This window comes from Mustelus asterias, chromosome 9, assembly GCF_964213995.1.
Source record: "Mustelus asterias chromosome 9, sMusAst1.hap1.1, whole genome shotgun sequence".
Taxonomy (NCBI): Eukaryota; Metazoa; Chordata; class Chondrichthyes; order Carcharhiniformes; family Triakidae; genus Mustelus; species Mustelus asterias.
The window spans coordinates 78,996,940-79,120,798 of record NC_135809.1 but is presented as its reverse complement, the minus strand read 5'-3'; the positions used below and the strand labels follow the sequence as shown (position 1 = coordinate 79,120,798).

Below are 123,859 nucleotides of genomic sequence, written 5' to 3'. Positions count from 1 at the left end.
AAATAAACTTGTTGGACTTTAACCTGTTGTGACATGTCTTACTGTGCCCACCCCAGTCCAACGCTGGCATCTCCACATCATGGTTTTGTATTATAAATTTGAACTTGCAAAAGGTGTAGTTGAGGTAAATAGCCATGGGTTCAGTTAAGGGGAACAGTTGAGGGAGTAAAAAAGGTACCCGATAGGATGAGAGAGTGGGAGAAGTGCAGCACAGTAGTCAGGAGTGAATGGCCTGTGCTGCAGAGTAAGAAGTCTCGCAACACCAGGTTAAAGTCCAACAGGTTTATTTGGCAGCACTAGCTTTCAGAGCCTCAAGCTCCTTCATCAGGTGAGTGAGGACTTGTGTTCAATGTTCCAACTATTATCTTGTAAATTGAGTTTGTGTCTTTATATGCCCTGTTTGTGAACACAAGTCCTCACTCACCCGATGAAGGAGCTTGAGGCTCCGAAAGCTAGTGCTGCCAAATAAACCTGTTGGATTTTAACCTGGTGTTGTGAGACTTCTTACTCTGTTTACCCCAGTCCAACACCACATCTGTGTTGCAGACTCAGGGCCTGTTGGATTTTAAGCTGGGGGAGGTGTCAATCAGCCGTGACGTCAGGGATGGGGCGGGGTTAATCTTGAATGACGTCGTTGTGATCCAATAAGGGGGCGAGTGTGAGTGTGGGCGGGGTTGAAGTGGAGAGTCGTTGGGGGGAGACGACACAGAGAGAGAGTGGAGGCGGTGGGAGTGGGCGCAGTGTGTGATTGAGACCCAGCGAGAAGATGGCGGAGTCCAGGGATCCAGCCAGTGACCAGCTGAAGCACTGGCAGTGCTCAAAGGCCGACAAGGTAAGGGGCTGACAGAGGTAAGGGGCGGCCGGGGTTGACAGGGGTAAGGGGCGGCCGGGGCTAATGGTGACAGGCGGTGGCCTGCTGCCAGAGTCGGGGGGCCTGCAGTCTGTTACCCTGCAGGTTTGCAGCTTGTAGATAGTCAAACCCCTCCTGAGGAACCTCACTGTGTGATTTGTTTTTCAATAATAATACTCGGTATTGTCGGTAACGCAGCAGAGGGCAATGCACTTGGACTTGTGACTGGGGGGGTTGAAAGATCAATCCGTCCCCTGTGCATTTACTGCAATTTGAGCACAAAGATTTCTTTCAGCTGAAACTGAATTGACTTAAATTATGATTCCAGGCACAATTTGTTGGCTATTATAATCAGAGCAGATTATTCACACCATCCGTTTTCCCGTGTTTACAACCTTGCAGTAGGTCCTAGTCTAAAATGTGCCTGTATTATGAATACAGAACGATTTTCATTCCTTGTTCAGGCCCTATAGATGAGATTGTCTCAGTTTTGATCTATTTTGAGTGGCCGTTTTGAGTTTCTGGCTATGTGTATGCAAAGGTGTGCAGGTTAGGTGGATTGGCCATGCTAAGTTGCCCCTTAGTATCCCAAGATGTGTAGGTTAGGTGGATTAGCCATGGTAAACGTGTGTGGGTTATGGGGCTAGAGTGGTGGGGTGGGCCTGGGCCAGATGCTCTGTTGGAGAGTTGGTGCAGACTTGATGGGCCAAATGGTGGCCTCCTGCACTGTAAAGATTTGATGGTTCCGTGGTGTGTGTGTATGTCCGGCTGTCCAATTCAGCAGTCCAACTTAAATTTCAGTCCACAGAGGGTAAAAGCTGAACAAACTTCAGTATGAATCAATACAAAAAATGTTGCAAAAACTCAGCAGGTCTGGCAGCATCTGTGGACATGATGTGGAGATGCCGGTGTTGGACTGGGGTAAACACAGTAAGAAGTCTAACAACACCAGGTTAAAGTCCAACCAAATAAACCTGTTGGACTTTAACCTGGTGTTGTTAGACTTCTTACAGCATCTGTGGAGACAGTTAATATTTTGAATCTGTATGATTCTTCATAGTTGGAGAGGTAGAAATTCGGAGAAACATACATAGAAAATAGAAGTAGAAGTATGCCATTCAGCCCTTTGAGTCTGTTCTGCCATTCTGACCATGGATGATATTCAATAACCTGATCTTATCGCCCCCGCCCCCACACATACACATCCCTTGATCCCTTTAGTCAAGAGCTATATCTAATTACTACTTAAAATCTCACAATGTTTTGGCCTCAATTACTTTATGTGGTAGTGAATTAGATTCACGACTCTGGGTGAAGAAATTTCTCCTTACCTCAGTCTTAAAAGATTTACCCCTTATCCTCAAATTATGACTCCTAGTTCTGGACTCCTCAATATTGGGAGCATTCTTTCTCAATATACCTTGTCTAATCCTGATAGAATGTTATAAATTTCTATGCGAACCCCCTTCACTCTTCTAAACTCCAATGAATATAATCCTAACCAATTTAGTCCCTCCTCATATGACAGTCCTGCCATCCCAAGAATCAACCTGATAAACCTTTGCTGCAGTCCCTCTAAAGCAAGAACATCCTTCCTCAGATAAGGACACCAAAGCTGTGCACAAAACTCCAGGTGTGGCCTCACCAACGCCCTATACAATTGTAGTAAAGCATCCCTATTCCTATACTCAAATCCTCTTGTTATGGAGGCCAATATAACATCTGCCTTCTTTACTACCTGCTGTACATGCGTGCTTTGAGTGTCTGGTGCACAAGAACACAAGGTCTCACTGAGTATCCACCTCTCTCAATTTACACCCATTCAAACAATAATCTGCCTTCCCATTTCTGCTACTGAAGTGGATAACCTCACATTTGTCCACATCGGGCATATCATGGCGGATGCCATACAATCAGTCAGCCTGGCCAAATCACGCAGAAGAATCTCTGCATCCTCCTCACAGCTCACCCTCCCACCCAACTTTGTATCATCTGCAAATTTGGAGATAGAACAGTTGGGGTTCTAGCACACCTGCTGTACTCCTCTAGTCACTGCCTGCCAATGAGAAAAAGACTAATTTATTCAAACTGTTTGCTTCCTGGCTGCTACCCAACTTTCTATCCTTAAGAAGTTACGCACAATCCCATGCACCTTAACTTTACATAGTAACCTGCTATGTGAGATCTTGTCGAAAGTCTTCTGAAATGTGATAAGTTTTATATCATTAAAGAGCGAGGATGGAGCAGTTGGATCAAGTTGGAGGATAGAGTTCATAGTCTGAAGTTGTTGAACTCAAACATTGGCACACTCATTCTTACATAACTGTCCTTGGCCTTATGCAATGTTCCAGTGAAGCCCAATGTAAACTGAAAGAACTGCACTTCACCTTCCAGTTAGGCACTTTACAGCCTTCTGGACTTGAGCTTAAGTTCAACAACTTCATACCATGAACTCTGTCTTCTATTTTGATTCAAATGCTCCATCCCACTCTTCAACAATATAAAACCCATTACCTTTCTATGTTCTGAAGAAAATTTACACAGACTCAAAATGTTAACTCTTTTTCTCTCCATACATGTTGCCAGAACTGCTGATTTCTTTTCCCCCCCAGCATCTGCGGTATATTTTGCTTTTGTCCAGTATAAATATGGTGTGTTACTTCGGAGGCATCCCTAGAGGATTTACCCTTTTTCCCATGTCTGCTTTGTTGCCTAAGTGCTACAGTTAACCATTTTACCTTGGAGCCTAAAATTACAGCTGATCACCTGCCTCCACTATCCCCATAATCAGTCATTCTCTTAGTACTCGAAAATCTGTCGACTTTTCTTGAATGTGCACAATGATTGAGCATCCACAATTCTCTCGAATTCCAAAGAATCACAATCCTTTTGGGAAATTTCTCCTGATTTCCTCATAAATTGCTGACCCCTTATTCTGAGATTCTGACCCTATGGTCTAGATTCCCAAGCCAGGAAGTAGTTTCTCAGTGTCTATCCAGCCAAGTTCCTTAAGAATTTTATGTTTCAATCGTATCACCCCCTCACTTGTTCTCCTTGGGGCAAAGCCCTCACTCCCTTGAGGGGTTTGCCCCAAAAAGTAGATAAACTATCAGTACTGAGCCAAAACAGAAAATTCTGGAAAATCTCGGCAGGTCTGACAGCATGTGTGGGGCCAATGTTTCGAGCCTAGATGACCCTTCGTCAGAGCTCTGATGAAGGGGCATCTACACTCAAAACATTGGCTGTATTCTCTCCCCACAGATGCTTTCAGACCTGCTGAGATTTTCCAGCATTTTCTGTTTTTAGATTCCAGCATTCGCAGCATTTTGCTTTTATATTAGTCCTAAGCATTGTCCACTAAACACCTGTTCGATAAAATTGTGCAATCTGATCTGCAGTTTGATTATTTTGCATCTGTTCTTTACAGAGATTACATGCCATACCATTTGTTCAGTGAAGTGACCCAGAGTGCAGTGACTTCTCTTCAGCTCCTCTGTCGCAGTACATTTCCCTAGATAGTGGGCAGGCCAAAGAATGTTCTGGATTATGGACTACACTAAGTTAAACATCAGAGAAAAGTATCAAGGATAAAAAAAAAATCAGAAATGTAAAACCTCCCTAAAATTCTGTTAGTTGGACAACAAAGCCTAAGCTATTCAAGGTTAAAGTGTTATTAGAATTGCGAGAAGATATGTTCCCAGTAATCTTGATGAATTTAAATAGAAAACAAATAGCAGAAAGTTTTTAACAAACTTGTAAATATAGAACCCCAAATGGAGGCCATTTGGCCTATCGAGCCTGCACCGACAACAATCCCACCCAGCCCTATCCCCGCAACTCCACGTATTTACCATGCTAATCCCCCTGACACTAAGGGGCAATTGAGCATGGCCAATCAACCCAACCTGCACATCTTTGGACATCTTTTAACAGTTTGGTTAAAATCAAGGAAAAAGAGTTTTGAGTTGAGGAAAGTTCTTGCACCCAAAATAATGATGACCTCTCATTTCTTTGTAGATTCTAAAAAAACCTGTATTTTTTCCACCATTTTCTGGTCTTGCCAAGTTGTAGTTGGAGGCAGCAATACGTGCCTTGGAAAATATGAGCCTTAATGTTATAGAGTAGGTTTGATTCACTGTAGGATGGTAGCTGGATTGTACTGGTGTTGGTGACTATGATTTGTGTCAGATTGAAGAAAAGCTCATCCACATGTGAAAACTGATAATGTGTTTTTCAGTGATGTTGCTGAGCAGCAGCAACAATTTGTAAATGATGAGGGAGTGAAAACATCGCCTTGGAATGCGCATAACTTACACAGAAGTATGGGAAGAGAAATTGACATAAAGGTGTTGTCTTTGTTGTGGCTGGCCAGAATCATAGGAAAGCATGAGCACAGAGGTACTATGTACGGATGAAGTTTCAGAGGTGATGGACAGTGGAAGTGCTGGCAATGTTGAATAGGATAAGTTATATGCTTACATGTGCTGCACTTCAATTTGTCAGTAATAGACATGCAGTCAGATAGGAGAGACTGAAATAGAATGTTACAGGAGGTCAAATATGTTCTGGGATTTAGACCAGAAGGATTGGAGATAAATGGTCAAGGAAACAAATGCTAGAACGGTACAAACACAACTTGTGACCAAAATATTTCTCAGCCCATGTTTATGTTTGGTAACTGGAGATTTGAGGCATTTTGTTTTCAACCAAGCAATTGAGAAACTGAAAGGGGAGTAGCCTCCTGGACAGCAAAGTGAGCAGCTCAAGCTATAGGTATCTGGAGTTGGAAGTTAAACAGTGAATTTTATTTTCAGGAGATATTGACTGGCCAGAAAAAAGAAATTGCATGACTTACGAGTTGCTGTACTTTTCACTGTACCTTCACTGGCTGAAGGGCTTATCAATATGGCTTTTGTCCCTTTTATGAATTTTCTAATTTTCAAGTTATTTCTTCAGAATGTAGATACCCTGACCACCGGATCAGGCCAACCTGTTGGTGACAAGCTAAATGTCATTACGGCAGGGCCTCGTGGGCCACTACTTATGCAGGATACCATGTTTATTGATGAATTGGCACACTTCAATCGGGAAAGGATCCCTGAGCGTGTTGTACATGCGAAGGGGGCAGGTGAGTTTAAACTTCGGCAAATGAGATACCATAGTCACTTGTTAAATGAAAATTAGAACTTTCTCTTGGTCCCGGTATCCCACCCACAGTTGAAAGTCAATCTACCATCATTCATATATATTGTCCCGAGGACATTTTGCAATAGGAATTTATACATTAACTCCCATTTGGGAATGTTCAAGGTTAGCCTCTTAAAAATTTAAGTTGTCATTGACTCCATCACCCTTATGGAGTCACACCTACAATGTTTTAGTGATGAGTTTGCATCAGTCACTGATAGTTGGGCCCAGTCATTATGGGTCTCAGGCCATTGACCAAGAGTTCAGCTTTCGCCATAGAAACTTGTGAAATTGAATTTGGTAATTAGGCTAATTTATAGACTGGCAACAGAATAGAGTGAATTCTGTTAAGCCTGGTTTTTAAAAAGGTGTTCATTAATGTCTTCAAGAAAGGAGTTCTAACTTCATATGTCACAGTGGCACTGCTGCATCACAACTTCAGAGACCCAGGTTTGATTCTGGCCTTGGTGACTGTCTCCGTGGAGTTTGCACATCCCCATGTCTGTGTGGGTTCCCTCCGGGTGCTCCAGTTTCCTTCCGCAGTCCAAAGATGTGCAGGTTAGGTGGATTGGCCATGCTAAATTGGTCATTCTCTCTTGTAACTCCATCTTCCCAACCTAACCTCCTCAACCAACTCTTTATATATTTCTCACTTTCAGGTACAGCCAACTCTCTTTGAAATGCAGCTTTAGTTTGACTTCAGACATTATATCTGGTGAAGTATCCCATTAACTAAGCCCTCAATTCAAGAGCCTTCTTCCTAGATTCCCTTTGTTTCTTCCATTGCAATTCCTTGGTTTCAATTTCCTAGTTTCCCACTGGTTTGCCCGTGAATGTGTTTCCCAAGATTCTAGATTCCTAAGTCTGCAGCCTTCTGACTATTCTCCATACTGTTGTAACTCTCTGTGGTGGTGGTTGGGTAACATCACAGAGCCTGAGGCTTTAACAGCAGCTGGTGGTGTTAGTGTGGGAGGGATGGAACAGTGCGCACAGCAGGAAATATAAATAGCTGATGATCTGGGATTCTGGAAGCAGAACTTGCAAGAAGTACCCTTGATTCCAGGAACCTCCTGGTTACTCCAGGGGAGTCGGTAACTCAAATTTTAAGCAATGTCAACCTCCAGATAAGTTAAACAGATCTCAGCAGTTCAATTGGACCTGTAGGACAGATGATAAAATTGGTAACCTAGCAGGATAGTATTTGTTGGGTCCCCCCCCACAAACTGTTCACTCAATACCAATCAAAAATCTGTCTAAGTCCCCGATCTGATTTGCCCAATGCATATGAAGATTAAAATCACCCATGGATTTTGCAGCACTTTTTTTTTAAACAAGAGTCAAAGGTACAGATAATTTAGAGCTTTATAAGATCTTATAATCTTTTAAACTGTTAGGTTTTGTGCTGCAATACATTGAACCTTGAACACTGTCGCACATGTTATGCTTCTTAAGAGTAATCACACAAGAAAAGGAAGTAATCTTCTAGTGCTTTTGTACAAGCTGACTGTAAATTATGGTGACTAAAGTGAAAATGGAATCTGAAGATTATTGAACTTTACAAATGCCTTTTTAAATTTCTTTCAGGTGCCTTTGGCTTCTTTGAGGTGACCCATGATATCTCGAGGTACTGCAAGGCCAAATTATTTCATCCAGTTGGAAAGAGAACATCTATATCTGTTCGCTTCTCGACAGTTGGTAAGGGTTCCTCTTCCTCTTTTTGGTGTCAGTTTTGTCTGACCTTTTTGTCGAGTGCATAAGGATCATCTTCCATGTTAAAGATGCAATATCTGTTCAAATTCCTTCTTGAATTAAAATCAAGTATGGTGATTCTGTTACTCAAATAGTAATCCAGAAGATAGTTAGCTTAAATCCCACCATGGCAGTTTGCAAATTTCAATTCTGTTTGGGGATTTAAAAAAAACTGCAATCAGCAAGTGAAGATGAACCTGTTGGATTCTCATTAAAACTCTGCCTGTGCAATAATGTTCTTTTGAGGGAAAGAAAACTGCCATCCATTATTTGGCCTGTGTGAATGCCATACCAATGTGGCTGATTCTTAATAGGCTTTTGAAGGAAAATGTACTTGTAAGCAGTTAACGAACCTGCAAGTTTCAAAAGACATTTGGAACTCGAGGTTAATCTGCTCTCTTTTTCATTTTGATGATAGGTGCCAGTGGCCAAAGCACATGCTAAATTGTAAATTACAGTTTGCTGCTGTTGAGTAGTTTACTTTGAACGCTCTCCACTCAAGCAACTCAGTTGTGCCAGAGCTGATGCATAGAATTGTCACCACTTTCTTAGGGCAGAGAGGGGTCTGCTCTGGCCAGCGATACACTCACCCCCAAAATTTGTTGATGACACCACCATAGTGGGTCGGATCTCAAACTATAATGAGACAGAGTACAGGAATGAGATAGAGAATCTGGTGAACTGGTGAGGCAACAATAATCTCTCCCTCAATGTCAACAGAATGAAGGAGATGGTCATTGACTTCAGGAAGTGTGGAGAACATGCCTCTGTCTATATCACGAAGTAGAAATGGTCAAGAGCTTCAAGTTTTTAGGTGCCCCCCCCAAGATACAAAAGTCTGTGGTCATAGAACCATAGAACATTACAGCTCATGTACCAACCCGACTCAAGGACAGCTTCTTCCCTGCTGCTGTCAGACTTTTGAATGGACCTATCTCGCATTAAGTTGATTTTCTCTACACTCTAGCTATAACTAACACTACATTCTACACTCTCTCGTTTCCTTCTCTATGAATGATGTGCTTTGTCTGTATAGCGCGCAAGAAACAATACTTTTCACTGTATATCAATACACGTGACAATAGATCAAATCAAAATGGATAAACTATCTATATACTATACTTTCTAAGTCCAATCCTTTGTTGCTTCTTAGCGTGGCAAATGTTGGGAGCTGTTACTTGGGAAATTGCATAGTTCCATTACTTAACTCAACATGCATTTTTTTTTAAGAAAGTGAAGTATTTTAGACAAGATGGCACTCAGTTGAGATCTCGTTAGTTGTTGACCTATATACTTCGGTGGACTAATAGACTCCTGTTTTTTTGACAGGTCAAAATGGATTTTGAAGCTGATTTTTGTTTGTTTGTGGGAAGATTGAGTCAGTGCTTGAAAATGGGGAATGTAATTCAGACAAATTAAGTCAAGCAGCAGTATTGCAAATTATTTCATACGCTGCAATGTGCACTCCCTATAACCAGATCAGTAAGTTCTGGTGTTGCCAAGTATGAAATAAGAAGGAAGAATGGGAAAAGGTTTGGGGGAGACGGGGTCAGTTGTCAAACTTTTAAAAGTGCGGGTTCATTTGGTATTCTGCGAATTTTATATATAGAGATTTAAAATGTGTTTCTATGCACACCTGGCATCCTGATCTGAGGCATCAGTTCATAGAAACCCTACAGTGCAGAAGGAGGCCATTCAGCCCATCGAGTCTTCACCGACCGCAATCCCACCCAGGCCCTACCCCCACATATTTACCCGCTAATCCCTCTAACCTACGCATCCCAGGACTCTAAGGGGCAATTTTTAACCTGGCCAATCAACCTAACCCGCACATCTTTGGACTGTGGGAGGAAACCGGAGCACCCGGAGTAAACCCACGCAGACACGAGGAGAATGTGCAAACTCCACACAGACAGTGACCCGAGCCGGGAATCGAACCCAGGACCCTGGAGCTGTGAAGCAGCAGTGCTAACCACTGTGCTACCGTGCCGCCTTGCTACCGTGCCGCCCATGTTGCCCATGTATGGCTCCAAGGCCTGCCAGTTCCCTGGACTCCTGATACTCCACAGCAGGCCGTCTAGCACCTTGTCACATCACACTGCACAGTCTCAATTAAAAAGTAACAACAGCTCTAAATGGAAGAGCGACAACTTCATTAATTTCTAAATGTTTGCTATAATTCTTTGAACATATACAGGAGCAGGGATGTCTTGCTTCATTTATACAGAGCCTTGGTGAGGCCACACCTGTAATATTATGTGCAATTTTGATCTCCTTATCTGAGGAAGGATGTTCTTGCAGCGAGTCCAGTGAAGATTTACCAGAATGGCACCTGGGATAGCGGGACAGATGAAGGAGGAGTGATTAGGATTATATTCGCTGGAATATAAAATTCTAACAGGACTCAACAGGGTAGATGTTCCCAATGGTAGTGGAGTCCAGAACCAGGGGTCATAGTCTAAGGATACAGGGTAAATGTTTTTAGGACTGAGATGAGGAGAAATTTCTTCACCGAGTGGTGGGCCTGTGGAATTCATGAGGCCAAAACATTGTACGTTTTCAAGAAGGAGTTTGATTTGGCTCTTGGGGTGAAAAGGATCAAAGGATATGGGGGAAGGTGGGATAAGGTTATTGAGTTGGATCATAATGAATGGTAGAAGGTGCAGGCTCGAAGGGCCAAGTGGCCTACTGCTCTTATTTTCTATGTGAGCCACAAGAATCTATATGCTACACTTCAGAAATTTGCATCTTTAAGCATGGTTAACTAAAATCAAAATGCCTTCAGCTTTGGCTGGTTCCTGCAGACGCTCAAAGCTGCAAAATAGAGATGATGTTTTTGTCAAAAGATAACACTACTCAATAAGCGCACGCAAACCAATCCCTAAAAATTGACAATTTTGACCCCCGACCCACACACACACACACTGCTCAACAGGCTGGGAGAATTGCCAAATTTTCATCATAGAAACGCTACAGAAACGGTGCAGAAAGAGGCCATCTGGCCCATCGAGTCTGCACCGACCACAATCCCACGCAGACCCTACTCCCATATCCCTACACATTTACCCACTAATCCCTCTAACCTACGCATCTCAGGACACTAAGGGGCAATTTTAGCATGGCCGATCAACCTAACCCGCACATCTTTGGACTGTGGGAGGAAACCGGAGCACCCGGAGGAAACCCACGCAGACATGGGGAGAATGTGCAAACTCCACACAGACAGTGACCCAAGCCGGGAATCGAACCCAGGTCCCTGGAGCTGTGAAGCAGCAATGCTAACCACTGTGTTACCGTGCTTGATAAAAGGAATTATATATATCAAAGTTGTCTTCAAAATGTGCTGTATTTACCATAAAGGTTGCCGTTCAGTTATGCTTGGGCCACAGTGATTTCAATACAGTTTACTTGGGATTTAGGTGATGGTTGATTATGTTGGCGCACCAGAGTATAATACAGAAGCCAGTGCTTTAAGTGTGTGCCCCCCCCCCCAAAAGGTGCTCTTAAATCTGGCTCTCTATAGAAATAGAAAATTAATGATGTTTGATTCATGCTCCATGTAGAATTCCAGCAAACATCGGCCATTGTGATTATAGTTGTGTTAGAGTTCTGGACTTGAAGCCCAAGTTACATTAGGATGCAAGACTAGACCCCAACAATTTTCCTATTTTGACATAAATGTGAAGACAGGATGCTTCACCCCAGGAGTAATTCCACTGACAAATTAGGGATCTAAATCAAACTTTATTTAATAACAGTTTAAATATAACTAACAAATGAAGCAGCTTAACAATTAACAGTTGAACAATATTTAGAAATTAAAAGTTGTTTCATTTCATTTTTAACATACACGTTTCACTTCCAAATAAGCAACATTCCTCTTACAGACTTAAAAGCCACTTCAAATACAGTTAGTAATCATAAACATAATTGCTATGATAACTGTAGACAACCTTGAAGATTTCTGAGAAGAGTTTCAAAGCAGCTTGTAGAACTCTGTCTTCAAGACATTTCCAGCCAGAACTGAAAAACTGTTTCTCTGCTACAGACCTAGCTCCTCCCATTAACCACATCACATGGCTTTGCCTACCTAAACCCACATTCCATTCCTTTAATCAAAAACCCAAAGTACCTTTTGTAAACAAAAGTTCATTAACTCTATCTTAGTAAACACTACATGGCTAAAATTAGTAATTATCCTGCTCTCCTAGCATCTGAGCTAATTTTTTTCCAGACACACTGACTGCTTGCAGAATAGAGCTGAATCTGTAAACATTCCCCTTAAATATATTTTAAAATGTATATCGATAACACATTATTATCACCGTTGGCAATGTCTTGTCAGCCCAGGATACCTTGCCAATGCTCTTGCCACTCCTATTCACCATCCAATAGGGAATGCCCACAAATGTGGAAGCTACAAGTCTTATCTCCCAGAAGTAAAAGCAGTTTTCCATTGCAAGTGTGAAGACACTTGGCCCAGTGACCTGACTTTGGGTAGTGATATTGATCCAGCAGAGCAATGGGAACAGTTGAAATCTGTCTTCGAACAAAAAAGCAATTGCAGAAGTAGTTCACTTCTCAACCACAAAGAACCAAGCTTGATTTGATGAAAATGAAATTAAAACCCAAAAGTTTTTTCAAAAGAAACATTCTATCCTAATAGAGTATTTACATGACCGGACTACAAAAGCTGCATGTAGGGTATCCTGCAGCACCCTGCAAAGCAGCCTTCATCATTTAGTGATTAACGAGCTGTACAGGAGTACTGGAATTTTACCACCATGCCGCCTTGGAATCGGGGCGGGCAAAGCCCGCAGAACGGAATTCTCCATTGGCCTCGAGCAGGTTTTTACAAGCCTCGCCCAAGCGAGGTCGTAATATAGCGGCCGAGAGGTCCATCGCAAAGGTCTCCCGGGGAGAAGTGAGCTGGATGAACCACTAACCCGTGAAGAGATCAAGACCACTGCACCATTTAAATCACGCAAAGCCCCTGGAACAGATATAATTTCAATTGAGACCTATAAGCAAGGAGGAGATGTGATCCTTAATAGGCTTGCATGTATTTTCAGCATACTGAGAGAAGAGACAGTGCCTCAAAAACCTTTGAGATTGGGTGATTGTCATCTTCTACATGAGAGAAAAGTCTTGACTGTTCAAACTATGGAAATGTCATCTTGCTCCTAATTGCAGACGAAATCTTGGCCAAAGTGCTTCTAAATGCACTTGCTCTGACGATAGCTGAACACCTTCCTGTAGGTTTATGCAGATTTGGACTCAATAGGGCAACTACGTATATGGGCCGAAATTTTACTGCCACATCCGCCCCAGAATTGGGGTGGGCACATCTTGCAGAACGGAATTCGACATTGGCCTCGGGTGGGATTTTACAAGCCTCGCCCAAGCAAGGTCCTAAAATACTGGCCATGGTTTCTGGGCTGAGACAGATGCAGGAGAATTGTAGACGACAAAACATGAGCCTTTCCACTGCTTTTGTAGTTCTCACCAGGATGTTTGTTCCAAAATGAATTTTGGAAGATACTATCTAGATTGGAGTACTCTCCAAATTTCCTCACTGTTCGCTGTCTACTCCATGCAGAGTAGGTCAGATCAAGCAGAGTGTAGACCACTGAGACAACTATCTCCAATGTATATTCTGGCATCAAATTTTTCTCTTATTTTCCTCAATATCATGCTTCAGTTACCAAATGCAGGCATGATGGAGGGAATACCCATCCACTTCTGGACACGTGACAATTTCTGCAACATGCAGTGGCTGCAGGGATGTACCAAAACTACAGTCAAGCTTATTATGGAGCTTCTGTTTGTTGATTTGGCTCTTCTGGTGCACACAGAAGTAATGTAGCTCGCTTTAAACTGTTTCTCTGAGGCAGCAAATGCCTTTGGTCTAATGTCTAGCCTAAAGAAAATAGAAGTGCTGTACCAACTACGCCCACAAGGAAATTACAATTTACCACAGGTCAGCATTGAGAGCAGTAAACTTAATGCAGGTAGAACAGTTTACCTATCTAGGTGGCATTATCTCAAATGATGCCACTGTCAGCAAGGATGTAGACCATCCATGCCCAAGGCCAATATCTCCTCTGGAAGTATGCATGATAAAACATTTCATTCTGTGTCTCCCAGCAAGTATACAGAATAGTTGTCATCAGCATCTTGTATGGGTCAGAATTGTGAGTTCTGTACACAAACCACATATGACTGCTGGAGCAATTCCATCAATGTTGTCTTCAATCTATCATAAGCATCAAGTGGCAGGGCTACATCACTAACAATGAAGTCCCTCACTGAACCAATTTGCCCAAATTAAATACATTGTCCTACAAGGGTTACCGCATTAAGCCAAACACGGAGGATTTTGAAATGCCCAAAGCAATGCAATGCTCTGGTAATTGCACCTTGGAAACAGTTAAGACTGGTTGAAAAGGCAGCTCTCTCTGGCTAACGTTAACCAACAGCTTTGTGAGCAGAAGGCGACTGACAGTAACTGACGCATAATCAGGAAAGCAGCTTCCAAGATTGAAACATGTAGGAGACTGGTGAAGAAAGATGCAGATAATGGAAGGAGTCTGTTTATACTGGAACCTTTCCAAATCAAATCCAAAATCCCAACTACTCGAGGCTGTAGACCAAGAATCATCCACTTAAGGCAACAATGATCATCTAACCATCACAGGAATGGGCATTCCCATAATCTTCACCTGCGAAGAATAAAGAATCTGCTGCCATCATCATCGCTTGGGATGAAATTGAACCTAACCACTGTTGGTACCCAGATGTACCAGATTCTATTTAAATTGTTGTGCTGTTGCATTTGTCTTGTCCCTGGTATTTTTCTTGCTGACTGATGTGATCTATTTCTAGGGGGCGAAGCAGGTTCCGCAGACACCGTCCGTGACCCTCGAGGATTTGCTTGTAAGTTTTACACGGAGGAAGGAAATTGGGATCTAACCGGTAACAACACCCCCATCTTCTTCATCCGGGACCCTTTCTTGGTTAGTAACAGCTGGAGGTGGATATTAGAGAAAAAAACTTTTTAGTCTCTTGTTTCTGCATGCATTTCTGTAGCTTTTCAAATGCTGCTTTTTTTTTCACTTTTTGGGATGTGAGTGTCGCTAGCTGGGCCAGCATTTATAGCTCGTCCCTAACTGCTCTCCATTTCAGAAAGCTTTAAGAATCAACCACATTGCTGTGGATCTGGAGTCACATGTAGACTAGACCAGACCAGGTAAGAACAGCAGATTTCCTTCCTTAAAGGACATTAGTGAACCGGATGTGTTTTTTTACAACAATCAACAATTGTTTCGTGGTCTTCATTAGACTTTTAATTCCAGATTTTTATTGAATTCAAATTTCACCATCTGCCATGTTGGGATTTGAACCTGCGTCCCCAGATCTTGTTCTGGTTCTCTGGAGTGCTAGTCCAGTGTCAATGCCACTGCCTCCTTAACTAATCATTTATGGAATATTTCCAGAGCTTCATAGGCATGTACGACTTTCTTTTAATCTAAGAGTTTATATTTACTTTTTACTAAAATCTTTTAGATGGATCTGTGTTAGCTAAAATGTGTGTGGTTAAAATGTTTGAATGGGTGCCTTATATGCCATAAACAATTTATATTGCTAATCTTGTAATTATTGCGATTACCTCAAAGTAACAGCTATCTCAAATGACCTTTTTGAATGTCAGTGCATTTTACCTATCATATAATACAAATTATTGTATTAATCTCATGACTAAATTGCATTAGCATAATGTTGGCAATATTTATTGGCACAGAAATCATACACTATATTCCATTTCCCATTGGGGGAAATGACTAGATTCACACAAGAAACAGCTATTATTTACAAAGTATAAACAAGTACAACCACTAGTTTATTGCAGGATTCTACAAATAAAACTAGTATAGTTTGTTGGGAAAATAATGGTAAGTTTATCACACATGCTGTAAATCATCCAGCAATTTGTGAAGAAGTTAATTGCAAATTGCCACAAATTTCCTTGCAAAAACAGTAGCTCCTCATCAACGCAACCTTGAATTTCAAGGATTTATTGCATTTGCGTACTAAATACTGCTGGTATCTAACTGCGTAAGGGGTCTGTCAATGAGATTTTGTTTATGCAATGCCACTCAACTTCCTGGCCTGGAAAGGAGTAATTGAAACTGGAGTCTCATTCCTCCAGCCAGTAAATTATTTTTGGATTTTAAAAAATTTTTCCTCCAAGCATTTTTTCCCCCCTCTATTTCTCTCTTTGGAATCAAAAGCACGGGCAGAGTTTCAAGATAAGAGGGCAATCATTTAGGACTGACTTGAGAAGAAATTTCAGAGATAGGTCAAAGGGTTGTGAATCTGTGGACTTCTCTACCCCAGAAAGTTGTGGATGCTCTACCATTGAGTGTATTCAGGGCTGAAAAGAAAACAATAGGAAAAGAGGAACTAAAGATATTGCTGATCCTCTAGAAAACAAGACTGGGAAATTGATAATAGAAAATAAGGAAATGGCAGATGTGTTGAATTTTGTCCTCGCTGTAGAAGACTTATAAAACTTCCCAGAGAGAGGAAAATCCAACAGCCCCACAAATTCTGGGCCATGAAGTCAACAATCTCTATCCATTGTTAGAGTTATAACATCACATTTACATTCAAATTAATTTTGAATTCAAATGCAACATTTAATTTTGATTCGTAGGGAGTGTTTGATTAGTCAATTTAGTACTGGGAGCAGGACAGTACAGAAACAACATTTCACTTTATTGCAAGCTTACTAATTCTTGATCATAAATATCTGGCACTTCACTTTTACATGAAAGCGTTAGAAGAAGCCTTTGAGGTGAATGCAGCCCGTTAACATCCCTACTCAAGTTTCACACTACATTTAGCATACTAATAATTTATTACCTTAAGCCTCATTCCTTCTGATTATTGGATGTTAAAAATATTTTAAAATTTTTTCCTTTGTCTCTCATCTCTTTCTCTATCTCGTCTTTCGTTTTCTCTCTTATTTTGCTTTCTGTACATCATTTGACATGAATTAACTGTTCCACCATCTTCAGCCAAAAAGTGTCTCAGTAAGAATTCTGATTATGTATGTGTAACTACATTGCTTGCCTTGTTCATACAGCTCCCATAGCCACTGTAGAGGGTGCCACGTTGTTTTGATTCTAGTTCTGGTGCAAAAGCACGCAAGACCTTGTTAATGTAATGACTGGCTGTCGCCATTCTTTCTCTGCTAACAGCAATATCTGAGCTGTACAGCATACTCCAAGACTCAACCTTGAAACTCTCCTTTTTGTCAAAATGGACATGAAGTCAGTAATGCCATAATGGCACCTGCTGAAAACCACAGTGTGGTCACGTGAGCCATTTTCAGATTTGATCCTGGTTTCCATTTTACCAGAGAACTGGAGGTGCTAAATGGGGCCTGCTCTTCAGTATTAAATTATCTGGCAAAGGGTCAGCTGGTGGGTGGCAGGGGAGTATATACTCGGAAGCTGTGGTCTGGAGATGAAAAGGACTGGCAGTGGACCGGAGGCTTTTTGTACTCTTCCTCGTGACTAATTTCGATTGACATATTCCATTATAAATATGAGCAAAGGAACTTGTGTTTGGAAAAGAATGACAGAAATGAGAACTAAAATTTATGATGAATTATGATGTTTAGTTTTATTTTTAATACAGATGCGTTTTCAGAGTGATGTATGCTCATAGTTCTCTCTTTACAGTTTCCGTCATTTATTCACACCCAGAAGAGGAACCCGCAGACCCACCTCAAGGATGCAGATATGACCTGGGACTTTTTCTCTCTTCGCCCAGAGACACTTCACCAGGTGAGTGAAAAGTTCCCATTGTTGTACCTGTTAATTCTCAGATACTTTCGACCAGTTTGCTTACTACAAGGTTTTACCCCGGTGCCCTTATTTGCAAGGTGGACAAAGGACAAACACAAGTAAAAGGTTCAGCAAGTTTATTAATAACAACACTATTAACCTTTAAATTACCCACATAAAACAAGAGGATACCCCAGATTCAAGTATACTACCCGCAAAGATGGTTTGGTTAAACTTCAGGCCTGATTCTCTGAGTCCCTCTGGTCCGTTGTCACGAAGGTGAGTCTCGATGGCAGCTTCTTCCTTCCTTGTCTGGTCAGTCTTCCGATTGTGATTGGTGCAGACTCGATGGGCCAAATTGGGGGTGGGGGAGTGGGCAGGCAATCTCTGAAGCATGACCAGCTTCAGCTGCTTCCTCCCTCTATCATAAGGTCAGATGTTCGCTGATGTTCAGCACCATTCACAACTCCTCTGATACTGAAGCAGTTTATGTCCAAAAGCAGCAAGTACTGAACAACAGGCTGAAGCACAAAGTGGAAAGTAGCAATCACACCACAAAGTGCGGGACAATGACCATCTCCATCAAGAGAGAATCTAACCACCGCTGAATCTCCCACTATCAATATCCTTAGGGTTACCATTGACCAGAAACTGAACTGCACAAGCCACATAACTACTGTGGCTACAAGAGCAGGTCAGAGACTAGAAATTCCGCAGTGAGTAACTCACCCCCTGACACCCCAAAGCCTGTCCTGGAGCAAGTCATGAGTGTCATGGAATACTTTCCTCTTGCTTGGATGGGTGCAGCTCCAACAACATTCAAGAAGCTTGACACCATTCAGGACAATGCAGCCTGCTTGATTTGGCACCCCATCCACATACATTCGCTCCCTCCACCACTGTTGCACAGTGATAACATTTGATCCAATGACGAGATGCATTGCAGGAATTCACCAAGGCCCCTCAGACAGCACCTTCCAAACCCACAACCTCTACCATCTAGAAGGACAAGGACAGAAGATGCAAAGGAAACACCACATCCTGGAAGTTCTCCTCCAAATCACTCACTATCCTCATTTGGAAATATATTGCCGTTCTTTCACCAAGTCGAAGTATTGGAACTCCCTCCCTAACAGGTGTATCTATACCGCTTGGACTGCAGTGATTCAAGAAAGCAGCTCATCGCCCTCTCTGGGGCAATTAGGGATGGGCAATAAATGTTGGCCTAGCCGGTGATGTCCACGTCCCATGAATGAATACAAAAGTCACCGCACTTGATTTTCTCTGTTCAGAACTGGCATCTTGACTTAGTTCAGATTTGTTAATTCTTCGCAATGTCAGCAGGATTATGAGCAGTCCATTTTAGTTGTATTCGACTGGTAAATATTTCCCTTGTGACACTGCTCAATGTTTTGATTTAATCTCTCTGCATCTTGCCAGTCATGAGGGTGGGTGTGAGACCTGCTGTTGAGTCTCTGCTTGATCTGCTATTGCATGCGTTGGATATGTTTTTAGACATTGTATTTCTTTATCCTAGCTCAGCTTCCTGTATAGTGACCGTGGAATTCCTGACGGATACAGTCATATGAATGGATATGGATCTCACACCTTCAAGCTGGTAAATGACAGACAAGAGGCCGTGTATTGCAAGTTCCATTTAAAGGTACAGTAAAACTTGCAGTTTTAACTTTGGGTGAGAAAGGTCAGAATTCAGGCTGTCAATGCTAATTTTTTAGGCGTTGATTTTATGCTCACCTTTGTGATTGAAGACTACATGAACTGCAGATCTGCCACTAACCTTCACAACCGATACCACACAAATAAGTTGAGGTTGGGGGAGGTGAAAGGGGAATAAGTTGTATTTATCTCCTGAGCCATGGATAAAAATTACTCTTTGCAATGATGTAATTCCACTTCCAACCTGTTTAAGAAGTGGGGAGAGGTTGGCCTCAAACTACATAATGGATGGGATTTTACAACCTCGTTTGTCCCGAAACTGTAAAATCCCGCCCGAGGTCAATGGAACTTTCTATTGTCCTCCCCTTGCCTGCTCGGATTCCTGTGGTGGGCAGGCCAGTAAAATTCCAGCCAAAGTCTCCCTTTGCAAACAAATAGATATCATAGTGACTGCAGTTAAGAGGAAATGAAAGATGCACAAAATGATTTCAGTTCTGAAGCTGATGCGCGCACATTTATTTGAATTGATAATATTTTAATTTTTTTTCAGACAAATCAAGGCATCAAAAATCTTACTGTGGAAGCAGCTCGTACCCTGGCTTCTAATGACCCTGACTATTCCCTTCGTAATCTCTATAATGCCATTGCAACTGGAAATTTCCCATCCTGGAGTTTCTATATTCAAGTCATGAGTTTTCAGGAAGCACAAGTGCATCGGTGGAACCCCTTTGATGTGACTAAGGTGAGTTTTGCAGGTTAGAAAGAGCATGTCTAAAAGAGATAATGGCATACTTGGTACAGTCAGTATTAACTAAATCTAAGTTGTTGCATTCAGCTGCCGGGCACATTTGGAACTATTGACCATCCCTTCAGGATGAAACTATTGTGAGGCAAATTTAGACTGTTGAAGTTGCAACACCACCTGGAACACTTGAAAATCAATAGAAACTATTCTGGAGTGTTAGTACAAAGTTGTAGCAAATTCCTTAATGATGCAAAGACTTTGGAGCAATTCTGCTTGCTGATTTTGAAATTCCTTTTTAGTTTTGAAACAAGTATAAATGGTTCCTTCCACTACTCAACCAGGAGTTGGGACTGATATGACTATGGTTGGTATTGCTATCTTGTTCCCCAGAAATTGAGATCTCTAAGTGGTACACATTCTACCAGCACAGTTGTTCTTTCAGCATGACGCTTTTTAAAAGATCTTACCATGACCTTTTACATGTGAAGTCCTAATGACAGACCATAATGGTTCATGATAGTTCAAAGGAATTGGAATAAATTCTTTTGAACTCATCTAATTTGATTGAGCAACAGTGAGTGGTGAGTTGTTTTCAGTTTTCTGTCCCGCAATATTGGTGTGCTTTCCTCATTTCTCATAACAGAAATTTATTCTCCCAATTCTCAGTTTGTAATAGTTTCAGTGGGCAGAGAACTGGAGCTGTGGTTCAACACTTTCTTGTATGACTTCATGAAGTCGGGTAGAAGAAGCGAGAATGTGACCGGCATGTTAATTGACGATATGTTTCATGGCAGTGAGGGAACAATCTGGGGTGTCGCTGGATGGACCAATAAACTTTTGGTTCATTGAAGCAGTGGAGAAATGCAATGTACAGTTAAGTGTGACAGCGACAACTTGTCTATGACCTTGTTACATCTGATGTGCTATGCTCAGTTTTGCACTCCAGGAGCAGAATCTTCTCTTGCTGGTAGTGAGCTTTGAGGTGGGAAGGGCATGTAATTAGGTGGGATAGTGGCATACCAGAACTCCACCGCTTTCCCGCCTCTGCCAGAATAAAGTTCCAGGCAGGAAAGCCCGTGGTCGATTTATCCGGCTGCCACCTGAGGCCTAAAATTGGCCACTTGACGACCTCCAGGGCCTCATCCCATTGCTATTGGTATTAATGCATTTGCAAGCGGGCCTTTCACCTTGTGGTGTGCACCTCAACAAAAACTGTGCAGCTAGCTCATTGTTTCCTAGAGTGGGGTTTGTTTTCTATGCCTGATAGATCCTCACGAAACCATTCCCCACCTGACATTGCTTGGGTTGCTCAGTGATCCTGGGATTCTTTTACTGCAGCAGTCAGCACTTCCCCTATGGCTGTGCTGAGAACAAGAGCTGCTGGCCTCTGCTTAGCTGCAGCTCTCGGCAAGTGAGATCCCGCCCTCCCAGTCTTGATTGCAGGGGAAGGCCTGCCGTTGGCACCCCCACAGCTTGATTGGCTTGTAGCTTGGCAGGCTTTCCCAAAAAGAGGGGGCATAGACGTCTTATCAGCTCTCCAGCTGGCGAGGCCTCTGACTCCCTCAACCAGATTCTGCCTGAGAGATCTTCAGAGTCCAGCTGTGAGGCTGATTTCTAAACTTGCAATGACTATATTACGGTCAAAGATTTGCCTAACTTGAGAGTAAGGGAGTATAGTAGAGGTCATTAAGGAGAATTTGGATTTAGGTTATTTCTATAAGTGCAGGACGTCTGTTAAGAATGTCAGGAAATTTGGTCAACTTCGTTTGTAGAAAAAAGGATAATGGAGTTTTGGAACCAATAACTGGGAAAAGTAATCAGTCAGGAGAGGTAATCATTCAGGAAAGACTTGGGTTTTAAAAATGGAACTGGATGAATTTGTATTTGGAAAAGGGATATAGTACTTTTGGCTCCTTGAGCATAAAGAGAATCTGATGGGAGGTTTAAGAGTTGGGAAGATGGAAAACCGCCTTCTATTTAAAAAAAACTTTTAATTAAAAGCAGCTTTCTGTTCCATCCCAGGTTTGGCCTCACAAAGAATTCCCACTCATCCCTGTGGGGCAGATGGTCCTCAACAAGAACCCAATCAATTACTTTACAGATGTGGAACAGATGGCTTTTGATCCCAGCAACATGGTACCAGGCATTGAACCTAGTCCTGACAAGATGTTACAGGTATGGTTGAAGATATTGGCTCCTTTAAGATTTATTAAAAAGGGAGTGAAATGTCCAATTTAATGAATAAGATCTGCGCCGTCCCTTTTCAGGAGGAAACCTATTTCAGGCGCTTGTACTCTGAAACTGACTATTCAGAAGGAAGTGAGAATATCCTAGTTTGGGTTGTTCCGTCAGCTTTTCTTTGTCTTTATTTGTGGATACAACCAAGGCTTGTTAGTGCATTCTGGTGAAATTACTGGTGTTTAACCCATTGACTTATCTATCACATCGGGGCTGTTACATTCCTGGGCGAGCAACCCAGAGCGCAGATCACACGTGGCAAATGGTGAAATTCTGGCCATTCGTGACTAGAAAAAAAGGACCATTTAAAAAAAAAACACTATTGCTGGGTTTCTTTAAAAACCTAGTCCACAAATGTCCTTTAATGGATCATTTTTATTCTGGCCTACATATGTCTCCAGTCCAGTTATGTGGTTGACTTCTAACGGCCTTGGGGAAACTAGTGATGGGTAGTAAATGCTGTCTTGCAAATGTTACCAATTTGCAGGAATTTGTTTGAATTAATGTAACATGGTACTGATGGTATAACATCTGTAGCACTGTTCTGTGTGATATATTGTAGAAATGTGGACTTCTGAATTGTGTTTGAATTGGGTTGAATGTACATTCTGGTACATGTTTGTGCATCTCTTAGAACCCCTGTCCCCTTCTCACTGTCATGTCATTTCCTATAATGGATAGGATCAGAAGTTTAAAAAAGTTTAACTATTAAGCAGGCTGCTTTCCTGGTGGCTTAACAGATAAATGTATCACTTGGTGTAGTGCTTGGCTGGGCTGCACAGACCCCAAGATAGACATATTTGAGCGAGGCCATTCAATGATGCAAAATAAAACTAACTTGCATTTCTCCTTGTATTGTCTAACCGTATTGAACAAATAAGTGCTTTCCTTTGTCTACCCAATTGAGAAAACCATTGCAACTGATGGTCACTTTAAATGTTTAAACTTTACTTTCACAGGCTTTAACTATGCATTGAAGTAGTGCTGGACCTTATTTTCCTCTCTTGCCTATTTTCTCTGTGTAAGGTCTCAGCTATGTTTTTCTTTCTTTTAAAAACCTGTCGGTAGATCTTTTTGCCATCCATGCTTCGGACAGTTTTTTTTTTAGATGAGCCTTGGCTGCTTATACTTGGGGAAATATCCAAAGTGTTCCTGGAACCGTGCTCCAGTTCATGTCAGTTATTGACTGTTGTATAATCCTCCCTCTCTTTGCAAGGCAGCTGAAAAGCCCTGCAATAGACTTTGATTTAGACAGTTTAATGGGAATCAGGTATTTTTAAACTAGTTCAGAGCAGCAATAATCTAACATTTTTATGAATTAAGTTTACTCAGTTAATTACAAGTAATCGGTTAACACACACTTGCAAATTATAATACAGATAACATTCTTACACGGACTCCACAGACAATGAAAAGTATTGTTACCATCAAAGGTGATAACAAAAATCTTGCCTAATTTGAAAAAAAACTGCTTAAAATACCTTCAGTATCTGGGAAGCTGTGGATTAAATGTTTGAAATTTTAAAAAGTACTGCTAATGGAAAGAGTTTTAATAATCTCCGTTTATTTAAATTGATTTGCTTGCTTGGTTCTTCCCTGACACCGGACACTGATTTATCAACAGTTGTGTTAAAATGAGTTGGAACATTTCTCTGTGAAGAAAGGCTTTTACTCCTTGTGTACAATTCTCCAGTCACTCCCTTTTAGAGCCCAGGAGCTGTAGTTCATTAATCTTTCCCTTGTAACTACCCTTCAGCTTTGTATGTCTTTGGTACACCACCGCCGTCATTTGAATGCCTTGGTGACTAAAATAAAACTTCTTGTGAGATCAGGTTAGGACACTTTTTTTCTTTTAATTATACTGTGCTCAACTGATAACCAGGGTAAGCATTTCAACTTTCCTCTCGTAAGGATCAGCTTTTGTGCTACTTGGTTTGTTCATTTTTTTAACCTCTGGACACATTAAATTGTCTGCTAGCTTTGTTTATTGATGGCTGCACTGATTTGATAAATATTGGATTTGCTATTGTACCTCTATAACTTTGCTGCTTCACCTCTATCTATTTGAGCCAGGTTGCTTGCTATTGGCTGTAACTATACTCAGTTTTAAATAGTTACTGAAAATGTGCATTTTGTGCCACATCTGTAAATACTTTCAGGATTAATGTTGGTGCAGTTATCCATGTTGCCTTTATTGGAGTTTGTTCTTGACATTGTCCCACCTAATGTCCAGAAAATGTTCTCTTCTCCTCTTCCCACCATGTGTGATGAGAGATCAACAGATATTGCATGTTTTCCCCCCGGTGTCATTGAGATCAGGAATGTGACTGGTTTGGAAGATTGATATGAGAGAGTGTGGGATGAGTCTGCTTTCTGTGATTCTGTTTGCTGAGAGGACAAAATCTTTTATACACTTGGATTAAATTAATTGCATTCATATACCAGCTCTTTCAGTTGTCAGTTTCCTTTGAAGGTCTGGGTTTTCTTGACCAAATTTAGCTGTCTGTTGCCCCAGTACTCCACTTAAAATATTCAGTCATAGAGTTTTACAGGACAGAAAGTGACCCTTCAGCCCATTGTGTCTGTGCCGACCATCAAGCACCCATCTATTCTAATCCCATTTTCCAGCACTTGGTCCACAGCCTCATATGCTATGGAGTTTCAAGTACTCATTAAATGTTTTGTGGTGTAAGAGATAAAACTGACTTAATTGCTGTTGATTCTTCAAATTGATTAATCTATTTAAGGTGGACAAGGTTAGGTGTGTCCCGGGAAGCAGTGTGATTTTCCGAATTATGTTGTCCAAAGGGAATGAGATGAATTGGGATCAGAAAGAAATGGTCGAGGATCATACTGTTAAATCTTGCTCTAATTGGAAGATGTGATCTCCAAACTTTGTACTTTGTGGGAATGGGGGTGAAGGAAAAAAAAGGGGGACTGAGAACAAAATAGGAATGAAAAAATTAATAGTGCTCACTAACCCCCTCCTTTCATATTGTGTCTCGTGGTGCTGACTGTGCTAATTGAAAATAAGTATAAATTGTGGACATTGTTCCAGAAAGCAGGCATCAAGAATTCCAGATTTTAAACTTTTGGAAAAGAGTTCTCAACATAAAGTAGATATAAATTCATTGATTAGTGCTGTGGGATCTGTGTGTTACTCATTTTTTCCCAATTCTTTTATAGGGTCGCTTGTTTGCATATACGGACACTCACCGACACCGCCTGGGAGCTAACTACCTTCAGCTTCCTGTGAACTGCCCATTTAAGTGTCGTGTAGCAAACTACCAGAGAGATGGACCCATGTGCTCAACTGATAACCAGGGCAAGCATTTCAGCTTTCCTCTACTAGGATCAGCTTTTGTGCCACTTGGTTTGATTGTTTTTTTAATATAGACCCAGCAGTTTTCACTGATTCTATAACGTGCTCCTGAGCATGTCTCCCAAGCAGCTGGCTATATTGCAGATTGTGGCTGTGATGTCGTAGGCTCTTTGCAGATCTGTTCCAATTGAGAAGGTAAAATCTGCTGGGATTGCCTGGTTTTGCTATCCAATTGGTGGCCTGGGAGTAGATATTCTCTAGGTTATGAATGGTGATTTCTTTTTTCCCCAAGAGGCTTGGTATTTCAACAAATTATCAGGTGTGTTGTGTATTCCAAGCTTTAAAAATTGACCGGATTGAGTTTTCCAAACTTCACTAGTTAATAAGGTGCCAGTGAGTGTGGCTGTGTTTCTTTCAAAAAAGCAAGAACTTATCACACCGTTTCCATAGCAATTGCCTTTTGATCCCTTATTGATTAGAATAGTGTAATCCCGCTTAGCTTCAGATTTGAACGTTAGACAATGATAAAAGTTTTCAAACACTTTTCCTTTTTAAGAAAAGGCAGTGAAAGGTCGCTAATGCCCTTGAGGTTTCGGCATCATAGCAGGTGGTGGAGCAAGGTGGATGGGGAAAGCTGGTTAAGGAACAGCTTTTAACAACTTGCAACTAAACTGCATTCTTGCATACAGGTTTTAGCTGTTTATTTTTCGATCCCATTATCTCTAGAGAGGGAGAGACAGGAGTCCAAAGAGCAAGGTCTAATTATATGGATAGAACTATTTTATGATAAGGGTTGTATAAACATCACTTGAGTTGCAAAACAATTACCGTTTTCAGGGCATGGTTTTCATCATACTAAATTTTTAAAAATACTCTGTGCAACTCCTATTAAATTGTACAACCCATTTCTTAGCAGAACAGCTGAGTTGCTGTTTGTTTTTTGTCTATGAGTTTGGACTATTTGCTTCAGGTATATGAAATTGAATTTCAGAAAAATTCCCAGGACAGTGTTATGCTTCAGAGACTGCCATCCTGACCTGAGGCACGAGCTACTCTTGGAGCCTTGCCTTTTGGCTAAGATCAAGTGTGGTCTGCAGATGCTGCACTTGGTAGTGGTCATTGGGTCACATTATAAGCTTCATATGAAACAATTTTTAAAAGTGGTATCTTGGCTTTTGGCTGGGATGCAAATGAGATCAGGCCTGGAGGGGTGGAGACGTCTGCCTACTCCAATCAGCTTGGCTCATGTAGATCAGGCCCAAGACAGGGTAGAGGATTGCATGCCCTGTCTTGTCAGCCTGGATCGGAAATATCTCAACTTGTTGAGACTCTGAATTGGACTTGATTTGATTGAATTGGAAAAGTATTTAAAAAATCTGGAGCCCTGTAGGCAGATCCAGGTACTGTCACACTATTTGAGATCAATAACTTGACTGGCCCAACAGTGTCAGTGTAAACATCTGTCTGCTAAATGGAGAAGTTAATGACCTTTGATAACCAGGAACATTTCTCGTGAAGCTAACTATTAACTCCTGCTGGGACACCATTTTATCGGTATTGGCAGGGGTTTCATCTGAGGATTTGGATTGTGATTTACAGTGGGTTATCTGAAAATGTGGGGCATCACGGCTGTCTCGCTGTCCTCTCCTGAAGAAAATTAGTGTAATTGTAAAGTAAAACCCTAATTGTTTGTTCTCTGGTGTAGGTGGAGCACCAAACTATTATCCAAATAGTTTTAGTGGCCCTGAAACTCAGCCTCTGGCCTTGGAGCATTGCTTGACTCTAACAAACGATGTTGCTCGGTACAACAGTGCCAACGATGATGATTACTCCCAGGTAAGTAGAATAGAGCATGTGCTACTGACTGCTTGAAAATTCTGCCTTTCTTTCCTCTTGCTGTCATCACCCCCTGCACACACCAAGCATGTAGCTCATGTTCAGTAGACCCGATATTACATAGTACATGTTGATCTTTTCCTGTTGTACTGAAGCTTTTGAATGTGCATGAGGCTAGGAGTGTTTCTTTGAGACTGGGTCATGCGCAATTGCTTCGTGCTACTTTTGCACATTACAAAGCAATGACCCATAACCTCACAATGGGAAAGGAGCCTATGCAGTTTTTTTTTGTTCATTTTAATGACTTGCAATATTTAAATAAGGTTCATTTTGGTCCCATTTCACCCAGTGAACCTGGCACATAGCCTCCACAGGAGCGAGGGACTGTCTGTATCTAATTAACCTGAAGTACTGAATAAGTTCAATTAGTGTCTCAAACAGTGGCAGATGCATTTTGCGGGGCTCTGTGTGCACCTTCATTTCTGCCCACCCTGCCTCACCTCTCTCATAATGTCATGCACCCCCCCCCCCCAGGCTTATAACTGAGTAAACCAAACATGTTCTTGTTTCTTTTCATAAGTAGGTTTCTGCATGAGCTTTATTTCATGGGAAATGAACATTTTGTGAGCCAGTAGAATTCACAACTCGCAATAACATAGGCTTTCAGCTTAAATTTATACAGTGATGTTGTCTAGGATGTAAATGTTGACCAGGAGTTCAGAGAGAGGGGAATATTACTGTAGTGTTGAACTCTACAAAGCTGATACCACTCACCGGCCCTCACTGACAGGAAAAGGCCCCAGTCACACAGGCCAGACCTCACCACAGCTCATATCAAAGCTCACAAGCAGAGCTGCAAGGATCCAGATGGAAATTGGCTTCACTCTTTACCTAATTTTCCCCTTTTAAATTAATATATCTGATTTTATTTTTGAAATTTAAATATTCATTGAAAAAGATGAGCAGAAAAGAGAGAGGTATGGGGGTAGTCTGAATTGAATAGATCCCCTGACCCCTCAGACCCCACACACACCCAAAATTCACACTGCCCCCACCACACACCTCACTAAATTCTCTGTTATTATGTCGCAATCTAAGCAGGAAAATGCACATATGTCCCTGCAAGCAGCCACAAGAGAATATTCTGGTAAAACCTTTTCAATTACTTAACTGAGGGGTATTCATTGATCAGAATATCAGAGAGATGAGCATTACTACAGCATTAACATCTCAAGCTGTCGACACTCAGACTGCACACAGGTACCTGCTGACAAGAGCAGGTCCCAGTCAAGAACTTTCCTCTACAGATCACAACGTATGTGGGCACACACAGTTGGAAATGGCAAAAGGAAAATGGGATCTAATTCTTCACCCACCCTCCATCACTTAAAATAACGCATTCATGTGTGTCGCAGTTCTGAATTAAACATTTAAATATTTTTTTTAAGTAATCTGCAAGGCAGAGAGTAGGAATGAGAGAGAGAAAGATGGATGGAACAGATGGTTTGAATGGATCCAACTGGAACACTGACCAAATGAAAAGCTGGAATAGTGGCTGGTTTTGTGCTAACTTGTTGCAGGTAGTAACTGGAATTTAAGACCTTTTCATGCCTTGTCCACCAAGTCACCAGAGAAATGTGTAAAAAATATATTGCTGTAACTAAACAATTTAGGTTGAACAGCCAAAAATCATTTTTCCAATATGATTTTTCAAAACGTGAACAATAGTATAAATTACTTTGAGCTAATGCTGCAGTCTCTCGGATATTTTCTGGAGTTTGCTATGAAATTAAATAAAATCTTCCGCTTTAACCATGAATGAATTTTTTTGGTGCTGAGTTTGTAACATTTGAACAGCTGGTGACAGTTGGAATATAACAAAACGACTGCACACCACCACAACCCCCTCCCCCAATCATACCCCCAGGGACCACATAATACTGAAGCAAAGTTGAAATTGTGTGACTGCTTTCACCCACAGATTTATACCACTGTTCAGCTGTAACTTAACTACTTAAAACATTATAGTCCTTGTTGTGTAGTGCATTTTGCAGGCAAATTGCATGCAGCAAGCTTCTATGGATAACCATGATTGTGTTTTCAGGTCAAACTGTTTCAGTAATATTATCTGTGGGGTATTCATTGAGCAGAATACCAGAGAGATGAGCATCACTGTAGGATTAATATCTCAAAGCAGAGAATACTGACAGGCTCTACACATGTTCGCTGACAACAGACAACTCCTTCCACTGCTCACAGTAACGTGGACACACACAACTGGAAGTATCAAGAGGCAGATGGGGTCCAATCCTTCACCCATCTTCCGCCACTTAAACTAACAGCCTATTTCATTACAGTTTGTCACCTTATTTTAAATTAAATCTTTAAATGCAGAAGCAAGTAGGGAATCTGGAATATAAAGGGGGACAGAATGGTGGCGAGAGATAATGGAAGACCGAAACAAGAGAGAAAGAACTAAAGTGAGAGAGACAGATGCTTCTTTGTTTGATCAACATCAGCTCACAAAAATATAGTAGGAAACATCTTGCAGGTTTATGGGGAAATTGCAGAGAGTGGAACTAATTGTGAAAATACTGTCCACTAGCCCATTAGACCTTTGCAAAATTGGAAGTCCTGATTATTTTGCATCTCCTTCTTGGTATTTGAGTGATTTTCTTCCCCTTTTTCCCCCCCTCCCAGAAAGGTGTTCCTACAAACAGCGTTTGCAATGATTTTAAATACTCATGATTTTTTTTGTCCATACTAGGTAACTTCATTTTATCTGCAAGTACTGAATGCAGACGAGCGTCGAAGACTCTGTGAGAATGTAGCAGCTCATCTCAAGGATGCTCAACTTTTCATTCAGAACAGAATGGTGAGTTGAACACTGGCAACGATACATAGTTCTTATTAGTTATTAGAAAATTAATCAAATTTCTTAATGTTGCAGAACTCTATTTAGGTAGCCATTGTACTTGATGGCTTTCCAGCTGCGTCCATATTTAAACTGGATCAAAATCTTGCACTTTTTAGAGGAATGTTTCAACCAGGCAAAAATGTCTGAAAGATTCAGTGCAAAATTTTCCAATATTGCAATATACACATGTGGAAGCACTTATACACCCACCATGTTATCACCACCTTTACCTTAACGCTTCCTCAACTTCTCATTCAAGGAAGAAGAATTTTCCACTTTTCTCAGCATCTAGATACTCTCTCAAAAATGTAGACTTTCTCCTTCAGTCTGTCTGGGACAAGGGACTAGGCTGCTGATTCTCTGGTGTATTATCAGTGAACATTGGGGCAATATGTTCATACTAAAAATCTCACCATCCCATTGAGAAAAGTGGCACAAGGGCAGTTACAAGCTGTATATCACCATGTGCTGGTGCTTACACTGCATCAGCAGTATTGAGAGCAATGGGCGTTGGGATGGTGTGCTGACACTAATACTATGGCAGAAGTAGTGCTGACATTGTAGCAGTACTGAGCAACAGATATTTGGATGCTATGCTAATACCACCACTAGCATCAGAGTGGGCACAGTTAATGTTTAATATAGTACATTTCTAGCACTTGGAGACAAGATCTGATCTGAACACCTATTAAAAACTTGCTTCCCTTTTAAATAAATTACGTTGGCTGAACTGGGGATTATTGCAGGGTGTGGGGGGAGAATCTGCTGCTTCACAGTAATCATTATATAAGTAATTTCTCAAGTTTATGTTTTTAAAATTGGCAGTCTCTTGTTGTATGCTGAGGAAAGATTCTGAGAATGAATCTTAAACAATTTCAAGAACTCTGTTAAAACAATGGGGATGTTATCTCCAGAAGTTTTTCGAGCTTTATCCTCTGACCAACAAACTACATGTTTTTAAAAATGTTATTAAACCTGCATGTTTCTATTTTAACAGATGGGCATGACTACAATGTACAAATGTTTCTTCAGCCCTAACCCCTAGAACGAGGAATGAGTATTGGAGTTAAAATGTGTTACCGGCAAAATACTGGACACCACCTTGCCCCTTTTTAATTCTGCTGCTCAGTGACTTCCTGGTCTCAGTATTTCACTGTGGGGAGGAATCTGGTGAAACCAGTTTCTTTTTCAAGTTTTGTAGAAAGAATCACCAAAGGCATGGGTCGTCTGATTGAAAGAAAACCTTGTTTTGTACCTTGTGTTGGCAGAAGCCTCAGAGCTAGAATGTGGTCTGACCTTGATGGGAAAGATCTTTACTGTGGAGAGCTTCAAAGCGCAGTCCAGACATGGAGGGCTGATGTACTGTGGAATGCTAAAGCTCGGGTATAAGTGTGTATTCCTGACTATAATTATTGCTTTTCCAGGTGGGTCTGTTAAACAAAGTTCATCCTGACTATGCTGCTCAGGTCCGCACACTGCTGGAGCAGTACAATTCTAAATGTCCTCAGAAGGTACTCGATTCACTTTCATCTTTTTACTCTGCTTTGAATTCAGTTGTGCTTGTGTATCACTTGCACTTTAATGATCTATTTACTAAACTATCCTGGGTCTTGTCATGAAGTAAGTGACAAGACCCAGGGATTAGAGCATAATTCAAGTTGACCGGGAAAGGATTTTTAAAAAATATGTTGTGGGCTGTATCAGCAATATTTGTATTGATTCCATTTTCAATATTCTAACATTGATTTTCTTTGTGTGGAATATCCAACTCCTCGTACCGACTTGAATAACTTAAAGGCAACTTTGTCCCTTTCCTTCCCAACAATTTACCTCTTTTTTTCTCTCTACCCTTTTCTCAGTGATTTAGACTTGCCAGGACAGTGTTTAGTGTTGCTGGTGTGTAGCTCCACATACACAAGCAGCTGTGTGGTACTGATGCCAACTTAATTTTCATTTTATTGTTGAGATATGAGCAACACTTACAAGGCAGTGTTTATTGCCCATGCTTATTTGAAGGAATCATGTGTTAACCACAGATTATGGAACTGAAGTCAGATGTAGGCTTGATTGGTTGGCATGGAAGAAAAATCAGGTGTGTTGATATATTTGGCAGCATTTGCAGTTATTATACCCAGTTTCTGGGTTAATGGATTTATTAATTTCAGTTTAACAACAATTATAAACCAGTAGACTACCATTGTATGCATGACATGAGTGGGTGAGGCGGGGGGCAGCAGCTGAATGGGTGAGGCAGAGATGCAGCAGGTGAGCAGAACATGATGTATGATGTGATATTTGTGGCAAACCTTTGTTCAGATTAATTTTGAGGAAGGCAGCACAACAAGGAGATTATCATAATGGTCAAATCTGGAGATGAGAAAAGAAAGTAAATGTAATTCAATATTGAATATAAGCTAAGTGACACTAGTGAACCTTAAATGGCCTTTGATGTAAAGAGAATTTGGCATTGAATACTAGCCTCAGGTTAAACAGGATTCCAAGGTTGCTGTCAGATCTGCCATGGATACCAGTAACTCTTTTAATTGTTCTAGTTGCTTCGTGCTTTTTTGGCATAAACTCCTATTGTCCTACATCCGCTAGAAAGCAAATGGGACCTGGGAAAATAGCAATAAAACTCCCCTGTGAGCCATAATGCATTTTGATCACCTGTGCTCTATTAAACATTCAGAAAACAGATCGAGTTAACACTAGGCGAGGTGCTATTTTTGTTCATTTCATAACCTGCATTATTCCACAGTAAGAGAAATAGACAGAGCACTGAATGTAATGAACGTCACTTGATATAATTAGTTCCGCTTCCATTCACATGTTCCATATTGTCACCCACTTGAAAGTGGTGAGGGGGAGAAGAATCTCTTGCTCAACACGAATGCATGATCTTGTTCTTAATTCAGCTGTTTCTGCTGTCGTTCTTGATGATGCATATGTTATTTCTTCCTTGCAGTCCTTCTGTGGTTTTTCCTAACCAACTTTTTGATTTCCACGTTGATTTTTAAAAAGCCCAGACTGACCCATAAACCAAGAAACACCAAGGTCCTCGTTGTCTCTTGAATGGCCAGACGTTATCAGGCAAGCTTCAGCCTTGAGCATATTGATATCACCTGCACTCAAGTTGCCATCTGGAAGGATGATCAAAGAATTTTGAACATGATAGTTACTTGAAAGGAAATGTAATTGATGTCAGGAGTAAGGAGATTGTGATGGGGGAATACAGGGAATGGTTTTGGTTTTCTCTGCGTTGACCTAGAGAAAGTTGAAACTCAACCAAAATTGAATGTTGGGCAACACAGAGACAGAGAAAGATTAATAAAAGTACAGGTACTTGAGATGCATAGCTCCAGCATGCATCACAGGCGATTCATTGCTACAATCCCAGGTCCTGTTATTTTTCTGATTCACCAATAGTCAGAGATAATGGAATGAAGCTTTGAAAGTAAATTTAGTATGAAATTAGTATCTTTACTAAATCATTTATGCTTTGCAAACTATGGTAAGTATTTCAATTCTTAACCTCAAAGTTCAGAGATTTATGATATTTTGCGTCCTGCACGCAACAATCGCTGTATGCTATGTGGTTCATTTGAGTCAGGTCTTTCCATGCAGTTTGTAAGAAAGCCTTGGTAATGGATGCTAATATTTGGTGTTTTGCTTTTACAGGCAGTGACCAGAACCTACGGTCAACATTCTCCCTCTGAGAGGTCAAACCTGTGACAGGTTAAGTCTGAAGTGGAAGTGCCACTACTGCAACAAGTTTCTTTGCTAACTGTCCAGATCCAAATAGGCTTCAGCTGTTAACTATGATTGTGTAACTGATTGCTAACCTTCAAATCTTGTAACTCAAGAATTTTCTTCTTGCATATTTTGTTCAAAGACTTAAAAAAAAATTCTTGTCTGATTAATACTTGCATTTATAATCAGTCGCATTGAGTTTCTATTCCCTTTCCTCTTGCTATTCTTCCCAATCTGCATTTGCGAATTCCGTCCATTACTTGTTCCCAGATTTAAACTACATGATCCTGGTTATGAGCCTTCTCTTTACACTGTACATTAAACTGTGCTCCTGGTCTCTCTCTGCCTGGTTGATCTGGGGCACGTGTTTGTTTGGCGAATAATTCACATCGGGTGAACTTTTCTACCTCCCCCTGCTTGCTTTTAGCAGCACTTCTGAAGATTGTTCTCAACTAAATGCCTTTTAAACCATTGCCTTGTTACATCACTCAAAGCTTCTGCTAAACATGGCTTTGAATATCTAATGCACTAGCTTCTGTGGTTTTGTTCTTGCAATGAAGTTCAGGCTAATAACTTGGCTGTCAATGACTGCTGTATTAAACAATACTGATTTTAAAAAATTTTAATCTGGGAAGTGGGTTACTAAATAAAAGATGAAACTCAAATTAATCTATTAATGCAACTTGCATATACTATTGCAATGCAAACTGACTTGTACAAATATTAGTTGTGGCTCAGTTAATAGCACTTTCACCTCCTGAATCTGAAGATGGTTGGTTTAAGTCCCGATGTAGAGACTTGAGCACCAAAGTGCTTGATTGAGTTCAGTACTGAAGGAGCACTAGTGTTGGGAAGTGCCATCTTTTGGATGAGATGTTAAATTAAAGACCCATTTGCCTGCATGGAACCCTTAGCACTAAATATTTTTTTTAAATGGTGTCCTTCCTTCAACCAACACACTAAAACTGACTGTCTTAGTCACTGACCATCATAATCATTATCACATTGCTGTTAGTGAGAACATGCTATTGCTAATTGGCTGCTACATTGCCGAGCAATGTTTCGGGCTGTATGTTGTGTTGAATTGTATTCCTTCTCGCATGTTTGAGTTGAATTGTAAAATATTAGCCAGGATACTAGCTCCCTGCTCTTCAGACTTGCCAGAATCTTTTGCGACCACCAGAAAGGGAAGCCAGCATCTCATCCAAAAGATCTTGGACGTTGAATATATTGCTCCAGAGCCTAATCAGTTGCAAATTGACATCTGAGATTCTAAACAGGGTGAAATGCTGCACTAAGTTCAATTCCTAGAATCAGGAACACTCACCCAGACATCTTTATGTTGGAGGAATTTTGGTACAGCATATGTATTTGGGCTTCCTCACAAGGCTTCATTCATTTTCTATAGGCAAGCAGTTTCCATTCCTAAAACTTCTCTTAACTTGGTATTTATGGATTGCACACACAAGTTTTAATACCTAACCCCAAATTGCAGCAGATTGTTTCTTGAAGAATCCAGTGAATCCATCATATGTTGGTTCAGGAGGTGAGTTAATGTTTAAACTTTTGTCAAATTAGCCAAGGCTAAAAGTCATCAAGAACAAACCCAGTATAAGCTAGTTTGTATTTGAAAACAGAGTGGTGGGGGGGAGGTGGGAGAAAATAGCATCTCTCAGCAAGCATAGTTCCTACATGATGGTATACAGTTTCTATTCCACACTTACATTTAGTTTAACAAACTATTATGAAGTGTTTGTGGATTTATGAGGTGCCTTCGCCATTGATAAATTGTGCATGAATTAAAAATAATTATTTGATTTGTGTTAAGGTGTTTGATGCTATTAATTGAAAAATGCAGTTTAGAGGAAATTGAGTTGTAAGTTGTTTTAAATTTGGGATCAAAAGGTTATTGGGGCTCAAAATTAGGCAATGGTTTTCTGATATTTTAAGCGGAGTTAAAATTCAATTCCTTTTCTGGCATGTATTTTTACATTGCGTACTCTTTCTGAAATGATACAAGTATTTGCATATTTTATGCACATTTCTCTTAGCTAATTTGCTTATTTGTTAATGACATTTAACCAAATTTCAACTGAAATAAACAAATACAATGTGAAAAGTGGTAATAAGAATCAGGGCCTTGTGACAATCAATCAAGCCTGAAATGTCAGCAAAATCTCCAACTATGAGTCGAGAAGGAAGTCGATTAAATTCCTTAAATATATAATTCAAATATCTTTTCAAAGCAAAAGTGATATGAGAAAACTCTGTCACGTAGCGAGTGGTTACGATCAGTACTCCACTGCCTGAGAATGTGATGGAGGCAGGTGCAATCAAAGCATTCAAAAGGGAATTAGACTGTTATATAAAAAGGAAGAATGTGCAGGATTCCAAGGAGAAGGGAGGAAAGTGAATTGCTCATTCAGAGAGCTGGTATAGACATGATGGGCTGAATGACCTGCACTGTAACAATTCTGTGAAATACGTCTCTACCAAAGCTGAGAATTTACCACTGGAAGTTAAATTTGTATTTTGCTAGAGATTATTTTTCAAGCCTAATAAAATGACAAGAATGTGATTAAATCCATCTAGACACTGCATTTTGTTTAAATTATTTCTAAATATTTTTCATTGAAGCCAATGCTGCAAAGTCCTCCAGCTTAAGTTCCAGAGCTTCCAAGAGACATCTGTCAGATGAAGAGATTTAACAAGTAGTAGGCTACATATGCCAGCACATGATGCCCAACAGCTAGAATTATTTTGATTGACAACCAAAAATAGTGTTAATTACACCACCGATGTTACCTGAGAGTGTCTCAAAAGCCTGAAGGATAACTTGAAACACTGGTTCTAAGTGGTTTATATTTATTTAGAATAATGAGAGGAACCAGGTCAGTCATATAAAGACATGACCAGAATGGCTAATATACACTATGACACCATGTTTTATCAGAAATTATCTCTTGTTCCAAAAATATACCCATGTTTCATGAACTTGATGAAATGCCTCTTTTCCCCAACAGCATTCTATTTAGTAACTATAAGTCAAATCCAGCTAATAGTTAGTATGCAATAGAGGTATACAAAATTATGAGAGACATAGAGATGGGTAGATTGTAAGAATCTTTTCCACATGACAGCGGTGTCTAAGACCAGAGGGCATAGGTTTAGAAGGGATCTGAGGAAAATCTTTTTCGCCCATAGAGTGGTGGAAATTGAGGGTGGAGGAGGTAGGTACTCTTGCAACATTTAATAAACATCTGGACAAGCACTCAAATTGTCAAGGCATAGTAGGCTATGGACCCCTTTCTGTGCTGAATGACTCTATGACAATACAGCTTAGATGACCAAGTCTGGGAAAACAACTTTTCCTGGTTCAGCGAAGGCACAAAACTGTATTTTAGAGGATAATATCTGCATTGTGCCATGGTTCTAAATGTTACAGAAAACAGGCCTCTGGATATTGGATGGAAAACATTTTGCAAAAATATACTTTATTCATATAAAATCTGAACAATAATTAGAAAGCATTTCAAATTGTTATAACAGTAACGTGCAATAACATTTGCATTTTCTCCAGGGATCAAGATGCACTCGGAGGTGCTTCAGCTCAGTAATGAGAACATTACAAACATTTCAATTTTTTCATTTCAGGAGTACAATTCTTTTCAAACTATATGCATTAGTCATGCTGAACTCCAGGGCCCTTTGGATGGGAAACTGGCTTGCCTTCCCCAATGAGGAGTGCTCGCAGTTACATTGTTCCGTTCCTTTTTTATTCCACCCTGCGGATTTGGCTGTCTATCTCCCTCATATTCCTTGCCTTATACAGTTCTCATTTGTATAGGTCCACTGATCTCTGGTTAAAATTGATGTAACTATTACTAGAGAGGGGATGGTGAATGTTATGCATGTGACAAATTAAACACTACACTTTAATATTTGACATGGGTCACAAAATCAATCTAAATGATTTATAGCAGCTTTAGTTGAAATTCTGGATGAACTGCAACATGAATAGCATTTGGCAGCATCTTCTGAAGTAAAAAATGATTTTTTTAGCAATGTTAAGAGTTATAAATACTTGGTAATAAAATTCTGTGCTGATTCATGTCTATAGTAGATGCTATTTGAACAGATGAACATTATAGATCAACTATTGCCCATATAACATGCAGCAATTTATTTATGTAGCTACTGTGTGAAAGGAAAGTCTATATAGTGGATAAGGGAAAAAGGATTATTTTTCAGTTTATTTATTAGTGTCACAAGTAGGCTTACATTAACAGTGCAATGAAGTTACTGTGAAAATCTAGTCACCACATTCCGGCACTGAGGGAGAATTTAGCATAGCCAATGCATCTAACCAGCACGTCTTTCGGACTGTGGGAGGAAACCGGAGGAAACCCACGCAGACAAGGGGAGAACGTGCAGACTCCGCACAGACAGTGACCCAAACTGGGAATCGAGCCCAGGTCCCTGGCGCTGTGAGGCAGCAGTGCTAGCCACCGTGCCATCCCAGAGCACTTTGTATCCAGTGCATTACTTTTTCAGTGATCACATAGGCAAAGCCAACAGCCCAATTATGCAGCAAGATGCCACAAACATCAAGTGAAATTCATGCCATAGTGGAGTTAATCATTTCCAAATTAGTGCGATGAAGGTGTGAATTCTTCCTCCACTCACCACGGCAACACACCTTGCAAAGGTGGAACCTGTGAACTATGCCAAAGGAGCTCTGATGATATCTATCAATATGTTAAGTACATTCTGTTGGTGCACATTGTGTTACAAATGCAGAACAGCTTTAAATTGTTGAGTGCTTCTGATGTAATTTCTAGCTTCAAACAGATAAGTGCAGTATAATCTGTCGAGGTCTGTGACTACCAATTAATTAGTGTTTGACCTGAACTTCAGTTTAGTTAAAATTCCCAGCCTTACACGGGCACAGAGTAATTCATAGAATAACATATCAGTGATGAGACTTAACAAGCTAAAACTTGAGGAAAGTTTTCTTGGCTTTGCCACCTGTACCGATTTGCCCATTGTCACAAATCTCTAATCCTGAGTCTCTGCCCCTTATACAAGGTACCAATTTCAGGCTGGGTGAAGGAAGCTACTGTGGGAACTGCATCAAAATATGCTGACAACGTGGGAACACTGTTATGCACACACTGTTAGGGCGCCAAAAAAAGCATGATCCCAAACTACCAGGTACTGAGGAGTGAAAGACCAAAAAAAAAGCTTGATGGAGCGACTGAGATTTCTGGTCATTTATTTTCACCTCACACTTAGTTGTAACAAGCCTTTGTGACAATAGTTTTTACTTATTTACCAACGTCACCCCCAGCCCACCATCTGTCCGTTCTGTGGTATTGATGAATTTCCCAATGGGAAATACTCTATGTTTGGATGAAATCATAGAAACCCTACAGTGCAGAAGGAGGCCATTCGGCCCATCGAGTCTGCACCGACCACAATCCCACCCAGGCCCTACCCGCACATATTTACCCGCTAATCCCTCTAACCTACGCATCCCAGGACTCTTAAGGGGCAATTTTTAACCTGGCCAATCAACCTAACCCGCACATCTTTGGACTGTGGGAGGAAACCGGAGCACCCGGAGGAAACCCACGCAGACACGAGGAGAATGTGCAAGAATGAAGGGGTGATGCTCAACAGGGCAGTCAAGCTACATAAGTAATTCTCCTTTTTGTAACCTGCTGTAAAAGAGGTGGCCAGAGTATGGTTAGTGCATGGGATGGATCTGATTTTGCACATATATGGGTCAGCGGGCTTATGGCACAGATACTTGTGACAGCATTGCTAGCTGTTATAGTGGGGTGGGGGTAATTCTGGATATTGCTGTACTTTAAGTGGTCCTGCACCAAAGATGTCAGTTGATTGTGAGGACCTGCCTCCATGAGTTCAGCTTGAAGCCAGAACCCATGCAGTCCGCTTGCTATGGGACACCTATCGGTAATATGCAGCTGAGAATATCCACAGCCAATGATTATACTGGTTCCCTGTGCCCTCAAGTCTACACTGATCTCTTTCCTACAGGATGGTACCATGGAGTGGCACAGAAAGTAACCCTCCTTGCAATCATCTGATGTAGCAGTCACCCTCCTTCGGAAGGAGTTGTGTGGTTTCTATGGACTTGCATCATTGTGTTTATTTTTCATTTTGTTGATTCTTGTTTCTCAATCCCTTACAAAAATCACTAAAATGATCTGTGATGGGTTGAGATATGCTTTGAACTTTTCCACTGGCTTTTGGAGTTTTGTTTTCATACTGTGGCATTCTCTTTAATTGTCCGTGATGTCTTTAAAATTCCCTGACATGCAATTTTCAACTCCTACCACTAGTGTTCTCCTGAGTACACCTGCTCAAATTTGCATTTGTATGGGGTTATGATTTGGTGCTTGATTTTTACATATACTGACTTCCACCATGATGCGCATCAATTGGACACGAGGCTCGAAGCTTCAGTAAAAGAAGGCTTTTATTAACTAACAATGGAGCTATCAGAACTTTAACACACTATCCCAGACTGAAGGGGTCCCGTCCGAGCAGGGAGTCTTATACCTCTCCCAGGAGGCGGAGCCCGACTGGGATGTGCCACAACAGTAACAAACACAGGTGTAACAACCCCACCCTAACCCAACAGCAACAGTAGTACAATCCCACAGTAACCTATATACATTCCTGTAGTACTGGCCAGCCCTGGCTCAGTACTATCCAGTGGGAACCAACGATGGTTCACCACACACCAGTAGATGACAATTGAGCCATTTAACTATTTTTTATTTCATAGAATCCCTACATAGAATCCCATTCAGCCCATTGGGTCTGCACCAACCACAATCTCACCCAGGTCCTACTCCCACAACCCTACATATTTATCTTGCTAATCCCCCCCCCGACACTAGGGTCAATTTAGCATAGCCAATCAACCCAACAAGCACATCTCTGGAATGTGGGAAGAAACTGGAGCATCTGGAGGAAACCCACGCAGACACAAGGAGAATGTGCAAACTCCACACAGACAGTCACCCAAAGCCGGAATTGAACCCAGGTCCCTGCTGCTGTGAGGCAGCAGTGCTAACCACTGTGCCACCGTGCCATGCTGGGAGGGGAGTCAGATGATTGGGGGGGGGATGGGGGAGATAGCCATGGGAGGGGGGGTCACAGGATATGAGCATCTTGTCCATCATTTATTGCTCATCCCTAATTGTCCCTGAGAAGGTGGTGGTGAATTACCTTCTTGAAATGCTGTAGTCCCTGAGGTGTAGGTACGCCACAGTGCTGTTAGGAAAGAAAAGCCTACAATGGTTATTTTCTTTTAATTGCCAGTAACATCAGCCATTCATAAACTGAGCCAGGACTTACTCTCTCCCTCCTCTCTGACCCCCAATGAAAAAGCAGTGAGATGAATGCAATATAAGAGCAGTGAAACGATAATTGGGAGTTGAGGGGGTGCATTCAAATACCAAAGCTATTAAAAATTAAGAAAACAGCACACTGCTGGAAACAGTGTTAATAGAGTGGCAATCATCACTGACTAGTTGAGAGAGGCAGTGTTTGGCGGGAGGAGGCAGATGATCGGGGGGTGGGGGATGTAGGTGGGGTGATGGTAGGTGTCCGCTGAGGGGATGCCGGTCCAGTGGGAGGTTGGTGGGAGGTTGCAGTCGGTGGGATGTACTATAGTTACCCGTGAGTCAGAAGTGGTTTTAACTTTCTAACTTTCCTGGGTAATTATTCCTGTAAAAACCAAATTCTATGGTTTAAGTCATATAATGGAGGGTTTCAAGAATAGGGTAATAGCACATTGGAAGTTTAAACTTTCCCAACAATACCTGTGCAGTCTTTGCATGGAGACTTCTGGGGATCCCCCAACCCCCCACCCCGACCCCTGCATCCTCTGAGGTACCCCTCCCAACCTTGGGAACGGAGATTCCAGGCCCATGTTTCAGCTTAGGACCTTTCATGGGAACTAGGGAAAAGGTGTAATATGTTTATGTGAAGGGGCAGAGTGGGGAAAAGGAATAAAAGGGAAGGTCTGTAAGAGGGAGGAAGGCTGGAGAGATTAAATAACATCAGAGTTGGTGGCGCACAAGGTAATGGGATAGGTAAAGAGACAAAAGGTTGTTTTCTGAGGAGATGAGAAGAATGGTGAACAGCTGCCAGCCAACATCATAAACTGGAGAAAGACAAGAGCAAAACCAAAATCAGCAAAGAGAAAAGAAGTAAAATGGGGGCAGAGGTTCTGATCTGAAGTTGTTGAAACCAATGTTGAGTTCAAAAGACTGCAAAGTGCCTAATGAAAAGTTGAGATGCTGATCCTCGAGCTGGTAATGAACTTGATCGCAACACTACAGGAGGTTTAAGACAGCGAGGTCAGAGTGTGAGCAACATGGAGAATTGACATGACAGGCAACAATAGAAGCAGGCTCATGCTTGCAGAATGAACAAAGCTATCCTGCAAAGCAATCACACAATCTATATTTGGTCTCCTCAAGGTTTACGACCATATTGTGAACAGTGATACCAAGCTATACTAAGTTGGTAGAAGTGCATATGAAGCACTGTTTCACCTAGTAGGAGTTTTTGTGGACCTCAGGCAGTGAGAAGAAAGGAGGAAAATGTCCAGGCGTTTACATGGAATGGTGCTGTGGGAAGGAGTGGGTGGGGCTGATTGGGGCGTGGTGGGACTGGTTCCTTCAGATGGGGAAGTTGCTAGAGTCCATTATCAAGGATTTCATAACTCAGCATTTGGAAGGCAGTGGTATAATCAGACAGTCAGCATGGATTTACAAAAGGGAAATCTTGCTTGACAAATCTACTGAAATTCTTTGAGAGCGTAACTAGTAGAGTTGATTGAGGAGAACCAGTGGATGCGGTTTATTTAGACATTCAGAAGGCTTTCATCAAGGTCTCACATAACAGACTACTATGTAAAGTTAAAGTACATGGGATTGCAGGTAATGTCTTGAGATGGATAGAAAGCTGGTTAGCAGAGAGGAAGCAAAGAGTTGGCATAAAGATGTCTTTTTCTGATTGGCTGTCAGTGACTAGTGTGGTTCCGTGGGGATCTGTGCTAGGACCCCAACAGTTCACATTATATATTAATAATTTGCAAGAGGGAACTAAATGTATTATCTCTGAATTTGCAGGTCATACAAAGTTAGGTGGGAGGTTGAGCTGTGGGGAGGATGCAGAGATGCTTCAGCGTGATTTGGGCAGGCTCTGTGGGCATATGCATGGCAGATGCAGTATAAAGACAGATTATTACTTGAATGGGTGTAAATTGAGAGAGGTGGATACTCAGCGAGACCTTGGTGTCCTTGTGCATCATTTGCTGAAAGCAAGCACGCAGGTACAGCAGGCAATAAAGAAGGCAAATGATATGTTGGCCTTCATAGCAAGCGGATTTGAGTATAGGGATAGAGATGTTTTGCTGCAATTGTATAGGACATTGGTGAGGCCACATCTGGAGTATTGTGTGCAGTTTTGGCGTCCTTATCTGAGGAAGGATGTCCTTGCTATAGAGAGAGTACAGCGAAGGTTTACCAGGCTGATTCCTGAGAATGCAGGTCTGTCATATGAGGAGAGCTAAGTCGATTAGAATTATATTCACTCGAGTTTCAAAGAGTGAGAGGGGATCTCATAGAAACTTATAAAATTCTAACAGGGTTAGACAGGGTAGGTTCAGAAAGAATTTTCCCAATGGTGGGGGTGTCCAGATTTAGGGGTCATAGTTTGAGGGTAAGGGGTAAACCTTTTAGAACTGAGGTGAGGAGAAATTTCTTCACCCTGGGTGCTGAATGTATGGAATTCACTACCACAGAATGTAGTTGAGGCCAAAATGTCTGATTTCAAGAAGAAATTAAATATAGCTCGAGGGGCTAAAGGGATCAAGGGATATGGGGGGAAGGGGGATCAGGATATTGAATTCGATGATCGGCGGAGCAGGCTTGAAGGGCTGAATGGCCTACTCCTGCTTCTGGTTTCTATCTTTATGCTGAAAGGGGAGGGCAGTGGAAGATAAGTTAGGTACTGTGTCATGCTGAAAGTAGTGGAAATTGCTTGGGGGGTGGGGGGGGGGGGGGCGGTGATCCCATTGAATATGGAGCCTGGTGAGGTGGAAGGTGTGGACAAAGGGGGCTGTCATAATAGAAAGAGGATCAGCAGAACTGCAGAATCATCATTGATGACCCTGTCAAACTCAGTGGAGAGTGAAATATTCAGTTGAGGAAGAGGGAGATGTATTGGAAGCACTGGTATGGAAAGGTTACATTGTCCATACTGGTGTGGCAGAGATGGAGAAACTGGGAGAATGAAATGGAGTCCTTACAAGAGGTGGCTATGGGAATCAGTCAACTTATCGTGACTATTCAATGACAGCTTATCCCCAGAAATGGAGACGGAAGTGAAGGAAGAGTCAGAGATGAACCATGTGAAGATGAGAAGAGGGTGGAAATTTGAAGCTTCAGTTGAGGAGAAGAGCAGAAAGTAACACTGATACAATCATCAAAGTACTGGAAAAAGAAGCAAGGAAGGAGGCCCAAGTGAGACTGGAACAAGGAATATTCCAGATGTCCCATAAAAAGAGAGGCATAGCTACAATCCATGTATGTATTCAATTTTTCAGAAAATGAGTGGAGTTAAAGAAGTTGTTAAGTCTGAGGAAACATTTAGCCAGGTGGAGGAGGGTGGTGGTGAGTGAGGATTGGTTGGGCCAATAGAGAACCCTTACACTATCCTGGTGGAGTGGTGGTGTCGAGAGATGGGACGAGAGATTGGTGAAAAGGAGATGATTAGGGTCAGGAAAGCAGAAACTGTTTTCGTGGCAAGGGCATCAAAAGAGTCGGGGATGTAAGTGGGAAGAGACTGGATGAGGGGGGAAATATAGGGTCACGATCAGAAGAAATCAGTTGAGTGGGGATAGAGCAGGCTAGAAGGAGGTAGAACTGGGCCGTTTGGGGATTTGGCAGAGGTGATCCACCATCCCGTGGGACAGACGCAGCATTCTCGGCACTGCATTTCTTACATCTGCAGGTACGATGATTAACACCAGAATACCCTTGGCTGGTACCTAAGCATCTCTGCTGCTGCTTCTAGAACAGCGACTGGCCCAGCCTCTCCCTTCTCCACAGGACACTGGTCCTGGCCAGGTCGATATCTCTGCTACTTATCAATGCCAATTAGTAAGTTAGCCAACTTACAAGCTCCATGATTCTCCAGACCATGCATTGTAAAGAATTAAAAAACCACAGTGAACTATGAAGGTTCATGAGAGAGTCCCGACTCTCCTCTCTTGATTCCTCTGGGACTACCACCCAATGGCAGCATTCTCAGTAGGTGTCTCAATGTCATCCCTCACACCTCCACTCAGACATTATAGCCACATCTCTACATTGATCCCTGTCAGCTCCAGCAGAATGCAACACATGGACCACACCAGGGTCTCAGTGGCATCACACACCTACAATCCCCCAGACCCCAAGCACCTCCCTCCCCCCAAGAAACCTGGCGGCACCTTCGAGGGCAGTCGAGTGACTGCATGTGACCAGTGTTTGCATCCTGACGGGGGCTCTCGATGATGTACCCCGTCATGACCTTGGTTAGGGGTTCATGTCAGTGTTATCTGTGTGAAGTTGCGGCCTTTCTGGGAATGTCAGCTCAATGCTTGGGACATCAGCTTGCAAAGGGTTAACAGGTAGCCTCCACTAAATGGCAGTGCTGTTTGACTGCATAGCATTTATTGATATAATCCCTAGTGAGGGGAGGCTGGGGTGCCTGTTCAGTCAAGTGTCCATCTCTTGTGGCAAACAAGGAAGAGCTGAATCGTGCAAGGTCAGCAATTAGCAAGTCCAGCTCATTCCTCGAGGGCACCCTGTTTCCACCAGGTCACGGGAGGTGCAGAGTTGAGCAGCCTTCCATGACCCATTGCAATCTACCTTTGCACGCAAGCATCCCTTACAATTGGCTTTGGACTTCCAGGCAGCCTCTCCCCTTTGTCCTCACACCGCTGCCTGAGTGTGGGTTCCAATCACACTGCAGACATCTCCCAAGGGTGAGGCCCTTCAGGTCACATGAGGGAGACGCAGCTCATTCTTGATTCTCCTACTGACAGCCCAGCCTGTCATTGGAGCCCACCCGGGTAACTCACAGTCACCTCCACTGCTGAGCTTCTTGTTTTCAAGCCCTCCCACCCTCTGGCCAACTCCCACTAAGGAAGGGCACTCACTCAGCTGTGATTATGGACAGGAACTCAGGACGGAGGACATGGGAAGTACTGCCTGCATACCAGCCTTCACAACTCTTTTAAAGCAAGGGGCAGGCAGCCCAACATGTAGGGACGGTAAGGCCTGCAATGACCCCTCCCAAGCCCTCTCCCCGAAATGGCATTTCTGGGACCACCATCCCAGCCCCAAGTTGAGTTTATGTGTGTCCCTGAGTCCTCTCTGATGCCCCCTGAGCAGTGTATACCGCGGAAGGTGCTGGCTGCCTGAGCACTGACCTCCAAAATCCCCCTTGGAAGTGAAAGTGCCAGGTTCGCGCTTCTGTAGGCCGGTTGTAAATGGCACTAGTGTGATGTCACACCGGCGCTTGCTGAATATCTGGTGAGGAGGGAGGTGTCCTGGAGAGTGTGCTCGCTAATGACATGCTAATGTATTATAATGAACGTTCTGTGGTCCCACGGCGTGTTTCACGCCACTCCACCGGTGAGGGGGCTGGAAGATCGGAACTCGGAAACTCACTGGTGTGTATGAAGTTTTCTGAGTCTCTCCAGATGTTGTGCATGCGCCACCATTCCTGCAGACGGGGAGTGCGGGCTCAGAATCACTCCCTATTGAGTTTGGAGGTTATGGAAGCTGAATCAGTGACGCCTGAAGACAATGATTTAATGTTCAAAGATTCATGGGTCATATTTTGCGGAAGGAAGGAGAAAATATCAGGGAGTTGGCATTTAGTTTCAGCTCGGTAGAGGTCGGTCACCAGATAACAACAGTACCACCCTTATCAGCAGACTTGATGACAATAGAAAGCTCAGATGGAGACAGGTTAGAGGCAAGCGGAGAAATTAAGAATTAAGACTTTTTGCAAATTCACTTTACTGCAGAAGGGAAAATGCCAGAATCTGTTTTGAAGATTGAGAAACAGGGCACTTAAAAGGAAATTAATTTTTGACAAATCTCTTAAGAGCGAATGAGGGTTTAACTAGCAGACTAGGCAATAGGGAAATTGATATGGTATAGTTGGGTTTTCGGAAGGCATTTGATAGCATGATCCATGAGAGGTTGTTACTCAAGATTGGAGATAGATTGAGGATTATTAATGGATGAATCACAGATTCAGAATAAATTGATCCTTTTTCTGGATGGTAGGCTGTAAGAGTATTGTAACGCTGGAACCTCAGCTTCTGAAATCATTGTGAATAACTTAGATGAGGAAACAAGTGCAATATAATCAAGTTTGCAGATGATACATGTCATAGTAGACTTCTCATTATTTGAGTTTGTCCAAGAAGTGATCTCATCATCTTCTGTGGGTCCTCTCCTGACTGATCAGATTATTGCGGGATTGGCATGCACCTCCACCGAACTGGCATTTACATTTTTATTGTTAGAGTTTGGGTGAGTTTCTGCAGCTGCCCCGCTTCTGACCTTCCTCTGGGTGCATTGGATGCTGTGGGTTTGTCATAGATGGTCTCAAAACATGCTGAACCAGATTTCAGTGCTTACCTACACACGGACCACTTGGCTGCAGAGTTTTCCCAAGAGAAGTGAGCTGCAATGCAGAAGTTTCAAAGGCTCTTTATTAGGGTAATCTTATACCATTTGTACCGATTGCCTTGATATTTTTTACCCTGGGACCATTCCCTATGGGAGCTGCTTGGCAATTCTGTAATCATCTATGGTCTCCCCATCTTAGTTGAATTTTCTGGAGGATAGTCTCCAAGCCATTAAGCCTAGCATGATGGAGGATCTCATTGTTTGTGACTTTGTCCTACCATTGAATTCTCATTATGGACTTCAGGTATCAGTGGTGGAAGCGTTCCAGACTTTGATGTGATGCCTATAGCAGACCAAGGATTCTGGGCCATACATAAGGATGAAGACAATGGCCGGAAGAGTTTGATTTCAGTCTACAAGTGATGATAAAAAGTTAGATGGGAAAGTGAGATGGGAAAGTAAGTTGTGAGAAGGACACTATGGGACTGCAAGTGATATGGAGAGGTTACGTTATTGGACAAGAAGGTGACAGTTTAATGAGAGGAAATATGAAATTATGATCTTTGGTAGGAAGAGTAGTTTGTTTTACTGATGAAGGACCAGTAAACTTTGGTATTCAGAGAGATTTTGATTCAAAGAAAGTTAATAAACTGGTACAGCTAACAATGAAAAAATAGTATATTAGCCTCTATTTCAAGAATATTGGAATTTCCTTAAGGACATCTGCAATTATATAGATAAGTCTGGTTAACTTTGTACAGTTTTGGCTCCCTTATTGGGAGTGGAATAGTTATATAAGGGCTTAGCGTATACAGGATTAAAGTTAGACTGGCTACTATACAACGAACACAGTGATGTAAGAAGGCATACAACCCAGGCCCAGGGGTCATGTGGTGTTTAAAGCATAAGCATGGGGATAGCTCCTAACTTGTACCCTTTACTGTACAAGTGTAAGTAGTTCTACTTGCTAATAAAGACTTATATTTAACATACTGAGAATTACAACTACTTCTCTCAGGTACACCGTTCTGTAACCAACGCCTGGGGATCAAAAACCCTCAACCTCAAAAAATGCTGAAAGAAAGAGATGCTGGAAGACCAAGAATAAACTTCAGTGAAAATTCTGATCTGAGTGAAACTCCCAACAGGAGCCAAAAATGCAAGTGAAATTCTCCTGAATATTCGCCAGACAAAAAAAAACTGGAATTTGAAGCAGAAGTTTTTGCAGCAGTAAACGACTCCATTGAATTTCCCTTGGAAGTCCGGCTTCAAAGTTCAGAGTCCACAGAGTCTGCAAGGGTGAGCTAAGTCTCTTAAAGTTCCAGGCTGCAGCTAGTCCTGAGAACTCTTTCCCTAATTTAGTGGCAGAGGGCAGCCCATTGCTAAAGTCCAACTCCCCAGTCAATACCCCAATACATGGATTCTGAACTCATAAGATCAAAAAAAGAATTAATTATTTAAATCTCTTGCGATTGTTGAGCTCTGAAATTGGCAAGCATAACTTTAAATCAGAACGCTTCGTTTCCCATCACAGCAAACCGTGGAATGGGAGTCAGCACATAGCTGATCCAGGCAACCATTGTTAAGAGTCCCCTCTTGAAGCGTACCATCACCATTTTGCGGAGCATTCCAAAACCAGCAGGCATGGGAAAACCTTTTGTCTTGGTGTCAATGGAAGTGCCATCTTGGAAGCCTGTAAGCTCACGAAGCTGCACATACAATTTAAACTTGTTTAAATCACAATTCAACATTTCCAACTCAAGTTGAACTAATCCAAGGGCCAAATGCAATAGGAGATATGGCATCCTTGAGAAATGATGTTTCACATGACTGGAGAACGTCATGTTTCAATAAAAAATTAGAAGAACCCCAGAAAATCTCCAGGCAGACCGGGCAGGTCAACGCCTCCTCCAGAGGCTCCTGCTGGAGAGCCGCTGCCGCCATGTCACCCGGAAGTGGCAGGGGAAGAGGAAGCAAGTTGTACAGCCCCTTGTTCACCCTGGTTTGGTAATCTTTTTTACCCTGGTTTGGTAATCTTATAAATCATATTATCCTAATGAAAGGTAATTGATGAATCCACAACCAGCTTTGAAGAATTATTAACAGCTTTTGATGAATATTTCAATCTTCAAGTTGACAAGGGTGCAGAGGTTGAAAAGAGACATTGAAAACCCCCAGCAGAGCAGCATAAGGAGAAAAAGACAGTTCTTGAACAAACCACACGAAGAGAATTAGGGAACTTTACAGCAGTTGCTTTTTGAAGAGCCTGACATGATGAATGATTCCAACTACTGGTAATGAATGACAAGGAAACTACCCTGTGGCACAAGAAAAGCAGAAGTAAAATAAAATGTTCGTATCAAAGCTGAACTGGAAGATTTGAAGTGAAAACTTCAAGCTGATTCGATACCTTGGAAAATAAATGTAAACTAAAATATTCAATGAACAAAACTGTTTGAGACCTGGACAAAAAAAATTTAGAAATCACCAAGGTACCAGGAGGAAACAACTACCCTGAATTCCATGGTTAGCAAATCCAAGCAGGAGTTGGGAAAACTGAGCCAGCTGTATTGCCAGGCAAGGCAGCAGGCAGTGAAGGTACACAATGAAGTTGTAGCCTTGAAAGACTCTTTGTAAAACCAATATATGTCTCTGGAAAAACGTGAAAAGTTAAACAAGACACTGGATGCTACTTCAGAAAAAGCTGCTTTGGCGCTTTCAGTCGTGACAATACAACGCACTGAAATGGATAGTGAGAAGACAAGCTGAACAAGAAAATAAACAGTTGAAAGAACAGCTAATTGTCCTTCAAGATCAGATTCAGATTCAAAAACAGTCAATCACCCTTAAGCAACATGGCGGAAGAAAGACTACCTCGAGCAGCAGAGTGGCAGAACAAGCTCAATGAGACCCAAGTAAATTACAAGAAAACTCAAGACAAGGTAATTGAGTTTTGCAATGAAAAGAAAAACCTGTTGAAGGACCTTCACATGCTATAAGAATTCCACATGTCAGAGCTTGTTCGTCTGGAACATCACAAAGTGAAACAAAATGAATTTAATAGCACTCTGAAAAAACTGAAGGACGGGTTGGCAGAGAAGACTCAGGAATGTACAATATTCTAGGAAGAAATCAAGAGGTACAAGAAAGACTGCATGTTGAAGGAAACAGTTTTCCATTTGAAAGAAAATTGGAAAAACATTACACTTCTAAAGAGATATACGAAGAGATGAAAATCAAGAACATGGAATAGCAAATGAAGTTGAAATTCTCACTATGAACAAGGAGCGTAATTCCAGAATGTGAGCTTGAAGGATAGCACAGAGGAACTATACAAACAGTCCTCAGAGATATGCATCTGGTTCCCGAAAACCACAATTGGCTCCTGAAAACCATGTTGTAAGTCGAAATGTTGTAAGTCAGAAACGATTTTCCCATAGCAGCAAAGGATTGGCTCCTGAACCAAGGCCAGAAATTACTCATGGGGCACCCAATGTGTTAAATGTTTTCAACTGTTGCCCTGAAAAGTCACTGAGGTGACCGCTGATGCCTGCGCGCCTCAGCACAAGTTCCTCAGTTGGGTTGAGGGGGGAGGTTGGATGTCATTGAACAAAGAACAAAGAACAATACAGCACAGGAACAGGCCCTTCAGCCCTCCAAGCCCGCGCCGCTCCCTGGTCCAAACTAGACCATTCTTTTGTATCCCTCCATTCCCACTCTGTTCATGTGGCTATCTAGATAGCCAGTGTGTCCGCCTCCACCACTTTGCCCGGCAGCGCATTCCAGACCCCCTTCACCCTCTGTGTAAAATACGTCCTTCTGATATCCGCGTTAAACCTCCCCCCCTCACCTTGAATCTATGACCCCTCGTGAACGTCACCACCAACCTGGGAAAAAGCTTCCCACCGTTCACCCTATCTATGCCTTTCATAATTTTATGCACCTCTATTAGGTCACCCCTCATCCTCCGTCTTTCCAGGGAGAACAACCCCAGTTTACCCAATCTCTCCTCATAACTAAGCCCTTCCATACCAGGCAACATCCTGGTAAACCTCCTCTGCACTCTCTCTAAAGCCTCCACGTCCTTCTGGTAGTGTGGCGATCAGAACTGGGTGCAGTATTCCAAATGCGGCCGAACCAACGTTCTATACAACTGCAACATCAGACCCCAACTTTTATACTCTATGCCCCGTCCTATAAAGGCAAGCATGCCATATGCCTTATTCACTACCTTCTCCACCTGTGACGTCACCTTCAAGGATCTGTGGACTTACACACCCAGGTCCCTCTGCGTATCTACACCCTTTATGGTTCTGCCATTTATCGTATAGCTCCCCCCTACGTTAGTTCTACCAAAATGCATCACTTCGCATTTATCAGGATTGAACTCCATCTGCCATTTCTTTGCCCAAATTTCCAGCCTATCTATATCCTTCTGTAGCCTCTGACAATGTTCCTCACTATCTGCAAGTCCAGCCATTTTCGTGTCGTCCGCAAACTTACTGATCACCCCAGTTACACCTTCTTCCAGATCGTTTATATAAATCACAAACAGCAGAGGTCCCAATACAGAGCCCTGCGGAACACCACTAGTCACAGGCATCCAGCCGAAAAAAGACCCTTCCACTACCACCCTCTGTCTTCTGTGACCAAGCCAGTTCTCCACCCATCTAGCCACCTCCCCCTTTATCCCATGAGATCCAACCTTTTGCACCAACCTACCATGAGGGACTTTGTCAAACGCTTTACTAAAGTCCATATAGACGACATCCACGGCCCTTCCCTCGTCAACCATTCTGGTCACTTCTTCAAAAAACTCCACCAGGTTAGTGAGGCATGACCTCCCTCTCACAAAACCATGCTGACTATCATTAATGAGTTTATTCCTTTCTAAATGCGCATACATCCTATCTCTAAGAATCCTCTCCAACAACTTCCCGACCACGGACGTCAAGCTCACCGGCCTATAATTTCCTGGGTTATCCTTCCGACCCTTCTTAAATAACGGGACCACATTAGCTATCCTCCAATCCTCTGGGACCTCACCTGTGTCCAGTGACGAGACAAAGATTTGCGTCAGAGGCTCAGCGATTTCATCTCTCGTCTCCCTGGGCAGCCTGGGATAGATTCCATCAGGCCCTGGGGATTTGTCAGTCTTTATATTCCCTAAAAAACCTAACACTTCCTCCCTTGGAAACTGTAACGGGTCAACACTCCCCTCCGAGACACTCCCAGTCAACACATCCCTCTCCTTTGTGAATACCGACGCAAAGTATTCATTTAGGATCTCCCCTACTTCTTTGGGCTCTAAGCATAATTCCCCACTTTTGTCCCTGAGAGGTCCAATTTTTTCCCTGACAACCCTTTTGTTCCTAACGTATGAATAAAATGCCTTGGGATTCTCCTTAATCCTGTCTGCCAAGGACATTTCATGACCCCTTTTGGCCCTTCTAATTCCTCGTTTGAGTCCTTTCCTACTTTCTTTGTATTCCTCCAGAGCTCCCTCCATTTTTTGCTGCCTCGACCTAACGTACGCCACTCTTTCCTTTTGGACCAATCCCTCAATTTCCTGGTTATCCACGGTTCTTGAATCCTACCCTTCCTATCCTTTTTCACAGGCACATGCCTATCCTGCAGCCCTAACAACTGTTCCTTAAAAGACTCCCACATGCCAGATGTGGATTTACCCTCAAACAGCCTCTCCCAATCAACAGCTGCTAATTTCTGCCTAATCCCACTAAAGTTAGCCTTCCCCCAATCCAACACCTTACCCTTGGGACACCACTCATCCTTTTCCATCACTATCCTAAAGCTAACAGAATTGTGGTCACTATTTGCCACATGTTCCCCTACCGAAACTTTGAAGACCTGACCGGGCTCATTCCCCAGTACCAGGTCCAGTATAGCCTCCTCTCTAGTCGGGCTATCTACATATTGTTCCAAAGAACCTTCCTGTACGCATTTTACAAATGCCTCCCGATTCAGACTCCCAGCCCTACGCGATTTCCAATCTATACCAGAGAAATTGAAGTCTCCCACAACAACAACCCTATTTTTCCTGCACCTATCCATTATCTCCTGACATATCCGTTCTTCTACTTCCCTTGGGCTGTTTGGGGGCCTGTAGTATACCCCCAACATCGTGACTGTGCCCTTCCTGTTTCTGAGCTCCACCCACAGTGACTCGTTACACGACCCCTCTGAATTGTCCTCCCTCTGCACCGCTGTAATATGCTCTCTAACTAATACCGCTACTCCCCCACCTTTTTTGGCCCCTCCTCTGTCTCGCCTAAAATACTTGTACCCCGGAATATTCAGTTGCCAGTCCTGTCCCTCTTTCAACCAAGTCTCTGTCACCGCAACCACATCCAAATTCCTCGTAAGCATTAAGGCCCTAAGTTCGTCTGTCTTACCTGCAACGCTCCTTGCATTGAAATAGATGCACTCCAGACCTCCAGGCCCAGTGAGGTCATCCTCCCCCAGAGTGCTCTTCTTCTTTGCCAGCTTTGTCCTGGCCCCAAGCTCGTCCCCAGCCTCTACACTTGTAGACCTAATTTTTTGATCCCCACCCCCCTGCCATATTAGTTTAAACCCACCCGAACTGCACTCGCAAAACTCCCAGCCAGGATATTCGTGCCCTTCCAACTTAGTTGTGACCCGTCCTTCTTGTACAGGTGCCATCCTCTCCTGAAAACTTCCCAGTGATCCAGGAATATGAAGCCCTCCCTCCTGGACCAATGCTTTAGCCAAGCATTCAATTGTACTAACGCCCTATTTTTAGCCTCACTGGCCCTAGGCATTGGGAGCAGCCCAGAGATTGCCACCCTGGAGGCCCTACTTTTTAGCCTATTTCCCAACTCCCTGAATTGCTCTCGTAGGATCCCCCTGCTCTTCCTATCTACGTCATTTGCACCAATGTGTACACTGACATCCGTTTCTTTATCCTCCCCTTTTAATATGCCTCCTATCCGCTCGGAGACATCCAGTACCCCAGCACCAGGTAGGCAGACTACTATCCTGGAGTCCTGTTCGCATCCACAGAATCGCCTGTCCGTGCCTCTAACCGACACGTCCCCCACCACTATTGCTCTCCTAACCCCTCTCTTTCCTTTCCGGGCCACAGAGCCTGACTGTGTGCCAGTGACCTGGTCACTGTGTCTTACCCCTGGAGAGTCATCCTCCTCCACACTATCCAAAACAATATACCTGTTTTGGAGGGGGAACAACCACAGGTGACCCCACCACTAATTGCTCACTCCCCTCCCCTCTCACACCTGTCGCCGAGCCCTTCCTATTATGAGAGAATATTCTCTGGTACGTTACCCTTATGACCTTTACTCCTCCTAACTGTGACCCACGTGTCCTCTGCCTGAGGCCCCGGTGTAACTACTTGTCTATAACTCATGTCTATTTGTCTCTCATTCGCCCTGACTAGACTAAGGTCATCAAGCCGCTGCTCCAGTTCCCTGACGCGGTCCCTCAGGAGCTGCAGTTCCACGCACCTGGCGCAAATGTGAATCTCCGGGCGGCTAGGTGTTTCCGGGAACTCCCACATCCCACACCGAAGGCAACAAATTGGCCTATCACTCATAGCTACCCTTTTCCTTTATAGGAATGAAAAAGAAAAAAAAACGTATCCCGCTTTGCCCTTTCCCCCGAAGCCCTGTGAGAAACGAAGCTCACTTTGCAAATAATTTACTCCAAGTCAAATTCTGAAGTAGCAGACACTTTTATTTAAATGTTCTTGCAAGAGCGGGTGACCAGCAAATAGGCACACACTTGGAGTATATCTCATATATTTTTATACATTTTCTTTGTGTCTCTCAATCCCTCCCCTCCCCACAATTGGTGGTCTTGTTATCTTATACCACCTATCATAAGCCCTAGGTTTACTCCGCCTTTGTTTACTGCCCCTGTTACTCAGTCTTTCAGCCCCCGTTCATATTTACTTTGTCCCTTATTTGGTTGTTCCCTCCCATCCTTATCTCCCATTTTCACGCCACTTTTTGTGTGAACGCCCAGTGTACGTGACAAGCTGCAGCACTCGATTCAGCCAGTTTAACCCTGTCCTTGTTCAACAGAATTCAGTCTGTCCATACCTTATCAGTCGTCTTGTGATTCTCCTGCAGAAGCAACATTCTTATCTGTTTTTCACAGCCCTGTGAGCCAAAGCCCTTACAGCTCACACTCTACTCCCTGCTCACTCCACTGCCCCCCTCTTGACGCTGCCCGCTCAAAAGTGCGGCCTGCTTTTAAACCCTCCAAAAACCTTCCCAGGCTTCTCCTGGGCCTACTTCCTGTTTTGGAAAAAAAACCCTCCGATTTTTAACACAAACTTAACTGAAAAATAAATAAATAAATCGCATGCATAAACACACTCCCTTACCCTCAGCCTGCTCCTGTGGAACAATGAGGCTGAAACCTCCAAGGTAAGCTCTTTTTAAAAAAAAGACAAAAGCCATCGATCACAGTCAGTTACATATTTATTCTTGAGCATCTGCTATTTTGAGCTCATATTAAATAAAATATAAGCGTATAAATACATTAAAATCAAAATGGTTGTGCCAAACATTTTTTAACAGAATAGAACTCATTTCCAGTCTAATAAAGTTGGTTCGACCTGTCCAGTCATTCAGATGAGCAGCGCAGAACATCAATGCGCACGTATGAATGTGCTGGAGTGGCATCATAAAGTCAAAACCACCCCTGTAAAGTGGGAATGGGATGTCAATTTATGAACATCGTAGGTGCCACTCATCATAACCTGAACATTGTAAAGCTGAGGACTGCCTGTTCTCTAATGAAAAACCAATCAATGTAGAGAATCAGCTTTCATTTCTGAAATATGACATTGTTAGATAAACAGAGAACTGCTGGGAACATTGGAGCATCGCTCACAGGAAGTAGAACACTTGAAAAAAAGGACTTAAAATGCTTCAATAATAAACTTGTACAAACAATTTCAACCAAGATAAATCTTCAAATAAAAGACAATTTGATGCTCAACTTCAAGCATCAAATGTCTCTGACAAAGATTGGAAGGAATTTCTGAAGATTCGGAACAGTTGGTTAAATGTAGAATGAATAACCAAAATGGATGAAATTGTTGATCTATGTTCCAACATAGGAAAAGAGATGTGTCGTATGGAAGAGAAGTCCCAGTGACCATGCAAGAAACATTCCAAACAGAACTGAATGCCCAGGTGAAGCTGTCAGACTTATCTATCACCCATCCAGACATTGGACAGGATTTTCCAACTGCATGCACCTAAGACCGGAAATTTCCACCCGTGATTAATGAACCTTTAAATGATCCATTGAATTTTCTGTCCCACCCGTTATGATTACTGCAGCAGGCGGGACCAGAAAATCTTGCCCAATGTCTCAGACACCACCATCACCATTCCTGAGTATGTTCTGTCCCACTGGTGACTGGCGTCTTTCCCTATAAGTCCTTAAAATCAAATCTGGAACCCAGGAAATCTCATGGCATCAGGACAAAATGAGCAAGGCTGATTACCACGTGCTTGGCTCGTTCCCCTCAGCCAATGGAATCAGTACTTCCCCATATTGGAGGAAACATTGGGGGTGGCAAGGTCACAGAATGTACTTTGCATGGCAACTCCAATATCTATCTCCAGAAGGACTTGGTAGCATCACCCCAGAGTGAGCTGGCTAAATCCTAATTGACATAACTGTTAGGCTGCGTCCCTGACCGATGGTGAGGGAATCAACAAGAGGGAACATCATTTTGTCCTGATGCCAGGAGATTTCCTGTGCATGCGCAGTTAGAAAAAAAATTTGAAAATCACGTCGCTGTCACACCACTCCAGGCTGCAGAAAGTGGATAAAGCGGCCCGGGAGTGATGGCCCCACAGACATCACCCCCACTCCTACAACATAACTTTCCCCCTTATCCACCAACCCCCGCCGCTACCCAAAGCGACCGTGACCCCCTGCCCCCTTTCCCTCCCACCGATTGCCCACAGAGTGGCAGTGGACCCCCCCCCTGACTCCTCCCCCCCCCCCCATAGGGTTAATGTGGGACTGAGTGCAATACCATTTACACAGTGAAGGCACATGGACAAGACTTGGGGATCAGTGTGATGTTGAGCAAAGATGGGCTAAAACCTAAGCTCCTAACCTGCATCCTTTACTGTGCATGTGTAAATAGTTCTACTTGTGTAACAAAGACTTATTGTTAACCTACTGGAGGCTACTTAGGATTGCAATGGGGAGAAATTTATTAATTGGGGGAGTTGTGAATTTTTGGAATTCTCAATCTTTAAGGAATGTGAATGCTCAGACTTTGAGTATATTCAAGACTGGGATAGATGGATTTTTGGGCATGAGGGGAATTGAAGATATGGGGATAAAGCAAGAAGTTGAAGCTGGTGTAAAAGTTCAAGCATGATCTTATTGAATGAAGGTGACAAGATGAGCTCTCTGGCCTGCTCCTGCTCCTATTTCCAATGCTCTTCTGTTTACTGGGGAAATAACAATGACTGTGAGTTTCCTCAGAGCTGCTTCCAAACAATAACTTCACTGGAGACTGAACTTACACAGGTAAATTGTGTTTCCACTGCACTGCTGGTGAGGTAATCACAATGCAAAGATAGGACATTTGTGCCCAAATGGGGCCATTGAAAGTTGCTGCATGCACAGGATTAATTTAACAATTAATTTGTCTGTCCCCCTCACAGCCTCAGTATTTATTGAGCAGCACGGTGGTTAGCACTGCTACCTCACAACGCCAGGGACCTGGGTTCGACTCCTGACTCGGGTTACTGTCTGTGCAGAATCTGCACGTTCTCCCCATGTCTGCGTGGGTGGTTTCCTCCTGCAGTCCGAAGATGTGCAGGTTAGATGGATTGGCCATGCTAAATTGCCCCTTAGTGTCTCGGGATGCGTAGGTTAGAGGGATTAGCGAGGTAAATGTGGGGTTATGGGGATAGGGCCAGGGTGGGATTGTTGTTGGTGCAGACCCCATGGGCCGAATGGCCTCTTTCTGTAGGGATTCTATGATTCTATAACAAAATACAACATCTCATACGAGTGACCAATAGAATTATAGGTTGAAAATTGTTTTATTTTAAACGCATGTAGAGAGGAAGAGAAACCAGTTACAAATTTGATACTTAGTAAATAAAAAGGACACCATAAATGGGAAAACAGGGATGAGGGTTGAGAGAAGGGGGGGTAAATAAAACTCTTCAAACTTATTCCGTTCGTAATAATTCAACTTTATTTCATAAACAGGTTAAAATTACTTCAATGGAATGACTGAATCATTTGTCAACATCAAAATTATTCTTAATTCTCTCAGTGGATATTAGAAAACAGCCACGCCCTCTTTAAAGTTGGACATTGCAAGTTTTAATTCTCTTTATGTGACTTCTTTCCCTGTATAACTTTCATCAACCACCTTCGGAACCTGAATACGTAAGTGTAGAATCCGTACTTCCCATCCCTGTCACATCCTTCGCCCCAGGAGACGATTCCCATCAGGTACCATCGATTATTTGTTGGGTACTGTGTGGTCAGAATTAAATATCTTCAATATATATTAAAGGAAGAGGAATTTCTGCTGTTTAAGTTAGACATAGGCAGAAAAATAGTATTTATATAATGCCACAATATGTCCCAAAGTACACGACAGCCAATGAAGTGTGAAGGAGAGACAAAGAGACATCGGCAGAGGTAACCCAGCCAGGACCAACCACTGTAGAAGCAAGACCCCGAGTCTGGCACTTGGAGACACCAGAACAAAACCCATCAACAGGGAATCTGATCAGTTCGCCTCGCTACGGGGAGTATCTATCTCTAAGTCTAATTTGTGAGTTTGGATATTTTATGAAGTTTTGACACTTGTGTGTAAAATGGAGTAGGTCAAAGGTTACTTGCTTTGTGTGCAACAAAGTAAGTCAGAGATTAGGTACTTCGTGTATAAGGAAGTATTATTGGTGTAATTTTGTGGTAATTTGGGACAGTACAAAGAAACAAAGAAGATTTGTTGTACAATAATTTAAGAGTTTGGGTGTCTGTCCACAGCATCTGTTGACCTAAGATTGAAGGCAAAGCATAACCAGCTCCAACACAAATGTAATAATTATCCAGATGGCCTGCTTCTCTGATGATGGATAAAACACTGGAAGAACTCCCTTTCTCATTTTCAAATCAGATTACCTACGTCTGTCTAAGAAAGAAAACCTTTCTTTAACATTTGAGTTGGAAGTTGACACTTCCATCAGTACAGCGCTCCATCAGTACAGCGCTCCATCAGTACAGCGCTCCCTCAGTACAGCGCTCCCTCAGTACAGCGCTCCCTCAGTACAGTGTTCCCTCAGTACAGCGCTCCCTCAGTACAGTGTTCCCTCAGTACAGCGCTCCCTCAGTATAGTGCTCCCTCAGTACAGCGCTCCCTCAGTACAGCGCTCCCTCAGTATAGCGCTCCCTCAGTACAGCGCTCCCTCAGTACAGTGTTCCCTCAGTACAGCGCTCCCTCAGTACAGCGCTCCCTCAGTACAGCGCTCCCTCAGTACAGTGTTCCCTCAGTACAGCGCTCCCTCAGTACAGCGCTCCCTCAGTACAGTGTTCCCTCAGTACAGTGCTCCCTCAGTACAGCGCTCCCTCAGTACAGCGCTCCCTCAGTACAGCGCTCCCTCAGTACAGCGCTCCCTCAGTACTGCACAGAAGTGTCAGCCTAGCTTACTGGCTGCAGTCTGTGATGTGAAGTTTCAACCAGCAACGAACTAACTTTCAGGTAAAAGTGATATCAATGAGCCAAGGCTGACACTTAGGGTGCAGTTTAACGAAAATGAGTACCAAATGAGCAAAACAAAAGGGAGAGGATCACGTCAGTTTGTTGGGCGAACTGCCAGTCACAATCTTATGGCGCTCCGTTCTCCCAGAGATCTCTTGCCACTTCCTTCCACCTGCTCCACAGACATTGGACCTTGCCCCCCCGACAGGCTCTGCCTTCACAGGCCCCACCCCCTTGGCACTTCCCCTGGCACAGTTATGGTGCCTGGTAGGCACTGCCAGGTTGCCCAGTGGGTACCCTGGCAGTGCCCTGGGGGGGAGGTGGGGGGCATCAATGACCTCTGATCCCCCTGGCGAGGCCATCATGTTTGGTCTCCACTGGTGAAGACCATAATGATTCTCGCTGAGGCGGACCTCGACCGGTGAGGTGGTTAAGGTAAGTGAGCCCGGACAAAGTATGTCATTAATATTTAAATTGCTTTCGCTCCATACAGAGTCGGTACAATCAGGGGAGATGAGAAACTGGACACATCTCTCGTTTTTCGCCTCCCACCTGATCTTACCACCTCACTGAAAGTCAGGCAGGACGAGGTGGTAAATCACACCTTTAGTTCTAGATGAGGCCCCCTGGAGTCAAAGACCAGCATCAAAAGGAGACCAAAACTATATTTGTCTCTGTGATCATTTTCACATCCATTCCGTTTCTCTCAGGGCACAATCTGATCTCAGCTGGCCAAATGGAGGAAGCAAGTGATCTCTGTCCTCACAAAGAGAACAGAGAACCTATTTACAGGGAAGTGTTTTACTTTCACCATTGAGATCAATAAAAGGGTAAGAGAATATTGATTAATGATTGCAACATAAGCCCCTCTTCTTAATTTGTATCTTATGTGTTCCCCATTACTTGATGTTCCTATACAATGATCCATTTATAAATGCATAGCAGAAAACCAATAGTTCTGAATGTTGGTCTGTGTCTGAAGAGTTGAGCATTATAATCCTTGTTACAAAATATAACTTTAGTGCAGTAGACTCAGAAGCCTAATGCGTCAGAAACGCAAGGATCTTTGATGAAAAAACACGCCATAGAAGGAAAAAGGGAAATTGTGGAGTATTATGCTGCAGGACTGAGAATCTGCATGAAGTGATGGAGTGAGAAAGAAAGAGAGTGGTGACAGAGAGTAGGCATAAATGAGTCATTTTCTGGTTGGGGGTGGCAAGATGTAACGAGTGGTGTGTCACAGGGACTAATGCTGAGGCCTCCCCTGTTTATAATTTATATAAATGACTTCGATGAAGTGACCGATGGTAAGCTTGCTGACAATGCAAAAATAGATAGGAGAAAGTAAATTGTGAAGTGGACATGGGGCCACAAAGGGATATAGATAGGTTAAGTGAGTGGGAAAAGATCTGGCAAATAGAGAATAATGTGGGAAAATGCAAAATTCATTTTGACAGGAAAAATAAAAAAGAAGTATATTATTTAAATGGTGAGAGATTGCAGAGCTCTGTGATACAGAGGGATCAGGGTGTCCTAGGGCATGGATCACAAAAGGTTAGTATGCAGGCACAGAAAGTAATTAGAAGTTAATAAAATGTTATTATTTATCGTGAAGGGAATTGAATACAAAATGAGGGAGCTGCAGTTATATAGGTATTGGTGAGGCCACATCTGCAGTACTACAATATTGGTCTCCTTATTTAAGGATGAATATAAATGAATTTGAAGCAGCTCAGAGAAGATTTACTAGACTAATATCTGGATGGATGGTCTTATGAGGAAAGAAAAGGCTGAACAAGCTGGGCTTGTATCGACTGGAGTTTCGAAGAGTAAAAGGTGACTTGAGTGGAACATATAAGATCTTGAGGGATCTTGACAGGGTAGATGTGGAAAGGATGTTTCCTCTTGTGGGAGAATCTAGAACTAGAATAATAAAGAGTCACCCATTTGAGGATTTTTAATTTTCTTGCAGAGGGTTGTGTGTCTATGGAACTCCCTTCCTCAAAAGTTGGTGGAATTTTTAAGGGAGAGATCGATAGATTCCTGATAGGCGTGGGGATGAAGGGTTCTCAGGGGGTAGGTGGGAATGTGGGGTCGAGGTTATAATTGGATCATCCATTATCTTATTGAATGCCAGAGGAGGCTCCAGGGGCCGAATGACCTACTGGATAATTTGCATGTTTATATTGACAGATAGAATAGATCCCTTCCACGCAGGGTGTGAATAACAGAATGAAGTAAGGTCATTTACAGTGCTGTTGTTCATCCTTTTAAGTTACTTTGATTATTTGAACACAAGTTACAATGTGCTGATAAAATATGAAGAAATTAAAAACATGTAAAAGAGTAACCTTCATTACAAAAGGACCTCCGCTGTCCCCCTCACAGGCATCTCCATGCAGGCCAGATTCTGGACTGTGACCTACAATGGAAAATAAATGCAAATTAAAGTATAAAAAAACTAGCTAATGGTAGGGTGAATTAAACTAGGCCTTTCTCCCATTTAGCAGAATTCAAATGGATTGTCACCTTCTTCCTCAGTTGTCTCTTCCTGACTCTCTCATTGAATCCATCCCATTGGTGATGCTAATCACACTGTCTCTAAACAACATTAACAAAGCGACTGGAAAGGACACAATGATCTCGATACCTCATGTCTCCAAAAGAAAATATTGCTTTCTAATTTAGTATACCACCCATCGTCACTCCTATCTTACCTCCCTTCCTCTTCCTGGCTAACTTTTTCACTTCTTCATTCTACCATCCTCACGTCTTCACTTTCTCTTAATCACTTGACTTCTTCCTTTCTCACATCAGAACCTCCAATTTTGACTCCCAATCTTCACCTCGCCACTTCCCACCTCGACTCCTCCCCTTCACTCTCCATCTTCCTCTGCCTTTTATTGCTGCGACATTTCGACTTTATCAGTTCTTTCTTCACCATTCTCCATCTTCACTCCACCCATTGTTAGTATTCCCTCTAAGAGTGCATTTTCTAACAATATTCTCAAGTGTAAAAAGTTTTTAAAATCATCATCTATCTTAATGTTAACTTATTTGGAGGACAGGGGGGAGGGGTGGGTGCACGGAGAGAAAAGATAAAGGAATTACATTTGTATAAAATTTCTGTTTAATCCAAAAGAATGCATTGTTAATTTGTTAACTACTGTCCCAACCCTCCACCCCATAACATTCACTCACTGGAATTGGGATTCGGAACAATGATTGGAGATATAGATATTTTCCTTATTCTTTCATGGGATGTGGGTGTCACTCTCAAGGCCAGTATTTATTTCCTGTCCCTTGTCAGCAACACCCACACTGCAAGAATGAATAAATGCAAATCCCTCTTTCTTGTTTGCAGTCAATGCTGCTACCCTTCTCACAACTAACATTGAGGATAGATTCAAAGCCATCTCAATTAAATTTGGTTTAGTTTGGGTTTGGGAACTTTTCATAAGGATTGGACCAACTATGTGAGACAGAGCCACTGACAGACAATGTGGGTGGGGGCTGGGCACTAGTTAGACTGCACCTGGAATACCATGACCAGGTTTGGTCCCCTTATCTAAGGAAAGATATACTGGCATTGGAGGCAGTCCAGAGAAGGTTCATTGGGTTGATCCTGGCTATGGAGGGATTTTCTTATGAGGAGAGGTTGGGTAGTTTGGGCCTGTACTCATTGGAATTTAGAAAAATGAAAGGCAACCTTATTGAGACATATAGGATTCTCAGGGGGCTTGACAAGGTAGATGCTGAGAGGTTGTTTCACTTTGTGGGAGAGTCTAGGAGCAGAGTAAGGGGGGGTTGGCCATTTGAGGCAGAGATGAGGAGGAATTTTTTGTCTCAGAGGATAGTGAATCTATGGAATTCTTTACCGCATAGGGTGGTAGAGGTTTGGTCATTCAGTGTGTTCAAGGCTGAGATAGACAGATTTTTAGTCAGTAAGGGAATCATGGGTTATGAGGATAAGGCAGGAAAGTGGACTTGAGGATTGTCATATCAGATCAGTCAGGATCTCATTGAATGGCAGAGCAAACTTGATGGGTTGAATGGCCTACTTCTGCTCCTATGTCTTATGGACTGTGTGTGATACTGCCTTTGATGCTGCTAATGAATGACAGGCAGATTTATCCAGTGCATATATGGACTCATCAGCCACCAGAATGCTCTTACCTAGGAACTTTAATTCAAAGGGCAGGAAGGAGAAGATTTCAACACACCAGTCAGGGGTGAAAGGACAGGATTTTAACCATTCCCCTGCTGGGATGCTTCCCTGCTGCTCCATTGACTCACCGGCACAGAACATGTTTTTGGTCATGTGAATTGTGGTGGAGGCTTTACAGATGTCGTAGTCGACAATGGGAAGCTGGATGCCCTGCAGCACTTGAGGCCTCACGTCTTGAACATTCACAAAGACTTCACGCAGGTTTCCCCAACCTGTGATCCGGCCCAGCTGCTGACTGATCATTAACCTGGAAACAAGAATGAAAGACTGAGCATTCCTGCCAACAAAAAAAACAAACCAGGAGCTGAGATCATTTTAATGCCTTTCTCATCCCTCCTGTCACTCAGTTTTTGCAGAGGGAATTGTTACCTGGAGCCATTGCTGGTGACACAATCAAAGTTCAACAATCACGTGAACTTGTAAATCTACTATTCTATCCCTCGCTGTCATTCTCTGAGGGAGGACCTCTAATGCAGTGAGTGGTGAACCTGTCTCTGAGCCAAAAGCTCCGGGTTGGAGTCCCAGCCCAGGACGTGAAGGCCGAGGTCTTTATAATGCAAACCAAACAGGTTGAGTGTCGGTCTGCAAATTCTTCCAACATGTACCAATGGCTGGCAGCAAGAACAGGAGAGATTCCTGGTCAGCCATGTGATGGAAAGAATGTTTAGGTCTCCACTATCACAATCTACAGCACCAGACTACAGCAGGTAAGTAAAAGTGAAGCCGCCACAGCAAGCTGGATTTTCTGAGTGAAATATAATAACCCCATCAACACACACAGTCTCAGCTCCACAGTGGAGTCTGTCATCCCTCCAACATTGTCTTGGAGCCTCCAGGAATTAATGATTAATCTCCTGGAGAACATATGCAGTTTTGTTCTGTTTTCTTTGAATGCTTTTACCCATTATTCATAAAAAGATTGGCAATATGGAAAATGGCTGTTTGACTGATAGCCAAGATCCATTCCGGTTGGGAAGGCTGGGTTTTTCTGGGATGGACATGCTGAATGCAAACAATGAGAGGAGTGTGGGGGAAGGGTAGTTGGAGGTAGGAGGTTGCGTGATTAAACATCACACAAGAACTGGCGGCCTTCCTCCAGTGTGCAACCAGCTGGCGTCTCGCCCTGATCTTCTACAGATGCCGCTCTTCAGTCTCATGTTCAGAAAAAGCACTGAGCCATCCGAACCAGACAGGCCCCAAGGTCTGTCTGACCACAGGAATGGGATACGGTAAACTGCCTCCCTTGTCTGTGCTCCTGATTGCTGAACCTGAACATCCCTTGCACGAAAGTGTAGAATTATGGATGTTGGCTGTGAATCTGCATTGGTCTCCATCGAGATGAACCCAAGGGTCAACTGGCACCGACCATCAAGGTTCATACGTAAGAGATATCCACATGGGCTAAAGAAAGAAATACTTGCATTTATATTCTGCCTTTTATAACATAGGACTTCCCAAAGTGCTGTAAAGCCAATTAAGTTTGTTTTCAAAACATTGGGCCTGATTTTACCATTTTGAGTCTAAGTGCCGAATCTGGGCGTCAAATAGATCCGCGCCTGGAATCCTCTTTCCAGCGCGCCCATACGCGTTTTGCCGGCTCCAGTCCGATTCACGTTGTGGGCGGAGCTTAGCGCTGGCGGACCGATCGGAGCTCTGAATTGCGCATGTGCAGTTCGAAAAAAATCTGACAGAGCGCGCCCGGGCGCGAAAGAAAATAAAAGCAGAAAGCGGAGAGAGCGGCTCTCTGACGATCATCCTCTGGTCGGGGTGGGGGGGGCCCAGCTCATCCTCTGGTCGGGGGGGGGGGTCCGCTGCCAGTCTGCGGCCGATCGGTGGGGAGGGAGGGGGCAGGGGTGTCCACTGCCACTCTGCGGGCGATCCCTCCTCCCCACTGGAGGAACGAATCCCTCCTGTCGGAGTGGACGTGCGGCCATGCCATCCCACAAAACCTTCAGGATGAAGCAATTCCTCGCTAAGAAGTTGAAGCAGAACCGGCCGATTCCACAGTGGATCCACATGAAAACTGGCTACAAGATCAGTACAAGTCCAAGAGGAGACACTGGAGAAGGACCAAGCTGGGCCTGTAAAGGGATACACCATCACTGGTACACTACCAGCTACAGCCATCTCTCCCGCTCTCTTGCCCCTTCAGGGAAGAGTAATCTGCAGATCGCGGTATAGGCCCGACGCCCAACTTTACCGCTTTCAGGCGCGAAGTTTTGGTAAAATCAGGCCCATAATGTAGGTAACAGGGCCAACAATTTGTGCACAGCAAACTCCCACAAGTAGCACTGAGACAAATGACCAGGTAACCTATTTGAGTGACGTTGGTTGATATTGGTCAAGATAGAGGGCAGAACTTTCCTGATCCTCTTTGGTTTAACAGCTACCCCAGAGGGCAGATGGGACCCCGGTTTGTCTCAATCAACAATGTAGCACTCCCTCAGTACTTCACTGGAGCATTGACCTGCATTTTGATGCCAAAATCCTCCGTCCTCATTGGCGGCTGGGATTCTCTGGTGCCACTGCAAGTGAATGGAGTTTTGGTGAAATGCCAAATTCTCCATGCTGCGGGGTGGGCACAGGTGGGATTGGAGAATCCCACCCATTGTCTCTGGAGTGTGGCCTGAACCAAAAAAACCTTTTCAACCTAGAGGTGAGAGTGCCGCAGCTGAAGAGAGACTCCTGGGTGAGGAACAACACCAGGCAAGGAGTGAACACTGTTGTGATGGTGTTGATCGGTTAGCTCAGTCGACTGGATGGCTGGTTTGTGATGTGGAGCGATACCAACAGCATGGGTTCAATTCCTGCACCAGCTGAGATTATTCATGAAGCCCCACCTTCTCAACCTTGCCCCTCACCTGAGATGTGGTGACCCTTTGGTTAAATCACCACCAGTCAGCTCTACCCCTCAAAGGGGAGAATAGCCAATAGTCATCTGGAACTATGGCAACTTTACCTTTTAATGATGTTGGTTACTAAATGGGTCTTCTGTATGTTAACAGCTAATCAAATGGGTCTAATATCCTTGCTCATGCTGTTGGGAAGGTTTTAAACTAATTTGGTGGGGAGATGGGACACAGAGTAAATGTACAGTTGGTAGTGAGTCTATCAGTCAAATATAAAAGGAAAACTAGGTCAGTCCAGCAGGCAGAGAACATATGGGCATGGTAAAGCACACAGGAGGACTGGAAAGGCTAAACTGCATCCATTTTAATGCAAGGAGCCTGTCTGGTAAGGCAGAAGAACTTAGAACATTGATCAGCACGTAGAAATATGATATTGTTGCAATCGCTGAGAAATAGTTGAAAGGAGGACAGGAATGGCAACTCAATATTCTCGGGAATCGAAGTTTGAGGCGTGAGGGCGGGGTGGGGGGATGTGAGAGAGGAGCGGGCATTGCATTATTGATAAAAGAAACAAACACTGCAGTAATGAGGGAGGATGTCTTCGAGGGCTCTTCAAAAGAGGCCATATGGGCGGAGTTAAGAATAAAAAAGCAGAAATCACTTTGCTGGGGGCATCCCAGGCCTCCCAACAGTCAGAGGGAGGTGGAGGAACAGATATGTAGGCAAATCACAGAGAGATGTGAGAGGAACAGAGTTATAGTGGTATGGGATTCAACTTCACCAATATTAACTGGAATCACCTTAGTGTGAAAGGATTAGACAGGATGGAATTTTTAAAATGCATCCAAGAGAGCTTTTTATTCCAGTATATTGATAGTCCTATAAGAGATGGGGCAGTGCTAGACTTAATCTGAGGGAATGAGTCCGGGCAAGTGGTCGAAGTGTCAGTAGGCAAGAATTTTGGGGCTAGTGACCATAACGCTGTAAGTTTCAAAGTCATTCTGGAAAGGGATAAGGATAGTCCAGAAATCAAGGGCTCAATTTTACCATTAAGTTGTGCCCATTTTCGGGCGCGAAAACTTGATAAAGTCGGGCATGAGGCAAGTAGCACGATCTGCGCCCACCTCCACGCCGGTTCCCTCTTTACCAAGGTCCAAAAATAGCCATGATCGGGACCACACCCGAAACGGGCGCGATGGTCATTTAAATGCATTTGCATGCATTTAAATTGACTTAATAGGCTGCATGTCCAGCCTTACTGGCACTTCTCCCTTTACCACCGCATTTACCATCTAGAATCGGCGAGAAACAGACATGCTTGATAAAATTCTGATCCGGGTGCTCCAGTTAGTGAGGAGGTAGGTGTCAAGCATCCGACGGCTCTCTGTTTGAGATCAGAGGTGGAGGGGGTGGGGGGGTGGGGGTGGGGGGGGGGGGGGAGGTGGCGGGTGCTCCACTACCACTCTGCCTGTGATCAGTGAGGGGGAAGGGGGGTCCGCTGCCACTCTGCCTGAGATCACTGAGGGGGAAAGGGGTGTCTGCTGCCACTCTGCCTGTGATCAGTGAGGGGGAAGGGAGGGTCCGCTGCTACTCTGCCTGAGATCGATGGGGGGGAAGGGGGGGGTCCACTACCACTCTGCCTGAGATCAGTGAAGTGGCAAGGGGGGGTCCGCTGCCACTCTGCCTGTGATCAGTGGAGGGGAAGCGGGGTCCGCTGCCACTCTGCCTGTGATCAGAGGGGGGTGGGGGGGGGTGGGGAAGAGGGAAGAGAGGGGCCCGCAATTGGACTGGGTGACAGGAGGGGTGGGGGATAAGGAGGTCAGTAATGTTGTGGGGTTGGGGCATTGTTTGTGGGGGTCAGGGGGAGGCATTATCCGGCCCGGGAAGGATGTGGCAATGTGGGATTTGTTTTCCTGCGCCTGCGCAGTTGGAGGCGCTGGTCGGAGCTGCAGGGTTTCGGGCACATTAAGCCCCGCCCACAGGCTTGTGCAGCACGATTCGGAATCGCTGATATCTTTTCAGGCAGAGTGCAAATGATGGCACCTGAGAACGGGTCCAAAAGTCAGATCTGAAACACTCCCAGTTTCAAGTCTGCCCAGCACTCAGAATCAAAATGGTAAAATAGGTCCCCAAGTGTCTGAATTGGCGGAAGGTTGATTTCAATATCATTAGACAGGATCTGGCAAAGGTAGACTGGGAGCAGCTAGAATCATAGAATCCCTACAGTGCAGAAGAGGCCATTTGACCCAACAAGTCTGCACTGACTGTTTAAGAGTGTCTTTATCCAGGCCCTCATCACCCCCCTATCCCTGAAACCCCACACCTTTCTCATGGCTAATCCATCTAACCTACCCATCCTGGGACACTAAAGGGGCAATTTAGCATGGCCAATCCTGCACATTTATTTGAAAGCTACTTGGAGGTAAGTCTACATTTGGAAAGTGGGAGTCTTTTAAAAGTGGAATAGTGGAAGTTTAGGCCCAAGGTCTCCTTTTAAGAGTGAAGGGCAAGGGTGGCAAGTCCAGGGAACCCTGGATGTCAAGGGATATTGAGGGTTTGATAAAGAAAAGCAAGGAAGTATATGGTAGATACAGCGCACTAAAACTGGGAGAGACCCTTCAGGAGTAGAGAATGTAAGGAGTGCTTTAGAACCATAGAACCATAGAAAATTACAGCTCAGAAACAGGCCTTTTGGCCCTTCTTGTCTGTGCCGAACCATTTTTTGCCTAGTCCCACTGACCTGCACTTGGACCATATCCCTCCACACCCCTCTCATCCATGAACCCATCCAAGTTTTTCTTAAATGTTAAAAGTGACCCCACATTTACCACTTTATCCAGCAGCTCATTCCACACTCCCACCACTCTCTGCGTGAAGAAGCCCCCCCTAATATTCCCTTTAAACTTTTCTCCTTTCACCCTTGACCCATGCCCTCTGGTTTTTTTCTCCCCTAGCCTCAGCGGAAAAAGCCTGCTTGCATTCACTCTATCTATACCCATCAAAATCTTATACACCTCTATCAAATCTCCCCTCAATCTTCTACGCTCCAGGGAATAAAGTCCCAACCTATTCAATCTCTCCCTGTAACTCACCTTCTCAAGTCCCGGCAACATCCTTGTGAACCTTCTCTGCACTCTTTCAACCTTATTTACATCCTTCCTGTAACTAGGTGACCAAAACTGTACACAATACTCCAAATTCGGCCTCACCAATGCCTTATATAACCTTACCATAACACTCCAACTTTTATACTCGATACTCCGATTTATAAAGGCCAATGTACCAAAGGCACTCTTTACGACCCTATCCACCTGTGACGTCACTTTTAGGGAATTCTGTACCTGTATTCCCAGATCCCTCTGTTCAACTGCACTCTTCAGAGTCCTACCATTTACCCTGTACATTCTACTTTGGTTTGTCCTTCCAATGTACAATATCTCACACTTGTCTGCGTTAAATTCCATTTGCCATTTTTCAGCCCATTTTTCTAGTTGGTCCAAATCCCTCTGCTAGCTTTGAAAACCTTCCTCACTGTCCACTACACCTCCAATCTTTGTATCATCAGCAAACTTGCTGATCCAATTTACCACATTATCATCCAGATCATTGATATAGATGACAAACAACAATGGACCCAACACCGATCCCTGCGGCACACCACTAGTCATGATGTGGAGATGCCGACGTTGGACTGGGGTAAACACAGTAAGAAGTCTCACAACACCAGGTTAAAGTCCAACAGATTTATTTGGTAGCAAATACCATAAGCTTTCAGAGCAGTGCTCCTTCGTCAGATGGAATGGAAATGTGCTCTCAAACAGTGCACAGACACAGAAATCAAGTTACAGAACACTAATTAGAATGCGAATCTCTACAGCCAGCCAGGTCTTAAAGGTACAGACAATGTGGGTGGAGGGAGCATTCAACACAGGTTAAAGAGATGTGTATTGTCTCCAGACAGAACAGCTAGTGAGATTCTGCAAGACCAGGGGGAAAGCTGTGGGGGTTACTGATAGTGTGATAGCCAAGTTCCGCACACATGAGGACGGCCTAAAACGGGATGTTGGATTTATGTCACATTATCAGTTTTCCCCCTGGTCTTGCAGAATCTCACTAGCTGTTCTGTTCTTAACATGCTCTAGAGCTTCACTGTTCCAACAGAAATCTCCAGCTACAATGTCTTTGTCCTTCGTGAATGCAGATGAAAAATATTCATTTAAGACCTTGCCCACATCCTCTGGCTCCACGCACAGTTTGCCCCTTTGATCTCTAATGGGTCCCACTCTTTCCCTGGTCATCCTCTTGCTCTTAATATACTTATAAAATGCCTAGGAGTTTTCCTTAATCTTACCTGCCAATGATATTTTGTGACCCCTCTTTGCCTTCCTAAATACTTTTTACTTCTACCTGGATTTCAGCAAGGCCTTTGACAAGGTCCCTCATGGGAGGTTAGTTAGGAAGGTTCAGTCGCTGGATATACATGGGGAGGTAGTAAATTGGATTAGACACTGGCTCAATGGAAGAAGCCAGAGAGTGGTTGTGGAGGATTGCTTCTCTGAGTGGAGGCCTGTGACTAGTGGTGTGCACAGTAAGACAATACACATCTCTTTAACCTGTGTTGAATGCTCCCTACACCCACATTGTCTGTACCTTTAAGACCTGGCTGGCTGTAGAGATTCGCATTCTAATTAGTATTCTGTAACTTGATTTCTGTGTCTGTTTGCACTGTTTGAGAGCACATTTCCACTCCATCTGACGAAGGAGCAGTGCTCCGAAAGCTTATGGTATTTGCTACCAAATAAACCTGTTGGACTTTAACCTGGTGTTGTGAGACTTCTTACTGTGCACACCACTAGTCACAGGCCTCCACTCAGAGAAGCAATCCTCCACAACCACTCTCTGGCTTCTTCCATTGAGCCAGTGTCTAATCCAATTTACTACCTCCCCATGTATATCCAGCGACTGAACCTTCCTAACTAACCTCCCATGAGGGACCTTGTCAAAGGCCTTGCTGAAATCCAGGTAGAAGTAAAAAGTATTTAGGAAGGCAAAGAGGGGTCACAAAATATCATTGGCAGGTAAGATTAAGGAAAACTCCTAGGCATTTTATAAGTATATTAAGAGCAAGAGGATGACCAGGGAAAGAGTGGGACCCATTAGAGATCAAAGGGGCAAACTGTGCGTGGAGCCAGAGGATGTGGGCAAGGTCTTAAATGAATATTTTTCATCTGCATTCACGAAGGACAAAGACATTGTAGCTGGAGATTTCTGTTGGAACAGTGAAGCTCTAGAGCATGTTAAGATTAATAAGGAGGAGGTATCAGATGTTTTAGCGGGCATAAAGGTGCATAAATCTCAGGGCCTGGTGAAATGTATCCCAAGCTGCTGTGGGAGGCAAGGGAGGAGATTGCAGGGGCCCTGACACATATTTAAATCTTTGCTGGCTACAGGTGAAGCGTCAGATGACTGGAGGATAGCTAATGTGGTATCTTTATTCATGTAGGGCAGCAAGGTAATTACAGACAGTCTAACGTCAGTGGTAGGGAAATTATTGGAAAAAATTCTAAGGGACAGGATTAATCAACATTTGGAAAGGCAAGGATTGATCAAGAATATTCAGCACAAATTTGTTGGGGCAGATCCTGTCTAACTAATTTAATTGAGTTTTTTGAATAGGTAACTAAATACATTAATGAGGGTAGTTCAGTTGACGTGGGTTACATGGACTTCAGTAAGATCTTTGACAAGGTCCCACATGGAAAGCTGCTCCAAAAGGTTAGAGCCCATGGGATCCAAATTGGATCCAAAATTGGCTTGTTAATAGGAGGCAAAGGGTGATGGTGAAGGACTTGTTTTGTGATTGGAAGCCTGTGACCAGCGGTGTACCACAGCGATCGGTACTGTTTGTTATATACATTAATGTTGTTTGTTATATACATTAATGACTTGGATGTGAATGTAGAAGGTATAATTAGTAAGTCTGCCGATGACACAAAAATTGGTGGGGTTGTTGATAATGAGGAGGACAGTCTGAGGCTGCAGACTGATATTGATCAGCTGGTAAATTGGCAGCGGGAAGTGTAGACAGAGTCAATGGATGGGAGGTTGGTTTGAATGATGGACTGTGTTTCATTCACAACCCTTTGTAGTTTCTTGCGGTCTTGATCAGAGCAGGAGCCACACCAAGCTGTGATACATCCACTTTCTATGGTGCATCTGTAAAAATTGATGTAAGTCCTAGTGGACATGCTGAATTTCCTTAGCCTTCTGGGAAAGTAGAGGTATTGGTGAGCTTTCCTAATAATAGCATTAGCTGGGAGTTGGACTCTCACTGCCCTGTAAGATGGAGTGTCCATTGTTCGAAGCCAGAGGTCATGGTTCATTGTCTAACAGAACTGTCACACTGGCACCTGAATCTAATTTAAAATTAGTTCAATTACCATTTATTGGGATGAATGAAGGCCCAGAATCTCGACTTAATTACCTTAGGGCCTTCTGTGCATTTTTGGGGAAAAGACTTCTGACTTGTCCAGTTTGCCATAGTGCCCCTGTCTGTTGCAGGGGAAGTACTGTCACTCGCAGGGCACTGATCTCACCTGTGGAGGTGCTTCACACCACAGTGCCAGCAAGATTGTTCTGTTGGGAGGTTGAGGAATTGCTTTCGCTGACTTGGATCTCCCTGTGCCTTTGTGACCCCATAAGCTGGACTGAGGGTTGGCTTCTACCCCATGATGCCTCTCTCCACTGATGGTACTTTCCTTGGCAGGGTATAATTCCTCTGTACTATCTTTCAAGCTCACATTCTGTAACTGTGCTTCCGCCAAGACCTTACGCTTTTTCCACCTTTGCTTGCCATTCTGTTTTCTTGATTTTCATTGCTCATACGTCTCTTTGCAAAGGCAATGTTTTTCTAAGGTTTCTTCCAAACATGCAACTGTTTCCTTCAGCACTGCCAACTCATTCTTGTACCTTCCGGCTTCCTCCCGGAATAGTGAACATCCTTGAGCCCTCTCTAAAATCTAGTTCATCAGTTCTTTCGGAGTGGCACTTTATTCATTTAGTCCCACTTTGTAATGTTCCCGAATGACAAACTCTGACCTGAGAGATCCTTATAGCATCTCAAGATTCTTCAACAGATTTTCCTTTTCATTACAAAGTTCAAGTGCTTCCTGAGTTTTCTTGTAATTTAACAGTATTTTATCGAGTTTGTTCTGCTGTTCTGCCACTCTGCTGCTGAAGGTATTCTTTATCGATCACAGTTCCTGAGGGGCCATTAACTGTTTTTGAATCCAATCCTGATGGCAGCTCTTTCAACCCTTTATTTTTTTGTTCCGCTCTTGTTTTCTCACTCTGCAGATCAATTTATCATTGTCTTTATCAAGTTATCAATGACATAGCTTTGTCATTGCTGATAGCTCCAACGCAGCCTTTTCTGAAATTACATTCAACATCTTTTCCAAGTACTTGTGTTTGTCCAGGGAGAGGATTTTTTTGGTTAAAAGGTCTTTTAAGGCAATGACCTCTTGTGAGTGCCTTTCTCGTGTGCTGTCATGCTTGGCTGCATTTCAGGTTGGGTTCTTCCAATTCAGCTTTGAGATGAACATTCTCTGATTACACTGTTTTCCTGATCTGCCTATCACAGAGCTTATTCTTTCTCATTCACTGTCAGCTTCTGGTACAGTTCTGGAAATGTGCCCATGTCTTTAAAAAGGAAATCATTTGGGACTTCTGTCTCAGGCTTCCCATTAAGGTCTATTACTGGGCTTCCAAAAAGTTATATGCCTCTCTGGCACCTTTATGTGGTTGGTTTAGGTATTGCCTTTTGCCTTTTCTTTGCTTTCCTGGGGGTTTTCTATATCTCTTTATAAGATCTGAACTTTCCTCAGCTTAAAGGTTAAAATATTTTTCAAAGGCTGTTAATATTTCATGGAAGCTGGTTAAGGACTCATCAATGCACTGATTAGGATTATGTCATGAACAAGTTCACCAAACGAGGATAAAAATGTATTAATCTGGACTTTTTCTGATTTCTTACTAAAACTGATTTTTTTTCCAGGAGTTTAAAAGTCTGTTCTCCAGAATACCCAATTTTTCATTTAGTTTGGCCCTGGGATGAGTCCAAACTGATTTGGTAAGCTTCTTTGATGAATGGCCATTTAATATTTTATCAGTGGTCACAAGTTAAAGTTGTTTAAAAGTTGTTGATGTTTTAGGAATGGCTGAGCGTCTTTTTTTTTCAAAATGGCTCCTCATCTGCCTTTTCTTTCTCTCTCCCACTGTTCTTCCCACGTTTGTCAATTTTGACAGGCTCCTGCTACAGTTGCGAATCACTTTTCTTTTAAAAATTTTCTTTCTCTGGTGATTTTTCTCAGCATCTGTAGCTTCCTTTGGGAGCTTCTTTAAGTTGAAGATTTTCCCTTTCTTTGTTTTGTAGCATTCTTGCAAGATAGAGACTTTTCTGAACCCCAGCTGCCACCATATTGTAATGGTATTGGTTACAGGACATGCCTGATAAGGAAGTCTTTGTTGTCTTCTGTATGTTAACAGCTAGTCTTTATTAACTACTGTAACATTTATACACTAAAGAGTACAGGCAAGGAGCTATTTCCACTTCTAGATCTTAACACCTCTTTGGCCAACACCAAACATACCCTTGGTCTCGATTTTCTGACTTCTTACACCACTGTGTGGGCGGTACTGTACTCAGTCCCACATTAACCCCGTATATACCAGACCCTTAGGCCGAAATCTTATCACCATTCACGCTGGTGGAATTCTCCCCTCCCGCTGCAGTGAACGCAGATTTGGCTGGCTGCCAAATTCTCCAACCTCATTGCAGTGGGAGCGTGGCGTGAAGGGCAAGTAAGAGCACGCCCTTATACCACAAACACATTCCAGAAAGGAGGGGAGAAAATAGCTGGGAAGGGGAAGAAAGCAGCAGCTGATAGAAATGGGAGGTTCACTCACCCTTCTTGTTGACACCTGACAAATTCAATGGCATTTATCCCCCAACGGATAAATTAAAATAATACAATTCAGGTTATGAGGAAGAGGTTATCATCTTTTCTTTGCAGAATGGAAGCTCCATAGATCCACATGTTTGTCTTACTGAGTTAGGGAGTTAAATGCATGCTGAATCATGGATGTGCGTCAGTGCACCTTCTGCATGAAGGTACATTGCATCATCACATGTTGTACCGCATTGCTGGCCTGCTCCATCAGATTGATCCTTCATGTAATAATATCAAGAGAACCATGGGATAATGGTATCCGATAGAGGATTCTACCCAGGCTCTCTCCTCCACACTTTCCCCATAACCCCACGTATTTACGATGACTAATCCACTAACACGCACATCTTTGGACTGTGGGAGGAAACCAGAGCACACAGGGGAAACCCACACAGGGGAAGAACTTGCAAACTTCACACAGTCACCCAAGGCCGGTATCGAACCCGGATCCCTGGCGCTGTGAGGCAGCAGTGCTAACCACTGTGCTACCCATTTAGCAAGTAGAGATTATCAGCTCATACCTAAAACCTGCAGAACCCCTTCTACTGAATCTTGATGAGATTTTCCAATCCTGACGTATGGCTTGAGTGATTAAGATTGGCAGTGTTAGGTAGACACATACCCATGAGGAAATGAGCTGATACTGCCCAAAGTCAACTTTAGTCAAAGCTATCATAGCCTATTAAATGGAAGAGATTTACACCCCACGCCTCAGGATTACATTCATACCTAGGTCCCCGGCGTGTCTATTTGAATTCAACATCAAGTATGATTTTCAGCAGCAAGTTTGTTTATGGCGCTCGGCAATATAAAGGACATACAGAGGAATCAACAATATTACTGTGTTTCAACAGATAACCTTTGGGATCTTTTTGATCCAGGCTGTCTCCATAAATTACAAACAACGACATCTTGTTACAAATTGTCAAGGAAAGTTTAAGACCGTTAGGGGACCATGAATAGGTGATTACTGTTTGTTATGGACATAAGTGTTATTGTGAACAAGACCCCGCTGTACCAATGAGACATTTCCTTCAAAGCCACTTGTTTACCATTTGGGTTGTAAGCAATCATAATTTTCTCATTTCATATCTCAAGGCTTGCCTTGGAAGGAACGTAGATTAACAGTACGAACACACACTCTGCACTTTCCACAATAACTGAACAACTCTATAAGTATGATTTTACCCTGAGGCAGTAAATCCTAAACCTTCCTGAGAAAGGACAGCATTTTTTATTATTTTGAGCAAATCTGCCAGCTATCCATGAGTAAAAGGGAACCGAAAACTTTAACCAAATGGGATTCTAACGTTTTACACACAGCTTTGAAGCTGTACCATTAACTGCTCTGTTCCCAGGTAAAGCAGCAGATAGTGACATTGTTAGAAAGCCCACACTGGATTCAGGCAGTCAAGCCCCATTCTAAAGGTTATCAACCTGAACTGAATGCTGTTTTTCTCTCCCTGACCTTATAAGTATTTCCAACGTTTTTTCCCTTGGTGGGGAATCTTGAACTAGTAGACACAGTTTAAAAACAAGGGGTCTCCTTATTTTAAGATGGAGATTAGGAGGAATTTATTTTCTCAGAGGGTCGCTAGTGTGTGGCATTCTCTTCCCCAAAGAGCATTGAGGCTGGGTCACTGAATGTATTCAAGGTCGAATTAGACAGGTTTTTGATCTACAGGGAATTGAGGGTTATGGGGATCTGGCAGGGAAGTGGAGTTGAGGCCACAATCAGATCGGCCATGATCTTATTGAATGGCCGAGCAGGCTCATGGGGCTGAATGGCCTACTGCTATTTCTCATGATCTTATATGTTCCATCCACATCAGCATTCAAATCATTAGTTAAGTGTCTGGGCATTTGTGCCCCTCATTGCCAATCTCTGTTTTAAAAAAATTTTTTTTGCTCTATTCATAAAATTACAAAGCCAATGCTCAGAATGGACTGGGCAAACCTAAATCCATTCCTTGTTTACTCCAAAAACCAAATGCAAATTCCAATTGAATCCAATTCATGGTCCCTTCAAAAGAGGCATATAAGACCCAAGCTGACAAGATAAGGCATTGCACCAAATCTCGGGCTTGATCTGACGCTTGATCTTGGCCAAAAGGTCAAGAACTTAGTTGCCTGTCTAAGAGCACAAAAAAGGTAAAAAGACCAAATATCATTTAATACTAACCTGCTGGTGACCTCTTTGTCGGGTAGACAGATGGGTGATATAAAGTCAGTGAATACAGTGGGTCTCTTCAAATGCAATAAGGCAATATCACGATTAAGGTTCGTTTTCCAGTCATATTTGGGATGAACAATAACTTTGTCGAGTGCAAAGATTTTTTCTCTTTTCCTTTCATACCTAAAGGATAAAAGAATCAACAACAAATGATACTGGCACAGATAGAACAAAAGGGTGAATCGCAAGTAGGCAGGAAAGAGAAAATGAAAGGAAAGCACATAAGAAATAAAGAAATATTGGAAGAAGGGAAGATTTGGAAATGAAGAGTAATTGAGGAAAAAACAATTCCCTTTCTACAAAGCAACATGGTTCACCTTTCCACACGTTCCTAATGTATGTGCTCTAAACTCTGTGCTTCCACTGTGAAGTACAGGTTATGGAACTGAGTTTATGAGATCCAGATGTTTCAAATAGTCTGCTATCCTAAGTTTTGGTTTATCCCAGGTTCCAGTGAATAAACAAACAGACCCAGGGCTTTATGCTCATGCATTTTCATGAACAGCTCTGACAAAGAGTTATCCAGACTCAAAGCATGAGCTCTATTCTCTCTCCAAAGATGCCGTCAGACCTGCTGAGACTTTCCAGCATTTTCTGTTTACGTTTCATTTTCATGAACTACTGGTCGCAGAGAGTGGTATGAGTTGTGGCCATTTTTTCTGTGTAAAAAAGGTGTAAAGTATATTCCAACAGGTTTATTTGGAATCACGAGCTTTCGGAGCACTGCTCCTTCATCAGGCGAGTGGAGAGGTAGGTTCACAAACATGGCATATATAGGCAAAGACACAATTGCAACATAATTACAGATTGGAATGTGAAGAATGGTTGGAATGCGAGTCTTTACAGGTACAGACAGCACGAGTGGAAAGAGGGATAATCACACGTAAAAGAGGTGTGAATTCTCTCAAGCCAGGACAGTTAGTGAGATTTTGCAAACCCAGGCCAAATGGTGGGGATTACATGTAGTGTGACATGAACCCAAGATCCCAGTTGAGGCCGTCCTCATGTGTGCGGAACTTGGCTATCAGTTTCTGCTCCGTGACTCTGCATTGTGGTGTGTCGTGAAGGCTGCCTTGGAGAACGCTTACCCGAAGATCGGGTGCTGAATGCCCTTAACTGCTGAAGTGTTCCCTGACTGGAAGGGAACACTCCTGCCTCGCGATTGCCACGCAGTGTCCGTTCATCCGTTGTCGTAGTGTCTGCATGGCCTCCCCAATGTACCATGCCTCGGGACATCCTTTCCTGCAGCGTATCAGGTAGACAACATTGGCCGAGTTGCAAGTGTATGTACCGTGTACCTGGTAGATGGTGTTCTCACGTGAGATGATGGCATCCGTGTCGATGATCCGGCACGTCTTGCAGAGGTTGCTGTGGCAGGGTTGTGTGGTGTCGTGGTCACTGTTCTCCTGAAGACCTGGTAGTTTGCTGTGAACAATGTTCTGTTTGAGGTTGGCCTCAACTGGGATCTTGGGTCACACTACATGTAACACCCACTATACTGTCTGGGTGTGCAAAATCCTACTAACTGTCCTGGCTTGAGACAATTCACACCCTCTTTAACCTGTGATTATCCCTCTCTCCACTCACACCATCTGTGCCTGCAACGACTTGATTACCTGTAAAGACTCACATTCCAACCATTCTTCACATTCCAATCTGTAATTACCTTGCAATTGTGTCTCTGCCTAAATATGCCGTGTTTGTGAACCTACCTCTCCACTCACCTGATGAAGGAGCAGTGCTCCGAAAGCTCGTGATTCCAAATAAATCTTTTGGACTTTAACCTGGTATAGTGAGACTTCTTACTGTGCTCATCCCAGTCCTACAGCAGCATCGTAAAGTATACTGATTTAGCAGTATGGACTGCATTCAATCAGCACATCTCCCACTTACAGTTTGAAGAGTCTGTGTCCCAGATTTACATCCAAAAGCTGTCAGGCACATTAGCAATATGTTAATGAGGGGCCTAAAGTCTGTTAAGGATTCCTTCCCAAAATTGGGCTGCTCTGAACAAATACAGCACTAGTCTGCCACAGTCAGGTAACTGGACTTACGTATGGCCTAACTAGTGACTCAAGGTATCATTAATGCAACAAACATGCCTGTGAGAAAGACAGACATAGAACATAGAAAAAAATACAGCACAAACAGGCCCTTTGGCCCACAAGTTGCGCTGGTCATGTCCCTACCTACCTAGGCTTATATATAGGCTTACCTATAACCCTCAATCCTATTAAGTCCCATGTACTCATCCAGAAGTCTCTTAAAAGACCCTATCGAGTTTGCCTCCACCACTGCTGATGGCAGCCGATTCCATCACCCACCACCCTCTGAGTGAAAAACTTACCCCTGACATCTCCTCTGTACCTACTCCCTAGCACCTTAAACCTGTGTCCTCTCGTAGCAGCCATTTCAGCCCTGGGAAAAAGCCTCCGAGAATCCACCCGATCTATACCTCTCAACATCTTGTACACCTCTATCAGGTCACCTCTCATCCTTCGTCTCTCCAAGGAGAAAAGACCGAGCTCCCTAAGCCTATCCTCATAAGGCATGCCAACCAATCCAGGCAACATCCTTGTAAATCTTCTCTGCACCTTTTCAATCATTTCCACATCCCTCCTGTAATGAGGCGACCAGAACTGAGCACAGTACTCCAAGTGGGGTCTGACGAGGGTCTTATAAAGCTGCATCATTATCTCCCGACTCCTAAACTCAATCCTTCGATTGATGAAGGCCAGCACACCATACGCCTTCTTAACCACCTCCTCTACCTGCGAGGCTGATTTAAGAGTCCTATGGACCCGGACCCCAAGGTCCTTCTGATCCTCTACACTGCTAAGAGTCTTACTCTTGATATTATACTCCTTCATTTGACCTGCCAAAATGGACCACTACACATTTATCCGGGCTGAAGTCCATCTGCCAATTCTCCGCCCAGTCTTGCATCCTATCTATGTCATGCTGCAGCTTCTGACATCCCTCCAACCTATCCACAACACCACCAACCTTCATGTCATCGGCAAACTTATCAACCCATCCCTCCACTTCCTCATCCAGGTCATTTATGAAAATGACAAACAGCAAGGGTCCCAGAACAAATTCCTGGGGCACTCCACTGGTGACCGACCTCCATTCAGAAAAAGACCCGTCTACAACCACTCTCTGCCTTCTTCAGGCAAGCCAGTTCTGAATCCACAAGGCAACAGCCCCTTGGATCCCATGCCCTCTCACTTTCTCGAGAAGTCTTGCATGGGGGACCTTATCGAACGCCTTGCTGAAGTCCATGTAAACCACATCTACCACTTTTCCTTCGTCAATGTGTTTAGTCACATTTTCAAAGAACTCCACCAGGCTCGTAAGGCACGATTTGCCTTTGACAAAGCTGTGCTGACTACTTTTGAGCATACTAAACTTCTCTAAATGTTCATAAATGCTGTCCCTCAGGATCTTCTCCATCAACTTACCAACCACTGAGGTTAGACTCACCGGTCGGTAATTTCCTGGGCTATCCCTATTCCCCTTCTTGAATATAGGAACCACATCCGCAATCCTCGAGACGAGAGAGAAAATTGCCTCCCCAGAAAAAAGAAACTGTGAAAAGGGGAAATAAGAATACTAGTCTGAACTGCTTTTCCTTCTGGATCCTCCTACTTCCTCCCCCTCCTATTTGTCTTCCCTTCCTGTCTCACATTCCCCACTATCTGCCTCATCCTCCTTGCGATCAGCCTGACCACTGCCACTTCCCTTGCTATTAAATCCTTCTGCTGAGTGTCCCAGTTAGTGGCCTAAAACCGATGGTTGTTTCACCAGTGAGTTAGCGGGATTTTACTGGTCGCTCAACGCAAACTGCAAAATGCCGCCCAAGGTCAAAAGACCTTCCCATGGTACATCCTTCACCCACTCCGATTCCTGTGGCAGGCGGGGTGCTAAAATTCCGACCATTAGTCTTAATTAAAATGAGGCCTGGGGCCCAATTTCAACCACACCTTTGGCCTATCTCATTGCAGGGATTGTTTCTGTAGTGCAAGCCAACACAGTATCATTTCTGCCATCTGACTCCCAAACTGTTCAAGTCCTTCACTGTTGGGAATGGCACTGAATAAACCAATATAATTTCTGTGAACAGAAAGATTATCAGAAGCAGAGTAGAGCTAAGAAACCTGAATCTCAGTTCCACGTTTTTTGGTTTCCTATCTTCTCCGGGTTAAGGGATGGAGTTTTAGAAAAGATTTGCTGTTCATAGCAAGAGCCATTCATGAGCTTAGGACATCTCTAAGTGCTTTACAGCTAATGAAGTACTTTTGAAAAAGAATAGACACTGGTGCAAGGTAGGAAGCACAGCAGCCAATTTTCACACATCAAGCTCCTAAAACGAGTAATGGAAAATGACCAGGAAATCTGTTTTTACGGTGTTGGTTGGTATCTCTTTGGCTTACCCAGTTCGATTATACTTCCCAAGCCGGACAACAATATCTTTCGCCGTGAAGTTCTTGTCCCATGGTGGATACAAGATACAATGTGCTGCGGTAATAATCCACTGGTCACTCACTAGACTGCCACCGCACAGCAGCTGCTGAGGTCTTTTGCGAAACAGCATCACTTGCCTATTAAGGAACAATGAGGAAATTAAAAAAAAACGAATCAGGCTGGAATTCTGCTGGGAAATTATTACCTCAAGTTGTTCAGTTTGCGAGAAAAGTCCGGGAAAAATATGTGAATCCGGAACAAGGGGCCATAGCCTTAAAACCCAGGCCAAGATGGGTAACAGCAGCATACTTACTGGGCCTTTGGAGTTGTAAAGTCAGGTCTCATGAGCAATGAGAAGACTTTGGAACAAGGGCGGCACAGTGGCATAATGGTTAGCACTGCTGCATCACAGCACCAGGGACCTGGGTTCAATTCCAGCCTTGGGCCACTGTCTGTATAGAGCTTGCACGCTCATTCTGTCTATGTGGGTTTCCTCCAGGTGTTCCGGTTTCCTCCCACAGTCCAAAAGGGTGCAGGTTAGGCGGATTAGCCATGGTAAATGCATGGGGTTATGGGAATAAAGCAGGGGGTAGCCTGGGTGGGATACTCTTTTGAAGAGTCGGTGCAGACTCATTGGGCTGAATGGCCTCTTTCTGCATTGTAGGGATTCTATGATTCCAGGAAAGAGCTTGAATTTATATAGTGCCCTTCACACCCTCAAGTTATTCCAACACACTTCATAATGCTGAAGAACGTGGATGCAGCAAGACTTCCTATTTGACTGCTGGTTTGTGCCGAATTACCTCATCACTACATTTAGTCTGAGCATCTTGATCTAATGAGGAGAAATAACAGCCAAGGTTCCCACTTCTGACCACCATCCAGAGACACCCTACAGGAAGGTACAACCTGGGGACATGAGGCATGGACAGCAGTGGGCTTGGATTTTAGGACTCTTTGGCTGGACATGGGGAGTAGCACTTAGTAATATCCAGGAAGCACTCCAGTGCAGTCAATGAATTCGGAAGATTAAAAACTTTCCGTTGGTAATGCTGTTGAATTCTGTCCTTTCGTTAATTTGGATTGTGGCTATGAAATAACAAGGGAGGAATACACAAGGTCACAAGGCCAGAGTTCTCACTGGGATTCCCTTCCCCACCCTGTGGATAACAAGGAAAGCCACAACATTTTTTACCTATTTATATATAAGAAGCGGTCTTGCTGAAATGGCTGCCAACACTCACTTTTTGGCCTTGTACCTTTCCAATTGTAAAGCTGTACTGCAGGCCAGGAACACAGGAACAGCAGTAAGCCCATCGAGCCTGCTTTGCCATTTAATATGACATGGATGATCGGACACTTCACTGCCTTTTACACCCACTGTCCCCATAACACTTTATGATCGGAACAATGCACTTGAGTATCATCAAGGCTGGCTCATTGATTCCCTTTGCAAACCTTTCCTCCTGTATAAGCCATTAAACATAAACACATAGGTAGGAAAGACATTACCATGGGGCACTCCCTATTTCAACAGCATCGCCACGCACTATCCGTCCTTTGATGGATTCCATCAAAAGCCTCTCTCCTTTATCTTCTTGGTTCTTGCGTTCAAACAACATTCTCAGACCACATTCTAGAAACAGAGAGCATGCTGAATCAATCCGTGTTTAAAACATCCATTTGACCTTATGTTAAAACCAGTCGAATGTCAGAGCATTCTGCGAACAGGCTAAAGTTGTTCCATTACAACATTGAATTCTCCCGTTGGTCTGTCTTACCTTTTAGAGAGGCCAAGCCTCAGTACAGCCCTTACATTTTTAATCCTGCCAGGGGACTCTAATGCCCACAAGCAACCAGGAGGAAACTGATATGGTGGTTAGTGTGTCCCCATCATGACATAATAGGGACACGATGGAGTAGGATGGTTCACTGTTGAGTGATGTCGTGGTCAGCAGCTGAAAAGTGCAGTATTAGGAGTGGTGTAACAGGATATGGAGCACAATGGTGGGTGATGGTAGGGTCTGGAATACATCAGGGTAAGAACAGAGTAGAGTACGGATAACTGGAAGAGAGGCCCAAATTCTAGCATTAAAATTACCACATCTCATCCTCACTAACCTGCCTGTCGCAGATGCATCGGTCCATGAAACCCTGGACCAATGGAGAATGCAGGACAGCATGCCAGGAGCAGCACCAGGCATACCTAAAAATGAGGTGTCAGTCTGGTGAAGCTACAACACAGGACTCCTTGCATGCCAAAAAGCATAAGCAGCAAGTAATAGGCAGAGCTAAACAATTCCACCACTAATGGATCAGATCTAAGTTCTGCAGTCCTGCCACATCCAGCTGTGAATAATGGTGGACAATTGAGCAACTCATTGGAGGAGGAGGCTCCACAAATACCCCCATCCTCCATGATGGAGGAGCCCAGCACATCCATGAAAAAGATAAGGCTGAATTTGCAACAATCTTCAGCCAGAAGTGCTGAGTGAATGCTCCATCACGAACTCCTCCAGGGGTCCCCAGCATCACAGATTCCAGTCTTCAGACAATTTCATTCACTCCACGTGATATCAAGAAATGGTTGAAGCACTGGATACTGCAAAGACTATGGGCCCTGACGATATTCCAGCAATAGTATTGAAGACTTGAACTCCAGAATTAACCATGTCTTGGCCAATCTGTTCCAGTACAATTACAATATTGGTCTTAACTTGGCAATGTGAAAAACTGCCCTGTAGGCAAAAAGCAGGACAAATCCAACCCAGCCACTGGCTACCCCACCAGTCTACTCTCAATGATCAGTAAAGTGATGGAAAGGGGGATGGGCAATGTTATCCAACATCATTTACTTAATAACCTTCCCACTGACGCTCAGATTGGGTTGCACAACGTCCCCTCAGCTCCTAACCACATAACAACCCTGGTTCAAACATGGACAAAAGAAAAAACTGCAGATGTGAGGTAAAAGCGACTGCCCTTGACATCAAGATAGCATTTGACCAAGTGTTGATATTAAGGAGCCCGAGCAAAACTGGAGATAGTAGGAATCAATGGGAAAATCTCCGCTGATTGGACTCAGACCCAGCATAAAGGACGATGGTTGTGATTGTTGGAGGTCAATCATCTCAGTCCCAGGACATCACTGCAGGATTTCCTCAAGGTAGTGTCCTAGGCCCAACCATCTTCAGAAACTGAACTGGACTAGGCATATAAATACTGCGGCTACCAGAGCTGGTCAAAGGCCAGGAATCCTGTGGGGTATAACTCACCTCCTCACCTCTCAAAGCCCATACACAATCTACAAGGCACAAGTCAGAAGTGTGATGGAATACTCTCCACTTGCCTGGATGGGTGCAGCTCCAACAACACTTAAGAAGCTTGACATATCCAGGACAAAACAGCCCGCTTGATTGGCACCACATCCACAAACATTCATTCCCTTCACCACCACTGAACTGTGGCAGTCGTGTGTACCAGCCAATGTTTGGCAGAGGGCTGATTACGCTAAAAAAAAGGGCCTGGGAGACTCTCAATTGGCTGGACGCCGGTCGCAAGTCCCAATAAAGACCCCCTTACTGATGTCTCCCAGCCCTAATTTTCCTTACACCATACTGCCCCTGATGAAAAACTCTCCTGCAAATCAGTTTCACATGTAAGAGTCATTCGCAATATACTCTACACAGGATTGTCCAAGCTTGGCCAAGGCTCATTCATAGCATCCAGTCAACAGCAGTCCAGTGCTGGTGGAGGGTGGAGTGAGGGGAGGAGGGGGGAGCTGAACAAAGAGATAACTGATTTCCAGTTAATAACACTGGGAGGAACATAACTGAACTTACCGCTCTCTCCTTCACCAAAATATTTTGGATCAAAGGAGGTTTGAAAGTCAGTCTCCGTTGTTCGACCAGCCATTGCGATTTCGTCCTCATCTAGGATTTCAAATACATCCGCAAGATCGTCTGTCGGGTGAAAAGAAACATTACTAAGTACGTACAATCGGTTTGAAATGCAAATTTCGTCATCTTGGTTGAGTGCACAGAGTCAGAAGATTTACCAGCTGAGTCAACCCGACTTTTAAAAATGTCAGCCCACAGGTCAGGATTTCGTTAAGTTGGGGGCGGCGGGGGGAACGACACTCAGAGTAAGATCTGCTTCTGTGCTCCAAAACATAAAGAATTAAACAAAAAAACACCCCTCCAGCCCTCAACCCTTACCCTCGCACACTTCCTAAGCCCCACCCATGCCAACTCATGCCCCTCTAACCACATATCATGACCCTCATAACCCCCCCCAGGCCAACCTAGTGCCAGCAATGCTCACATCCTATTAAAATAATTTCAAAAAAGGTTTCTGCTTCATGTTCTTTTACTAATACACATGCACAATGACCTGCTTTCACTTTCTTTTAATCCATAGACCTCAATAATGTTAAATTCTTGACTGCTATTTCTAAGTTGGCAATCTAAACTAAGCTGTCTTCACACTTGGCACGTTGTCCTTTTTTGGGGTCTCTATAAAGATTCTACAGTTGTTTCATGAATCCTCTGCTGATTGATTCCTTTGAAACAACTCCATTATCAATGTAATGAGCAGCACGGTGGCACCGTGGTTAGCACTGTTGCCTCAGAGTGCCAGGGACCCAGGTTCGATATCTGGCTTGGATGACTGTGTGGAGTCTACATGTTCTCTTTGTGTCTGCGTGGGTTTCCTCCGGGTGCTCCGGTTTCCTCCCACAGTCCAAAAAACTGTGCTGGTTAGGTTCATTGGCCATGCTAAATTCTCCCTCAGTGTTCCCGAACAGGTGTCTAGTGGATTTTCACAGTAACTTCATTGCAGTGTTAATGTAAGCCTACTTATGACACTAATAAATAAATAAATAAAGATTGTGCACCTATCAAGAGGATAGGAGGTGACTCAGATGGACCTTTTTCTTTCTATCTGGCAATACTCACCATTTCAAAAGCTCAGAGTGCAGTATTCTGTGTGCCATTGTTGCAATGGATATCTCAATGACACCAAATCCTGATGTCATACTAGCTGTTTTCCCACAAATGTAACATGCACATTATATACAACATTGACAAGATCTTTGTGGTGACTGGAATCTGCATAAGCAGCACCTTCTGCTAGCTTACCACAATAGTTGAGTTCACAGTAATCCATATTTTTTTCAGGGTCATTGATGTAGCACCAGACACCATCTTCATCATCGTCTGGATTCCTACAGTAGTTCTCTTCGAGATTTTCTAATATCATTTTCTCTCTGGTAATATTGTGCTTGTGATATTGAGAGTGCCAAGCCAGGCAATGCTTTCCAGTTCGAGTCACATTCAGAGTTCCTCTGTAACCTCCTCCCTGATTTGGGATGCAAGGAACTTGTGAGTCTGGTTTCGGGGGTTTTGTCGGTAATGGTGGCAATTCTTCACCTGTAGGAGCAAAAACGTATCTGTAAACTCTGGCTGAACATCCCTTAATTTTCACATTGGAAATGGCCCATCATTCTGAGCCACATCTACTGTGTACAAATCCCCTAAGCTAAGAGCTGTATTTGTCTGATTGGTTGCTGCTTGTACATTTTCAGCTGACCACATCCGTGTTTGAGTCTGAATGGTGAGCCAGAGCTTAGAGGGAATGAGGGAAAATTAGGCAGGGGTCACCCAGGCATTTCATGTACATAGCATGAACTTGGGATACTTCACTACTTGTTACATGTGAACAGCTAAAGGAGGTTCAATGTACAGAAAATGATGGTAATGTCCCCATGAATCTACAGCATTATTTGTCATAGAGTCATGCAGTCCTGGAAGGTCCTGGGTCTGTCCTGTGTTTGCTGTTCTCAGCCAGGATGCTGCAAATCTCCGCATATACGATAGGGAAGGTGGAGAAAGTCATCTCAGGCCATTGCTCCTGATTGCTTTCCAGTCGCCCCTCTGCTTGTGCAGTGTCAAAGGTTGTTTGAGCAGGGATTTGGGTATTTAAGTGTGATTGTGATATCCTCTCCCACCCCCACAATGGTTTAGTAGCTCACTGCCTTTGAATGAGAACTGCCACTTGGACAAGTTACAGGATTGCCTGCTGGTTACCAGCCTTCACATTAGGATGGGTAAGAAGTAAAAAAAAACTAACAGAATTTCCAAATTTTCCAGCTGTTCCTGTTTACGGGATCTTCCAGTTCTATGGATGGCGACGCGGGTTCCCCAGTGGGGGAGAGTGCGAACAACGGGAGATCCCATTGACAGCAGCAGGACTGCAAAATCAAGATCCCACTACTGGCCAATGGTGGGCAGCAAACACACAGCGCAGGGGGGGGGGGGGGGGGAGGGGGCGGGGGGTGAGGTGTGGGGATGGAAAATCCTGTTCCTGATGAGTGAGAAAATTTTCTTCAAACCAGCAGAAACGCCAATGGTCCGAGTGGAGTGTCTGTGCAGGGTGAGGTTTGCTCGACATAAAATACTTTGGTACATCTCATACCTGTGCTCATCTCCCTCGTAACTCCCTTGAATCCCTGCAATTGTGATATTGCCCCTCCCACAGCACCGAAATGACCCAAACCATTTGAGACAATACACACAACATTCACAGAAAATGCAGCTATTTGAATCTGGGAAAGAAATAAGCAAGAAAATATGACTCACCGCAAAGTGAAACGTAACATGCTTCTGCTTCAACTTTTGGGTCTTTAGTGTAACACCAGGGCCCCATGTTACTGTCGCTAGGATTTCGGCAGTAGTTCTTAATGAGGTCAGATTGGTTGTGTGTTTCTGGATTGTATCTGAATATAAAAATATAAATTGACCAATTAGTAGTCAGAAAAAAAACAAGATTCATGCAGTATAAAAATAGAAAATGCTGGAAATACTCAACAAGTCAGGCAGCACCTGTAAAGAGTAAGACAGAGTTAATAGGCTGAATTTTACCAGCTCCCTCAGGACAGGCTGAGAGGCAGGGAGGGGATGGGCATGGGGCTGTAAAATGGCGAGGGAAGGTGGGTGCGCAGGTGTCAACAGTCCATCGTCGTCCCTCTGCCATGCCATCTTGCCTGTGGCAGGGAAGGTGGCAACAGTTTTGACCCATTTGCTATTTGAGTCACTTGGTGGCTAACTAAGAGCTTCTTGCCATCATCGCTGACATTTCACTTGGGTCCTCACTGTCCACGGGGATGGTGCCAGAGGACTGGAGAGTGGCGAATGTTGTTCCTCTGTTTAAGAAAGGGAATAGAAATGACCCTGGTAATTATAGACCGGTTAGTCTTACTTCGGTGGTTGGTAAATTGATGGAAAAGGTCCTTAGGGATGGGATTTACGACCATTTAGAAAGATGCGGATTAATCCAGGATAGTCAGCACGGATTCGTGAAGGGCAAGTCGTGCCTCACAAATTTGATTGATTTTTTTGAGGAGGTAACTAAGTGTGTTGATGAAGGTAGGGCAGTTGATGTCATATACATGGATTTTAGTAAGGCGTTTGATAAGGTCCCCCATGGTCGGCTTATGATGAAAGTGAGGAGGTGTGGGATAGAGGGAAAGTTGGCCGATTGGATAGGTAACTGGCTGTCTGATCGAAGACAGAGGGTGGTGGTGGATGGAAAATTTTCGGATTGGAGGCAGGTTGCTAGCCGAGTGCCACAGGGATCAGTGCTTGGTCCTCTGCTCTTTGTGATTTTTATTAATGACTTAGAGGAGGGGGCTGAAGGGTGGATCAGTAAATTTGCTGATGACATCAAGATTGGTGGAGTAGTGGATGAGGTGGAGGGCTGTTGTAGGCTGCAAAAAGACATAGATAGGATGCAAAGCTGGGCTGAAAAATGGCAAATGGAGTTTAACCCTGATAAATGTGAGGTGATTCATTTTGATAGGACTAATTTAAATGTGGATTACAGGGTCAAAGGTAGGGTTCTGAAGACTGTGGAGGAACAGAGAGATCTTGGGGTCCATATCCACAGATCTCTAAAGGTTGCCACTCAAGTGGATAGAGCTGTGAAGAAGGCCTATAGTGTGTTAGCTTTTATTAACAGGGGGTTGGAGTTTAAGAGCCGTGGGGTTATGCTGCAACTGTACAGGACCTTGGTGAGACCACATTTGGAATATTGTGTGCAGTTCTGGTCACCTCACTATACGAAGGATGTGGAAGCGCTGGAAAGAGTGCAGAGGAGATTTACCAGGATGCTGCCTGGTTTGGAGGGTAGGTCTTATGAGGAAAGGTTGAGGGAGCTAGGGCTGTTCTCTCTGGAGCGGAGGAGGCTGAGGGGAGACTTAATAGAGGTTTATAAAATGATGAAGGGGATAGATAGAGTGAACATTCAAAGACTATTTCCTCGGGTGGATGGAGCTATTACGAGGGGGCATAACTATAGGGTTCGTGGTGGGAGATATAGGAAGGATGTCCAGGGTAGGTTCTTTATGCAGAGAGTGGTTGGGGTGTGGAATGGACTGCCTGCAGTGATAGTGGAGTCAGACACTTTAGGAACATTTAAGCGGTTATTGGATAGGCACATGGAGCACACCAGGATGATAGGGAGTGGGATAGCTTGATCTTGGTTTCAGATAAAGCTCGGCACAACATCGTGGGCCGAAGGGCCTGTTCTGTGCTGTACTGTTCTATGTCTATGTTCTATGACAGCAGGTGGGCCATTCACCACATGCGGAGACTACTAAGTAAACCCTATGGCCTCCCAGGGGTTCAGGGTGCAGGTGCGGGGTGGGGAGGGGCGAGTGTATCCTCATATATAGGCACTTTTCCGGCAACAGCTGAATGATCTGATTAAGAGACATGGGTGTCATTCCATTTCATTCTTTTCTACCCGGTGCAGTTCTAGCAGTGGCTACTGCTGCATGGTGGCACTGCAGAGCTGCCAGTCCTCTGATTGGCTGGCAGATCCTGGGCATGGGCGGTCATCATTATTAGGGATGGCAGCCCCAGTGGCAGCCAATTATCTGGGTGCCCCTGAGATTGAGGCCCTGGGTCCCACAGATCACTAACGGTGTCACTTCAGAACTTTAGTTGAGAATGAATCAATGTTTTATACAGGCTTATCATAACTTCTTTGCGTTTGTACTTAATGCCACCATTCACCATAATTTCCATACACAGCCAATTTTGTATCCATGCTGTTACAATCCCTTTTATTTCATGGACCCTGACTTTGCTGACTAGACTTTGGCACTTTATCAAATATCTTTTGGAAATCCATTTACACCACATCAACTGTATTACCCTTATCAAGCCTCTGTTAACTCTTCAAAAAAATCTCAAGCAAGTTAATTAAACACACTTTGCCATTAAAAAATCCCTGTTGGCTTTTCTTAGTTAATTCACATTTGTCCAAGTAACTGCCAATTTTGTGCCAATTTACAATTTCTAAAAACATTCCCAGCACTAAAGTTACGCTACCACTTTTATTCACCATTGGTAATATTTTGTCTTATGATAAAGAGAGGAGTTTTTTTCAAGGATTGGTTTGGAGTGGTACAGTGGTTAGCATTGCTGCTTCACACACAACATTCACAGAAAATGTAGTCATTAAACAACTGGTGTTTGAATCTGGGAAAGAAATAAGCGAGAAAATAAGACCCACCACAAAGTGGAATGTAACATGCTTCTAGGACCAGGTTCGCTTCCAGCCTTGGGTGACTGTGCGGAATTTGCACACTGTATCTGTGTGGGTTTCCTCTGAGTGCTCCAGTTTCCTCCCACAGTCCAATGGTGTGCAGGTTTGGTGGATCAACCATGGTAAATTTCCTCTTAGTGTCCCAAGATGTACAGGCTAGAATAATTAGCCAATATTAGGAAATATGAGGGGTTATGGAGATAAGGCGATGGAGAGATAAAATACTCCGTCAGAGAGTTCGTGCAGACTCAATGGGCTGAATGACCTCATTCTACGCTGCAGGGATTCTATGATTGTAACAATAATGTTTAAAATATAGCCACAGTGAAAAATCTACCGCATACATAGCTGTTTCTCACACTGAAATAAACTCTCTTTACTTTATTCTCAGGAACTGGGTTTCTGGTGATTTATTGTCCATTCCTGGTGCCCTGAGAAAGTGGGGGAGAGCCCTCTTCTTGTTCTGTTATAGTTGTAGAGGTTTTATATAACCACGAGTTACACTAGGTCACAGAGCTGATAAGAGTCAATCCTGTTGGCGTGGGCCTGGAGTCATGTATAGGACATCAGGTTTCCTTCTCTAAAGGACTTTAGTGAATCAGTTGAGTTTTGATGACAATCCGACAGTTTCATGGCCAATTTTACGATATCTGCTTTCTATAATAACAGATCTTCTCAATTGTGAACTCAAGTGCTCAAACAGCCTTGATGGAATGGAATTGGGAAGAACTTTTGCTGAATGACTTGAAAGCCGCCTCAACACTTACTGTGGTCTGTGTGGATAGTTGCTTGACCAGAACTGACAAGTCCTCCCAGACATTGTCATTGAAACGTTGCCTTTGTAATTGGAGCCAATTCCTTGAAAGCATTGTCCTGAATGAGAAACAAAGAATTTGAATCCCAACACATTTTTTTCTCTTACTAATGGAGCCAATAGTAATTTGAACATCTGACTCCTGTCTTGGGGACAGAGATTCTGGGAGTTCAGCTTAGGGATGGGTTATGATGGAGGGGGAGTGGGGGAATGGTAGGAGAGGAAGGTGCGGGGTTGAGAGAGGGCGTGGTGGGAGGGCACAGAATCGGTGCCCTGCTGATTCATATTAACTCGGTTGTGCGTTAGTGGAATCCCTGTCAGGGCTTTTCACTTTAAGGCTCATGAGGTTAAAATTCAATTTAGAAATGTTTGTGCTTATTACCGTATGACCTATAACCTATCGCTGCTCTGTGCAACTGCTGACTATGGGTTGTTAAGTGACATTACTGTGCCTTTATGAAATGTATTTTAATCATGTTTCTTTACAGGATGTTTCTAGTTGACCCTGGAAGTTGTCGGCACCGAGATGCCTGTAACCAATATCGTCTAATTGTTACTGAAGCAACATAATGGAATCATGCTGATTTTAATCTATTTCTTTTCCAAGTCCAATTTTTAGTTTCGGTTCTCAGTTGCTGCTAGAAGCTGGTGGAAGAAGGCAGTGCCTCTGCCTCTCTCTGTCATTCCAGACGCATGCTAAAAGTTCCAGGACTGGAAACCTCAGAGATTTGCTCCAATATTTAAAGGACAAATTCACAGTAGGTATAAATAACTGAAAGCCCAGCATCACGTCAGCAAAGTCTAGAGAAGGGTGTACGCCTATGGGATGTTGGTTGACCTGGAATAACATAGATAACTAGCTGTTAAAGTTTATACTGTATCATGTTTGAATCTTGTAAGAGGTAAAAATTATGCTCATTCTTTTTATTATATTTTCAACTATTCTTAAATAAACTTTGTTTGATAAAAGCTTTCTAGTGGGTCACTTGAATCATACCTGGAGTGAAACACTTTATGCTCACCCATGCCAAATTCAAAGATAAAAACTGAGGGTCTAGGCTATCTTCATAAAACACCTTGGAATTTCTGGTCTGTGCTTTAACAAAGACAGCTGGAATACCTGCTGATCCCTCTCTTGTCCTTGCTCTCCAGTAAGGGAAGCAAGGAAAGATTTTATTGGGAATCAGTTTTCCCAGGATCCAGAGATGAAGGAAAGGCCATGATTAAAAAGATTGCTATGTAATCAAGTTATTGATGTCTCAATAACTGCTTGCAGTGACAAGGTTGAAAAGCAGAAAATGCTGGGACATTCAAATAGTTGTTTGGACTCGAGGAAGGGGAGGTCTTCCTCAAGGATCTACAGCTCTATTTGATCTACATTAATGACCTAGATTTGGGTGTGCTCAGCACGATTTTAAAGTTTGCAGATGACACAAAACTTCAAAGTATTACAAACCATGAGGAAGGTAGTGATAAACTTCAGGAAGATATAGGCAGGCTGGTGGAATGGGCGAACACTGTGGCAGATGAAATTTAATACAGAGAAGTGTGAATCGATACATTTTGGCAGAAAGAATGAGGGAGGCAGTAGAAAATAAAGATTACAATTCTAAAAGGAGTGCAGGAACACACGCACCTGAAGAGAGACATGCAAAAATATTGACTGTGGTACAGTAGATTGAGAAAGTGGAATGAAGCATTTGGGATCCTTAGTTTTATAAATAGAGACACAAAGAACAAAAGCAAGAAAGTTATGTGGAAACGTTGGTTTGACCTCAACCGGAATATTGTGTCCAATCCTCGGCACCGTATTTGAGGAAGGATGCTAAGGCTTTAGGGACGATGCATAAAAGATTTATGAGAACATTTCCAGGGATAAGGAATTTCAGTCACGTGGATAGTTTGGAGAAGCCAGGACCTCTCTGGAGAAGAGACTGTTCAGAGGACATTCAATAGAAGTGTTCAAAGTTATGAGGGGTAGATAGATAGATAAAGAGAATCTGGTCCTGTTGGCAGAAGTTGAGAATCAGAGGACACAGGTTTTAGACGATTTGGCAAAATGATAAACATTTTTTTAAAGTAGCGAGTGGTTTGGCTCTGAAAGTGCCTGAGAGTGTGGTGGGGGGCAGATTCAATTGCGGCTTTTAAAAAGGAATTGGATAAACATCTGAAGAGAGCAGAGAAAGTTCTGAGATACAGAAAAGAGCAGAGACGTGGGAGCAGCAGAGTTGCTCTTGTAGAAAGGCAGCTTAGGCACAATGGGCCGAAGAACCTCTTTCTGCACTGTAATTATTCAATTATTTTGTATGAATGTAGCTCTGGTAGTAACTAAAGTAAAGTTTATTTATTAGTTTATTAATTAACACTGCAATGAAGTTACCATGAGATTCCCCTGGTCGCCACAGTCCGGTGCCTGTTTGGGTCAATGCAACTAACCAGCACGTCTTTTGGACTGTGGGAGGAAACCCATGCAGACATGGGGAGAATGTGAAAACTCCACCCAAGCCGGGAATTGAATCCAGTTTCCTGGCACTGTGAGGCAGCAGTGCTAACCACTGTGCCACTGTGCTGCCCTTGTGGACTGAAAAAACAGAATTACCATTCAGGTCAGTGGCCTTTCTGTTGAACTAGAAGATGCTGTGGATGTGTGACCTCAAAGTCCCTTTCCCCCCTTGTTTTGGGTTTGTAAAATCTGTAAAACCTTTAAATTCTTGTGAATTGTCATCAAGCTGAAATGTCAACTCTATTTCTGTCTTTACAGATACTGCTGAATGTTTCTCGTGGCGTCTGTTTTTATTTCAGAATTCCAACACCCACAGTAATCTGCTTTTGTATAAAGTACGCTTGCATAGCTGTAAAATAGTTACAACCAACACATCCCAAAAGAAATTGATGTTAAAATGTCTCAAAATGTTTGAATTAGGAGGATGAATATTGTTGGCAGAAGAATTATGGCCTTCCTGTGGCTATTTATTTCTGTTAAGGCAGATTGGCATCTGATAGTAACATTCGGTATAGTTCTAAGTTTGGGCACTGTGATACCAAATAGCCCTCGGCTGTGTGTTAAACAATGTTAAATGAGTGAGAAGGCTACTCTCAGTCTAGTTGCTATGGGCAGAATTAAATGCTCTGGACCCTTACCCTCCAAGCAGTGTTTCAAGTATTCTGGAGGGGAATCACCCTTTCTATCACCGACACAAACTGAAAAGAAAGAAGACAATAATATTAAACAAAATTGTTTGATGTGTTGGTGCAAATAACCAGAGCAGGAGAAGAATAGATGAGGTGGGGATCACCCAGGCCAGTTGAGTTAAGAATCTAGAGAACGTGAGTTCTAGTTCCACCATAGAGATTAAGAAGTTGAAATCAAAATAGCCATTTGGAAAAACTTGAGCATTGCTGCAAAAACAAACATGTTGTCAAAGCTTTCCACCTTGCACTCATCAGGACAGATTCATGAGAATACCAATTCTAGAGGGAGCTGATTGTTTGTCAGATAGACTCTGATTGGTAAAGGATTGTCATGGAGAATGCACCAGGGAACAGTTAACAGCCAAGCTTTTGTTTAATTCAAACCAGGCAAGTTGACTCCGATTGGTCAAGGCATTGCCATGGGGAATGAACCCACACCAACATAGTTGGCTCTTAAATACCCTCTGAAGCTACCTTCAGAGGGCATTTAAGAGCCAGCCACCCACCTTTTAGGTAGGCTGTGGCGATGGTGGAAAGGGAGTGGGGGAATGTGATACAGGAAAAATAAGTGAAGACCAAAGAACATAACATGCAAGATGTAGGAGACCATTAAATGTTTCTTACCATCATAGATGTCCCAAAATTGCTCCTAAGAAAGAGAAGAAAATTATTAATAGACAACTTGCTGTAAAAGAGAATGCTGAGATTTGTTTTTAATATTCTTTTTAAGCTAACTTCATTCGTCTACTTCTTCTGGTACTTATGCAGTATGTTTTGACTAAAAGGGAGAACTGATTCATGACCCTCCCCCGATACAACTGGCTTTCCTTGTCCCTGACTTTAACTAAGATGAAGAGTTTTCAGGTCAAGAAGGACAATGCCAGAGTCCATATCTTCCCGCTCAGTGGCATCTAGATACCATGCCACTGGGCACAATAAACACTCTTTCGCACTTCAGCTAACCAAAGTAGCTGATGATAACCAAATAAATGGAAAATACTTCAGATGCAGAAAATCTGAAATAAAAACAGAAAATGCTGGAGAAATTCAGCATCTGTAGAGGGAGAAACAGAGTTAACAGTTCAAGTCCATCTGCAGAACTTCTTCTGTAATGATCACGTTAGTCTTCCCATCACTGCCACTTGTCCACTGCACTCGGTGCCAGCTGTTGGCCCACCAGACTTTGCAGTTGCCCATGCCAAGATGGTGCAGCCCACAGACTGAAAATCATTAGCCTCCCACCAGCCATGTGTGAACCACTGGGGTGGCTCTGCTGTGGAGAAATAGGCCAAAAAAAGATGCACAGAAGGCAGGCACTAATGGAATGAACAAAGGTGACTTTTGTGTGCAATACAACAGGATTTCATTTCTAAATTTTGCTTTAATTGCTCATTTAGTGGTGGCTTTTCTTTTTGCATTGTGACAAAATGGATGCTGTGAGGGTTAAGTACAGAGGAAGGGTAAACTGTGGAACTGTTGATGAATGGGTAATTAGGGTTGCATTTACTGATATTGCAGTCAAATAAATTCTTCAGGGGCAGCCTTGGCTGTCTAGGTTGAGTCCTCTGTCTCCCTCCTCCTCATCTTTCTTCAGTTGCTTGCTGGTAGCAAGGGCTATCCCCTCATAATGGCAAGTTCCTATAACATGCAGCAGATCACCTGAATTCTCGACAGCTGTACTGCTGGGTACAGCAGGACCACTCCACAATGGTCCAGGCAGTGGAGACATTGATCGGAATTTTACCCAGAGGCAGGGCCCCTCTCCCCGATTGAAAAGCTGGGGGCAGCCGACCGCATGTGGCTGAGAAACCTTGAGCTGATTTGACAGCTGCTGGGCCATTCATTGGCTCAGAATGAGACCTCCTCCCCCATCCCACCTCTAAGACCTGCTGGGCCAATCAGATGGCAGCAGCTCTCCAGTCTCAGGAGTACCACTACGAAAGGTGGTCAGTGCTGGCACTGCAGCCAGTTTCCCAGGAGGATTGTTGCCAGGTAACAAGTGGAGTGGAGTCAGTCTGGCAGGCTCCAGGATAGGAAGGGTGGTGGAAATGGGTGGGGCCACCATTAGAAAGAAATGGGAAAAACAAGTGGGGATGAGGAGTAATTTGGGGTGTGGACTCAATAGTGAAAAGGGTGCCAAACAGGAGGGCCTCTCCCCGCCCCTGCCACTTCCCCCACCATCCGAACCTTCAACATGTCTACCAAAGTTTACTTGGTAGCCTCACCACATGATGTGGTAAAATGGTTTGCTGTGGAGGTCTGGCGACGCAGTGGGTAGCATCCCTGCTTCTGAACCAGAAGCCCCGGGTTCGAGTCCACCCCAGGACGTGATGGTGAAGGAAGATGTATTCATAACGTGGTCAGATTGCAACCTGCAAAATACTTCTACATGCCAATGGCTGGCTGTAAGAGCAGGAGAGACTCCGTCAAGCTATAATACTCTGGTGACCTGTTCCAGGTACAACTGGCTGTGGAAACAGATGAAAATCTGCCTTAGTGCACCATTAAGTGCAGGAAGAGAATTGGATGGAGTGGTTTGCTGTGCTGGCTCAAATGCAGGGAATGCCTGTATCATGACGCCTGCCAAGGTACAGGACACTGACCTGTGTCATTCAGCGCCAATACTTACACACCAGTCGGACATTGAGGGAGTGGAATACCTTTCAGTTTTGTGATAGGATGGAGTTGACATGCAGCCTGCAGTGATGCTGAGTGCAGTCACTGCACTCTTCACCAAGCCTCTGATTGTCATGAAGCCATGGGGCTGCTTTTCTCTCCCACGCGAGGATGAAACATATTTACCTCTTGCCAAACTGGGAAAGTCAGTGACTTCCCTCACACAACAGCGAATGGCAATCTGTGAGATATTGTTAAAATACCTCCAGCTCCAAACTGGAAGGAGCCCACTTCATAAAAAGAAAGAATGAATTAGCAGATTACAAAAAACTATATTGAAAGGGGAACGGAGCCAACGGAATGATTCTTCTAAAGAGCCAAGACAAGCTTTCATGTACCAAATAGCTTCCTCCTGTGCTGGAAACAGAAATAAAGTATTACTGCTCATCATCATTGGGTTTTAATCTTGATTAGTGATTATAATCTTATAGCCAAAAGCAGCTTAAGTGTGGGAATAAAACATGACAATCTTTCCCTTCCCTCTCAGTTTGCACAGACCCATTAACATCCAGTGAGGCCGGACACTAAGAGAATGCATTTCATCTTTGCTTAAGAAGAACAAGGTTGAAGTAATAGCAGAAAGGAGAATTAGGCAGCGCAGGATGAGGCCATTCGGTCCATGATGCTCATCTCAGCTCTTTGAAAGATCTATTCAGTGATTCCCATTCCCTTTAAATGTAGTTTATTTTGTAACCTGCTAATTCATTCTTTCTTTTATATAATACTACTTTTAAGAAAATTGATTTAGTTCAAGAAAGTTCAAAGCCTGGGTGACAGCAGGCAGCCCATATTATTTGCAAAGCATACCCTAAATGTAGGAAGGTTCTTCCCCATTGTGCATATATTTAGTCTTCATAGCGTCATAGAATCATAGAATCCCTACAGCGCAGAAAGAGACCATTCAATCCATCGGGTCTGCATCAAGTCTCTGACAAAGCATCTTCCACAGACCCACCCCCACCTTATCCCTGTAACCCCACGTATTTACCTCACTAATCCCCCAACCTATACATCTTGGGGCACTAAGGGGCAATTTAGCATGGCCAATCAACCTAACCTGTACATCTATGGACTATGGGAAGAAACCGGAGCACTCAGAGGAAACCCACGGGGAAAACGTGCAAACTCCACACAGTCACTGAAGGCTGGAATTGAACCTGGGTCCCTGGCACTGTGAGACAGCAGTGCTAACCACTGCCACCATTGCCGCCTGTAAATATGGCAAACATGAGCCTGCCTGTAGCGGATGACTAATAAATGGGGCACAAATTTTAAAATGTTTTGAAAGAAATGTAAGTTGGAATAATTGGAGATGGAGATTATAAGAGTAAATACAGATCAGTGTCTTGATCTCCTGTGAAAAGATGTTGCAGTTGTTCCCCTCCACACTACCCAAGATTATTAATGCTGTGAATCCTCATTAACATGCCACCTAATCCTAAAAGAACTGTTTTTCTTGGGATGGAACGTGCACTGTCCACAGCCTTAAGAATCATCAGGCAATTAGATTAGTGTCTGATTAATAATGCCAGTAAGAACTCATTTGAACGTGACACTATCAACATCATCACAACGCACTAAAAATAAACTTTCTAATGAAGAGTAATTTCTGGACCAAAGGTTTTTGGCCATCCCTGGTGGTGGGATCTTCCGGTCCTGCCAATGGTGATGGAGGATGGGCACAATGGGAAAACCCATTGACAGTGGTGGGATCTTCTGGCAAATGCCGCAAAACATGCCGGTAGGGAGAAGGGAGTGGGGAAATCCCACCCCTGGTCTTGTTGCTTACTGTTTGTTGGTCATTCTCGAACACTTCACGGGCCTCCTCGTTGTCACAATATTCTTCCATGCATTCTCGCTCTAAATTTCCCGATTTTGCCTCTTCAAGGAAACTGTTGGCTCGACGAGTTCGTTTCAACACCGAAAACGCATCCCGGGCCTCCAGGAACACTGAGGAAAGTAAATAATACATTGAGAAATAAGTGGCAATTGCACACTGATTGCCCACAGCTCGGAGCCTCACTGAAGGCCAGAAGGTTGGGTACATGACCCCACCAGACCTTTCTTCATGGCTCCTGCAGTGCTGAATCTTGCCTGCCATCAGGATCAATTCAGGGTCAAAAACAGGGAAAATCGAGTGATGGGACATGAGGCTTGGTTTTCCTGTGGGTGGCCAATTAAGAATCCCCCTCTGGAAGCAGCATCCAATTCAGGATGGCAGCAGGATGAAAGAATAATGCCAATCAGAGCAGCTGGCAGCCTCAATAGAAGGGGTAGGTGTTACTCAGATGAACGGAGTGGGAGATGGCATCCAAGATGGAGACACATTACGAATGCTGGAAGCGGCAGACTAATCCCAACCGCCAAGACTTATCAGGGGAAGCACTTCCATGTGAAAGCATTTGTCTGCAGAGGTCCATATAACTCTGCATATTCATTTCATGTGGCTCTGATTTTCCTGTGAGGAGACAAGTAGCAGACACGAGGGTCAGATGTGCCTCTGGCAAATGACCACTGCCCGGGGAATTGGTTTAATAATGGCTTTAATTTATTTCCCGTTGCTGCCAAGTGTGTTGCTATCCGGCACAGTGCCTTCAAAAAACAGTCAGAGACAGAAAAATGTTGGGGAGCTGGCCAACACACTTTTTTAAAATTAATTTTTCTGCCTCCACCTCTTATGCTCAGGCTGAGAAGCTGAGGAAAATCGCCCATAGTCTTCTAATGGGTGACTTTGGCCATTACGTTTTAGGCTGGGCTACTGAGAAGCAATAGTTTTATTTTGAAAGGGGAATTATTTAAATCAGATTTGTTTACTTCCTCTATCTTACTACTCAATAGCAGTGCATAAATGGCTGTATGCGCTGACACATTCAGAAGCTGTGACAGGCATTCTATAAATGCAAGTTATTTCTCTTTATTTTCTTCAGAGGCAAAATGTGACCAGTGGTTTTAAAGGGCTGAGCCAGGTTAGGAACAAATATTACAACTGTCCTCCAGGCCACAATAGAACTAAAATAAGTGATGGTGGCTAAGCAGAATATTTCCCTGCTCATTTGCTCTTCCCATGTCCATTTAGGAACATAAGAGGCAGGAGAAGGCTATTCAGCCCCTCGAGCCTGTTCCGCCATTCATAACATTATGGGTTGACCTGATTGTGGTCTCAACTCCACTCTCCTGTCTGCTCCCTGTAACTCTTGACTCTTTCATCTATCAAAAATCTATCCAATTTAGCCTTGAATATATTCATTGGCCCTGCCTCCACTGCTTCCGCGGGTAGAGAATTCCATAAACTAATGAACCTCAGAGAGAAAAGAAGTTCCCTTAGCTTTGGCTTAAAAGGGAGATTTCTAGGCCGGAATTCTCCGACCTGGCCTATGATTGGGATTCTCCGATCCTGCTGCTGTGAGTGGAGATTTGGCGGGATATACGACATCGGAGAATTCTGGCCCTTATTTCTAAACTGCATCCCCAAGTCAAGTCTCCCCTACAAGAGGAAGCATCCTCCCCATATCGATCCTATTGTTACATTGATGGAGGAAAAAATGTGAAATTACACATGGAAATATTGAACTTTAAATAAGACGGTAAGATGTAAGAGCAGAAATAGGCCATTTGATCCATTGAGTCTGTCTGTCATTCAATGAGATTATGGCTGATCTAATGTGATAATCCTCAACTCCATTTTCCCGCCTTTTCCCCGTAACCCTTGATTTCTCCCTGATTAAAAATCTGTCTATCTCAGCCTTGAACATACTGCCTTGGCAGCACAGTGGCACAGTGGTTAGCACTGCTGCCTCACAGAGCCAGGGACCCAGGTTCAATTCCAGTCTTGGTCACTGTCTGTGTGGAGTTTGCACTTTTTCATCGTGTCTGCGTGAGCTTCCTCCAGGTGCTCCAGTTTCGTCCCACAGACCAAAGATGTGCGGGTTAGGTTGATTGGCCCTAGTGTCAGGGGGATTAGCAGGATAAACCTGTGGGGTATGGGAATAGGGTCTGGATCGGATTGTGGTTAGTACAGACTTGATGGACCAAATGGCCTCCTTCTGTACTGTAGGGATTCTATGAAACAACCCACCCTCTGCGGTAAAGAATTCCACAGATTCACCACTCTCTCAGAGAAGAAATTCCTCCTCATCTCTGTCTTAAATGGGTGACCCCTTACTCTGAGATTATGCCCTCTGGTCCAAGACTCTCCCACAAGGGGAAACAACCTCTCAGCACCTACCTTGTCAAGTTCACTGAGAATCTATATGTCTTAATAAGGTTGCCTTTCATTTTTCGAAACTCCAATGAGTACAGGCCCAACCTACTCAACCACTCCTCATAAGAAAATCCCTCCATATTTGGGATCTGCCTAGTGAAACTTATCTGGACTGCCTCCAATGCTGGTATATCTTTCCTTAGATAAGGGGACCAAAACTGTTCACAGTATCCTAGGTGTGGTTTAACTAATACCCTGTCTAGTTTTAGCAAGACTTCCCATTTTTATTCCATTCCCTGAGAAATAAAGGCCAACATTCCATTTGCCTTCCCAATTACCTGCTAGAATTGCATGCTAGTTTTTTGTGATTTATGCACACCAAATCCCTCTCTACTGCAGCTTTCTGCAGTATTTCTCCATGTAAATGATAGTCAGCTCCTTTATTTTTTCGACCAAAGTGCATAACTTCACATTTTCCTGCGTTATATTGCATCATCCAAGTTTTTGTGCACTCACCTAATCTGCCGAGATCCCTCTGTAGACTCTTTGGGGGTGATTTATCATCATGTTGCGCCCTTTTTTGCAACTGGCGCCATTTTATGAGCACTGGATTTCCGGTGCAGTCAGACTCTCGCCGAAAATGGGCGGAAGGCAGGTTAATGTATTCAAATTTATTTTAATGCTGTTTTACATCTGCTTAACGAGCCTGGCGCTCAATCCTCTGCACCGCCCACTCCCCTCCCCCCCAGCCCCCCTTTATGACCTCACCAGGAAAGGTTCATGCCGGTGAGGGATAGACATGTTCCCCATGAACGGAGAGCAGTCAACTTGGCCTCGCCAATAGAACTGTAGGCCATTGAGGTCCCCCGGGGAGACTGGGGGCAAAGCGGAGGGGTGCCCCTTGGGCAGTGCCAGACTAACAGTGCCACCCTGGAACCTGGGCAATGCCCACCGGGCACCTGGGCAATGTCCACTGGACAGTGCCAGGGGTTGGGATTAATGGGGAAGGGGCTGGTGGGGGTCCGGCCAGTGGGGCAGGGCCAATGGGGAGGGCTTAATGTGGGGGATGGGCTAATGGGGTCCACTGCCACTGCAGCTACTAGTGATGGGGGAGGGTGCCCACTGCCACTCTGCAGGGATCAGTGGGGGGGGGGGGGGTAGCGGGAGGGAGAGGGGGCCTGCTGCCACTCTGTAGCCATTGGTGGGGGGCGGAAGGGCAGTGGGCCCAGCAATTGGTGAGGGAGGTTCGCGATCGGTCTGAGCGGCAGGGGGCTCGGCGCGGGCTATATCTCGGGCCGCAAGCCCCCGCATTTGCAAGGGAGGGGGGAACTGCGTCAGGCTGCCTGCACTAGCAGGGGCCTGACAGCTCTCTGGTTATCTGTCAGACCCCTGCTACTGCTAATGCGCATGTGCAGCATCAGAGGCCTGTGCATGCGCACTACCTCCCTCTGCAGGGTTTAGGGTGCATTAAGCCCCGCCCACACGCTTCTGCAGCGAGCAACAGGCTTGTTGATATTTTTGCAGGCAGAATGCATATGGGGGGGGTCTGAAAACACGCCCAAAAGATGGATCTGAAACTCTCCCAGTTTCAAGTCCGCCCAGCACTTAGAAAAAAATGGTAAAATCGCCCCCTTTGTGTCATCCTCACCACTTACCTTCCTACCTATTTATGCTTCATTCATAAACCTGGCAATAGTACATTCACTTCCCTCATCCAAGTCATTAATATATATTGCAAATAATTGTGGCCCCAGCACTGATCCCTGTGGCACTCCGCTAGTTACAGGTTACCATCCTGAAAATGCCACTTTTATCTCAACTCTCTGTCTTCTATCAGTTAGCCAATCCTCTATCCTTGCTAATATACCATCCCCAACAACCTGGGCTCTCATCTAATTAAGTAGCCTTTTGTGAGGTATTTTATCGAACATTTTTTGGAAATCCAAGTATATTACTTCCACAGGTTTCCCTTTGCCTATCCTACCTATTGCCACCTCAAAGAATCCTAATAAATTTGTCAGGCAAGATTTCCACTTCATGAAGTCATGCTGACTCTGCTTGATTATGGTATGTTCTAAATGTTCTGCTAATATATCTTTTATAATGGACTCTAACATTTTCCCAGTGATGGATGTTAAGCTCACTGGCCAATAGATACCAGTTTTTTGTCTCCCTTTTTGAATAAGGGCATTATATTGACAGTTTTCCAATCGTCTGGGACTTCTCCAGAATTTAAGGATTTTTGGAAGATTACTACCAGCACATCCACTATCTCTGTAGCTACTTCCTTTAATATCCTAGGATGCTACTCAGCAGTTCCAGGGGACTAATCGACCTTAAGCCCCATTAATTTCCTTAGTGCTTTTTGTAGTGATAGTTTACTTTGTATTTATTTCCTGCCGCCACCACACCCCCCCCCCCCCACCCTCCCCCCCCCCACACCCCACCCGCCCCCCGCGCCCCCTCCCCACCTCTTGTCTTCTGCCCCTTGAATATTTAGTATTTTTGGAATGATATGAATGTCATCCACCATGAAGACTGGCACAAAGTATTTGTTTACCTCCTCGCCCATTTCCTCGTTCCTCATCATTAATTCTCTAGTCTCATTCTCTAAGGGGCCTCTGTTCATTTTGGTCTCTCTCTTCCTTTTCATATATTTAAAGAAGCTCTTGCTGTCCATCTGTAAGTTACTTGCTCGTTTACCCTCATAGTTTATTTTCTTTTTTTTTTTGGTTATCTTTTGTTGGTTTTTAAAACTTTCCCAATCCTCTGGCTTAATATTAATCTTTGCCACATTGTATGTCTTTTCTTTCAGTTTAATACTACCCTTAATTCCTTAGTTAACCATGGTTGATTTAGGATTCCTAGAATCCTTCTTCCTTACTGAGATATATCTTTGTTGTGAGTCATGTACTATTTTCATAAACATCTGCCATTGATGATCAACCGTCTTTCCTGCTAAATTCTTTTCCTAGCCCACTCTAGCCAATTCTGCTCTCATTTCTTTACAATTACTCTTATTTAAATGTAGCACAGTTAGTTCTCTCTCAAACTGAACTCTAGATTCTGCCATGTTATGGTTATTGTTTCCGAGAGGATCTTTTACTCTGAGATTATTTACGGAACCTGCCTCATTACACATTACCAGATAAAAATAGCCTGATCCCTGTTTGGATCCACAACATATTGTTCTAAGAAACTACCCCAAATACACTCTCTGACTTATTCCTCATGGCTACCTTTGCCAACTTGATTTCCCAATTTACAAGAAGATTAAAGTGCTGCCTTTTTTACATTGAGTCATAGGGGTTTACAGCATGGGAAAAGGCCGCCCAGTTTTTACCATTAAGCTAGGCCCAATAATCCACATTTGGCCCGTATCCCTCTATATCCATCTTACCCATGTAACTGTCAAAATGCTTTTTAAAAGACAAAATTGTACCCAGCTCAACTACTACCTCTGACAGCTCATTCCAGACACTCACCACCCACTGTGTGAAAAAATTGCCACTCTGGATACTTTTGTATCTCTCCCCTCTCACCTTAAACCTATGCCCTCTAGTTTTAGACTTCCCTACCTATGGGAAAAGATGTTGACTATCTACATGCTCTTATTATCCCCTGATTTATTCTTCGTCCTACAGTATAGTTACTGGTAGGGGGCCTATAGAGTACCCCCACCAGTGTCTTATTCCCCATGGTGTTTCTTAGCCCCATCCACATGGATCCTACATTTTCCAATTCAGGTTCATTTCTTGCTATCGTCCTTGTTCCATCTCGTAGTAACAAAGCTACCCCACCACCCTTTCCTTCCTGTCTGTCCTTAGAAAAATGCCATGTACCCTTAAATAGTAATTCCCAGTTTTGATCCCATTATAACCACAGCTCCGGTTCACTAATGTGCTTTAGGGAAGGAAATCTGCCATCCTTACTTGGTCTGACCTACATGTGACTCCAGAGCCACAGCAATGTGGTTGACTCTCAACTGCCCTCCAAGGGCAGCTAGGGATGGGCAATAAATGCTGGCCAGCCAGCGACGCCCATGTCCCATGAACGAATAAACAAAATGATGTAAGATCATACCATTAACCTCAATTGTGCTGTTAATTTATTTATTTTTTGCTGAATACTATGTGCATTTAAATAAAGAGCCATTGATTTTGCCTTGTCATTACTTTTTCTATTTTTGACCATATTTGTCATTGTTTTTCATGTCTATACACTCTGTCCCTTCCTGTCACACTCTGGGTATCATTACCTAAATAGCTGCCTTGTAATGGTGCCATATCCTTGTGCTTTGTAAGCCTACACATCCCCTCTCTGGAATCACCCTGTAATGACTCCGGAAGCCAAACTGAAAAGGAGCATAGTTTATTTTACAACGTAAAGATTACTGTGGTGTACACACACCAATCCCTGCCGGGGACTACTGTTCAGCAGGCCCAGTCCTGGGCCTGCCTTATAAAAGGCTCAAGTAACGAATTCCAGCTGGGCAGACCACTGCCTGTTACCAGGGGGACTCATATTCAATGAACCCCACAGTGACATCAATCAGTGATTCCCCATGGACCTCGTGGGGAACATTACACCCCCTCCTGCCCCCCACAGCCCCCTTTTAATTTGAAGCCATCTCTACTTTCTTAGTTATGTGGTTTGCAAGAACACTGGTTCCAGCATGGTTCAGATGTAGGCCCCCAGTACTGATACCAGTGTCCCACAAATCAAAACCCACTTCTCCCACACCAGTCTCTGATTCATGTATTCATCTCTCTAATTTTATGTACCCTATGACAATTTGCATGTGTTCAGGTAATAATCCAGAGATTATAACCTTGAAGGTTCTGTTGTTTAATTTAGTGCCTAGCTCCTCAAACTTTCCGTGCAGAACCTTTTTCCTCATTCTACCTATGTCATGTCCACTGTCCACAGCAACGGGATCCTCGCCCTCCCACTGCAAATCCCTCCCCAGCCCGGAGCAGGTATCCCAAACCCTGGCACCAGGCAGACAACACAGCTGTTTGGATACTCACTCCTTACTGCAGAGAACAGTGTCAAACCTCCTCACTATACTGTCAGCTCTTACCACTACCTTCTTATGTGCTCCCCACTTGAATGGTTTCCTATACCACAATGCCATGGTCAGTCAGCTCATCCAACCTGCAGCCCCCATTCTCTTCCTAAAAAGCTGAAAGAACCTCAAACCCATTGGACAATTGCAGAGGCTGACACTCCTGCACTCCTATCCTCTGGGTCCCCTTGCCTGCCTCAGCTGCAGTCACCCCTCCTGTCCCTGACCACTTTTCAAACTGGAAGATCCTATCTGAAGGGGTGTGACTACCTTCTGAAACAAAACGTCCAGGTAACTCTCACCCTCCCTGATGTGTTGCAGTGTCTGCAACTCAGCCTCCAGCTCAATGACTCCACAAGCTGTAGACATTTACTGCAGATGTGTTTGCCCCGGTTAACACCAGCACCCATGAGTTCCCACGTGCTGCACTTTAAAAAGTAAAACTTTTTAAACACCGATGAAAGCATGCAACTATTTGAGGATCATATGGAGGATATATTGCTTTTTCACAGCTAGTGTCAATGCCAAGTGCTGTTGCAGTTCCCAGAGGTGAAGAGGCAGTGTTCTAGTCCAGTGCAGCAGCTCCCAGACATAAAGGACGAGATTCTCCGGCTGCGCTTGCATCAAAACTGGAGAATCCCCACCCGAGATCAATGGACCTTTCTCATGGTCCGTTCCCCCCGCCCCCGCCTCCTCCCTCTCCCACCCGCTACAATTCTCATGGTGGGTGGGATGGGAGAATTCCAGGCAGTGCTCTCATTGTTAATCAACAGAGCTACAACATCTGCTTTCCCTTTCTTCCTATCCTTCTAAAATATCAAATACCTCTGAATATTCTGGTCTCAACTACCATCATTTTGTAATCACATCTCTGTAATGGTTATTATATCATACCCATTTATTTCTAGTTGTCCGATCAATTCACCTTTCTGGTTACGAATGCTGTTTACGTTCAGATAAAGGGCCTTTCATTTTGCCTTTTTAACATTCTGCTCTATTCTTAACTAATTTGCTGGTAAACTCTGATGATTGTATGTTCTGTCCCTTCCTGTCACACTTTGGTTATCATACCCTATACTGCTACCCTGCACTATTGTTTTGTCCTTTCTCCTTAACTTTCCAAATTTCCCCTTACACGAACCTCTCCCTCTATTTAGTTTGAACCTCTCTCTACAGCCCTAGTTATATGATTGATTAGGATGCTGGTCCCAACACGATTCTGGTGCAGGCCATCCCAGCAGCACATCTTCCTCTTTCCCGACTATTGGCTCCATAGAAACAGAGGAAAGAGGTGCAGGAGTAGGCCGTGTAGCCCATCAAGCCTGCTCCACCATTCAATGTGATCATGAATGATCCTCTATCTCAGCACCATACTCCTACATTCTCTTCCTACCTTTTGACACCTTTAGTATCTAGAAATCTATCTATTTCTCTCTTAAATACATTCATTAACTTGGCCTCCACAGCGTAATTTGGTAGAAAGTTCCACAGATTCACTGCCTTCTGGGTGAAGAAATTTCTCCTCACTTCAGTCCTAAATGACCTACCCCATATCCTGAGAGTGGTCCCCCTTGTTCTAGGCCCTCTAGCCAAGGGAGACATCATCCCTGCATCCAATCTGTCCAGCCCTGTCAGAATTTTATACGTTTCAATTAGATCCCCTCTCATTCTTCTTAATTCCAGTAAATACAAGCCTAGTCGACCCGATCTCTCCTCATACGACAATCCTGCCATCCCAGGGATCAGTCTGGTGAATATTCACTGCACTCCCTCTATGGTAAGTATATCCTTTTTTAGATAAGGAGACCAAAACTGCACACAATAGTCCAGGTGCGGTCTCAGCAAGGCCCTGTACAACTGCAGTAAGACAGTCTTGCTCCTGTATTCAATCCTCTTGCAATGAAGGCCAACATTACATTTGTTTACTGCACCTGCATGTTTGCTTTCAGTGACTGGTGTACAAGGACAGCCAGGTCCCTTTGAAAGTCAACATTTCCCAATTTAAATCACACTCTGCCATTCTGTTTTTCCATTCAAAGTGGATAACTTCACACTTCTCCACATTATACTGCGTCTGCCATGTATTTGCCCACTCACTCAAATTGTTGAAGCCTCTTTGCTTCATTGTCATCACTCACAATTCCACCTAGTTTTGTGTCTACGGCAAACTTGGAAATAATTCACTTGATTCCCTCTGTCCAAATTGTTAGAATATAACCAATGATAACATTGGATCTGTTGTAGTGACCAATGGTAACATACTGTAAAGGTCAGCTGACCCAGTAAACTGTGTAACCAATGACAAAATGATGTGGTGGTCAGCTGACCAGCTGACTCAGTATAAATAAGAAGCTGCTGGGGTTTGTGGGGAGCTTGGAATGGCCTTGGGTGAGACTCCAAGTGTTGGAGTAAAGTTAGTTCTTTATTAAACCTTTTCTTTTGATTTATACGTTGGAGTAAGTTTTGTTTCATTGTATTGCCTCTAACTCAAGAGTTCCTTCTGCTGGATCAATACAAATCACTGATATATATTAGGAATAGCTGGGGCCCAAGCATTGATCCTTGTGGAATCACACTAGTCACTCCACCTTCCACTGCAAGAAAGACCCATTTAGTCCGACCCACAAATCTCAATCCGTACCAGTAAATATTACCTCCAATCCCATGCACTTTAATTTTGCACACAAACCTCTTATGTGGGATTTTATCAAAAGCTTTCTGAAAATCCAAATGTACCATATCTACTGGTTCTCCTTTACTAGTTACATCCTCAAAAAACTCCAGTAGGTTTGTTAAACATGATTTCCTTTTCATGAATGATTTACCTTTCAATAGACTTTGGGCAGGATTTTCTAGCCCTTCTGCTGACAGGATTGTCTGGTCCTGCCAAAGATGCCTCCCATCCCATACCCCCTACGGCAGGATCCCCAGTGGCACAATGAGCAAGCCATGCAAAAGGCTGTAGATGTTTAAAGTTTATTTAATAGTGTCACAAGTAGGCTTAAATTAACACTGCAATGAAGTTGCTGTGAAAATCCCCTAGTCGCCACACTTTGACACCTGTTCAGGTGCACTGAGGGAGAATTTAACATGGCCAATGCACCTAACAAGTACATCTTTCGAACCGCAGGAGGAAACCCACGCAGACGCAAGGAAAATGTGCAAACTCCGCACAGACAGTGACCCAAGCTGGGAATTGAACCCAGGTCCCTGGCGCTGTTAGGCAGCAGTGCTAACCACTGTGCCACCATACCAACCCAGGAAAGTCCCACCAACAACAAATGAGTCACTTCCACTTCCAGGAAACTGCTCTTTATCTAACCCCTTTGCTATTTTCTAAATGTCTTATTCTCAAATCCTTTATGATAAACTGTAGTATTTTCCCTAATACTGGTGTTAGTCTAACCTGTCAGTAATTCCCTGTTTTCTCCCTTCCTTCTTTTTAAATAGTGGGGTTACATTTGCCATCCTCCAATTTGCCAGGATTGTTTATAATTTACAGACTTTTAGAAGATAACATCCAACGCATCCATTATTTCTGCGGCTGTTGCCTTTAGTACCCTGGGATGTAGATTATCAGGCCCTGTGGATTTATCGGCATTCAGTTGCATTAATTTCTCCAGCACTAGTTTCTTACTAATACTAATTTCATTCAATTCATCCTTCTCACTAGACCCATGGTTCCTTAGCATTTCTGGGAAGTTATTTGTTTCTTCCTCTGTGAAAGCAGAACTAAAGTAGTTTTTTTTAATTGCTCTGCCATTTTCTTGTTATCCATGATCAATTTTGGACTCATTACTTTCTTTTTACAGAAGCTTTTACAGTCTGCTTTTATGTTCCTTACATGTTTACTCTCATATTCTATCTTTACTTTCTTAATCTCCTTGCCCTCCTTTGTTGAATCCTAAATTGCTCCCAATCCTCAGGCTTACTGCTTCTTTTCGCAACTTTATATGACTCCTCTTTGTTCTAATACAATCCTTCATTTCTTTTGTTCGCATGTTTTGGGCCACTTTTTTTGCATCAGAAAGAGAACATGGTTTTCAGCAGCCCCTCTTTCCCGATTCTGGGTCCATGAATTAGGCACTGAGTGCTCTTGACTGAGAATTCTCTGGAATCCCATAAGCAAACATGCCAGGATTTGTTAGTCGTGCTCCCTGCATGGTGAGTCCCTCCCCCACCCTCCACTGGGTTAATACAGCAGCAATGTGAGACCGTTAAGTGGGTCTTAATTGCCTACTTTGGCCTTAATTGGCGGCAGGGCAGGAAGGCTGTCCCACTGGGACTTCTCGCCATGGACTTAATCGGAGTGGAGAAGAGAAGGTGGTCTCCACGCACCCCCCCCCCCCCCCCCCGAGTAAAAGCCCCTCTGCCATCGCCCGCCAGGGGGACGGCACAAGATTTTGCCCAATGTATCTGGGTAGCTTTTCCTCTCTTTGAGGGATTGCAGTGTCTCTGTAACTCAGACTTGAGCTCATCAATTCTGAATCAAAATTTCTCGAGCTGCAGGCACTGACTGTGGATGTGGTTGCTGTGAATCACACTGGTGTCCACCGGTTCCCACATGCTACAGCTGTAACACATCAACCTGCCATCTTTATTTTGTTCTATTCAGCTAAATATGTTTCAAGTTTAGAAATATCTATAGGCCATAGGATCACTACAGTGCAGAAGGAGGCCATTTGACCCATTGTGTCCGCACTGTCTCTCTGACAGAGTATCTTAACCAGACCTACCCTCCACCCTATCCCCGCAATCCCATGTATTTATCCTGCTCACCAACAGATCTTGGCACGTTAAGGGGGAATCTATTACGGCCAATCCACCTAATCTACACATCTTTGGAGTGTGGGAGGAAGCTGGAGCACCCAGAGGAAACCCACGAAGACACAGGGAGAATGTGCAAACTCCACACAATCACCCAAGACCGCAATCGAACCTAGGCACTGCTGCTGTAACCACAGTGCCACCGGACCGTCCTAATCATATCATTCAACGACTATCTGTAGTCATGTTTAACCAGTCATAATTAATTATGCTATAACATTAATATAATACTTATGTCTCTCCAGCATCTGTTACAACTACTGCCCCAGTTTCAGGAGAGAGAAAGAAACTTCAAACCATATTGAAGGGCAACATATTGTTCCTTGTAGTGCACAGGACAGAACACAACTGTCTTTATAGAACTGAAGTATGGCATCTTCCCTTTTATGCCCAGTCCCCTCTCAAAGGTTCTTGTCGAATTCCACCCCTTCCTTCCTTTACCTCTATTAAATTACAGACGCTGAAAGTAAGTTTTCCATCTGGACCCCAGTCCTCTCAAGAGAACAGAAGGCCCAATTGAACATCTCTCATAACTCCAAAATTGTTTTAAAAAAAAATCATTGTACATACCATTGTCAGCCCAGCAAAGCTGGACAACAGAAAGTATGAAGAGCTGTACAACCAGCGAGTCCCGGAGTAGCTCCATGATTGCTAACTGCTGATGGAAGACTACAGCTAATAGACAGACTGGGAATATATTCTGGTTAATGGTACACCGAGATCAGCAGAGGGCAGGTTGCATCACAGAGAGGTCACATTGCTCAAGCAAAGAAGCTCCTCTCTCCTCTGTGTTCCAGACCAGAGAATGGACTACAGACTTCTGACATATATCACCGTTCCTTCACCTCCACTGTGTCGATATCCTGGAACTCGTTAACCAACAGCACTGCAGGGGCAGCTTCACAGGAGATATTTCCATTGATCACTGCCCCTCATCCCCCAGATTCAGTGCAGGTCTGAAATGCAATGACCCCATATTGTCTTGGACAGCAGTTGAGTCAGAAATGACCGATAGCATTTCACCACTGATCACTGTGTCATTCACTGTTTGTTCCTGCTGTAAATCTTTAAACAACTCAAAGTGTGTTTGTGAAAACAAAGAGCGAAAGATTTTGCATTTGTATAGCACCTTTTGCTATCATAGGGCGTCTGAAAGCACTTTACAGCTGAGGTACTTTTAAAGAATAGTGACTGCTGCAATAAGCAATCCCACAACAGCATCAAGATAATGACCAATACCCATAAAACCTGGCATTCTAAAGTAGCGCTGAGGGAGTGCTGCTCTTCCAGGTGTAGTATCGACATGCTGTACTTGGTTGAAGTCATTAGGGTACATTTTAGCTTCATTTGAAGCAATTTTTAAAAGCGGCATCTCGGCCTTTTGGCTAAGATGCAAATGAGATCAAGCCTTGGAGGAGGAGCAATGCCTGCTCCAATCAGCTTGGATCATGTAGATCAAGCCCAAGACAGGAGGTGAGAGCCCTGTCTTGTCAGCTTGGATCGGGAATGTCTCACTTGTTGAGACTCTGATTTGGACTTGATTTGATTGAATTGGAATAAAAACAAAAAAAAAGCACAAACTGCTTTTAAAAAAGTTATTTCAAGTTTCAAGCTGTCAGAGAAAAGAAGAGATTAGAAACAAACTAAAATAACAGAGGAAGGCACACAGATTTTGTAGGTATGAAAAAATAATCAAAATACGTGAACATAAGGAAGAAAGTTGAGAAAAGTTCAGGAGAAATATGTTTCCAGAGAGCAAAAAAGTGAGACTCTCAAGTTTAGACCACTTTGGGTGCCAAAGGGCATAAAAAGTAGGATAAGGCAAAAAATGCTTATGTCGTATACCAAGGGTCAGAATTTCAAAGGGCCGTGGAGTTGGACTTGTTGTAGGCAGGATTTGAAAATCACAAGGCCGCTTTGAGATCCTAATGCCTCTGGGATAGTTTGCAATTTTCAAAGGGCCAGAGGAAGGATTACAGGGAACTTGCTCAATGCCAATTCACAGCCCCTTAAGCTTAAGAAGGAGATTATTATGGGGCCTGTCTGCTGCAGAATGGAATTTTTAAATATCATTTTGGTGAACCTGAATAGTCTGGCGTATATTAGTGCAAAGCTGTTGAGTTCATCATGGGACCTATTTGCTCTGGTGTGAGCGTTGGGCATTCATTTTTCCTTCATGGTGCCATCCAGTCCCATCTTGCTGTTGGCCCACTGAAGAACATCTGCTCTCTTTGGCAATGAAGTGGCAGCCTTCAATGTGGCTGCTGCTTGCCTTTGCTGGTGGGTCCCAGGCAGGCAGTTCTCACCTTCTGGAGGTGCTCGACACTTCTAACTGGACACTGAGCTCACCACCTGACCAATTAGGTGGTTTGAATTTTAAAGTAGCATTCAAGAGCGAGGCATTTCAGGTGTTGGGGTGGGGTACAGAATTCATCCAAGTGTCAGGTAGTCAATTCTGTTTTGGCAATTTGGCTCCAAGGTCAATACTGCAGAAAGCTTAATGGAGTGTAGAAAGTGCAGGGATGAAATTAAAAGGAAATTAGGAAAGCAAAGAGAGAGAATGAAAGAATGTTGACAACTAAAGTCAAGGAAATCCAAAATGGAAAGAGCAAGAGAATAACGAAGAAAAAAACCAGGGTTAATTAGTGATCATCATGGTCATTTGTGTATGGAGGTCCAAGATGTGTACTTCGCTCTTTATAAATACTTATAAATAAGTTTTGCATTTTGAATTTGGCTAGGATAAGCATGAGATATTTCACTTCAGGTATGATTCAAGTGACCCACCAGGGAGCTTTTATCAAACACAGTTTATTTAAGAATATAGTTAACATGTATAATAAGGAAATTAACGAGAACTATTATCAATTGCAAACAAGAAACAAACAATCATGATAATGTATAACCCTTAATAAGGATCTCTAAAATGTTCCAATCAAACCAATCCAATAAACAAAAGACCCTTTTCATAGGTTTAACACAGCACAGACTAATGCTCACGTGATACTGGGATTGAGGCTGCTGGTTGAATTCTGCAGTCAAATGCTCTTGAGGCTCAGAATGGTTCGAAAACAAGGCCGCTTCCCAAAACACCAGAGAGACTCTGGTCCAGCCCCCAACAACAGCGGCTTTTCACCCTTCAGGGAAACAAGATCCTATCTTCAACCAACCAACAGAATTTTCAAAACAACAGGGAGAGAGGAAAAACACTTCCTTTTAGCTTGCTGACCCTTCTCAAACTAAAAACTCAAACCTGCAGCTCCAAACTGAAACTGAAAATGAAATCCCTGTCACCTGACCTGCCCAGTTTTTTTTCCTTCCAACAATGACATCACCCAAGGCTGTGAGCATGAATTAAAACAAATTCCTAACCACTAACATCACAAAATAAGCAATTATTTATTTACCGCATCAAAGACTCATAAGCCTTTAATAGCATCTTAAAATTGCCTTTCAAAATGTCAGTGCATCACTTTGCTGCAATAACTGGTTCATTAGCTACTGACGCTCAGCAAAGCATTTATAATGAGCTCAAATGTTAAAGCAAACCATGAGAAATCTAAACAATGAGCTCCATTGAAACAAGAAAAGATGGCCTATTTTTTCTAAGTTACACCAGATGTCCTGTCCATAAAAAGCTGTCTTTACTTGTGCCTCAATATTAGGGTGCAATGCCATGTTAGAGGTGTGGAGAGTGATGTCTCAGGAAGTTACATACATTAAACTTTGTAACTCGAAGTTAACACGGATAACCATACAGATTTTCCCAGAGTGGGCACTGTCCTAGCTCAATGCTGCCTTAGAAGCTGATAACTGGCACACAATTAGAAACAAGGAAATTTCATTAAGTTTCAACAGCGGTTTGCTGACAGTCGCTCCACTGCTTCCCTATTCTGCTCACTGTTCTCCTTATTTCTCTTGTTGCTCTGCCCATAGCCCCCTGCTTGCCTCTTCACTTCAACCATCCCCACTTTGCTGCTTTCCCACTCAGTTTGCCATTCTCTTCACTTCCCCTGTTACTTTTCCATGGCTTGTTTCCAGAATGAAGGGTGGTAGTGTGAAGTACGAACTAAGGAATAGCATGATGGGAAAATTGGTCAGCTATTTGATACAATATAAGCAAGACTGACTCCGCATAACTTAAGGCTGTATGAGTAAATAAAACAAGATAAGGTCAGGGATGACGGAGTCACCGACCTTCTTCTGTTACATCAAAGGACAAGATAAGGGTATGAATAATGAGACAAAGAGTTCTAGGAGGTCAGCAAGTTATGACATGATTAATGGCATTGCTTATGATTCAATTACTAATCGAATTCCTGAATATGCTCTGGTCACGCAAACTGATAATGATTATGTATAAATACTGAACTGATTCTTTGTGTAATTGCAGACTTGTGGAAGAATCAGCAGTTGTACCAACTGCTCTCTGACCTCAAGTTTCAGCCATATACTGCATGCAGTCTTTCCTAAATAAAGGCTTGTTATTTTGTCTGAACGAACTTTGTTGAGTTTTTCTATCACAGTCAAGAAGCAGGAAAGTTTCCACTTCAACAGTAGGATATAAAGGGGTGGGGCAGGGGATGGGAAGCAAGGAGAATGGTGAAGCGATTGGGTCAAGGGGTGAGGAAAGCAAAGAAATCAGCAGGAGAAATTGGGGGGAGGAGCGGCAGGGGAAACAGCATGGAGACAAGGAGAATGGCAAGGGAAGCGAGGGAGGTCGTGAAGGCAGCTGGAAAATGGTGAGGGGACCGAAGATAGCAGCCTGGAAAGCAACATGGGAACGGTGAGGGGAATGGGCAGAATGGTTAGAGGAATGGTGAGGGGAGTGGAGAGAATGGTTAGAGGATCATGAATGGAGTAACGAGAATGGTGAGGGGAGTGGGGAGAATGGTTAGAGCAACGGTGAGGGGAATGGGGAGAATGGTGAGGGAACGGTGAGGGGAGTAGGGAGAATGGTTAGAGCAATGGTGAGGGGAGTGGGGAGAATGGTGAGGAAACGGTGAGGGGAGTGGGAGAAGCAGCAAAGGGAGCGGGAAGGGCAGGAGGGAAGTTGGGGAATGCAGAAACTGAGATTTTAGAATACACAATGATGACATAGCAATTGGAGAAAGTTCTGTTCACTGAGAGCTGGTGTGGGAACTGAATTCCTGATTTCCATTTCCTGTTTGTCAGTGGCTGGAGCTAGGGTGTTTATTTTTCTCTGAGGTGTGGTGCCGGAAGACTGGTGGATTGCTGATATTGCGCTGATGTTTTAAAAGAGGAGGAAGAAATATCCTGAGTAATTACAGGCCAGTCAGCCTAACCTCGGTGGTGGGGAAATTATTGGAAAAAAATTCTGACAGTTTCAATCATTGATCAAAGGCTGTCAGCAAGGATTTGTTAGGGATCTGACTAACATTATTGAATTTTTTGAGGAAGTAACAAGGAGTTGATGAGCGTAACACATTTTACATAGTCTGTGTAGATTTTAGCAAGGCTTTTGACAATGTCTCACATGACAGCCTCATGGGATCCAAGTGAAAGTGAAAATTTTATCGCTGATTGGCTTAGTGATAGGAAGAAAAAGGACACGTTTGTAGGGTTTTGTGTTTGGGCTGTATCCGGTGGGGTTCCATCGGGCTGTGTACTAGGTCTATTGCTTTTTGTAGTATATAGAAGCAAAGAACTGACTCAGTCTCTCCTCATACATCAGTCTCACCATCCCAGGAATCAGTCTGGTAAAATTTCTCTGCACTCACTCTAGAGCAAGAACAAAGACATCCTTCCTCTGATAAGGAGACCAAAACTGCCCACAATATTCCAGGCGTGCCCTCACCAAGGCCATGTATAATTGCAGCAAGACACTGCTGCTCCTGTACTCGAATCCTCTCACTATGAAGACCAACATGCCATTTGCCTTTTTTACTGCCTGCTGCACCTGCATGCTGACCTTCAGTGAGCGGTGTATGAGGACACACAGGTCATGTTGCACATTCCCCTCTCCTGACGTATGGCCATTCAGATAATAATCTGCCTGTTGTGGGAAAATTGCCACTTCAGAGTCAGACTTGGAGGTTTCAACAATACAGTTTTATTGAACTGGAGAAAGGCACTGTCACTCCGCAGTACTTTAGGCAGCTACCTTCTCTCAATGATACAATAGGAGTGGTTCATTTTTATACTTTTCAGACAATGGATAGTCCGGACATTAGCCATTTAACACATCGTTACAGTTGAGTAGGATCGATAGTTAACACATTGTTACAGCCAGACATATACAGACATTAGCTTTTGACATCACATTGTTTCATAGAATGGATACATTTTCTCTTTCAGTGATTTATCAATGACTTTAGTTTCGGTCTATACATACAGTAATTGGTTTTCCTGCATTTATGTATTCCCGTTCTCATCTGTGGCTAATCTCTTTATCAGACCCTATTGTCCTTATCTTAAAGTGCCTCAAGCCCTGGCTTCCTGCAGTATTTGTTCCCTGCATGTAAATAACATGCAAACAAACTCCAGTTCTTCGGAATAATCACAAGGGAGTATCTGGACCAAATCAAGCCTGTCTGTCCTGCATGTTTTAATTTCAAGTAGCTGTCTGCGCTAAAAGTCAGTGCCTGCTTAATGTCTCTCTCCCAGGTAACTTTTTATGTGCCAGGCAGCCATTTTATGTGTTATGTACCCATCTTTATGTTTTTCCCCACTTCACTTGGTCCGGATTATGACTTTAATAATCCCTAGACCAACAATTATACATTTATATATATAGGTCAATCGTCTTCTTTCCTTCTTTGTTTCTTCTGATGTCTTCGGGGATCTTCATCTTCATGGGTTCTTCCTTGATGGATGCACTGGCTCCTGGCACAATTCTTGTCACCATACAGCAGACTTTTAGGCATCCAACAATTAGACAACAGACAGTTACAATTGAAATGAGTATGACCAATCCATGTAATAAGCAAGATTCTCAGGACCCCCCTACTAGCCATTCCAGCCAGTTACTTCCTTTCTTGGGTCCCTGTCTGAAGCTATCAAGTTGTTCTCTGATGTTGTTGATGACTTGTGTAATGCTATAAGACTCGTCTGTGACATGGGCTATGCATTTATTGCCCATAATTGTACACACTCCCCCTTGTTGTGCTAACTGGTAGTCCACTGCGTATCGTGTCTGCTGTGCATATAATCTCAGTTCAGCCATTTCTTGGTTAACAGCCTCCAGTACTTTTGAAGTGCTGTTTCCCAGGACTGTTAGTCCACAAACAATATGATTTCTATTATTTGCACTAATCACTCCTGCTGCCCCCCCCCCCCCCCCCCCCCCCCCCCCCAGTGATAAGGCTCCAAGGAACCCATATCCTAGTGAGGATCCCATTGTGCCCGGGGCTTCCCAATCAGCGCAGAATTCTTTGCTGATAACCCGAGTTACTATTCTCCTCTGAATATGCCCCTTCTGAGGGCATGGAACAGTCAGTGGTCCTATTGTCCCTGCAAAACAGTTTGGGAGGTTTGGTGTTTCTGTCATGTAAGTACCATTGAAGAGGAACACATATCCCTTCTTAGCCCAGTAACATTTAGTGTCTTGATTATGTGTTTGTTCATATTGCCAATTGTTAGGTTTACTTGACTCCCTGTTTGATCCCACCACCTGGTAAGTATCAAATGGGTATGTCCATTTGGCTGAGTTTACGTGAGTTCCATTGCATTGTCCACAAATGAGCTGTCTTCCCGCAGTTATATTCAGACATTTCTGTTCATCACAAGTGCAAGTAATCTGTCCCTTATTAACCCGACAATGTTGATGGACACACTGCGTCTGTATGCAGGAATCATTCTTAGGGACCAAGGCATAGGCACATCCCCATCCCTGCCCCGTAAAACAAAGCGGATAGCTTGCAGTATCTGAACAAGCTTTTCCTCCCACCTGTTGGAACCCCCTGCACACAGGATCTGTGGGGTTTACAAGTCCCACACATCTCCCCTGTCTTTTGTATTTGCCAATTTGTCCCTTACAGGGTGTATCTGATGTATCTACTGTATATAAGTCATGAGGGGTCCACCCAGGGGTGGCTACAAATAGGGCTTCTACCGATTGTACTAACGGGTAACATACAGTTCGATTCCCGTGTAAATGTATGTGAGCTTTGTAAAACAAGTTATCCTCCAATCCAGTTAAATTTACAGTCGCGACAACGCAAAGTAGTACAGTTACATACGTGAGTACATACATATTCGCAACGATCAAATATCAAACCTAACACTATAATTCATATAATCTTATCTTATTAACCCGCACGCACCAGTTGTTCTTGCTTGCAGTCTTTGCCTGTGTTGAGGAAAGCAGTTCTGTTAGTTTATTAATTCTGTCATTCATTTATTCCCTTGTGTAATTTTAGCTGTGTCCAATGTTTCCATATACCTTTCCCTGGTATGTCTATACAGGAAGAAGTCTCACAACACCAGGTTAAAGTCCAACAGGTTTATTTGGTAGCAAATACCATAAGCTTTCGGAGCACAGCTCCTTCGTCAGATGGAGTGGATATCTGTTCTCAAACAGTGCACAGACACAGAAATCAAATTACAGAATGCTGATTAGAATGCAAATCTCTACAGCCAGCCAGGTCTTAAATGTGCAGACAATGTGGGTGGAGGGAGCATTCAACACAGGTTAAAGAGATGTGTATTGTCTCCAGACAGAACAGCTAGTGAAATTCTGCAAGTCCAGGAGGCAAGCTGTGGGGGTTACTGATAATGTGACATAAATCCAACATCCCGGTTTAGGCCGTACTCATGTGTGCGGAACTTGGCTATCAGTTTCTGCTCAGCGACTCTGCGCTGTCGTGTGTCGTGAAGGCCGCCTTGGAGAACGCTTACCTGAAGATCCAAGGCTGAATGCCCGTGACTGCTGAAGTGCTCCCCCACAATAGCCAAGTTCGATAGCCAAGTTCCGCACACATGAGGACGGCCTAAACCGGGATGTTGGATTTATGTCACATTATCAGTAACCCCCACAGCTTGCCTCCTGGACTTGCAGAATTTCACTAGCTGTTCTGTCTGGAGACAATACACATCTCTTTAACCTGTGTTGAATGCTCCCTCCATCCACATTGTCTGTACATTTAAGACCTGGCTGGCTGTAGAGATTTGCATTCTAATCAGTATTCTGTAATTTGATTTCTGTGTCTGTTTGCACTGTTTGAGAACAGATATCCACTCCATCTGACGAAGGAGCTGTGCTCCGAAAGCTTATGGTATTTGCGACCAAATAAACCTGTTGGACTTTAACCTGGTGTTGTGAGACTTCTTACTGTGCTTACCCCAGTCCAACGCCGGCATCTCCACATCATGTCTATACAGGCACAGGTGTCTCCACTAATTATAACTTCATATGGCCCATTCCAGTTTGGTGCAAACCCTGGTTTTTGTCAGGTAGTGTTTTCACTAGGACGCGACTTCCCGCTGTTGGGACATCAGGGAGCATCTTAAGCTCTCTCTCTGCGTCTTTTATTTCCTGATTGTCCTTTACCAATTTGCGCATCCCTTTGAGTTGGGTGCTTAGTTCCAAAACATATCTCCTGATTTTGTCTTTTTGTGGACCTACATCGGTCTCACCTGTTATGATACTTTCTGGTAATTGCATCGCCCGTCCTGTCATTAGCTCATAAGGGGTTAATCCGGTTGTCCGGTTTGTGGTAGCTCTTAATCTCATTAGTATAGTGGGCAATATCTCTGTCCACATTTTTCCCGATGTTTGTATGGCTTTAGCTAGTGCATTTTTAAGTATTCTATTCATACGTTCCAACATTCCAGAACTCTGTGGGTGGTAAGGGATGTGAAATTTTTATTTTATCCCCATTAATTGGCATACTGTTTTTACCACCTTTCCAGTGAAGTGCGTCCCTTGGTCCGAATCGATTTGTAGGGGTGCACCCCATCTAGGGATTACCTCTTCTGCCAATATCCTAGCCACCGTGGTAGCAGTACAATTTGTAGTAGGGAACGCTTCTACCCACCTGGTGAACTGGTCTATAATAACCAGACAATAAGTTTTGCCATGGGATTGTGGTAG

At 43.4% G+C, this 123,859-nt stretch overlaps 2 protein-coding genes across 2 annotated transcripts; one reads left to right on the top strand and one right to left on the bottom strand.

Annotated features, from left to right (window-relative positions):
- The first annotated feature begins 668 nt into the window (after nucleotides 1-668).
- cat (catalase) lies at nucleotides 669-36,723 on the top strand. The gene is made up of 13 exons (XM_078220406.1): nucleotides 669-832; nucleotides 5,807-5,978; nucleotides 7,622-7,732; nucleotides 14,672-14,802; nucleotides 17,536-17,640; nucleotides 19,178-19,303; nucleotides 19,868-20,059; nucleotides 22,085-22,237; nucleotides 25,487-25,625; nucleotides 27,328-27,458; nucleotides 30,226-30,333; nucleotides 31,800-31,886; nucleotides 34,054-36,723. Exons 1-13 carry the CDS (start codon nucleotides 767-769, stop codon nucleotides 34,105-34,107), a joined length of 1,575 nt encoding a protein of 524 aa, XP_078076532.1. The 5' UTR covers nucleotides 669-766; the 3' UTR covers nucleotides 34,108-36,723.
- A 22,378-nt stretch (nucleotides 36,724-59,101) lies between these two features.
- f2 (coagulation factor II (thrombin)) lies at nucleotides 59,102-114,520 on the bottom strand. Its single transcript, XM_078220405.1, has 14 exons — nucleotides 114,376-114,520; nucleotides 101,499-101,659; nucleotides 97,658-97,682; nucleotides 96,983-97,042; nucleotides 93,795-93,900; nucleotides 90,057-90,193; nucleotides 88,557-88,847; nucleotides 87,261-87,380; nucleotides 84,931-85,054; nucleotides 83,388-83,555; nucleotides 78,901-79,074; nucleotides 64,927-65,105; nucleotides 62,982-63,052; nucleotides 59,102-59,399 (listed from the first exon to the last, which is right to left on the bottom strand). Exons 1-14 carry the CDS (start codon nucleotides 114,449-114,451, stop codon nucleotides 59,244-59,246), a joined length of 1,848 nt encoding a protein of 615 aa, XP_078076531.1. The 5' UTR covers nucleotides 114,452-114,520; the 3' UTR covers nucleotides 59,102-59,243.
- Nucleotides 114,521-123,859: the final 9,339 nt, after the last annotated feature.

Coding starts and splice junctions, on each gene's coding strand:
- cat (XM_078220406.1), top strand. CDS start 767: ATGGCGGAGTCCAGGGATCCAGCCAGTGACCAGCTGAAGCACTGGCAG. Junction 19,304..19,867: donor ATTGCAAGTTCCATTTAAAG/GTACAGTAAAAC, acceptor ATTTTTTTTCAG/ACAAATCAAGGCATCAAAAA. Junction 27,459..30,225: donor ACGATGATGATTACTCCCAG/GTAAGTAGAATA, acceptor TGTCCATACTAG/GTAACTTCATTTTATCTGCA.
- f2 (XM_078220405.1), bottom strand. CDS start 114,451: ATGGAGCTACTCCGGGACTCGCTGGTTGTACAGCTCTTCATACTTTCT. Junction 90,194..93,794: donor AACTATCCACACAGACCACA/GTAAGTGTTGAG, acceptor TTTTATATTCAG/ATACAATCCAGAAACACACA. Junction 79,075..83,387: donor GGGAAGTATAATCGAACTGG/GTAAGCCAAAGA, acceptor TTTATCCTTTAG/GTATGAAAGGAAAAGAGAAA.